General features: G+C 41.3%; 11 protein-coding genes, 3 long non-coding RNA genes and 1 pseudogene across 19 annotated transcripts in view; 9 read left to right on the top strand and 6 right to left on the bottom strand.

Moving 5' to 3' along the window:
* Positions 1 to 13877, top strand: part of LOC116932167 (paired box protein Pax-6) — a 14897-nt gene extending 1020 nt beyond the window's left edge. Inside the window, exons 2-10 of one of the 3 annotated variants that reach the window (XM_032939950.2) lie at positions 1047 to 1108; positions 4336 to 4501; positions 5056 to 5236; positions 8544 to 8790; positions 10546 to 10695; positions 10824 to 10906; positions 11277 to 11521; positions 11861 to 12120; positions 12246 to 13877. In XM_032939950.2, coding sequence (XP_032795841.2) covers positions 1096 to 1108; positions 4336 to 4501; positions 5056 to 5236; positions 8544 to 8790; positions 10546 to 10695; positions 10824 to 10906; positions 11277 to 11521; positions 11861 to 12120; positions 12246 to 12355 — 1455 coding nt within the window. In that variant the 5' untranslated portion in view covers positions 1047 to 1095 and the 3' untranslated portion in view covers positions 12356 to 13877. Of the gene's footprint in view, positions 1 to 1046; positions 1109 to 4311; positions 4502 to 5055; positions 5237 to 8543; positions 8791 to 10545; positions 10696 to 10823; positions 10907 to 11276; positions 11522 to 11860; positions 12121 to 12245 lie in introns of all 3 variants that reach the window. The other 2 variants (XM_032939948.2, XM_032939949.2) reach the window with 2 other exon arrangements.
* Positions 13878 to 13896: 19 nt separating this feature from the next.
* Positions 13897 to 16723, bottom strand: LOC116932160 (transmembrane 7 superfamily member 3). Its single transcript, XM_032939941.2, has 8 exons — positions 16587 to 16723; positions 16147 to 16467; positions 15733 to 15998; positions 15459 to 15645; positions 15202 to 15369; positions 14889 to 15136; positions 14634 to 14796; positions 13897 to 14537 (listed from the first exon to the last, which is right to left on the bottom strand). The coding sequence occupies exons 1-8, from the start codon at positions 16684 to 16686 to the stop codon at positions 14323 to 14325; spliced, it is 1668 nt and encodes a 555-aa protein (XP_032795832.2). The 5' UTR covers positions 16687 to 16723; the 3' UTR covers positions 13897 to 14322.
* Positions 16724 to 16915: 192 nt separating this feature from the next.
* Positions 16916 to 18979, top strand: LOC123477020 (ankyrin repeat and sterile alpha motif domain-containing protein 1B-like). The gene is made up of 6 exons (XM_045180154.1): positions 16916 to 17052; positions 17166 to 17246; positions 17322 to 17478; positions 17897 to 18413; positions 18491 to 18753; positions 18837 to 18979. The coding sequence occupies exons 1-5, from the start codon at positions 16949 to 16951 to the stop codon at positions 18691 to 18693; spliced, it is 1062 nt and encodes a 353-aa protein (XP_045036089.1). The 5' UTR covers positions 16916 to 16948; the 3' UTR covers positions 18694 to 18753; positions 18837 to 18979.
* Positions 18980 to 19042: 63 nt separating this feature from the next.
* LOC116932133 (ankyrin repeat and SAM domain-containing protein 1A) lies at positions 19043 to 28005 on the top strand. Its single transcript, XM_032939875.2, has 11 exons — positions 19043 to 19179; positions 19404 to 20006; positions 20088 to 20280; positions 22414 to 22543; positions 22649 to 22842; positions 24285 to 24451; positions 24531 to 24956; positions 25016 to 25336; positions 25422 to 25586; positions 25796 to 25936; positions 26015 to 28005. Exons 1-11 carry the CDS (start codon positions 19150 to 19152, stop codon positions 26648 to 26650), a joined length of 3006 nt encoding a protein of 1001 aa, XP_032795766.2. The 5' UTR covers positions 19043 to 19149; the 3' UTR covers positions 26651 to 28005.
* Positions 28006 to 45098: 17093 nt separating this feature from the next.
* LOC116931632 lies at positions 45099 to 49203 on the top strand (annotated as a pseudogene).
* Positions 49204 to 51893: 2690 nt separating this feature from the next.
* LOC116932236 lies at positions 51894 to 52581 on the top strand. Its single transcript, XR_004399398.2, has 3 exons — positions 51894 to 52110; positions 52172 to 52242; positions 52366 to 52581. It is a non-coding gene; the product is annotated as an uncharacterized LOC116932236 (long non-coding RNA).
* A 958-nt stretch (positions 52582 to 53539) lies between these two features.
* LOC116932250 lies at positions 53540 to 54953 on the bottom strand. The gene is made up of 7 exons (XR_006652126.1): positions 54806 to 54953; positions 54621 to 54741; positions 54224 to 54555; positions 54092 to 54163; positions 53942 to 54028; positions 53801 to 53881; positions 53540 to 53654 (listed from the first exon to the last, which is right to left on the bottom strand). It is a non-coding gene; the product is annotated as an uncharacterized LOC116932250 (long non-coding RNA).
* A 624-nt stretch (positions 54954 to 55577) lies between these two features.
* LOC116934500 (extensin-2) lies at positions 55578 to 57268 on the bottom strand. 3 transcript variants are annotated; one of them, XM_045180152.1, is made up of 3 exons: positions 57184 to 57268; positions 56808 to 57067; positions 55578 to 56765 (listed from the first exon to the last, which is right to left on the bottom strand). In XM_045180152.1, exons 1-3 carry the CDS (start codon positions 57185 to 57187, stop codon positions 55665 to 55667), a joined length of 1365 nt encoding a protein of 454 aa, XP_045036087.1. In that variant the 5' UTR covers positions 57188 to 57268; the 3' UTR covers positions 55578 to 55664. The 3 variants fall into 3 exon arrangements, with proteins under 3 accessions (XP_045036087.1, XP_045036088.1, XP_045036086.1); XM_045180153.1 differs by having other exon boundaries at positions 55578 to 56849; positions 56925 to 57067; XM_045180151.1 differs by having other exon boundaries at positions 55578 to 57067.
* A 613-nt stretch (positions 57269 to 57881) lies between these two features.
* On the top strand, positions 57882 to 59597 carry LOC123477143 (fibrous sheath CABYR-binding protein-like). Its single transcript, XM_045180567.1, has one exon. The coding sequence runs from the start codon at positions 57882 to 57884 to the stop codon at positions 59595 to 59597; it is 1716 nt and encodes a 571-aa protein (XP_045036502.1).
* A 1333-nt stretch (positions 59598 to 60930) lies between these two features.
* Positions 60931 to 86805, bottom strand: LOC116932227 (autophagy-related protein 16-1). Its single transcript, XM_032940029.2, has 13 exons — positions 86590 to 86805; positions 86353 to 86489; positions 86141 to 86280; positions 85911 to 86073; positions 85763 to 85851; positions 85564 to 85696; positions 85401 to 85506; positions 85226 to 85324; positions 85118 to 85161; positions 62879 to 62999; positions 62031 to 62292; positions 61507 to 61653; positions 60931 to 61427 (listed from the first exon to the last, which is right to left on the bottom strand). Exons 1-13 carry the CDS (start codon positions 86705 to 86707, stop codon positions 61325 to 61327), a joined length of 1662 nt encoding a protein of 553 aa, XP_032795920.2. The 5' UTR covers positions 86708 to 86805; the 3' UTR covers positions 60931 to 61324.
* LOC116932142 lies at positions 79282 to 85116 on the top strand. The gene is made up of 5 exons (XM_032939908.2): positions 79282 to 79519; positions 80590 to 81136; positions 81219 to 81558; positions 82954 to 83290; positions 83355 to 85116. The coding sequence occupies exons 2-5, from the start codon at positions 80668 to 80670 to the stop codon at positions 84606 to 84608; spliced, it is 2400 nt and encodes a 799-aa protein (XP_032795799.2). The 5' UTR covers positions 79282 to 79519; positions 80590 to 80667; the 3' UTR covers positions 84609 to 85116.
* Positions 86806 to 87427: 622 nt separating the features above from the next.
* On the top strand, positions 87428 to 88725 carry LOC116932208 (membrane-associated progesterone receptor component 1). Its single transcript, XM_032940010.2, has 4 exons — positions 87428 to 87685; positions 87756 to 87864; positions 88080 to 88247; positions 88309 to 88725. The coding sequence occupies exons 1-4, from the start codon at positions 87512 to 87514 to the stop codon at positions 88428 to 88430; spliced, it is 573 nt and encodes a 190-aa protein (XP_032795901.1). The 5' UTR covers positions 87428 to 87511; the 3' UTR covers positions 88431 to 88725.
* On the bottom strand, positions 88625 to 91146 carry LOC116932156 (acidic repeat-containing protein). Its single transcript, XM_032939935.2, has 7 exons — positions 91005 to 91146; positions 90836 to 90944; positions 90284 to 90772; positions 89392 to 90174; positions 89280 to 89309; positions 88996 to 89208; positions 88625 to 88928 (listed from the first exon to the last, which is right to left on the bottom strand). Exons 2-7 carry the CDS (start codon positions 90936 to 90938, stop codon positions 88732 to 88734), a joined length of 1815 nt encoding a protein of 604 aa, XP_032795826.2. The 5' UTR covers positions 90939 to 90944; positions 91005 to 91146; the 3' UTR covers positions 88625 to 88731.
* LOC123477019 lies at positions 90063 to 91931 on the top strand. The gene is made up of 3 exons (XR_006652125.1): positions 90063 to 90186; positions 90257 to 91450; positions 91723 to 91931. It is a non-coding gene; the product is annotated as an uncharacterized LOC123477019 (long non-coding RNA).
* A 3605-nt stretch (positions 91932 to 95536) lies between these two features.
* LOC116932144 (transcription factor Sox-5) lies at positions 95537 to 121651 on the bottom strand. 2 transcript variants are annotated; one of them, XM_045180149.1, is made up of 10 exons: positions 120999 to 121651; positions 112344 to 112650; positions 111624 to 111864; positions 99083 to 99289; positions 98667 to 98966; positions 98391 to 98598; positions 98137 to 98331; positions 97739 to 98014; positions 97455 to 97622; positions 95537 to 97378 (listed from the first exon to the last, which is right to left on the bottom strand). In XM_045180149.1, exons 2-10 carry the CDS (start codon positions 112619 to 112621, stop codon positions 96873 to 96875), a joined length of 2379 nt encoding a protein of 792 aa, XP_045036084.1. In that variant the 5' UTR covers positions 112622 to 112650; positions 120999 to 121651; the 3' UTR covers positions 95537 to 96872. The 2 variants fall into 2 exon arrangements, with proteins under 2 accessions (XP_045036084.1, XP_045036085.1); XM_045180150.1 differs by having other exon boundaries at positions 97739 to 97951.
* Between the last annotated feature and the right edge of the window lie 18707 nt (positions 121652 to 140358).

Below are 140358 nucleotides of genomic sequence, written 5' to 3'. Positions count from 1 at the left end.
TAGAAAATGAACGGCCTATTATATTTTAAAAAAAAAGAAAGAAAGAAAGAAAAAAGAAGGGCCTGTCTTATCTATAACTGCGATATATAGAGACGTTAAAGAAAATCTGTGCTCGCGTATATCTATATATAATCATTTTGAATGGAGTGAATAAATCCCGTGTAAATGGCGACGGTTGACGCAATTAGTCACGGCTTTTAATGGTCTTTTGTGATGTGCGTTCTATTAGGGGAAGCGGGAAGGTGGGGGGAGAGGATGAAGAATCGGCCAACTATATAAAAGTACTCCCTTCCAAAAAAAGAAGGAAATGAAGAAGGGAAACGATACGATCTGCGGCAGGCAAAAAGGGAAATAGTATAGTGAACATTTTAGTATCAATTATAGACACACAGAAAAGGAAGAGGCGAAATGTAGCGCCTACAGAGAATATATCTGTGTTTTTTTGTTTTTTTAGGGGGGAGGGGGTGTAAAAAAAATGTTAAATGTTTTTTGCGCTGTTTATTGATTAAGATTTTCGGGAAGCAAACACATTAATTGTAGAAAGGTGGAAGGGAATATTCAATTGGATTTGAAATGTCCCGCCGCAAAAGGAGGACACGTGGCTTGTCGAATATGAGTTCAAGTATACCTTTGATGATGCAGCCACAGAGACGTCGTGCACGTCGTCAGATTCATAACTCGTTTGTATTTTGGATGGGGGACTCGATCAAAATAATTCATGTTAGCCTCGCTCGGCAATTACGTTGACAAATCACTCGTTAAATGGCCGATTGTCGGCACAAAATCTTCGCTTTTAAAGTCGACAATCAATTAGAAGCCTATAACTGATTGCATAAGAGTTTATTCAAATTTGATGTAGAATTGTGTTCATCATTCATTGGCGATAGGCCTGTACCGTAGTGTTTAATATAGAAGGCCTGATGCAGGTTATTAAGTTGCTGATTCTTCGTGATTTGATATACCTTGCCCTGCGGGCTATTTGTTAATAATCCATTAGATTGGAGATTGAATAGCGTCTAATGTCAAGATTTTTCTTCTCATTACAGGTCGTACCCCCCCAAAGCCTCCAAAATTCAAGCCTTCAGCGAAGCCAGCATGCCGCACAAAGGTAATTTTCCCGTTCTAACTATCCCGATTTGGTCGACTTTGTCTCATTTCCAAGTCACGACATCCATCGGCGAATTTGAGAAAGAAAAAAGCCTAGATTTATTAATTATTATAGACCTACTATATTCATTTAGACTATACTAGTTTCTTAATCAACTATTTCCAAAAAAGGAATTTAAACCACCGCAATCAAATTCCAAACAAAAGCGATGAGGGAATAAAACAACCACCCCCCCACTCTAAAAATAAAATTTCAGCCACACACACACATAAAGAGTTTATAAACAAAAGCAGTTTAATATATAGTTATAGAAGCACGACGAACACACAACATCTAAAGCAATCGGCGACTTAGAGCTGCTGTGGGAATTTCGGAAGGATTTCGTATCGAGCGCCGGGGCGCGCGGGACATTAGTTTCCATAGTAACGGCGACTTATCCACTCAAGACCTGTCAAACTGCTCCGAAACTAGTGCGGAAGAGGAGAAAGGGGAAACAAAACAAAACAAAACAAAAAATGCTTCTCCCTACGTACACAGATATATACCAAAATACAGATCAAAATAGAAAGAGAGGCAAAGCTTTTTATATAGTGAACTATTTATATCCCAACGAATTTCCTCTTCTTTCGTTTGATTTTTTTTTGTTGTATGTGCTGCTTATTTCTGATTATTCCCGTTCATTTTTTTTCTCTTTTGGTTATAAGTCAGTCAAAATGCGCAGAGGGAGGCAAAGGATTAAAAGAGCCGGGCCGAAACGAATCGAAACGCTTTTCGTTTGTCTTCTCCCCTCTCTCTCTCGCTCTTGTGTAACTATTATACATAACTCTCTCTCTCAATGATGCAGTGTAAAATCAACTAACCCGTCATCCACTGTGGCATTAGTCTATCGTTTATTTTACGTATTCATGCACGTAGACGGTTTGCTCCGTTTTTTTGTTCTGGTTGTGTATTGGCCGTTCTAAATTATTCACAGGTAATTAAGCGACAGCGGGGATGGCGGGTTGTTGCGTGGGAGGCAAAGGGCGATTCTAAAGATGCTCAGATGAAATATTGATGTGGACAAGTCTGAGCTCGACGAACTTCCGGGTACGTGAAATTTGCATGACGGTTGGACGCAGGATGTTGCGGGGGAGGGCGAAGGATCAAACATTTCATTTTTCAGCAAAGTGCATAGTTCAGACATTCAATGTAAAATTAAATTTGCACGACGGGCTAAGCCGAGTCTTCCGTCACATGCTGCCGACCGTGTAATCAAAGAGGACACGTTTAAAACCAACGGCCGCAACACGAGGCCGAATATTATTGTTTAACTGGTTCAACTTGATTTAACATGTAATAATATGTAGGCCTCGCATAACACCCGACGTTTATGTGTATCCTATTCTCCTTTACTTCCACCATCGAAATAGCCGATTAACGCACATCAATCGAGCAAAATGAGGGGCGTAACGCGTCCGACAATAGAACTGGCGAGTGGACGCAAGTGGAGACACAAGAGCCATCTAATCAAGTCCGGGAAGAAGAAAGAAAAGCGTATAAAAAAACACCGAGGCACGTGATATTGATGGGGCCGATATTAAAGCGTCTAGATACGGCAAAGGATCAAAAAAGCGACGGATGAAAGAGATGATTGTGTGGTATCCAACGAGAGTACACACACACACACAAAATAAGCGACGCCTGAGCATCCGCATCGCAACCGCTGCTAAAAAACATGTATCGTTTGCAAGTGGCTTGTCGAATTGATGCGTGTTTCCAAGCAAAGGCCAGGAGAGCGTCGGTTCAATAACAATTGAAAGGCAGCCTGTCGTATAGCAACCGTCATCATCGTATAGATAGATGGGAATAATAATAATAAAAAAATGGAGGGAAAAAAAAATGAACTAAAGAAATAGAAGAGCAGACTGTACATCTTGTACGGTGTGTATGTGTATATATATATACGTTTATATCGAACGTGATGGATCAACCGCAAATGGTGGACTCGGTTCGAGTCGTTTCATTGGGCACCTCCGCGCAACCGGCGATGACCACCGAAGATGACAAGCAAAAAGCCAGACATTGAGTGGTTACGTTAGACGTAATGGTCCCCCTTTTATTGGATGTGCGATTCGTATTCGTAATTTAATGTTAAAAAAAAAAATTAACTTTTGACTGTCATGGCTGGTTGCGTTTTTAGATTCTATCGATTTTTCCTAATTGATTTTGGTATTGAATAATCGGGAAATATAAGATGTGGTTTACCATCTTGGGAATGTCTTGCCTTCATGGACACACTTGTGATGTTATTAGAAAGGCGTTGAAACGCAGGCCTATAAAACAGTGACGTCATTAGAGAAGATGTTGATATTCCGTCGGTGATTTTCAATATCAATCATTGCAAAATAACATTGTTTTGCCGTCGTTAGTTACCTAAAAATGTGCTGAATCATCACCGTCATCCGCTTAAGTCGATTCGAAAATGTCCTTGTTGCTTTTGCATCAGTTTTCGGTGATTTGCATAAGTGTTCTCATTTTTCAGTTTTTGCTTACCCCCCCCTCCTTGAAAATCGCTGTCCTTGAACATGTTTTTCGCACATTGACTTAATTTCAAACTGATTCCTCGAGAAATATGCACACGTTTTCGTTTGCCCTTCCTCCACGTATTCCCCCAAGATGTGGGCGTTTTATTTTGTTTCTTACCCTGCCTCTTTGCCAACTATGACTCACCTGAGAGCCATGCTTGATGAAGTTGGTTGGTTTTTCGAAAACGAGTCAGTATGGTAATTGAAATTGTGGGGGTATGCAGCTGTTCTAAATTTGGTCCAAGCCTACACACAAGTTGGGTACTATTTAACGTAGTGATCTTTAAGTGAGTAACTAGTTTTAGCTGCGTAATATTTAAAATATTAGATATAGCCAAATAGATTTAACACGTTCTTGAAAGATTCGAGTCGAAATGACGTAAGCTGATTAGTATGCAAATTAAAGTTTGTTCTTTTTTGAAATTGATTTGGCACGTAAAGAAAACGGTAATCAATGGTGTGAAAGCCAATTTTTAATTTATTCACTTTCAACTGGACGTTTAGTGCTATGTTGTAACGCGATATGTCGTGGCTCTTGTGAAATGATTGGTTGATTGGATACGCGCTCATGCGTGCTGTGTTTGCTAATGTTTCAACGCAAAAATGATGCCCAGTGTAATGATGTGTGCTCGGCGCTAGCTGATTTTTGTTTCCACCATTCAGGGCATAGCGGCGTCAATCAGCTGGGTGGAGTTTACGTCAACGGCCGACCGCTGCCGGACTCGACCCGACAGAAGATCGTCGAGCTGGCCCACTCTGGTGCCCGGCCGTGCGACATCTCGCGCATCCTCCAGGTCTCCAATGGATGCGTCTCTAAAATACTCGGAAGGTAAATATCCGGAAGAAATTGTTTTATCATGCAAAAGATGCATGTTTAAATAGCCGATAAACAATCCGTTTACACCTACGGAGGGGGGATATTGTTAAGTCTATTTGAAGGTTTTAATTCGTAACATCAACGCCATAGGCCTAATGAGTTCTTGGAAAGTTTACCAAAGTTGGAGGTGTGTAGAATAGCCTTTGAAAGCTAATGATGATAAATAGGCCTTTGTACTTTGAATGTTGGTGAGTTTCATCAGAGTAATTGGTGTTAGGCTTTTGATTGAAATTTGTCAACCACGTTTCTTGCCTTAAAACTGTTTGATCCCTGCATCTTTTGAAGATGATTTCACCTTTGATATGGCGTGCAGGTCTTCACTTCTAAATTTGCTTTCCCTAATAGGCCTATGTAGAGCTAGGTGATTCAATGCAGGGTCTTAATGTTCAAACTTGAACTTTACATGTTATAAACGTTTCAATTTTATCTAGAAATTCACTGTATCGTTGCTCTAATTGCCATCATTTCAGATGTCTAACATTTTTAAAAATTTTCAATTGACGCAGGTATTACGAGACGGGGTCGATAAAACCACGTGCCATCGGTGGCTCGAAACCTCGAGTGGCTACATCTTGCGTGGTCACTAAAATCGCCGATTACAAGCGAGAATGTCCATCCATCTTCGCCTGGGAGATTCGCGATCGTCTGCTATCCGAAGGCGTTTGTAACAACGACACCATTCCTAGCGTAAGTCCGTTCACACTTTTCGTTTGTGAGGTTAATTTTTACACCGCAATCATACTTAAAAAAAACCACACGGTTTTCTGAAAGATATGCCTCGTATTAGAACAAGTTTTCAGCAGCTATCGATGAGTGGATGGATGTAGGACAGCAGGCGCGGTACGAGGATGATTTCATTACCCATTACACGGGTTGTGATTGTGACTGCTGTAATGAGTCTGCTAGAACTCGATGACCGTAGCCAAAGAGAAAACACAACGGGGATGCTTTTAGATTGGGTTTGATTCAATTGCGCTAATCTGATAGCCTCTCAGCTGTGCTGGGGAGGTTACACGTAAGGACTGATGTGAGTATTATGTTTTAGTTCAAAAGGATTCATTTTTTTTATCCCCTTTGTTGGAGAGGAAAGTGAGTGTGGTGGTGCATTTCCCTCTTCATGATGAAACTGGAGGATAATGCAATGCGTAAAGGTGGTGTTTTATCGAGGCTGGTGAATTTTACACAAGAGTCGGTGTAGTATAGTGTCGGAAAGGGATGTGGGGAGGAGGAGGTCGAGAGATATTCGTTTGGAAAGAGGGGGATTTTGAGGGTCGAGTGATGAGGATGGGCGCCAGCTGCGGCACCGCAACCTGTCCGCCTTCATTAACTGCGGACCACTGCGCACACGCTGCCCATTGCAGCGGGCACGCACACACAGTTCACTCGATCCATTCTCTCAGCACCATATTTCTTTTTCCATTTTGCCCATGTGTTTTTATTTAATAAAGAATTGCACAATCTGTATGATATAGAGTGGAAGCTCGCACTCTTTTTTTTTTTTTCAACATCTTTTGTGGCCGTGTACTTTCATTTTTCGCCATTGAGTAACAACAGCAGGCTCTTTTTTTTTCGGGCCCGGTGTTTGTTGTGGTGGGTTTCATCCAACACTCCTCCTCCTCCATTATTTAGATTATAGGACTGTCCTATTATGTTGTACAGAGCTCTATAGCTTCTCCATCCGCGCTATTCTATTCGGCATTATTATTTTTTTCGAGTGTAGGCTGTTGTGTTGAGCGTATCTTGTATGTTAGTAAGGCCTTTTTCATTTCGTAAGCCGTGATAGAATTTGGATTTTATTGGTGATTTCTAAGCTGGCTTTGAAAAAAAAAATTCGTTTTCTCTATGTTGACTTGCGGCAAAGAGTAACAGGGGAAACAACAGTTGCCAATTCGTAGGGTAAATTGCAAAAAAAAAAATTTTCAAAGCTTTCCTATTGAAAATATGGTTGGCTTTTTATTTTGGATTAAATAATGTAGCCACAAAAGAGAGGATCAAACTGAGTATTAGTTGTAGGCCTGTACAGTCACTCATTTTTCACTTACGTAGGCCTTGAGGAGCAAAAGAAAACGTAATTATTCCATTTCTATTAACTTCACCGTCGGTTAGAATTAATATTTTTTTTTAATTTTCCTTATAGGGTTATGAAAGGACTAAATTTGCATTACAGCTACTGCATGGCATGAGATTGTTGTACCAAAACAATCGGCTTTAAACGAGCAACAGTTTCGTGTATTTTCTTGGTAGGCAAGCGACTAGAGGAAGAGTAGATGACGTGCTGATTTGCATAGAAAAAGAAAATGGCTAGCTTCTTGTTTGATGAAATGATTGGCACCTGAACAGGCAAAAGCAGCAGCCATTGCTTAGGGCAAGTCAACTCCTTTAAAAGGCAATCGTTGGACAGTCTAAACAAAAATTCACTCTGCTCCCGAACTGTCAGTTAAAGTGTCTAGCGTGAGGCGCGAAATAAAAGCTATTGTTTGTCTCTGCTATAGAAATGAAACAAATTTCACAACTGGAATTGGAAAAAAACAGTCTGCTGCAATAACGAGACGGCAATTTTGAATGCTTCGTCTTTATCCATTCAAAATGTTTTTTAACTCTTTAGAATTGAACAGACCACATTCAAACGTGATTGAACTCATTTTTATTGCCCCGACTATTGTTACATCTCTCCCCCAACCAATTAGGGATTACAAATGTGCACATAACACGGGGAAGGGGTGTTGAGCACGTGTTTGCATTCCCACCGCATCGATGATCAACACCCTCTCAAAAGAAAAGATGGACAAAAAAAAGAAGCAAAAGAGAAGCTTTTCTTTCTTAGTGTAACGCAATCACAACTTCCCAAGTGTGCCGTGTCAGGAATTAGAAAGAGAATCGCCGCCACCACCACCTCCTAATTAAAATAACGAATAGGCACACAGGTAGAAAACTCAAAGGTTGCATCTAACGTGTACACTAGCCATTTTGTATCTTGATTTCGAACGAAACTCCACGTTAACGAGCACGGCTCGCGACATTGGAAAGATCTTGAAGACAACAAACGTGCGGGGCTTCACACAGTCGGCGTTTGTGCAAGGAACAACTCACAAAGCTTCACTCTTGTGATGCCCGACTTGGGTAGTTTGTCCCCACCCCCTCGCTTTTTTTTTTTTGGGAAATAAAAATGCATGATGGAAGAGGCGATCCAACAAAACAGCCACGATTTGGAAACGAGAGTGGGGGGAAGACGAGGATTAGACATCTCATGCATGGCTGACTGTGGACAATCAGCATTGATGACGTGTCTCACCGCTTTTTTTTTTTCTATATTTTATTTTATTTCTATCGGAGAGATTTTGTTCATAGACAGTCACATACACACACGCAGAACATACCAACAAATCTAACATGTATACACATACAGGGATGGCCTTCTCGAATACGCAATTTTTGGATGTTGGCTGCCAATTGTGTGTGGCCGGACTGGCAGCTCTTGCCCTTGCGTAAAGTTCTTTTGGTCACAGACTAGGATTTTCAAATATCGTTTGATAAAAGAGACTCCCGACTGCTAGTTACGTCTTCGTGTCGTCTTTCGTTCAAAAAGTTTGCTGCCGTTGTCCCGCTCTTGAGCTTCGATAGTTGAAGGGGGGGGGGGGCATTGTTGAATATTCGCCCGTTGGCACGCGGTGGTGACAAGTAATCCTGCTTCTCTTATTTGTAGAGAAAGGCGGAGAATGTCGTTGGCGAACGAGTTTGACGGGTATATCGGTGTATCACATTGAAAGGAAGACGCCTATGGCGATACAAGTTTGAAATGGACAACATTTTCGTGAAAAACGAAATGATTTCGTTTTGCGTTTATTGCGTTGGCAAGTTGGACTCGCGAGATGTTGATTGATTGTTTTCTACGGTGTGTCGTGACGTAGGCCTTTTTTTTCCCTTGTTTTAATTGCAGTTGCATTGGGTTGGTATTCGTGATCTAATCTCTGACTTTTTGACGATTGCCAATCAGGTTTCTTCGATCAATCGGGTGCTAAGGAATTTGGCGGCGCAGAAGGAGCAGCAATCGGCTGCGGCGGCCAGCGAGTCGGTTTACGATAAATTGCGCATGTTCAACGGGCAGGCTGGCGGATGGGCGTGGTATCCAGGTGCTCCGCCTCCAACCCACCCGGCTCTAACTCTGCCTCACGGTCACGTTCCGACTACACCGATACCGAGCGGCGGGCATCACCTGATTCGCGATGATCCGCACAAAAGAGGTCAGTTTATTTTTATTTATTCTTCTTCTATTACGAAATTGTTTTTTTTTTTGAGAAATTCCCAGCTACCGACTTGCTTGCGGACTGTCTCTCTATCTCCATATTTACTGCTGTTTGTTAATTATGCAAAAAGGGTCAAAACTAGCGCGTCAGTCAACCGCGACAATGACTGACAGATTGGTCTTCTCTTGTATGTTCAGCAACGGGGGCCAGTCAGTCTACTCTTTTTTTTGTGTGTGTGTTCTTCTTCTGTTTGTGTGTGTGCGCGGTTGCGTGTGTGCGTGAGGTCGTATTCGTTTGTCTTCTTCCAACGGAGTGGGCATCTAAAGCCGGTTCTCCTCTCTATGACGTCGCTCGATATAACCGATTCACTGAGGCATACAACCCTCCCTGACAGGGAAAAAAAAAAAAAAACATTGCACCACCCATTCTTTAAAAAAATGGACGCATATAGGTAGGGTTAGATGGTAAACATTGGTCGCGACTTGTGCCCGCCACAACGTCGATATACGTAATGTAGTACGGAATAAATCATAGCAATCCTTTCTTCTATGTTTTTTGTGTGTGATCATTTCATGTAGCCTTGTGATTTGCATCGAGCGTGGATAATTCTTGTATAATGTCGAAAAGCATAATCTATAGGGACTGTAAGCTGAAAGAAGAAATGTACGTGCGTAGACTAGGGGTCGTCTTTCAAGTAGATTTGTTATTTATACGATTGGATCGGGAGAGAGGGGGTAAAAAAAGATCATTAATCAATTTTTCATTTGTCATTGCATGAAATTTGAATGTACGCGGGTGTTTTTGTTTTACCTGTACACGAGAACGTTTGTGTCAGTTTTCGTTAGAACTGATATGACTGCAATTGCGGAAAGAGGTGCAAACTGGGGTTTATCCACAATGAATGAGGTCGTGATTGAATTTGAGTTAATTTTTTTTTTTTTTAAATCTTTCTATCCCCAATTTTTTTTTTCTATTTAACTTATTTCCCCCTTCGTTTTTATTGTTGCTGCTGCTGCTTGTCTTTTCCGAGTATTGTGAACTTCGTTAGCGTTACGGAGCTAACGACTGATGTGGAAAATCTTGTTAGTTGATAAGAGATCTGTTGTACTGGGTACTGTGGGGTTGGCGGACGGACCTATCAAAATGATAAAAGCGATAAAAAGGGGATACTATATATATACAGAGACGTGGACTTGTCTTTTATTGATACATGGTACGTATATCGAACCCGAGAGCAAACAATATCACCCCTCATCAAGCCCGGCTCACGTTAGCATATAACAACACAAGCAGCACAAACACGCAGCCAACACACACATAGAGGGCAGAAAGAAAAAATAAAAGAAAGACTTCATGGACAAATAGAGATACAAAAGAAGAAAAAAAGGAAATACAAATAAAATCAAGTCGTAGTCTTGTTTTCCCCCGTCTTCCATCCCCGCGATACTCTTACGTTATTTGATTGATGATTGCCATCGGTCTTGATTGAATTGCCATTCAGTCCGATATGCGTCTCTCCATCTCCTCATGCGATGCAAATAGTCGAAAGGCAATGAGCAGTAAATATATCGATAGTGATTCGTCAATCTTTTTTTCCTTTTTTGTTTTATTCCTCCATCATTTTCGTGATTGAGTTAGCGATAGACTCCCGATTGAATTGGACAGCACATGAAGGCGATCGATCTAGAAAAAAACCCCCAAAATTGAATTTCTATTTTATTTATTTATTTTCGTTCGTTCGTGATTTTGTAGACTGCAACGATGGCAACATCTCCGACGGCAATTCTGACTTGCACAACTCATCGGGCGATGAAGATCCTCAGATGCGGCTGCGACTCAAGAGGAAGTTGCAGCGCAATCGCACTTCGTTCACCAACGAACAAATTGAAAGCCTCGAAAAAGGTTAGCCATTCTCTTCTTCTACGGCCATCAAAGACGAGCCCAATTTGCATATCGATAGTTCTAATAATCTCTTTATTAAACGCCATATTTTATTCATCATTTTTTCTTCTGATTTACGTTGAATTCAGAATTTGAACGGACTCACTATCCAGATGTTTTCGCCCGTGAACGACTCGCTGAAAAAATTGGTCTACCTGAGGCTCGTATTCAGGTGAGACAGACTCTTCCCCTAAATAAGTGGCTGTTGTGGCAATGTGGTCCGATGCGTATCACTATCGTACAGTCGAATGGGGGGAGCCATTTGTGGCAAATGGTGGCACGCTCACCTTTATTAGTCGTTTACCAGTTGTCGCATTGTCGGCAACAGTATCGCTCCCTATTCATCCATTTGGCTCCGCCGGCCGATGATATCGATCTCAGCAGACCATTTCCGCTGAAACAGATGCGTTAGCCAACTCCCCTCTATTTTTTTTTTATTTATTCCCAATTCAAAATCCAACTTTGTCTCTTCAAACGGATGAATTAGAATTGTGTGTTCAGTGTCCTTGTCAATGCGATGCTAACGTGTGCTTGCCACGTAGGTATGGTTTAGCAATCGACGGGCCAAGTGGCGGCGGGAAGAAAAATTGCGCAACCAGCGCCGTGGACCCGAATCGACGAGTGGCAGTGGCAGTAGCGTAGGCGGCGTTGGCTCGTCTTCGTCGGCGGCGGCTGCAGCCGCAGCTGCCGCCGCGGCCACGGGCCGTCTCAACAGCATCAATTCGGGCCTCAACAGCATGTACCCGAGCTTGAGTCAACCTCTTGCATCCATGGCGGAACCTTACAGGTAAAAACAAAAAACAAAATGGCCGCATACCTTATAATTACCTAGGATAGTTGCACATAAGCTGCTAAGTTAAAGATTTTTTTAAAAAAGATTTTGAACGTGTCGTCGAAGAGAAATGAGGACAATACCAAGGGTAGATTGGGTAGAAAGGAAAAACAACTTTTGGAACGACTGGATGTATCGAATTACTTTGGAGTCTACAGATTACTTGGGCTTGGCATTCCGTTGACAATAAAAGATTGTAATCTTTTGATTGCGCTAGACTGTCTATTGAAATTGTTAGAAGAACAAACGAAAGCCAAGCAAAGTAAAAACAAGTTTTTGTTTTAATTCCAACAGTTCAATGGCGACATCGCTAAGCACGATGGGCGGAATGGGAGGTAGTTGCGGTCTTCAACAGCGTGATCCAGCCACGGCGGCCGCCTATCCGTCTTACATGTTTGCCCATCACGGTGGCGATCCGCTCAGCTCGTTGCAGTCGTCGTACAATCAACATCAACGTGCGGCAGCCGCGGCCGCCGCTTGCAGCGCTGCCCAGGCCTCGTCGGCCGCTTCGGCTCACAGTTACGCTGCCGCCAGCAGCGCTCACGCTCAAACAGGTTAGAATTGATGGTGATTTTTTTTCTATTTTATTCGGCCAGCACATTTGGCATTTTGCGGGTCGATCGGTGAATCACCGAATACTTAACGAAATAAAAGACGTAACGCGTTCATCTCACGTCAGATGCTGTATATCGTTTAGGTGTCATTTCGGCTGGCGTCTCGGTGCCCTTGCAGATACCCAGCCATCAGGGATCCGACATTGCGGCTAACTATTGGCATCGTCTCCAGTAATCTTGGCTGGAGGACATCATCGCACCGACTGTCTGACGATTCCAAATTCTGAGCGAAAATAGTTGTGGATTGCAGAGTAGGCAAGAATAACTAGACACCCATTTCATTCTTTGTTATGTTTTCTTGGAACAGTTTGCGCGCGTTTTTATTTTTCATTTTCTACTCGTTTCGTTCGCACCCAATTTCTTCTATTATTATTATTTATGCGTTGGCAATTTGCGAGCTATACTTGGCTCGTTCGACGTGTTTTCAAAAACTCTAGTGTTCGATTTTGTCAGCGTTTCTGATACACGCCCCGAGCTCTACGCGTATTTAGATTCTTTAAGTAAACGATATTATTGGTGAATGAAAAATAACCCAAAACTTTGCAAAACATTTTTTTTGCTTACTGCCATTATTATTATTTTTTTTTTCATCGTTTCGTTGTTATTCCCCTCCGCTGGTCACGCCCTCGTTACACACTATACAAGGTGTTGTATCAGGCATTTGTGACAGCGAGATAGACTTTCCTCCAGTGGTTGTGTCCAGGATGAATTTTCATTACTATGTTCGTGCGGATCCTTTTTTTTTTTTTTCTTTCATAAGAATAGATCTAATATACATATTATACAGTACATAACCTATACATCCCATAAGGCTACCATTCATATTGATACATATAGGTGGCAAGTGGGCAGCATTTCTCCGTTTGCCGTGCGTTTTTTTGGAACTCTTTTTTTGTTTTTTTGGCATTCTATTATTCTATTACTATCGATGATCTATTGAATAATGAGTTGATTTTCTTTATTTGGATGTCCATCGATCATTGGATTGATCACTCTGATTGTCTATTCAATATTTCATTTCTATCATCTCATCGACCCAAATCCGCGTGATTTCGTTTCTCTGTTTTTCTTCGCCTGTGTGTCTGTGTACATTTGGTCGACTGCCAACATGTATTTATATGGTCGTATATTTAGTTCCCTTTTTAATCTTTGGGACACAGCGTTGTAAACTACCCAATTATCATGCTGGCTATCGAATGAATAGCGTGTCAGGTATGACACATCGAATACGTTTCTTCCACGAGCTCTCACCTCCCTTTCATACGATACGTTTCTCGAGAAAAACAAATTTAAAAAACAAAACAAAACAAACTATAAAACGTAGGTAGTGAAATCGACAAAATAAAGTCGGTTGTTTATTTTACTGCGTCGAATCAAATGCTTTCGCCTGATGTTCATCCGATTTAATCGAAATTCTTTGGTTTCCCAGCTAGCCCCGTGGACTATTTGTTTTTTTTACCGTCTACAGTTTTCTTTCAAAATGCCATTTTATGTTCATTTGCATTTGTTTCGTTTGTTCCTTTTTTTTATCCTCACTGCCCCCCCAGAACCCGGCTCGTTGTGTTTACAAGTTGCTCTTCAACATTTCCTATTCCGACACTATTTCGTATACATCACTTTCTTCATTCTCTGTCCCATTCCATCTTTCGTCTTTGTTGTCTCTCGGTGTGTCAATACAATTTATATGGCTTGAAAAAGATTGATGTTTTCAAACTATTCATTCAACAGCTGTATTATAATACAAAGGATATGCGCGAAATGTACAGTACGTCTTCCGTCAATCGAATTTGTTCAGTTACAGGCACAGGACCACCATTCAAATCTACGAAAACTATAACGCACCACGAAAAAGAAAAACTAGGACTCGGAATTATAAGGTAGAGGATGGGGCCAATAAAAAAAGCCCAACTTTTGCGTCGAAGCGTTTTACAAGGCGAAACGATTTCCCACAATCGGGGGGAGGAATAGAGAAATATGTAGACGAACTGTGGCACATTTGACGAGTGAATGACTTTCAACTGGGGGGAAGGAGAAACGACTTACGAGGTAGGTGGATGAGTGCCGGGCAACGTTATAAAGGGCAACGTGGTACTAGCCACAAAGACGCGGGGGAAATGAAAATGTTTAAGGAGAGACACGAGACTATGCAGTGCCGTAATGAGGGCTGGGGTCGTCAGCGGAATTCATAACCAGCGGAGTGTGCTCTGATCTTGTGGACGTTCCTCCTAGTCGGGTCCATCTTAATGGACGCCAAATGTCGGCAGGCGGTGAAAACGGTGGCCGTCTACGTTCACGTAGGTACTGGAAAGTGGCGCCACTGATAGTCAAACCGATCCATGCCAGGGTCAAGATCATATCTGTGGCAAAAGGCAATTCAGCAATACAAGAACAGAACTATTGATGTGTCGATGACACACGAGATATCGATCGATACAAAAGAGGCTGTGCCATACCATTATCCTGATAGGGCGGATCGAGAACGGCGCGTCCGAATCCTTTCACCGTGGCGCGTCGAACAACGTTGATCACAATGTACTTCAAACTGCTACCGATGTAGTGATCGATCGGCACTATCACAGCATAGCTGCCTATCACAGCGCAGCTCACGATATTACCCTATTTTCAATTGAACAGTTTGTTATTACCCAAGTCAAGTTGCCATGGCACATTCCGTGATTCCGTGAGAAATGGTAGAGCGGGAGCCTTACCAGTCGTGTGAACGTTACGAAAACGACGGGCAATACAAGCCAACAACAACAAAAGGCCGACCAAAAATTGAAGTCGTTTGTGAGGAACTCGAAGCTGATGGGCAGATAGAAGAGAACTGACGACATTAAGAATCCCAGTATGAACACAACAGGTAGGACGGACAGCGCTGGAATGCCCCAGAACCACCAAACGAACCACCACAGCAGGCCACCGAGAAGACCCATCACTGACGTCCCAGCAGCCAAACCTGAACATCCAAACATTCGCAGTGTCAATGCGATACATTTTTTTAAAGAAAAATCACGTCCGTACCTGTGACATCTGGATCAAAATGATTAATCAACAGAATGTAGGAAACGGACGAAAAGGCTAGGAATCCAGCCAGAATCATTTCTAATTGAAAGTAGCGATGGCCAGCAAATGCGATTAGCAAGCCAATAAAGATGCTCAGGGCGCACAGTACCTTGGCGTACGTTGAATCTGAACAACAAGGCAGAGAAAACCTTAGTTTTTATATCAACCAAAAGGGAAACACAGAAAAACTAAAAACAAGAAAACGTTCGGCATACTCAATGTTTGACAATCGCCCTCTACACTCAGATCGCATCCGTACGTAAAGGACGGAATATAGGCAGCTGTTGGGGCGAAACGACTAGCATCCCCCGTGTATGTCACAGTGACGACAAAGACTTGGCCCACGCCTGGGTACAAACTGAACGGTGAACGGGTTGTTGGCGTAAAACCAAAGGAACGAATCTGGGAGACGTGAAAGCGAACCGAAACAAAACAAAAATAATTTGGAAAACTATAGGAAACGAAACTGTGAAATGCATGCAGACTAACCTCCCTTCCGTATTCATGGGCACCGTTGACTGTTCTTAATAGACGTATGGCATCGAAAAAAGAATCTTCGGTAAAATCACGTTGGCTGAGGTAGTAATGAAAGACTTCGTAATGCAAAGACTCTGATTCGCACGGCAAGACTCCCTGGTTGGACGGCAATGCAGCCAGTTCGTGATCAACATTCACCATGCTATGGTTGTATGACACCCTTAGCCATGGCGACACTGGCATCTCAAACTCAAGATTACATCCACCAGGAATTGGGGCTGAAATCCAAGGAAAACGAAACAACATATTGGCTCAATGGTCTTTATCATCAACACATTCATGCTGTGTGATAACTCAAGAGACTCAGTCACCAGTAACAACGTACAACCATCATGCTGAATAATAAAGAAGTGTGGAACTACTCACCCCTGCGGTCATAGTAGATGATGAATGTCAAAACAGTGATATTTACAGGCAGCGTGTTGATAAGGTATGCCGTAACACCAGAGTTACTTGTAGTTGTTTCAACCAAGATACCAATAGATGAGCCATTGACATGATTTCCAATTTCAAACTTTCTTGATTGGGACATGGAGATCCTGTGGACCTGAGAGTGGGCTTGGATCACAGCAAAAGCCACAGTTTTTGGGACATTGGTCGACCGGATTCTAACGGTAGAATTCGCTTCTAGATTAATGATCCTTTCGTCCACAGAATCGTTGGATCGAAACTGAAGCACAATGTCATCTAGCAAAAATAAATCGGGGGGCGTAAGACTTAATAGTAGGCCAGTTGCGACAGAATCTTCAAATCACATTCTTTCTCAATCAATACGTTAGTAAAAATAAAAAATTTAAGTCTCATACTTGGTTGAAGAAATGGATCCTGATTTGAGATGTCATTTTCGATGGCTGAAGAAAAAGAAAAAGAGAAGGAGAGAAAGAGAAACAGATGTAAATTAGACATCTCGTTCACTTCCTCTGGCTCTCTTCTATTTCGTAGTCGTCTACTACTCGTCTTCGCCGCACAAGACTGTCAACACACACCCATAGTCCGGAGGGGAAACAACAAACAAGTGAGTCACGTATTGCGCCACCTATGGCGGTGGATGAAGGGTGACGTTTTCTCAATCAAGAATTGTTTGTGATGTTTCCGTTTCCTTTTAGTGATATACTCAGTGTTTGGTGCTTTTACCGGTAATCTGTCGCTGGTTTTCAGCGCGGGGGCGATGGGTAAGGACCAGGAATTTCTTGAGGCCGCACGAAACGGAAATGTTGTCGCAGTTGAAAAGCTATTGAATTCCAAAGCTAAAAGGGGCGGGCCCCTTGCAAGGTAAACACAAGTAGATAACCTCCAAGCACATCGAAACTACCATAATTCTACTGGATAAATTCAGTTGCATATCACTATTTACATAATCTTATTTATGTTTCTGTGCTTGCTAGTTTAAGAAGAGGCCCTGGATCCAATGTCCAAGATTCATCGGGATACTCAGCACTCCATCATGCCTCACTCAATGGTCATCGGTAAGCTATTTCTCTAACAAAAAGCTATGCATTGTAAAAACTAAATATATTTCCCGAAATTTTCCCATGATGTAGGGAGATTGTTGTGTTGCTTTTGGAGCATGAAGCCTCACCCAACATCGTGGACAGCAAGGGATCATCGCCCCTTCATCTAGCTGCTTGGGCTGGCCATGCTGATATTGTTCGACTCCTGCTGACAAGTGGTGTCCGTGTTACCCAGATCAACCTAAAGGTCAGCCCATTTCTGATTATCTTTTCATCGTATATCTTGGTGTGCATCTCGAGCCAGGTTGTAGCCCAAGGCAACATAGCTATTTGCTTAATCATCAGTAGATATGACTATATTTTAATCTTTATTAAGAGTAGGGCTTAGACTGCTCAATATGATAAAACCCTCCTTTAAAATGTAGCTCAAATGATATGTAAGAGGATGGCTGCATTTGTCTAGGCTAATGGGATGATCTTGACGTGCTGTAAGAGCAAAGAGCTTTTGGTAAAATATCGATCGTTAGGCACCAGAGCGAGCGCACGCTCATTGATTCTATCGATCGGCCAGTCGCTGTTTAGCCTCAGTTGCTACACTAGCAAAGGGATGCTCTTACTTAGGACTTTATTTTATTCATGTCTCGGATTTCCAATCTGGCATGTAGAACAAGGACAATGAAACAGCTCTACACTGCGCCGCCCACTACGGCCATACGGGCGTCGTGAGCCTCCTGCTCAAGTACGGAGCTGATCCGAGCTATCGGAATGTCCGCGATGAAACGGCCCTCGATCTAGCGGCCCAGTACGGCCGGCTGGAGACGGTCGAGCTCTTACTGCAAACACATCCGGAATTGATTGAAATGTATAAAAACAAATCAAGACTGGAAGAAGCTGGAACGATGTCCGTTAAGCCCAAGACATCGCCTCTCCATGCGGCCAGCCGCAACGGTCATCGGGCCGTGGTGGACGCTCTTCTAGCCGCCGGATTCCCCGTCTCGTTGTTGACCCAGACTGGGACGGCCTTGCATGAAGCGGCTTTATGCGGCAAGGTTGACGTGGTTCGACGGTTGCTGGACGCTGGTATCGACGTTTCACTTAAGGATTCAAAAGGTTTTAGTGCTCTTCGTATTGTCCAGGACCTACCAACGTTAGTTGTCCAAGAAATCACGAATCTTATACAAAGTAAGTTGCCTCTTTCGTCCGATAGTCTGCGTCGAATATTTTTCTTTTTTTCTAACTGCTTATACGATGTGGTGCAGATGGTGCCCTGTCATCCGAACTAAGTGATGGCGACTTAGTCAGCTGTTCCCCAGGCAACGGCATGCCGTTTCGATTCCCAACATCATCGTTTTCGCCAGGATCGCCCTACGAGAACGTGTCCCGTATCTTCATCCGGTCGAGGGGACAATTACGAGCGGGAGTCACGAATTTCAGCCTCATCTTGCGCCTCAACAGGAGCTGATTCCTTCATCACGCTACCTCGCCGACGTCATAAGATATCTTCATCATCTTTCCATTCTCAGTAAATAGTCCCTTCTTTATCTCCCCTGTTTAAATTTTGCCCTTGCCCAATCCACCCACTGACACATCTTTCGTCTCTAACAGGAAATCTGAGGGTTGCAATAGCGTTTATGAAATTCCGCCTCCGCCGCGCTCCTTACCTTGGCTCCAGCAGCAAGGCAACAGTCACGACATCGATGGCGCTAGAGAAAAGCGGAGTTCGTCACAGTCGGACCTACTCGATGACGACTCGGCTTTCATTGCTAACGACGACAGTTTATCGCGTTCGTACGACGAACGATCGCTTGACTTTCTCTCCCTCTCCGATAACCAATCGACGGCGCCAGATGACGCCATCGATCGCAGCACTTTCAAACGATCTAGCCACGCGCGCCACAGCGCTGACCAATACTTAACGATGACCGCACAGCCGACCACCAAGGTTTCCGTAAGTTTTTTTTTGTTTGTTTTATTGGTCGCGTTACGTTACATTTTTACCGAATGGAAAACATTCTGACGGTCGTGGTTGAAAGGGCTGAAATGTCACGTGGGTTATGAAAAAGAAATTTGCGATTTTTTTCGATTGATAAAATCGTCAACCGCTTGCCGGATGAGAAACTTGATGGCTGATTGGTGAATTTCCTTTGTTGATTTTTACTACGATAATTGCAGCCGAACCCACCGCAAAAGCCACCGAGGAAACTGCAGGGCATGTCGGCTCACTACGAGTCGTTACCGCGTTCCGCCGCCCGTCAGAAACAGTGCCAGACGTCGTATTATAACGTTGATACGAAGAATCCGAGTTCAGTGTTTGCCCACGTGCAAACCAAAAGAAATCCGACTGTTGCCTCCACGTCCGGCTACGAATTGGTGTATTTGGCGCGTACGGGGTCGCGTGCCGATGCTTCTGACGCCGTTCCAGGGCCACGATTTCGAGTGGAGAGTACAAGCACCTACGTAGAAATGGCCGGAAGGGAGCCTTCCACTTATGAGAACGTTGTACTACATCATTCGGGCGTCAGCGTGGACGATGATTCGATTTACGACATCCCTCGCGAGCTGGGCGGCTCGAAAGCTTATGAGAACGTCAGCTTTAATCTCGCAGATCAAACTACTACGTCACTGCCGGCCGTGTCTGGTTCATCTTCGCCGAATTCGACCACTCCCGAAAGCCCGTCCCGATTGCCCAACATGCCACCAACGCCCGATCATCCGCCTCCGCCGGCCCACTTGGCAGAGCAGAGCATTCATCTAAGGATAAGGCCACTCAGTGAAGTAAGTGTCTCGTTAAGTTTTCGAGAGGGGCGCAATCTGACCGTTCTTATTTGCCCGTTTTTTGTTGTTGTTTTGTTGAAGGAATTCAAACGTAAATCTCGGGATATGGAGACGGAAACGGAAGAAGAAATGTTTTTGACTTTCTCGAACGAATGCGACGCGGCGGGCAGTAGCAGCAATGGAGGCTCCGTGTCCGTCTCGCTCTCCTTGTCGGAAAAAAGCCTGTCAGCCGACAATATGGAGGAGGTAGTCACTAGTGATCAGCCATACGAAGGTAGGCTTAATGTCGATATAGCCCTTAATTAGAGCAACGATAAAAATCAAAAAAAAAAAAAAGAGACACGAAAACAAAAACAGAATTTAAAAAAACAAAACAACAAAAAAAAAACATGGGAAAATCAACCATCACCACTCCTCGATTCACCTTTGCCTTATCATTTGATGCTGTTGTTTTTTTGAAACGGGAATTTCATTTTGTTTGTTCTTTTATATTTTTATTAACCGTGCTTGAAAGTCGAAATTTCAAAAAAATCTAAATGTAACTACTCGTTGTCTTGTTGAATGTTTTAAGTTGATTGCTTCATATTTTCCAATCAGATATTTTTTTAGAATTAATTTTTATTTTTATCCCCTTTAATATTCTGCTTTGTGCGTTATTTTCGTGTAATATCCCCCCCCCCCCTTTTTTTTTTTTTTTTGGTTTATAATAAAACTCCAACCCTTCAAACATATTAATGAATCTCGCTTGGAGCTGGACAATTGGCGTGCCTTTCATTAGGTTTGCTAGTTTACCCTTCATTCTGATTGATTGATTTATTCTCCCCCTGCAATGTCTATTTTGATTTGTTTGGTTTGATTATTGCTGGCTTCCTCTCATTATGGACTGACGATTGACAATCATTTGCATGGCTACGCCCCTTCCACTATCCCGCTCTATTTATCCGTTGTCGTTTTTACGGTTTCCCTCTTAAAATTCCTCACGGTGGTTGGTATTATGTCGTGTTCGTCTGTTTTTGTTTTAGCGTGACGTCATCAGGTCGGTTTTCTCCGTGTTACAAACAATCGAGTCCTGAAAGACAACAGAGTCAAAGAGATAAGAATCTAAAGTGAACGAGGCTATTCCACCACATTTTCCTTGAAGAATGTGAAAATGAGGACACGATCAGTGGTGCATTATGCTTTACATTTTTTGTTTTTTCTATTCTCCCGCTTGGATACGGGCCAATAGAAAAAGAAGGAAAGTGTAATCATTTACGTGAAAAAGAAAGAAACAAAAAAGAAAAAGGAAAACCAGCATTCAGCTAACGTCACAACGCAATTACTAATATTCGTTGGCATCGTGACCCGAATTTGTATTAACAGAAATATGGACTTTAGCCGACTCTCAGTTGCATGATCTTGGCATCGAGCCGGGTGCAGTTGCACGGGGGCCCCCGATATCTGATTTCCATAACGTACCGAAAGGTGACCGGAGAGACGTGTGCCGTGACGAAATCCCGACCGAATTACCAGTCGTAAGAAAAAAGAAAAAAAAAAGAGGGAAGGAGCGAATGAAAAGGAAGTGGTGTAGAATCCAAGAATGGCTGCAATCAGCTGCTGTACAAGGCAGCCATGTCTCCTGACTGACTCACGGCCAAGGCATTCTACGCACTGCGTGATTCTTTTCTCTCACGTCAGTTCTGCTCGATTTGTTTCCTCACGCGGGTCTCGTAGCCCTAACCTCAACGTTATCGTGGGAAACTGACTTCTTGTTGATTTTTGTGATTTGTTTACCGTCATTTCCAGCCCCCGTTTGCGAGTTCCAACATTTTCCGTGTTTTTCTCGCGCCTCATTTCAATTCGCGGCCCACGTTTCCACCCACCGATCACGCTCTGATGGTTTTACAACAGTGATTCCTAAGTTTTGCCGTCGTGTATATTCTATTCATCAGTTTCCCTTTTCTTGTTACATTTTTCATCAACGGTCAGGGATTATAACCTTATCGTTTTTCCTAAGACCGCCAGGTGCGCAAAGACCTTTACTCCCGCCACTGACGAGCTAGAGAAGATAAAATAGTAGAGTATCGGACAAACCAAAAATGAGATCCAGTATGATTTAAGACACTCTCGTGTGAAATACGGGATTAACGCAATTTGAAACCGTTAAAGTACGTATCTTATCTCGGTCTACCCCGTACGAAAGCCTTCGTATGCGTGAGCATGGCTGAACGTTAGTGCGTGTGCTCGACTTGTATTTCAAGAAAGATTAGTCCTAAAAATTCCATGTTTGTCAAACGAAACGCAGTGCGAATTTCAGTGTAATCTCACCACGGGGAATTATCAGTTTTTTTGGCGTTGTTTGTTGGCCGTGAATGTTTTTATTCAAAACAAAAGTGAAAGAGACAAACATCCACCATCAAAAATACAGGACTGTTGCGAGGATCAGTACCCGCCATCAAATCTTACATGGATCGACCCACTTCTTTGGCAACTCATGGCCCTGCTTCTACGTCGTCAGTTGATCGCAGTAGCGATGCGACATCCGTCATCAGCGAAGGGTGAGTTATTTTTATTCTGCTACATATTTTTGCAGGAAACATTTTTGGCACTGACGACTTCACTGCGAGCAATCAAATAAGTCTTGTTGTGTTGGATGTTTACAGAGCGAGCAGTGGGAACCGACAGAACCGAACCAGCTTGTCGGTTTTGAGTCCGTTCAACGAGGAAGAAGAATGGACGAAGATCGTCGAGATGCTCAACTCTTGCAACAGCGGCTTGCAGTCCGTCAGCGATGGGTCGGGCGGTGATGACTCACATCTGCTCGGCGCCGTGCAGCGCGAATTTCAAAATATACTCGGTGAGTTTCGGCTCTATTTCTAGTTGAATCGTTATAGCAATAGATCGCACTTTTGAGTCGAACTGCTATCGCTGTTCGTTACGCCTTTTTCCCCCCCGAACGATAGACTTAATGGCTTTTATATGTACGTATATCATCCAATTAAAGATGGAAACACAGTGGATGCATGAGGAAACATAGATACGAAAGTTTCTAAGGACTGTAAAAAAACTAACTGTAAAATCCCTTCTTTCTAAACGCGATAGCCGCTGCTGATAACTTCTTCTTAATTCGATTAGAAGGAAAAAAGTGAGAACAATTTTCACAGACTCGCTCCAGTCGTTTCGTGCCGTACTTTTAGAGGAAGTGAAAGCCGACTCGTTGTTGTCATTGTTTCCTAAACATTTTTCCTATTTAAAAATAGAACGCGAATTTCAAAAAGAGGAAAGCATGCAGTAGACAATCATAATTGACTAAGGAAACAACGCAAATCGATTTTCTATTTGTTTGGTTTCTTTTTTTTTGGGGGGGGGGCGAAGATATCGAGACCTTTCAAGCACGGCGCATTGAATTTTGACGTCACAAGTCACCTATACATTACATTGTTGTATACATGTAAAGCTGTGATGAGGATTATCAATCCGTCTCTTGTAAACCGGGAAAAATGCCAGTCGGCCAGATCGTATTTTGCTGTTTGGTCGTCAGTGTTGCCTTTTTTTTTAAATTTCCTTTCCCGCGAATGCGGAGTGGAAGCAGCTGGTAATTTCCTGCGTGTGTGTGTGTGTGTGCGAGCCAACGTCTAAATGGCGTGACGGACATTAAACCAGTATTGGATCTGTACGTTAGATATGAAGGCAAGAATGGATAATAGACCGCAACTCACGCTCCGCTGCCGCACAAGCAGCGCCATTCTTGCTGGCTAGTCCTTTCATATTTCTTATTTTTTTTCCCTTCAGTGTTAAACTATTTGTCTCTTAATACGCTACTGGGCACAGCATATCTTTCTTGGTAAACGGGACAAAGGATAGCCAATTTCTTTCTCTTTACTGGGCTGGTTGTCATCCCGGCTAAACGTAAGAGAAAACGCGTCGCAAACGAGAAATCACCGCAAACCGAAAGTTGTTCGTTACTTTGTAAAAGGAGAGGCATCGCGTGCCGCTTTCACGGTGACTGGACGTTGCCTCTCTCTCTCTCCAAGTTGTGTAGTTAGCAAGTGGAAAGGGGTGGCCAATGCAAGAAATTCTGGCATACGATTGTTCACCAAAGAGGCGTCTAACACCTCGGTGCAAGTGCTCCCGTCCAACTACATCGCTCAGTTTCGGTTAGAGTTTTTAAAAAAATCCATCTGTTTTGGTTTTGGTTTCTAAATTTTTTTACCAACTTATCCGTTTGGTTCAATCTGTGATTTTGTTTGGCTTTCGTACCTTGCGTGTTGTGTTATAATTTGGTTCGTTGTGTGTCAGACGCCATGGGCGGGGCGCCGGGTGAAGTCAAGAACGAGGACGTGATCGAAGTGCCACCGATCGGTAATCACGGCCACGATAACGTAGCAGACTGGCTCCTGTCGCTCGGATTTCAACATTATCTCGGCCTGTTCATTGCCAATGGATTTGACGACATCGACTTCCTGGTCCGAATATTTTCCCTCTTTTTCATATTGCAAAATGTCAATTAAAACTTACGCTGGGACTTTACTGAAACGAAAACAGGGCGATGGCATCGCTGATGATTCCAGCTTGTTGGAGATTGGCGTGCTGGATTCAGAACACCGCAGGCTGTTGGTGAAGGCGTCCATGTTGTTGAAAACTCCGTTGCACAAGATGAATTCGGCCGGCCGGCCGGAGACGGTCGACGACTGGCTGCATCTGCTTCGCTTGGACCACTACAGCGAACAATTCCACAAGAACCGCTACGACGACATGGAGCGTGTTGGCCGCATCTGGGAGGTCGAGCTGACGACCGTCGTCGAGATCAGGTTGGTCGGCCACCTTCGACGCATCCTCGTCTCCCTGGGCAACGGGGTGCAACCGCATCCGGCCAAACTGTCCAACGGGTCCGTTGCTGTTCCCCCTAATAGTAAACCACTTGAAAGTCAAGATGATTTAACAGCTTTGTCTTCCGATCTTAAACTCATCGTAAGTTGATTGCTAGTTTTCTGCGTTAGTAAAGTAACCGTCCAACGGGGACGTTTTAGTCGACTAGTCTTGCCCGGCTGGAGGATGAAATCAGTCAGAAGATGATCGAAACAATGGGCAATTCGCTAGCGCCATCCGGTGTTAACGAAGTCAGCAACAAGAACACCAACAACACCCTGGGCAGACGGAAATCGCGGCCGGCTCCACAACCTCCGCAGTTGGATGTTAAACATGTTCGCCAACCGGTGGAACGTTTACTAGCTGAATTAGCCATCCGTAACCCCACAGAGCTGGTCATCGGTATCGCCAAGACGGTGGCCACCCAGTGGCGACACAAACCTCAAAATCTCTTGCGACCGGGTGTCTGCTACGAAGCCCAGGTGAGTGCGCCACACTCATTAATTAGTTTTCAATTAGAGAGATGTCACTGGGATGGTTTAACGAGGTTTAATCTTTTGTGACCAGTATTTGGGCTCGACGTTGGTAAGGCACGTCCGCGGAACCGAATCGACCAAACGATCCATCCAGAAACTGAAGAAGAAGAAAGCGGAAGAAGGTGGCAGACGGACAACCAGTATTGTTTTGGCCATCTCCATCAGCGGCGTCCAGTTTCTCGACCCGCATAATCAGGTATTGGATATGCATCGACCAATCGCTATGATATGTGTACTACGTAAATAGAGTGTGTGGCCTCGGACCGATGCCCGTTTTCCCACGACCACACGCATCGATGGTCGATGCCACGCGCGCCATTGCATTTGAAACACCACGATTGTTTTTTTTTTTGTTTTTTTCGTTCCGCCGATTTGAATTTCACGCCTATCGTTTCCGCCCGATAGGAGACCATCTGCAAGCACGAAATCCGCAATATCAACTGGGCCTGTCAGGATGCTGACGATCTCACTCACTTTGCCTACATTACCAAGGATCATGAATCGACGCAGGACCATTTCTGTCACGTCTTCCAGGTCAATTCCATGGTGAGTGCCTTTTTTTTTTGTTGGATTTGGATTCCCAGCTAGCCACGTATTTGACCTTGTTTTCGTTAACCGTTGAAGGATTTGGCGACTGAAGTCATCCTAACGTTAGGCCAAGCGTTCGAAGTGGCCTATCAACTCGTCCTCCGCCAGGAAGTCTACAGTCCTTGCAAGGAAGATTCTAGTCAACCAACTGTTCCAGCGCTGTTGAATCCTCCAGTTCAACGTTCTCCCTCTCCGTTAGCCATACCAGTATTATCGAATTCGAGCGCCACGGTGACGATACCCCCAGCCATTGAAGTGACAACGGCGGTAGCACAGCCTGCAGCAGTTGCTCCGATTGTGACATCCATTGCAGCTACCAATAATAAACCGGCGGGAGTGGGGCGGTATGTTGTAGATCCGAATCGAAAAATCGGGCCAAAACCGACTGTTTTGCCACCGAAACCCAAACTGGGAACGGCGTTGCTTCATCAACGACCTGGCGGTCAGGGTATCAGTCACGCACGATCCCATTCGAGCGTTGACGGTATGCCCGTAGCGTCTGGTGCCGCCAGCGCCATGATCGAAACTCGCCTGCACTCTGAATCCAACCTGGCCAGCCTTCAGACCAGCAATAGGCCGACGAATGCCACGATGATCTCGCATCCTTCGTCAACTTCGGTGTCATCAATCGGATCGGGACGAGCCCCTCTGGCCGCCAAAGATGAGCTTTAAATTAAAAAAAAAAAAAAAGCAAAACAAGCAGAAGGATAACATGAGATTGCTTCCTATACTCTTTGAATATGAGCCCCTCAAGCTTTTTTTTACATCTTGATTTGCCCTGTAATTGTTTCTTCTTTTTTCTTCGCTACTAGGTCAGCTACCACGTTCTTCCTTATTCATTCGAGTCACGGGCTTGATCTTGTTGTCGGGTTCATTCGACCCGCTTTGGTCTCGCTCCCCCGTTTATTTCTGATACGCGTCTAATGTGAAAGTCATGATCGGATAGGATGTAAGGATATTCCGCAGCAGAAGCCTATAGTATTAGATTGTGCCTGACTGGGTTTCTGTAAGGGGCCCTAGAAGACAAAAGGCCGTGGCGATGGAACTGTTCATGCAGCAGCTTCTATTTTTTTGTTTTTGTTTTTTTTGCGCATCCACATTTCAAATTGCAAAGGGGCTCTTTCGAGTGTTTGCTGAACTTGAAATTGTGTGCTAGATAAATCGTTACTTAAACAGCCCTCGTTTATTGGCCAAAATGTTTTCAACACGAACGAACAGCTTATCGATACATTGACAGATGTTTGTGTTTAAACCAAATGTACTACGTGCGCATTACATCCACGATATAACCGTCTACAAAATATTTAGAGATCTCTTTTCCCTTTTTATACTGGAACGCCCTCGCCACCTGTTTGAATGTGAACGGATTCTATTCAAATTAAGGATTGAGAACGACGTCGATTACTTGTCTGATTTGCTTCATTTTAAGTTTTTCGTATACGAAATTGCTCTGCTGTTTGCTGAGGGTGGCGATAGTTCAAGTCACGGGAACAATTTGAAACGCCTGCGTTGCTGTTGGCTCTCGGTCAAAATCATTTCAACTAACAATAAAAAAGATGACGCGTTGCTGTGACACTTCCATTTGTGTCTCTTGTACAGTTTTTAGGCTCTAATTTTTGTACATGGCTGTGCGATGTGTGTTTTGCTATGCGCCAATGGCTCGAAAAAAAAAATTAAACGGAGTTTGCGGATGCCGTTGCGGCTGCGCATCCTCAATTGTCCGACTGCAATTTCCTTATGCGATGTAGACCCTTGAATTCCTGCGTGCTCCTCAACGATTATTTATATCCTTTTGCAGTATTCCCCTCTCTGGTCACGTGTTACATGTACTGACCATGATATTTACCACCTTGGCTAATGACTTTGTAACGGATCGTTTTTAAGGCCCTCCCTCTCGTGCTGCTGTTTTTGTTTTCTCTCTCTTCCTTCCGCTCTTTTATTTGATGGAACCAGTGTATTACAAACTAATTGTGCAATCGGAGAAATCAAGCCTCCACGTCATCGATCATTACACCCTTTAAAACGAATGACCTCTTTTGTTCAATCGATGAATTAAATTTTAAAGAAAAGGAATTGGAAATTAGAATAAGAAAATGGCCATTTTCCAACACTTTCTTTTCGGGCGTTCGGTGCCAAATGGGAAGCATCCATCAGCCTTCATTTACACTCGACGAGTCGGCTCATCTGCATATAGATCAAATTAGATTTCAGTGAGATGCGTAGTGAAAAAAAGGGTGGAGTGTTGGGAACACTTTTCCATTTGGGAACGACTGTGAGTACAAAAGAAGAGAGCCAAAAAAAAAAAAAGAAATCAAATCAATCAAAGAGGAACGACTAGCAGAGTCTTTCGTCGTCCTATATAGTTGGTATACAACTGTGTTGTTGACTGTTTGAACGAAAAAGCTTGTATATATACACACACGCACGCAGATACTCTAAACGCGTCTCCCTCTCTTTTATTTTTATTTTATCTATCGACGTAGAAGGCAGTCAAGTGCGCTCATCCGGAAGTCACAGTCGCTGAGTATGAGATGTGGAGGGACTGTATGCCCTCATGTTCCAGTGCTTGCTCAACGACGCCCTCCACAATCCCCCCCTATTCTCTCTCATGGCTCCCTCACATTGAGCTCTTTATTCTCTGGCTCTTAGTTAGCCAAATTCTGCGTCACCCCAAAAATGTCCAAAAGTTTGCTCTCATCTAACAATAACACGCTATTGTTTGCCAATTAACTAAACGCATCATGTACAGTAGGTACATGCAAAAAATGATAAATTGCAAGGCGACATGTTGCAATCTGTGACACATTCACTGCGTTCCTTCAAGAAATGTCCTTCCTATACGACGTTGTGCCAATCGATCGTCATGTTTAACTGTGTGATCAAATGTTAATTTCTGATCATGGCGCGTGTCACACAGAGGGTACGTCACAAGCTGTTGCAGCAATTAACTCGCGTGTATAGGAAAATAAAGGAAGTAAAGTTCATCTGAGTGAAAGAGCTTTTCGATTAGAATGATTGCATAATGCATGATGTGGACACGAAACGCTGAAGAGACGGCATCAGTTCGTTCGACTCAAACACGTGGCTAGGAGGTAACCAGAAGGTACAATATCCCTATCAAGTTATCAATGATTCTCCATAATACACAGACGTCTTCTTGTATATGATATGTGTTCCCCCTAATGCCTAACCTACTCTTCGATCGGGAGCTTCTTCACAGTGCATGGCGGCGATGGAACTCTCTGCAGGATGAACAGACATACCCAAAAAAATAGGTAGAAATAAATAAAATAATAAAAAGCGGTCGGAGGGGGGGTTTATGAGGTACGCACACGAGCACGCAACCGACGCAATCTGCACAGCATTGAGAAAGACAAGTGCCGTGTGTGTGCGCGCACCCCTCCATCTCCTAACGAGTCTCTCTTCAAATATTTGAGGTTTTCTCTCGACGGGGCCATCTCTCTTTCTCATCTCTTTACATGTTTATAGAGACCAGCTATTCGTCTATTTGCTCTTCTTCTTTCTTGTCTAACGATTCGAGGGCGAAATAAATCCGACGGACGGAACAGAGAGAAACGAGAAGATTGTCATTCTCCTTTCTCTGTTTATGTGTATAGAGTATACAGTATACATGGAAACACAAATGTATAAGAATAAGATGTCACGATCCCGGAGGGGGCGTCAAAGAACATGGAGAAAATAGAAAGCACAAAAGACGTGGGGCCACCCGCAGCGGTTTGGCAACCATAAATGGAAGACTGTACGCCGAGTATCAAAAGACGGATTGACAGGATAGAAAAAGGAAAAAAAAGGGAAGCAAACGAAAAAAACAAAAAACAAACGAATAACGTTCTTTTGAAATAGAAATAAAAAAAGGGAGGAAAGAAAGATGGGAGCCGGATAAGTTTGTAGGAATACAAACAAAATTCCACATCGAAGCAGTGGGCATTGCCTGTCATCTAAAAAAAAACTGTGATGACGTGCGGTTAGTTCGTTCGTCCGGAATATTATTTTTTTTTTGGGGGGTGGGGGTCTGATCTTGGGCTTTTTTTATATTTTGATGGGGTTATCTCTGTCATATATTTGGCGGCTGTGCGTTGAGCAAACGGCCTGTTTCTTATGGTTAACCGTAGGCTACTACGGTTGACCGAGCCGCCACGCAGACCAAACGATCTTAACACTGTCTGACCGAAAAGATGCTCTGTAGGCTATACATCGGTGACTTGCAGGGTGAATGACATGGCGACAGAAAAGACGAGAGCCTTGTTTCCTTAAGTGCATATAATGTAGTTTTCTATTTCCCAGAAAAAAAAAATGCGCGTGCAGAGGCTAAGAAAATGAAATTGAAATAAATTAAATGGAGATGGTTGCCACATCGAGACGTGCACGCTCTGTCAGCGTTTTGGTAGGTCGTGACGGTTAAAAATTCGAATTAATGAATTCATAAGAAATAATAAAAATAGTAAAACTGGTGTATTTATATGCCATGGTCTCGTCTGAAATTGAATAAGAACAATACATACCTAAAAGATGGGCTATGTTTTCTGTTGTTAGTAGTTTTGGGACCACAGTTAGTCGATTCAGGAAAACCTTAATGGCGTTAACTATATGTGCTCGAAAGTTAGGAATGTACAGTTTTCCATCTAGGTTAGGAACATTAACCCAGCGTGAACGGTGCCTATACCGTATTGCTTACACCGTGAAAGTCCATCCAAGTTGACGGGTGTCAGTTCAATTACGATTCTGGCTAATTGGCGTTTCACTCTCTAAATCTTATTCTGCAGACAAGCGTAATCGAGAAAAGACGTTGGCTGTGCAAGGGGAAATCAAAAGCTGGACCACCCGGCACCACACCTATTCCTGGTACTAGATATATCATTCACTTTGATCTGGCTGTTTCTCGGGTTACCTTTTCGATGCCAATGCAGATAAACGCACCACCGAAAAGCCGAAGAATTTCATTAATAAGTTATTTAAAAAAATAGTATTGAAAATGAATCAGATTTGCCCTGGTTATACAGTCATAATTATCATGAAATATACGATAGAACGTTGAAAGTGCTGCTAGTGGATTGTTAGACAGATGACATGGCTGAAGAGGCTTCTGTCCACTCGTAGATCCAGCCGAGCAGACAGGTGCAAATCATCTAATTGGCTCATATAGAATTGGTTAGGCCCTCCACGATTTGCACGAGTCGGGCCTGAAGGAGCGCCGTCGATATCAACCGAAGAGAGACAATGAGGGGGGGGGGGACGTAACTTTCTGCTAGCCCGAGCAGATACTCTATATACTCAGTTTTCATCCGGAGGGAAACATAGTGGAAGAAGAGCGTGCACAACCTAGAGAAAGAGAGAGAGTGTGTAAGTGTGTATATGTGTGTTTCATCACGGATCACGGCTGGAAGCTTGCTCACCACTACGTGTAATTTTGCATTTAGCCGCAACGCCGATTCTCTATTCATCCGATCCATCCGTCGGGACCTGTCGTTCAGATTCCCGCAAAAGCGTGGTAATAGAACCCCCCCCCGTCCACCTCTTCACTCCCGCCCTTTATAGATTCCACCCACCACAGCCGTTCGATACGATATACATGGAAACTGCTGGTGTTCTATATATCCTCCTATTGCTGCGATATAGAGGTGGGCTGACTGACTCCTGCCTGGAAACTGATTGCCAGTCAGCTGAACTCAGCCAGAATGCGGCGCGGTATAAAGGAAAGGGGAAGGCCATGCCAATATGCCAGTTCTCGCTTTTTGTCAGACACCTTTCACTCGGGGCAAATTATTTTTTACTCTTTTACGGTCGAAATTGTTCCAGCAATTTCATGTTCTCCAGACGGATGTTAGTATCCAAGTAGTGCGATTAAACGCTAGGTGTCCAAACTCGTCGTTAGATGCGGATCGCGTTAGTCTTTCGTGTCCTTATTCTATTTTAGATCGCAGACAGAGTTAGGGAATGTTAAGTTAATGTTAGTTATTCCATAAGGGTTTTGTGCTATATTTTGTGCTGTCAAATGGAAAGGAAGATGCCTGCTGGAAGTGGAAGTACGAGAGAGTAAGAAAAGGAAGAAGAAAAAGCGGATGGAGTTCAGACTCCGCCCTGAAGGGTTTCTTTCCATGACTGAAAAAAAAAAAGAACCAATATACTAGCGAGGATCCTCCTCCACCATTCTCTTCACTCTCCTCCCTAGTTATCCAGTTTCGATTGCATCCCGCCTTCGGGCCGCCACCCCCTTATCATCCGAGCTCCACCTCTGCCATTTCCTTCTTTCCCGATGATTCCGGGGATTCTTTTTTTATTTATTTTTCCTTCTAGAAACCAAGAAAAAACATGGAGTTTCAATTATACAGGATGTTGGATCCAAAATAAAAAGCAGAAAGAGTTGGCTGCCTTCCACTTGACGCGTATTTCTTGTTACCACGGTAGAGAGGATAATTTCAGTATCGATTATGAACTCGACAATCACATCCAACAGCCATTAAGGCATATCCATCACACGTCTAGTTCCCATTGTTTCGTTTAGTTTTCACGATCGTCAGACGCGTTTTGGGGTTAAAGAGAGTGGAAGCTTGATTTTCTTCGCATCTGCAAAATGCCATTAAATGGAAGAATAGACAATCTCCATAGGTGGTGGCCCTGCTTTATGAGCCGTGAACAAATGCTACAAAAATAACTGTTTTGGCCTTTGCCCACTCGTCCTGACAAAATGGAGGGTCCGTATTATTTGTGGGGTACCACAGTAACCCGTTGCGTAATACGGCACTGACCACCCTAACCCACACTGAGCTCACCCCCATGCCCTTTTCTTTATGATGCATATAGTGACCCTTGTAAAAAAAAAAAAGGGGAAAAGATACTGTATCTAGAGCAAAAAGCTGATACATATAAGAGCTACGCAAGGAGCGGGAGGGGGGGAGTGATTCGGAGATTTAGTGAGAGAAGAGAAAGATTCCGGGACTTGGGTCAACCGAGCGTGAAAACGAGACCGGCGTCCTCATCAGAAGCAGGAAAGGCTTTTATTATAGCATCGCGATTAGTTGAGATTATATTCCTCTGTTTTCCTATAGCCTAACACTTTGAAGACTAGAGTTCCGTTGTGTCCACGACAGCATTGAAACTATATCTTCTTTTTATACTTGAACACGCTAAACAATTATAGAAATACACGACATCCATCAAGGTGAATTCAATTTAGAACGCAGTAGATACTTGAAATGCGTGGCATTTCGTGTGTATACGAGCAACCGAATGTACGCAAATGAATAGAGCCAGCATATACGTATCAATTTGTCGATATACTAATACTGCAATGACGATGCACGAATGACGATCAAGACGTCGGTCCATTTTTTGATGCCGAGTTCTTGCAGACAAAGTGAAACGACGTCACCGGATGGCTCCCTCAACAAAAAAAAAAGGGACTATTGCATCCGTCACGAAGCTTTTGCCTTCACATACAGATGTGCATGACATGCGTGGCTAATGGCTTTCGCGCTCGACTGGCCAACATCAGTGAGCGCCTTCTCAACATCGATGAACTCATCACTGTTAGAGCAGGAACAGCAGCAGCCATAGAGCACAGGATATCAAAAAGAAAATAGAGAGTGCAGCAGTGAGGGGAGAACTTTAGCAATCCCTCCTTGAATCGAGCCATTGATATGTCTAGATGTATAGATATATTGGAGAATAGGGGAGTGATGGCTGTGCAGGATTGAAAAGAAGAAATAAAAAAGGAATTGCTAACAAATCTAATCAGTAGATAAAGATTTATGTAGGGGTTGGAAAAAAAAAAGAGAGAGCGAGAGAAGCTGAAAGCCAAACATAGGAATATTAATCCTTATTTTTTGCAGAGGCCAAATCAGCGCAGGGCAGAGTGGAAATGTTGGCGTTCAGACTACGAAAGGGTAAAAGAGGATGTCATAAAAGAAAGACGTGGATCATCATTGGGCTATTTTGCTTAACGGTTGGTCGATAAAGTTTGCACACTTAATTTCCAGTGCTTTTATCGAAAAGCTTTCGCTCATATTAGCCATGACAGCTTATAACTATCTAGCAATCACATCATAAGAATGGCCAAACATTTGAGTGAGGAAACATGCGGATCAAATATTGCAAGCGAAACCGATGGTTTTCATCATCTTCTTCGTCGTTTGGCTCTACTTTTACAAATGAACGGGCAGCGAAGTTGTGGGAAAGGTAAAGGTGTCGGACAGATGGCCGACAGACCCTCCGCAGACACGGTGTAATCGCGACGGAAGAAAGAGGGTCGTAGCCTGTTGTGTGTACCACAGTGAAAGGAGGCAAAAGGGAGCGAGTATATCTATCTAGTGTATTTATAAATACATCTATACATGTTACGAGAGAAAGGAGGTTTTGATTTTTGTGCTGTTCTCCTTGTTGTTGTTTTGATTCCTGCAAATCGCACCCCATAAAGAAACGAATATAACACCACCCCTATTCATGCAGCTCGGCACACCCTATTCAATCATCAATGCCGAGAGATTATGACAGCTGATAGGCAAAGTTGGCCCTTTCTGAATGTTGCCCGATAAAGTGCGTCGTTGCTATATAACCTAACCACCGAATGTGTTCATCTACAGATTTCTTTTCTAAATATATTTTTTATTTTAGAACCCAACGTGATTGCGTACCGTAGGAACAAAAGTTTTTGTCCACCCTCTGCGATCAAGTACACATGGCCGGCTGATTTTGCAAAACTATACACACGCATCTAGTTAGCGCTAGAGGAGGTTGAGCGTTGGCATTCATCGCGGGCGGGACGCGAGTTGGCACAATTTTAAACGCTCAAAAAGTTAACTTGATGGTACCCAGCAGCTTCGTCTTTCGCTTTCTATGTGTATACAAGCTTGGTGAACCATGTCCGTTCTCTTTACTTCCTTAACAATCAACTTTTCCCCTTTGCTTTCTGTCAAACGGTCAAAAGTCAACGCGATTTTCAGCGGGCACTTGCGTGCGAATTTTCACTTGTTCTCAAACAAATCCAACCAACTCGTCTGACGATGGTTCGCCATTTTTGAAATCTGAATCAAACTTTACCTCGGTGAAAGTTGGGAATCCTCTGGCGAAGAGGAATAGATTTAACTGGATTATAGAGACGTATGCGCGTACGCGGTAGAGGTACGTCGTAGATCATGTCATGTAAATATGTCTTCCTATTTTTCATATTGTAATGATGCAATCAAAATCGAGAAGCGGACAAGAATGATGGCCAAAAATTGTCATGCAGATGGAGCAGGAGCGTAGAACATGAAATGACTTGGCACGGCACAAAAGAGAGGCAAGCCAGAAACAGATTTTGAATTCGGAGTAACCAACCCCTCCGGTCGCTGTGCGGAATACATATAGAAAAGAGAAATGTAAAATATCAAATAGATTTGTATGAATAGGAAGATTCTTCGGAGGAGAAAAATAATAAAAGGGAAGAATACGTTTTGAAAGAAGAAAAGAAAGAACGAGATAATACAAAAAAGAAGAAATAGCTTTACATGTAAAAAGAAGAAAAGAGAAAATAAGAAGAAGAAGAAGAAAAAAGAAAACAATTTTGCATCGAGCCGCAAGGCCTTATATATGTACACGCAGCATAGAGAGCACCCCAGCTGATCCTCTAAAGTCTATAGCATTCCGCCTGGTTGACCGGAATGCGATTTCTGCCGCATAGGCGGAGCTCGCAGAGCTCGGCCAGCGCGGCACCAACACAAACTCCGTTCCCTCTACAGTCCCGCTTTTCTCTTCTTTTTTGTTTTTTTTTTTATTCTTTCTTATGTATCTACGTCGAAGAGAGAAAGGGAGAGCGCACAGTGTTGGGGGAGGGGTAGGTGGAAGGCGCATCTATACAGAGCACAGACTGACGCCGTTACTTCCCGTCTGTTGAACACCCAAGCCCTGTAAATGTAGAACTCACTTCCATTGCGTCTTATACTACATCCATTTAATATAAAAACAGGCTTTTATTTTGTATTTTCTAAATATCTTTATTTGGATGTCTGTTTCTCAGTTAGAGATCAAAAGAAAGGCCGTTCATTCTGTTGCGATCACAAGAATAATAATGAGGCCTTCATCTAGTGAGCTTGTACCATCCATACCTTTTTTTTTTAAAGGCTCCAAATGAAAGACAAGATCTATACCGAGAAGAAAAGTCAATATTGTACAAGTTCCAGCCATCCTGTCATAAATCGAATGGTTACTACATGAACCCTAACTGCACAGCTATAAAACATTGGAACAGTAGGCGCCAGTCAAGTATCAAGTTAATTGCGTTTCAAGTATACTGAATCAACTATCGTTAGCTTTTATCGTTTGACGAGTGGAATCAAAATTCCAGTTAAAAAAACAAAAAAAACAACAACAGCTGGGACAGTCGCCCCCGGGATTCCGTCCATGGCCAATATGTGAATGCAATTGGGCTATAACTACATCAAGGCTCACTCGAGATGGGAAAAGGCAAGTTGTGATGATTTGAGTTTTCATTTTATTTTTTGATGGCCGCAGTGTTACGTCAGAAACTTCAATCGATGCCACAAAAGGCTGCTAGATATTTGGTTTTTTTCTTTTTTCCTCTTCGAGTGTCGCATAGGGAGCGTGGGATGATGATGAGCACACAATTTCCACTTTTTTTTTTTGGCTCTCCCCTACGCAGTGTCTTCTTTTACCATGCTGATGCTGCTGCTGACTTGAGAGTTCAAAGAAACCACGTGACCAATTGATTCCGAATCGCTGGATCCGCTCTCTGTAACTCCCTTTGGCCGTCTTGCTATACCCGCTTCGCCCCCCCTCCTAATGACTTTACCACGCAATCATCAGCGTCGGCCATGCATTCGGTGAGTTAAGTTTATTTTTTTTTCCTCCCTTCGATTCCCTTCTTCTCGATTCTTGAACGACATTTTTCGACAATTTCATTTGTCCCCCCTTTTTTTTTTAAACATTACGAAATTTTAAAACTAGCGCGTGCCTGACGTGGACGTGCAATCAGCAATTCGTTATGACCGCATAAGCAATTTTCCGTGTCCAGTAAAAATATAGTTGACTATTGCACTATATTCTTTAAAGACGATAGGAAAAGAAAAAAGCTTTTCGAATGTGGTCGATTGAAATGAACAGAGGCGTGAAACGCGATGGGCGCGTTCATTTGAATCACGAATGTCGTTGACTTTTGAAGGAGAGGGGAACATGTCTTCCACTTCATATGATCGTCAGTTTGATTTTCCTGTTTGTTTTTTTTCTTTCGACAGAAGCACAAAGAAAATACGTGTTACGTAGTTATCGACCCTCTTGCGCTTGAGATTTGCTATATAGTGAGCGGACCTTATCGGGTGCTGAATTTCTTTTAACTTCCGAGTATTATAGCAAGAGGAAGCGCGTGTCCGTCGTGTTCGATATGACGCCATACGACCTCTGTAATATAGATATTTATATATATATGTATATATACCGGAGGGTTAGAAAAGAAAGGAAGAGTTGGAGGTCTGAAGGGGGTCGAGGTTGCAAGTGTTGCAGCACGCGTCGGGTCGCGTGGCCGAGCGCCCCTCCAGTCAAACTGTGTGTATCCATTTGTGACATTAAGAGGAGAGTATAACAACAGAAGCAATACAAACAAAAAATCTCGTTGTTCTGTGTCTAGTGATATGAAAGTCTCACGCAGTTCTATCACATTTTCTGTCACCCTCCGCCGGATAAAAGTAAAAAGGGGTCGTCCCATATTCGTTTCTTCTTTTTTTTAAATCATTGATGTTCAACGAGTCGAATCTTTTTTTTTTTTTAAACAAACAACTGAAAGATATTGCAATGATAGCGATTGGAAGATTTGAAATCCCCACGTTTTTTTTTTTTATCTCTTTGAAATCCATCCGGATCGATTCACTTTGAGTGACAACGGGCTGACCCATCAAGTCAACTGACCCGGCGGAAGAAACTATGCTGGGGCGTTCTGGCTCGTTGGCTAACTAAATGATTGGGCCATTTTTCGGAGGAGGAAGTTAGGGAAAGATTGAGGGGTTCGGTCGATTTCTGCGGTACGATAGCGGTTGACCTGTTAATGGCAGATCGTCTTCCGGTGTCCGTTTTCTCTCCCTCGCCGATCGGAAACAGGGCGGCAGACCAGGGGGCTCACTATTGTTGATCGGCGGTTAAAAATGCCGCCTTTCGGGCGGAATGGAAAGAGAGTTGCAGATATCAATAACAGTACAATATACTTATAGACTTTTCTATACTGTACACAAAGATATTTTATCTTATCGTTTCTGAAAAAGATGAAAAAGCCCGGTTGCAACAACACACGTTGAATGAGAGGGAGACTGGAGATAAATAAAAACTGTGCTATGTATAGAGATATTGAAGAGATAAAAGAAACGAACGCAGTTCAATATGATATTGTGTCATGGAGTCAATACGTGACGGGGTTTCGAGGAATCGCCATGGGCTTATTCGACATCCGCATAAAGCGAACGAACTCAAAATACAAGGAAGAACGTTCGATCAGTGCCGCTTTTGAGTCACGTGACTGATGCACAGCTTATAGCCTCCCGCCCTTCCGGCGGAGTTCCTTTCCCTTATTTTTTTTTCTTGTTTGTTTTGCTCTCTATTTTTTTTTTTTTGTCGATGTTCTTTACTTTTACTGTTTTTATTCTTTCCCAGCACATCATCGCTGGCGAGCAATGAGCCGTACGTATATACTGTACGTCGAAAGAGATGTTCTTCGGTCCACTATGTATAGCTTATGGCCGCCACGTCCGGAAACCAATGTAATACTTCACGGCTAGGCAGTGACTGAATAAACAGACAAATGCTCCACACTCCTTTCTTTTTAGCTCTTTCCTTTGTACATTTTGGTTGTGTTTTGTTTCGTCAAATTCGCATAGGAATGAATTTAGTTCTGGTGCGCATCCAATGGGATCGGAGATGCAAGAGCTGATTTCTCTAAATAGCTGAAGTTGTGTCACTTCCATTAAGTAAATGACTTCAAAAGTAGGTAAACATATGTATGATCTATAGTGTTCACTTAGTTAAATCATTCATTTGTTTTGATAACAAAACCAATTAGTTTAGTGGTGGTTTAAGACAACAACTATAGTAGCTATACCCACAAGAATTTCCAAATGCTCTATAGTCCCATAATTTTAAACGTATGCTAACCTGCTGTCCGCACATACTGTAAGCTTCATTTTACTTCACAATAAGAAACTACGATACTAAATTTTGGAAATAGAACCAACAGGCAGACAAAGAGACTTATGCCGATTATAAATAAAATGCATGGCTGATCAGTGATAAACCAAATGAGCTATCAAGGGTCTACCAGCAATCTGAATATAGTCTCAATAGCAGTAAGCCTTGGGAGCAGAAAAAAAGGCTTTCGATTGATGAGAAGGGTCAGGAACTATGCGTCGAGAGGCGGATCATTTGGTGACAGCAGTTAGAGTGACATGACATGAGGGACATATTGTGCATATATTGTTGTCCCTAATGTGCGTATAGGCCAATAATATTTGGAAGCACCATATACTTATAATTCCATGTACTCTATATAGCATTTGTTATGTATTGTGCCATGTCTAGACTGCCGGGTAACAGATAAGGCCAATCCTTTTTTCCCACTTGGATTAGAAATCTCGATGCGCGTGTCTCTCCCTAATGGAAACGTCACCAAGTTGAACGTCGGTGACGGCTTTGACGACTGTGTGACCCGAGAGACTTGCTTTATATCGGCAACGGGACACGCTCCTTGCACTCTTTTGTGATTTCCAAATAAAAACGACGTCTAATTGGAAAAGGGGTTTATACATGCTCATCTGCTAAGAATCATCGCCACGCTTTCACGTTCTAAATCTTTTCATTGTTGTTAGTCATCTATTCATTGCTATCGAGGAAAGCGGCTGAATAAAAAATAGGACACATCGAAAGGGTCATGTGTAACACGACATCTCAGTTTGTCTAGACGTCTATATCAGTGGCAAACTATATAACAATGCAAATTCATTCTTTTTCTTTCTTAAATCTGACATTTTCTGGAATTGAAAATGAAAGCGTAGGAACACTCAGAAGTTGGCAGCTGCTAAGCGCGACAAATTGGCGAGGAGAAAGTTTAAAAAAAAAAACTGCTGCAGAATACAAAGTTTGTTTCGTGTGCGTCCTTATTCATTAAGCCTTTCGTTCTACCTCCAGTGTGTACCCACACTCGAGTTCCGTTGCCTCTGTTTCTATATACGAGAACGAGGGATTTTACTTCTCGGGTGATATTTAGAATCCACCGTGTGAAAATGCGAAGAAAAAAAAGTTGGAGACGAGCTGCTGGCGCTCGAGAATCATGAGACGGAAGGCGTTGGAGTGTTGGGCTACACTCGGGGAACTTTCTTGCTCTTATTTTCTTATATTCTTCTCTTGCCGTTTTGGCCTTTTGTTCCCAGTATGTGCGACGATGGCAGCAGGCCGGAGAAGGCGGCGATGCATACGGAAACGTGTTATAGTTTGATTTGCGCTCGGCTGCTCTGTCGCCGCTGCTGACGCAGAGCATGTCTTTGCCGTTCGCCTAACGTATAAAAGAAAAGAAAAATCTTTTTCCCCCTTTACGGCGCTGCTATGGTGTTGCGACGCTGTTGGAATTTCTCATTTCCTATTCACTGTAAAAGACATGCACACGTACGTGTATATCAAATTGTGTCTCTGTTTCGACGCATATATGCGCAGATCGCTCGCTATTTATTTCCATCGCAGTCATAACACATCAGAGACTATAAGCGAGGCACAATTATTGCCACCAACGACGCATCAACACTCGGTGTCACGCTTTCGTTCACTTTCTCTTGATCTTTTTTTTCGTGAGCGAGCGGAACGCGTTTCGCTCGGATGGCGCTGTCAGGCGTTCCCGTGTCGATGTAAGCATTCAAACACGGTCGCTAGAAATGGAGCTCTTTTCTTGGTGATAATGTTGGAAGATTACATTTTCCGCTGATGCGAGTTCTCTGATTGTCTCTTCTCTTTGATGCATCCATGTCGATCATTTCTTCCTCATTTCACCTCGTTCCAATTCAACGTTTGCCACCTTTTCATTTTAGATCGCGTATAATATAGTATTTAAATATAGCATGCATAGTGTACAGCCCTTTCTCCTGATTCTTCACGCCCCGCCTGCTGTTTTTGACTATTCATAAAAACAAAATACTATTTAGATGGCGTTACTTTTGAGTTAGTTTTTTTATCGTTACAGCTGGTGGCATTTGTTTACAAATACAAAGTACGTAGCTATAACGTCATGTGACGCCAGGGAATTTCTTCTGCGGCCTTTTTTTTAAGTTAGATAAATCAATATCGAGGTTCAAAATGTCGAAAGGTGAACATACACATATTAGTGTCCAAAGAGAATTCTTCTATCAAAATTGCAAGCACGTATAGTGCGTAATGTGTACAGTATATGTAATACGTAGTGTATCTATACGTATCTCAAGAGAAGAACTGAGAATGATACACAGTCTTACGTCTGGACAACAGAATACAAAAGAAAGGGATTCCAGTTATATCCAGCTAGGAAGATACATGGAAGAAGGAAGATAGAGCAAGGGGGAGGATTGATCTACTGCGGATGCATCGTGGCGTGTGATGCAACTCCTCCACATTAGCGCAGTGGCGTTCCGTTTTCTTTTCTCCATCTTCGTATTCGCTTTTTTTTTGCTCGGCTACGTACGTTTAAGAAAGAGACGGAGAAGAGACTAAAAGAGAGACTGAATGTCAGAGAAATATAAAAGTGAAGAAAAGGACGGTTCCGTTCGTGCATGGTCGCTTTTCAATGATTTGTGCGATAGATCCGCCCCCATACCGCCATCTCGCCCCTGTGTTGTTGAGATCCACCTTCATTCGTTATCAAAAATGCTGCGTAAGCTATTCGGATGTAACTAGACCTAATATAGTCTAAAGAAGATTTTACCGGAGAGTAGGCTATCGTGTTGAAAACATCAGGTATAAATGGATGTAATTTACATTCTACTTATACTTATTTCTCATATTATCGCTTTGAGAATTCGATATGTAATATTTACCATTTTCTTTGCATATAATCGTTCAAAGTAACTTGGCCTTGAGGTACAGAAAAGAGGCCAAGATAACAATCAAATTAAAAGTCTGTTTGGTGCAAGGTCTTATGCTTACTTTCGAAAAATTTTTTAATTTCCCGATAGGGATTTTGTCTTGCTGACTGATAACATATATAAGTATACACCTTCGACCCCATTTTTTACGATATTTATCTCGCCAGATGGTGTTAGCGGTAACTAGTGGCAAAAAGTCGGGCTTTCTTTGTCGAAATGAATAATTTTTAGATTTAGTAGAAATACATGATTTCGATTCGTAATTAAACAAAAATCACGATACACAAGCTATTTTTAACGTGAGGCGTATAGTTTTTGATATAAACGTAGAAAACAGAGTTGCAGTGCTGGCGCGCCAACCGTATATGCTCTGATTACACTCAACGGCTCCCGCTGTTCGCGAAGTTTTCGATAGCGTTGGAGAAAAAAAGATCATACAGTATAATCAAAACTGACCGTTAATTTCGATTAAGTAAATGGTTTCCTCGTTAAATTAGCCGATTTTAAAATAAACGAAAATAAAGTATGGTTACCACCCCAACTAAATATTTTATTGTTTACGTTAAGTTTAAAGAAACTATAAGGCCAATTGAAAAATAAACTTGATTTCCGTGATTAGCATTCAATTCTGAATTGAAATCATGTATTTTAAGCGAAAGTTGAAATTTGGCCAAAAATGAAAAAGTGGGAAGGGTATAGCCTTCCCACTTTTGTCAAAATCTGCAAAAAACGACATCTTATGAAATTCGACAAAAATCACACGGTATAAACCAAATTGAACGTTGATTTCAACAAAATTGTTGGTTTCCTCGTTAAACCACCTATTTAAAAAAAAAACGAAAAACAAGTGCTGCGCTTTTTAAAACTTTGTTTTTTGGGGTTTTTCTGATTCCAAGTGTTTGCGACTCTGATTCCATTTTATCCAAAAATTGATTAATTAAGTGGGAAAATAAGATTTTATAATGAATATTCTTTTAATTTTGGTTGTCATAGATGAGTTTTATTGAATTCTTAGTCAAAATTATAAGCCGATTTTTTGTACAAAAAGTCGGGCTTAAAATGCCGGGCTTAATTAATCAAGTAAATCTAAATATCTTATCAATAGATGGCTACACTGTTTAGTCGATCGTCTGCAGTAGAAATTCATCGGATGTAGCCTATCTGTTAGAAATTCGAGACGTGTTTAACGGGTAGCTAATAAATGTTCAGTGCGTTCCGTTTTAAATTTTGGCCCCTTAAAACAAAAAAATTTTTTTTTACAAAAAGGGGTTATTTTTATTAATTTTTATTATTTTTTTTATTTGCTGTCAGACAATGTTTTTATATATATTAAGGTGCAGTTCTTATCCGTAGCCCTGCAGTGTGCAAAAAAAGGCTTTGGAAAAATCTGCTCATGCTGCTGATCTGCACAATGGCAGCTTCATGTAAACAATCTTAAAATGACCTATCAACAGTAAATTTGGTTTGTATTTGACTTTCACATGCAAGTCTATGACAATATATACGTATATATTAACTAAATTATTATTGAACATAGGACTACACAGTATTAAAAGACTCTTCCCCTATGGGCATTGGGAGCTGTAGACTGTCTTTAGATGACTCTTGTATCGTAAATATTTTCTTGTTTCTCGGAACAAGAAATATAGGATGTCTTGATGCGAACCAAATGTCATTGGAACGATTGTAAAAAGATGTTAAGGTATTTTACAAATCTGTAATCATGTTAATAAGTTGACTTTTTTGGTATTCTCAAAATAGCAGGAGAAACCTAAAGTTGGAGGACAAATAATACATTTGTTTCCTGTTACTAGTTTAGTAAAACAAATGGTAAATTGGTAAAATGAAACAACATTTTACCTATTACTTTAAATAAATTGTTTTCAAAAGTGGAGATTGATTCCAAATCTTCAGCTTCCCAGGCAGACACCCATGCACAGAGCCCTGGGTGATAGATGATATTTCCAGTGGGCATGACTGTGTTGTAAATTGGTATCACTTTTACAAAGTCAAACAGCTATAACAAATGGCATTTAAAAATTTTTTATATAGTATTATGTGGCTTCTTTGCTTCATTGGACAGCAGATTTAGATCACGTGTCTAATGTGAAAGAGATCATGTGTCTGTCAACGAAAATGGCTTTCTCCGTTTGTGACATCAGACCTCCCCAGTGTGTCATTCTGATGCAGAACTTTTGAAATCAACTTGCACGTTTTGAACCATCTCAGGACAAAACTGAAGTTCTAGGTCTGTCGGTTTTTTCTGCTTGTAAACCCATGATTAAAACTAATTGAGGTGCAATTTATTGTCTTGTTTGCAGAGGTGCAAAGATTAGAAAAGTGGTCGCTTTTTGGTTAGAGTTTCTTCGCCGTCCGATGCATCAGTTGGAATGATGTTCACTTCTTCGACATCATTTCTCACGTAATTTAATAACTTTGTACTTCGAAAAAAGTTGTACTAATCTTCAATTTTTAAAAGATTAATTATTCTGATCTCGAGGTTATATAGACATTCAAAGGGAAATCGGAAGAGGGTGTTCTTTTCCTTGACGTAAAGAACGGAAATTTAAACATTAGCAAGTCATCCGCATCCAAACAGATCTAACGCACGAGGTATTCCGCCTCGTCCGGCAACTTACCATCCAGCAACGCATCCATCAAAAGAATGTATTAAAGAGGAAAATAATTGACCAAGTGCCGACTCGACGATTTCCATGCAAGATGAATGTTATAAATCCAAGGAGATCTGGTGAGCAGGACACAACGGACTATGTCATGTCAGACCATTAGCTGAATACAATTAATACCATCAGTTCCCCAGAACGAGAGGTAATACTATTTAATACTCTATTAAATACAAATTGATAGAAAAACGTTTATATATTGATCCATATTTCTTTTCCTTTACATAGGTTAATAATCATACTGAATCAAAAGAGCAATCAAGTTAAACGAGATTTTAAAATGATAACTAGAACCAAGTAGAAACGGAGTGTCCATTGTTTAGAGGCTTAGAGACCCGGCAAATGGTATTACTGACCCATGGTGACAGCGTAGACAAGGTTGCAGAAGAGTTGCGTTGCGTCGCAAAATGTTCGCGTCATATTATTTCCGCTATTGCTGATACTGAACGCCGTCTTTATGGAGTCTAGTTCCATGATTTGATTGAAAACGGTATGTTGGTTTACTTTCCATTGAATGGGAAACAATAATCTTAATGGTTGGTGTAAAATTACAGGACGAAAAATTGTGCATAACTTCTTGTTCTAAATCTGTGGATTGCAAGGAGGTCTCACATTGAAGAAACGCGAGCAGCAGTGTATCAACTACATCCGGCGTACGATAGGACGTGATAAGATCGTGCTCATGTTAGTAAGTGGCGGAGTTAATTCCGCCGTTTGTGCTGCCCTTCTTCATCAAGCACTTCTACAGGGTGACGACTCGTCCGGAGTGCAGGACATCCATATCGATAATGGTTTTCTGCGTAAAGACGAATCTGAGTTGGTCGTCACTAGTTTACAGCAACTCGGGCTCAATCTTCGGGTGATTAGAGACACTTTTCTGGACCGTTCAGAATCTTATAATTGGCCAAAATTCGATACGAGATTAATTGATACGTCGTCCTGTCACATCTCAAATTCTACGGTTTACAATACTTGTTCTATGACCGAGTTCCTTTAGGGACAGTGGCTTCTCATTTCTTCTTCATACCAGCGATCAGATTTGATGTTTCGAATCGTTTTGGGTTGTCAAATGAAGTTTGACTTTCTACGATGCTTCCACCAACGACGCCAAACTTTGTCGTAATGTCGGACTGTTAATCCCGAAGAAAAACGTCGAATTGTTGGCGATACGTTTGTCAAAGTGGCAGATGGAACTGCTAACGATTTAAATCTCACTTGGGATAATCTACTTCTCGGACAAGGTATCAACCATATATTTTTTTTGTATATATTTAATATTACATAATATTCAATGTCATCATATATGAAAATATTACAGGTACTTTGATGCCGGATTTAATTGAGTCCGCTTCGCATACGGCTTCTTCGCTATCTGATGCCATAAAGACAAATCATAATGATTCCGAAATGGTTCGTCAGTTGCGCCTTCACGGTCGTGTTGTAGAACCTATTAAAGGTAATTACATTAAGGTGTTTCCTGCGTTATGGCATTCCAACAATCACATCTACCTACTTAACCAGTAATATTTTGGCGACTTTAAGTAAAGCTGATTATTTGGCAAATAAAATGTTGCTGAATTCGGGTTGCTAGAATCTAGCCCAAATGCCCATCATCTTGATCCCTCTCACTTTGATCGCGATTCGAGTCAACGCATTCCATCATGCCAGCGATCAGTCGTTTTTCGACCATTTTTTTTTTCACAGGATTTTATGATTTCCTGCAATTTCTGAAAAGTGGTACATTTTTAAAACTGATCTTACTGTAAACATCCATACTGCTAATTAGGTTGTAGATAAGATGGTTGAAATTGACATTCAGAAAATGTTGTATATGTTCGCAATTTGTTAAGATCTATTCTGAGTGGTACCATAAAGTATGACTGTAGGAAAGGGTACGTAGGCTTATGAAGTGAAGAACAGCTCGGACGTGTTTGGTAAGAGGAGAAGGTACTGCAAAGAGAAGCGTCACATGACGGTTTTAAGAATGGACTCTTTCGTTTGCTTTGCGCGATGAATCTGTGCATGGAACTGGCAGGGTTGTTTTGCAGTGGTACCCAATCTTTATTCTTAAAACCCAGAGCTGTTCTTCCCTTTTCACGGTGATCGATTGATGATACTTGTTGGTTAAACCATGAAGAATATCAATAGATGGATAAGTGGAGGGTTATAAAAGTATGAAACTAATTCCCTATGGAATTTTCATTCACGCTTTTTCGACAGTTCGGGAGCAGACGAACCATGGAAAGAGCCTTGCGCAGTCTAGCTGCATCCAGCCAGATACTAGTAGAACCGGAAACATTGTTTTGACAAGTATTGTCATATTTAGGTTACATGTTTCCATTAAATACCAAATAAGTAAGGGGTTTAATCGTGTTAAATGTATGATTTTTCGATTCAAGTCTATTTAGGTGTCATAGCTGAAATTGTACTTCTAGAACTTTTGAAACACCACATAGCTTTTATTAAAAATAGTTTACTTTTACAGCTATCAAAACTTTGTTAACCAATTAAAAGAGAACAAAGCTCATTTTTTAGATTTCCAAAATTTTACTTTCCGGTTTTACTTCCGGTTATGAAAAACCAAATAACTCTTTACTTATTGGTCTGTCAGAAAAAATATTGACATTTTCGTGATCCTTGTCAAATTTAAGGTCGACCCCATGTATCAGCTCAAAATACCCCAAAATCGTAAAAAATCGCAAATTTTCCTGACTCATGAAAAATCGCGATTTTGGTCAAATCCGACTTTTGGCTAAAAACACATCATTCCAATTCCAAATTTGATAAGGATCACGAAAATCCTACTCGTTTTGTTGTGGGATCACTATTTCCGGAGATATGGGCTACTTCTGGTTACTTCCGCAAAATTTTTTATGACAATTTGCCAAAAGTAAAAAATGAGCTGTATTATGGTAACGATTTCAAATATTTTTCTTGCATGCGTTAGGGTGGTGCAGCTATTATTCTGTGCTTTTTTCGCTATCAACAATACAGGCTGACCCTACGAGCAACGACAGTTTGAGCTACAAATGTTTTAGCACCTCGTCTTGAATCTAATAGTTGATATTCTCGGTTTTTATGTTTTAAATTGAAATTCAACTATTTGAGATCAGTAAAGTTCAAGCACATAAAAGCAAGAATTTGTACTGATTTCAAAGTAACGTCTATTTTCTTTTGGTTTCAGGAGGAAAAACTAGATGACGTTGATGTGCGTCTATGATAAATATTACGAGTGACAAGTTAAATTGGTGTTTGTTACGTTTCTACCCTGTTCAGTGTTTCAAAGAATTTTTCATCAAATAATAACGGTATGATATAATCTGTTCAGTATTCCTATCGCTGTGTATGTATTGAAAAGGAAATCCTTAAAATAGATTGGTTTTGTATGTGGTAGGCGTTTCGCGTTAGCGTTTCGCATTGTCAGCTGCTGCTTCCCTACATTCCTCCTTCATGCGAAGCTGGGGGTGACGGCCCCTAAAGCTAAGTCGGGTAAAACAAAAAAGTAAAGTAAGTGAAAGATTACTAATAAATAGGATTGCATTTTGTAACTATGCCAAGGTAACAAGCCATCTTCTGGTAGAAATTCTTAGACCTTACGCCTTAGTTGTTACTGGTTGTCTGCTGAATGTAGATTGTGTTCTATATTAAACATTCTCTTGATTACAACACTAAAATTTGCCACTTTTTAGTGCCAACATGAGAGACACTTCTTTTCACGATTATTTGCATGATACACTTGATTGTTGTTTGAAGGTGGATTGTCACCAGACATCCTTTGAATGGTATAATATGTTTGCATGTTTATATTTCTTTCAGTTCAATTTTCTGTCACACAATGTTTTCATTCTCCAGGTACGCCCTCGTCAGCAGCCTTACAATGTGCTTCATAAATACATCAACCCCTGAGATCGTTGGAAATTGTGTTTTTGTTCTCCACCTTTATTATCCACATGCAATTTTCACACTACTTCATTACATTCATGGTAATTCATGGTATGTCAGTTTTTTAAGTTTGGTAAGAATAATTTTTTAGGAAATTTTTACCTACTTTAGAAAAACCAGGTGTGATATTTTATCATCCTGGAAAAAGGATTCTGGAAATTGATGATTTCTAATATACAGCTGATTTTCAGGTTTATTTTTATATGTACAAAATAGATCTGAATTAATGTTGTTTTGCTTTCATACAAGCAGATAATGAGTTTAATATATTTACATTTCAGAATGAGCTTCCAATTTGAGTTGTGAGTGATTTATCGGATTATGGATTCCTACTTTGAAAACCAAATTATTTCCTTCTACAAATGGATTTTGAAGTATCATATATGTGGTATTATGTACTCAATGATGTATGTACCATTGTGTGCTGCATTATGTTATTACTTTATGGAATCAGCTCATTCAATTGTAACCTATTTTTGTATTCAAAATATAGATCTTCGCGAAGCCTTTAATGCTTAATTTACGTTATACTAAAAAATTCCCATGGAAGGTATTTTTTACAGACAGTTATTCAGAATTTTTAGCTGAAAAATTTTTTTTTTAACCTTCAGGAAGTTCTTTCAGGATCTGTTATCGACCGTCTATGTTATGCAGTAATAATTGGATCTGCAGTTAAGTTAGAAACTTTAACTTAGAAATGTGCTCAGCATAGATTTTATGTAAGACAAGTTTCTTACTTTGCTTCAAGGAATGTTTTACATTGATATGTGTTTGTTTGTTTTGTTTTGTTTTTGTTTCAACCTAGATGAAAAATGATATTTGATTGGAAAAAGTTCCTGGTTGAGACAAGAGATCAAAAAAATGATACTGTTTAGAAGGACGACCGGCAATTTCAAGATTCATTTATTTCCTTCCACATTATAGTATTTATATATATTTTTAAAATTGAATTGCATATCTGGGCTCCCTTCTTTTCTGTGGCCCCGTTTCCCCTTGACTTGTGATAAGCCCGTAGGGGGTCATGCCCCTACTGTGATCAGCAGCAAAGGTTGTGAGTGCGCTGTCCGGAAAGGGGACGTGGGGGTCCTCAAGTTCTGTGATATCATTGGAGGGCGAAGAGGCTACCCACAAATCCGAATTAACGGTTAATCGCTCACGTAAAAACTTGTCCGAAACCTTCCATCCTTTTCCGGCTTCTCTTAGCCACTCCCCGGGTAATCTCCCCGGGGGTTCGGTTCAATTAAGGCAGGGTTTACCCCAACCTTGGTTTATCTTAAGGGTTATATATCAATACAAAATGCTGAAAACCAATTATTCAAAAATGTTTTTTCTTCTTTCTGATATTTTGATAAGTATTTCGTATTTTGGTTAGTACTTTTACCTTTTTCAAAGAACTTGTCTTCCCATTATTTATCCGGACTGTATTCCTAGTTTTACTGAAATTCCGTTCAAGTGCGTAGTTTCTCAAATTTATCCTTCACAGACAAATTCAAATGGGATTTACTTTCATTTTAATCTCCGCTTGCTGTTGACTAGTATTATTCATATGAACACTGTTTGAAAGCACTGTATTGACGTGCGATTATTATCTGAATAAATTATGTATTGTTTCAACTAGACTCTGTAAGGAATCGAACCTTTACTACACAGCATGCCTTGCCGATGCTCAACCACAGAGCCGTGAGTCACATTAATAATCTCACTGTTTCGCTTAGTCATTTGAGGTATGTGTACATTTAGGTGTAAATATACATAGGCTGTATACACTTAGAATTATATTATTAAATCGAAACTTCCAAGGTAACTGGATGACATATTGTTCCCTTTGCACACTGTTTGAGTGGCATGTGAAGAGCTGCCATTTACTTAACTTAACTACACATGAAAATGGTATATGTCAACCAAAAGCAAGAACAAATGGTGGAATCAAATTTATCAACTGCAACTCAACTACTAATCTAACTATATTCAATTAATCACCCCTAATCTTAAATTCAAGGATACACAGGTTTTCAATTTGTTGTTTCATAATGCTTGTATTAAATTTCTTTTCACAGACTACAAATACAACTAGATGCTGTCAAACATGGCATGGCCGCCATTGGTAGCCCCAAGACAACTATGATATAACTACAAGAGCCTAATGAAGAGTTTTTGCAAGGAAAGGTTCGGAAAATTTTACAAGTGCAATCTCTTTCATGCAGATTACATTTGGGAAACGGAAATAAGATTTTAAAAAAAACTTAAATCAATCACATAAGAACTTCATGTGTTGAGAAGTTTCTTTCCATTTGAGAAAAGGATCTTGGTTTCTCATAAAGCCACAACAAAGTGGCTTCAGGAGGTCAGAATAGTATAACATTTGAATTGTACCTTGACATATCGGTAGCAGAAACATTTATTTTGCTTTCTTACTGCAATTTAAATTATAAAAACCAATTTCCTTTTAATAATTCTCACTTACGTGCTTACGTCAGCGCGCGCGAACTATTTCTCTCTTCTCAAGCAGACGAACTGTTTGTCTGTTTTGTTCACTGTCACTGTCATCTAGCGGAAATTCTGTTAGGAAAAAAGCCTGACTTAAACTTTATTTTTCCAATTATCAATTATGTGTATATTTCTATAAAATTAAATGATTTGTATTCAAAATTCAACGAAAATATCGAAAATTTAGTTCAATTCGACTTAAAAGAAACAGTATGAGTTATTTTTAAAAAAAGAAAGTTGGGTTTTACTTCGCTTATGGAAAAGTGGGAGGGTTTCAAGTTTGGTTTCATATGTCGATTTCGGATGGCTGCACTCGGGGGGGGAGCCCGGCCAACCCCCCCGGGGGGGGGGGGGGGGAGGGGGAAACCACCCCCCCCGCTGGGAAAAAAAAAAAAAAAAAAAAAAACCCAAACCTTTTTTTCTTTTTTAAAAAAGAGGAAAAAAAAAAAAAAAAAAAAAAAAAAAAAAAAAAAAAAAAAAAAACAAAAAAAAAAAAAATAAAAAAAAAAAACCCCCCCCCCTTAAAAAAAAAAAAAAAAAAAAAAAAAAAAAAAAGTTTGGGGGGGGGGGGGGGGGGGGCGAGAGAAAAAAAAAAAAAAAAAAAAAAAAAAAAAAAAAAAAAAAAAAAAAAAAAAAAAAAAAAAAAAAAATTTAAAAAATAAAAAAAAAAAAAAAAAAAAAAAAAAAAAAATAGTGGGTGGCGCCTTGAGCACTGCTCTATATTTTCAAGACATCTAGGGGATAAATAACTAACTCCGTAAAATTTGTATGGGTATGTCAGCTGTCCCATCAGCTGTTTTATTTCGCGTGGCTTCGGATTGAGGATGGATGCTTAAACGAACGTATCTGTTCTTGAAATTTAACCACCGATTCCTTGTGTTTTGAGCTGCGCCTTGTGAATTTGATCAATGCAGAGTTGTTCAAGGTATTATAGCAAACATTCAAGTAAAAAAAAAACGTGCCACTCATATTTTAAATTTTTTAAGGAGGAGCATGATTTGGCTTTCTAGCACGTTTTTCATCTCAGTTAGTCTAATACACCCATTTTGAACCAAAGGTGATACGTAAGAAAAGAGTTCTTTATATTCTATTTTTCTATCTAAATCTCTTCGATTCTTGGTAATCAAGTGATGTTAGAATATATTGTTAATAGTTTAAGTTTTTGTATTTGTGCTTTCAGGTCTTCGGGATGTACCTGATGTACTCTGGTGGCCAAAGAATCATTCAGTGACTTGGTCCAATCCAGGACTTGGTTTTTTCAAAAGTGATTTACATTTTTAATTTGCAGAGAACCTCAAGGTACCTGATGTGTTGGATTGGTGTTGGAGTAACTTGGTGACAGAATGGAATGCGACCAATGTTATGTTGTCAGTGTAAATAAACATATCCAGTATCATTCTTGTGTTTGTTGAACAATTACCTCATTTAATGGAAACAGAGGAGTTAAAGAAAGTAATGGTTAAATCCTTTTGTGATGCCACCATGTGAAGTTGTATTGTGTAAGTTATTTTTTCCTTTTCTTTTTTTTTGCCAAGTGATTGCATTTGACAGTCATATGGAACAAAGAAAAAAATGTATTCACTGGTGTTCACCAACTGAAATCTATTGAAATAAGTATTCTTGAGATGGCTGTACTTAAATTAAAATAGGTTGGGTAAAAAATTAGTCTAAGTTTATCTTTGATATAGATAAAGTGGACTAAGGTGAAATGAAATAAACAGAAAAAATAGATAAAAATTGAAATTCTTTTTATTGTCCCACCTCCTCCCAACAATTCCACCACTATTTTACATAACAGCACAAATATAGTTACAAATATATACACAAACATACATAAACTTAACTAAATTAACCCGTTGGCTGCCAGGCCACGCAACCCGTAGGTTGCTTAAACTACAGTTACTACGCATCGCGTCATAAGGATCGCGAACAAGGTGGGACTTGTCCGAAGACAAGTCCGGGCTGACATGGTGACGGAATCCGTTACAGGGAATGCACACCCTCAGGAATCCGCCACCGCATCGACAAAGAGAAGTCCCTACTGGTGCATTGCCTAAGGCGCCTTGCGGCGAAGGCCATTGCGGCCGGTCCCTACAAGCTACAACAAAAATGGGACGCAAACGGGGTGGCAGCCAACGGGTTAACTTAAACATAACAATGCAAAATAAAACAATACCAGAGCGACGACCCACGGTGAATTCCCTACATGAAGGGCGAAGAAGAAGCCGGCGACGAGGTAATGGCGTAGACAAAGACGGCGAAGACGACGAGACGGAGATGAAGGGGAAGAGAGAGAGGAGAGAAGGGAAAGGAAGACGACGAGACGGAGATGAAGGCGAAGACGACGAGCGGGATGAAGGCGAAGACGACCAAGACGATGAGACGGAGATAAAGGCGAAGATGTCAACGAAGACAGCGATGAGGTGAAGTCGTAGACAACAACGACAGGAAGACGAAGAAAATGTAGTTCTAAATAATATATAATAATAATATAATAATATAATATATAATATAATATTTTTTTTTTTTAATCATGAGGCAAAAAAAGAAGTAAGTGATTTTGAGCGGAAAATGGCATTTGTCTGATAAAACGATGAAAAAGACAAAGAACTTACGCGTGTGGTCAACTGGGAGCGAAACTACCGAAATTGTCAAAACGGCAGTGTTGTACCGAAGGAAAATGAATATTTGAAGTCCTATAACAGAAGTTTTTCTTACAACACAACAATGCTCCATAACGTAGAAACTTAAAATACCAAAAAATGGAGATGTTGTTAAAGCCTATCCATGTGAGATGGCTAAGTAACGGTGAGAAGAACAGCAGGATTAATAATGAAAATTTTCTGTTTATACAACAAAGATTTATTTAAAATGAGAAATCCAGATAATCCACCAAATTAAAATACCATGGAAAGGCAATGATGATGAACATTATTCAATGTTGGCATTCAGCAGACTAAGATAAGAGGAAGAGAAGCCTGTGTAGAGAAAATTGTTACAGATGTTTGTAGTGGAAGATAAGTAATGTTTTGAAATACCACAATGAAGAGCTGAAGGGTATGGATGATGGTTGGCTAATCAGAGAAACTTGGAAATCTGGATACCTGGGATGCTGAGGGCTGATGGTTAGCAACACAAAGTAGATGAAGACTCTGTCGTTGATTGATGAGAGAACACATCACTAAGCTTAAACGAAAGGCTTGAGGTCCATTAATAGTGCTTGAACTGGATGGTGATCTTCATGTAAGCAATAGTTGCCTTCTTAAAGTGTCAGGATCTTTTGTGGTACATTGATAGCAGGAATGCAGGTTACTGGTTCAGCAGCTGGCGTAGCTGACAAGGCGCAACACCACCACATACAAAAAGCAATCTATTTCAAAAGTTTCCTTTTCAATACATACCCAACGTAGCAATACTGAATAGATAACAACATACCGTAAATTTTTGACGAAAAATCCTTTGAAACACATAATAGGGTAACGTAACAAACACCCATTTAACTTGTCACTCAAAATCTTCATCATAGACGCACATCAACGCCATCTACAGTTTCCGTCTAGAACCCAAAATTAGATTTTACTTTGAATGTTGAAATAAGTACAATACTTGCTTTTAAGTACTTGAATGTTGCTAATCTCTGATAGCTGAATTCCAATTTTAGGCATAACATCCTAGAATATCAACTACTAATTGCAGCACGAAACGCTAAATATTTGTAGGTATAACTGTCGTAGCTCGTAGGATCAGCCAAAAGTCGGATTTGACCAAAATCCCGATTTTTCATGAACGTGAAAGTTGAACATGAAAGTTCAGGAAAATTTGCGATTTTTGACTATTTTCGGTATTTTGAGTTGATACATGTAGTCGACCCCAAATTTAACGAGGATCCCGAAAATTTGAATGTTTTTTCTGAGACAAACAAATAAGGAGTTATTTTGCATTTTAAACCAGAAGTAAAACCGGAAATCTAAACAATGAACTTTGTTCTCCTTTAAATGGTTAACAAGATTTTGATATTTGTAAAAGTAAACTATTGTTAATAAAAGCTATGCGAGGTTTTAAAAATTCTTAAATTACAATTTCAGTTCTGACACCTAAATAGACTTGAATCGCGAAATCATACATTTAACACGATTAAACCACTTAACTACTTGATATTTAGTGAAATCCTGCAACCGAAATATGACAGTACTTGTCAAGACAAAGTTTAAGGTTCTACTAGTATATGGCTGGATGCAGCTAGACTGCGCAAGGCCCTTTCAATGGTTCGTTTGCTCACGAACTGCTGCGTATGCGTGAATGAAAACGCCACAAGGAATTACAGTTTTACACTTTTATTGCCCTCTACTTATCCATGTATTGGTATTCTTCTTGAATTAATCAACAAGTATCATCAAACAATCCCTTTATTTCATTGCCCAAAACGATTTGATGGAATAAACGACTGATAAATTAACGACTCTTTAAAAAAATTAACATTTAATAAACAGGAGCAGAATATTTAGGAGCCTCGGTGTAGTACTCAGGTTTCTTGGACGTGTAGTATTCGGTAGCCTTGGTGGTGTAATACTTCGGAGCCTCGGTGTAGTAACTAGCAGCTGCCTCAGCTGTGTAATATTCGGCCTTCTTGGTGGTGTAGTATTCAGGAGCCTTGGTGGTGTAGTATGAAGCTGTGGTGTAGTATTCAGGATCCTTGGTGGTGTAGTATGAAGCTGTAGTGTAGTATTCAGGAGCCTTGGTGGTGTAGTAGGAAGCTGTGGTGTAATATTCAGGAGCCTTGGTGGCGTAGTATTTCGGAGCTCCAGTGTAATAGCTAGGAGCTGCATAGGTTGTGGTGTAGTACTCAGCCTTCTTGGTAGTATAGTACTCAGGTGCCTTGGTGGTGTAGTACTTCGGGGCTTCGCTGTAATAAGACGGAGGAGAGTAGTATTTCTGAGCTTCGGTGTAGTACTCTGGAGCAGCGTAGTATCGAGGAGCCTCAGTGTAGTAAGTCGGCTCTGCATAGTAGGAAGGAGCAGCCTGTGAGTAGTAAGTCTGGGCTACGTAATACTTGGCAGCTTCAGTAGTGTAGTAAGAGGCAGCTGTTGTGGTGTAGCTTGGAGCAGCATAATACTTGGGCGCTTCGGTGTAGTATTCGGATTCCTTTGTGTAGTAGGCAGGAGCCTCAGTCTCGTAGTAGCTGGGAGCGCTGTAGTACCTCGGGGCTTCGGTGTAGTAGACAGGTTCGTAGTACGAAGGGGGAGCTGTGGTATAATAACTCGGGCCAGAATAATACTTTGGTGCTTCGGTGTAGTAGACAGGCGCCACGGTTTCGTAATAGCTTGGAGCAGCGTAATATTGCGGAGCTTCGGTGTAGTAAGTCGGCTCTGAGTAATAAGACGGTGCAGCCTGGCTGTAGTAAGTTGGGGCAACGTAATACTTGGCAGCCTCAGTGGTGTAGTAGGCAGCTGTGGTTGTGTAGCTTGGAGCTGAATAGTATTTCGGGGCTTCAGTGTAGTATTCAGCAGCCTTCGTGGTGTAGTACTTGGGTGCCTCTGTATAATAAGGAGCTGCGTACGTTGTGGTGTAGTACTCGGGGGCCTTGGTTGTGTAGTACGAAGCCGTGGTGTAGTACTCGGGGGCCTTGGTTGTGTAGTACGAAGCCGTGGTGTAGTACTCTGGAGCCTTTGTCGTGTAAGATGGGGCTGCATACGTTGTCGTATAATACTCAGCCTTCTTAGTGGTGTAGTATTCGGCCGCCTTGGTTGTGTAGTACTCCTTAGTGGTAGTCGTAGGAGCCGAGTACGAACCGTAACCACCAATTGACGAACCCATCGGCACAGAATGCCCCGGAACAGCCATCATCGCGGCCACAGCCACCAGTAACACGAAACTGCATCGAACTATGAAAGAACACAACCATGAAGCCAAAATCAAACATCCAACATAAAAACATCAACGTAAGAACTTAAGTTTAAATGGCATTTCTTACACCAAACAAAAGGCGGAAATAACTTACCCATAATTCAGGCTTGAATGAACTTGGCACACAGCAGACTTGAGATGGCTAGTTGCTGTACTGTGGAGGTGAAGCAGAACTAGACAAGACTGAATTAGAATGAAACGTACGCTTCATTATATACCTGTCAGGTGCAGCTTAAGGCTAAAATTATTGCTTCGATGGAATGGCGCGCTCTTTCCCCTACCCACCTCAGGTGGGCCAATTTGTGCTTTCGATATGTCCGTGGCAGGTTGCGTAACATCATGCGCAACATTGCACGACCTTGCTTCAAGGTCACGACGCAATAGCTGTGGCCCCAGCAACGGTGAATGTTCCGCGTAATCGCTAATTTGAACACGACACGCGACGACATAGCTCTGATTGGCACGTACATTTGACGATGAAATTACACGTTTTCTCAATTAAGACGACTTTAAAAATGATTGAACATCATTTTTCAATGCAATTGAAACCCGATTTTGCCTTTCAATGGCCGTGTTCGCATTCAAATGCAAATAGAAAACGCGAAAGTAAGCGAGGATGGCGGTTTGGTGTGGGTTCGTAACATGGCCCATTCGGGTATATGGATTCCTTCCGCTCCAATAATGTATCGCATTTTTCGAGTTTAAATAGCTCTTTCTGTGAAAACTCTATACTCTGCCAATCTACAAGTTTACTACTCCATCAGCCGAGCACGTTTAGCGAAGAACCCGAAAATGAATTCTCCGATTCGTAAACTTCCCGGTGCGAAGAAGCAGTTTGCGCACGTCCAATCCAAAGTTGACTGCAAGAGGCCAGCAATTCCATCGGCTGAGGCCGCCAAACCGGTCCGGGAGAGTCCCAAATTGAAGACGAAATCGCCCGTTGTCACCGGTGCATCGTCGTTCAAATCACCTCCAGTTCAGGAATTGGCTAAACCCTTTCGCGCCAAACCTGTTCCACCTAGCCAATACGGCCAGCCCTTTCGACCTGTGCTGAGACGAAAGAGCCCTCTGCCCAACAACGAGGCTCCGAAAGTAATGGAAGTTCCTACTGCAAAGGCTGTTGAAGCCGCTACATCACAAGACGCAGTTGAGGAAGTTCCAGAGGTCGACGTAGCTGTTAAAGTTCCTTTTGAAGTTCCTGTTGAAGCTGCTGAAAACGCAGCTGATGTCGTTGCAGACCAAGTTGAGGAAGTTCTGGCTGTCGATGAAGTTGTTGAAGTCGCTCCGGCCGCAGAAGCAGAGGCCGTTGAGGAAGATGCTGCTCATGTCATTGAAGAACTTCCTGTTGCTGAAGAGGCTGTTGAAGCCGCCGATGAGGATGAAGCTGCGCCTCCCGTTGTAGCATTGGCTGCTGAGGCCCTTCTTCCTTCTGAAGTTGTTTCTGGACCTGAGAAGAAGAAGACTTCTTCTGCTCCGGGTGTTCCATCTGGCCCAGAGGCTTCACCTGTTCAAGTTGAACCACACGTGGTCGATGAAGCTTGCTTCGCCCAACTGACCAGGAAGCAGAAACGTAACATTGCTACCAAACAAAGACGTTCGGCTTCTCGGCGAGCTAAGCGCGAGGCCTTGCGTCCCGATGCTCACATTTACATACCGCCACGCCTTCTTGAAGCCCCTGAAGTCGACGTAGCTGTTCAAGTTCCTGTTGAAGCTGATGTCGTTGCAGACCAAGTTGAGGAAGTTCCGGCTGTCGATGAAGTTGTTGAAGTCGCTCCGGCCGCAGAAGCAGAGGCCGTTGAGGAAGATGCTGCTCAGGTCATTGAAGAACTTCCTGTTGCTGCAGAGGCTGTTGAAGCTGCCGATGAGGATGAAGCTGCGCCTCCCGTTGTAGCATTGGCTGCTGAGGCCCTTCTTCCTTCTGAAGTTGTTTCTGGACCTGAGAAGAAGAAGACTTCTTCTGCTCCGGGTGTTCCATCTGCCCCAGAGGCTTCACCTCTTCAAGTTGAACCACACGTGGTCGATGAAGCTTGCTTCGCCCAACTGACCAGGAAGCAGAAACGTAACATTGCTACCAAACAAAGACGTTCGGCTTCTCGGCGAGCTAAGCGCGAGGCCTTGCGTCCCGATGCTCCCATTTACATACCGCCGCGCCTTCTTGGAGCCCCTGAAGTTCCAGCCGACTACGCCCCTGCCGTCGAAGCTCATTACATGGACGCTGGGTACGATGCGGGAACAGCCTACTACCCCTACACCGACCCGACGGAGTACTACGCTGCGGCTGCTGGCACTGAACACTATGCCCAGGACTCTGGCTACTACACCGAAAGCGCTCCAGTCTACGACGGCCAGCAGCAGTATGTTGCTGGAAGCTATGTCTACGTCACGGACGTCCCTGTCTATAGCAACGAGTACGCGACGGCCGTTCCTGTCAATTACTACGCCAACTTGGCAGCAGGAACAGCCACGTTCAGTCCGTTCAGTGCGGCTAACGTTCAGTACGTTGCTTAAACGATGTGTGCGTCGTCTAGCTCTATTGGTGATATCTGTTTTCGAGAAACCATTTCTTTCGCTGTTAAAGCATCCCTGCAGCACATGCTTAAACACCGATGCAATTTGCCATGTTTGTTTTTTTCGATCCAGACTCTACAGATGTCTGCCAACATCCTGAACTGATCCTACTCATCAGCATATTCGAGACTTTGTGTGCTAATAGCTCTGCTTTTCATTCATTTTGTTTTTGGTGGCTGATTGGACGCATGTAAAGAGACGGTATCGATACAGCACTTTTCTCCGATAAAAGTGCTTATTATCTGTAACCGACTCTACGTGCCGACAATCGCCCTAAAGCTATGGTGATTGCAGAGCTCACAACTTCTCGCTACACACTGAATCTATCACGACCAGTTCTCGTTTGCAACATCACGCAGATGCATCTGTATTAAATTATCATTTTTTTTTCCTTTATATTTTTCAATCGGCCAACTATATTTAACTGTTCTGTCAGTTTAAATTACACAAAATTTTTTATGATTTAATCTAGTAGTTGTCTCATTTTATTTCTTGCAGTTTGTCAGCCAAAATCAACTCTGTCGTAACGCACACACACAGTTTTACGGCCACCAGATTACACGAAACGATACGCGGTTCACTCGAAAGATAAATGCTTACTTTTTTGGGTTCTACTAGTATCTGGCAGCGAAATTACTCATATACACGGCCTTTCATATGAAGTCTGTTGCTGGGCGACGCAGGAAGCCCGGCCTTCAAAAGTAAGTTCGCGGCCTGATTTTGCCTTGTCTTCGTGATTTTTCGTCTAAACGCCATCTATCGTAAAAAAAAAACAGCTCGGGTCGGTCGTCTAAATTGCTCGGCAATCTCTCACCGTTCAGCCTAAAATTACGGGGTACTAGACGTTAACTCCAGCGTTATCTGCTCTACAAGGTGATACCAATGTCCGCGTTCTCGCTTGGAAGGTAAGAAGATTAATGGAGGACCCCAATTACACCACAAGTTTTTGAGGTACCCAAAATTGGCAGCACTAAAAATTTTTGTCATTTACTTTCTACGATGGTTTTTCTCCAATACATTTTGTCACTGCTTTCAACTTCGGTCCTTGAATGCTCGAAAAGGTGAAATCTTTGGATTAATAAAATCAAAGCAATGAAAAATTAGAGTTTTTCTGTTTCCACCGTAATAGTTTCCTTCAAAGCATCGAATCGCCCGTTGCTTAAATCACTAAATGATATAAAGAATTTTATGGTACATCTTTTTTTAGGAAACTCGATTTACACAATCAAAGGGAACGCCAATAAAAAAAACAAAACAAAAACAGGCCCAAATATCAATATCGTCAACATTTCTCTATTTCTGTTTATACCTCAAGATTCATTTAATATGGTCATGAGGTGAGCTTCAAATCCACTCCAATTGGAGGGTTTAAAAAATTCATCTTCATTAAACATCATCTATGGTAAACATTGGCATCTTGGCCGAGCAGGAAATCGAGGCTACGCACCACAGTCTGAAATAATGGAGCGTACAAAAATTACCGGTGCTCGATGAGACATATTGAGTGCGAGAAAAGATAACTGTGTGTAATATAACTATGGTTTTTGAGTTGCCTAATTATAAGGAAGCTTTTACATTCCGAAAATAACGATGCGGGCAACGACGGAATCCAGTTTAAAATCCAAAAGAACTGCACAGACGGAAGCTGGTGCAGTTCGCGATTTGTTTTAATTGTAGCCACCGTCTGTCCAAATAACCACTCGTTTGGTTTTATCACAGCTAGCTAAAGCAAAGTCGCTCGGATGCCAGGCTACAGCTATCACGGCAGAGCTAAAACAAAAACAAGAAAAAAAAAAGTGTACGTTATACACGTCAGCCTAAAGCTTTGATTAAGCATTTAGAATATTACCTGTGCTCTTTAAGTCTCTGTTCGACAACGGTTGTAGAAGTATTGAAAATGAAGACGGTCCCATCAGTCGATCCAACCGAAATATATTCGCCGCTGCTGCTGAATGCAGCTCGGTTCCAATCGCATGCCACGTGGAATTCGTCATCACTGCGTTGAGTCGCAAACAAAACGTCGAAGAAGTAAAAGTGTTATTGCTTTTTTTAAAATGTGAATTAGCCACACTCAGAAGGGAGAGCATGCAACGCAAATGACTAGTTTGGAGAACCAAATACCGTTCGAGGAGATTGGATTGCTACAGTGACCAGAACAAAAAAGGAAAAGCACAAGGCACGCGGCAATACTAGCCGCTAGAACCGTTAGCAGCAGCCAATAAATTAAACTTGGTACTGTTGAATGTGGCCACATCAGCGCATTCTACTGGACGTTGAACCGGCGGGCACTCAAGAGTCGCTCAAGCGCACTGAATTACGTTCTCCAATTCAGTTAGTTTGAAGCGGTTTGAAGAGAGAAGCGATTATACTCACGTAAAAGAATTGCAAATCTTCTGGTTCATCCGTAAATCGATGGTGACGAGACTGTCGTCACGGACGCAGGCCAGCAAGTAATTGCGATCGCGGGACAGGTCCAGCGAGGTGACTTTACCCTGAAGGAGGATCTCGTTGTGACTGGTTTCTGAACGCTGATCCCAGAAACGGATTTTCTTGTCGAAATGACCAGATAGAATTTGAACACCGTCGATTGTCACCAGGTCGTTACAGCTGGAACCAGCAAACTTTGTCGCAATGCCTGTTGTGGTTACGACAAACGTAAAATATGACGTACAAAACATTAAAACTTTGCGCCGTCGGAGATATCCGAATCAATAAGACAGAAGAGTTGTAGAAATAATGCAAGTTTCATCGCGTGAACGCCCTTGATTTTTCGTCGAAGGGCGAAGTCAATGGCCAAGAGAAACAATAACTTTCAATCGTCAACAGTGTCAACATTTCTACGACCCCTATCATTTGAAATCGGATTGTGGTGGAAAGAAAAGGTAACGTTTCGTTAAACCAAATCGAGGTACATAATGAACCGGCTACCACCTAGGGCCGGCCACAGTGACCACATCCTGCTGAACTCTTATTGACCAGCAACTTGTGTCGCTGTTCAGAGTGTCTGTACTGTTACCGACAAGGATGAAATACAGTATGGCGTGCGTTTCAAATTATATCCAAAGTGTAGCATCTATCTATTTTTGTAAAAAGCCGTACGCCACCAGCTAGGAAACTATCGAAAACAGTGTCCCAAAATTGGATCCACTTCAATTAATTGATTGGAAGTTTCTTGGTCGAATGCACGTCCAACGAAACCTGAAAATGTACGATCAACTTACACGCTCTAGACCGCAGGTCCCAAATCTTCAGAGTACGATCGTGACTCCCCGTGACGACCATCGACGTGTCGCCCATGAATCGAGCCGCCAAAACCTTGCCGCTGTGCCCTGTCAACGTGTGCTGTTACAAACACAAGAAAAACGAACATAAATATTTAGAAAATATACACACACAAAAAGTGTTGTAGTACACGACGAAAACAACGACATGACAATTCAACAACCCAAAATTGTTAAGAAATGACACTTGCACAACACTTATTACGTTCATGATAACTATCCCATGAAAGGGTCAATTGTCTCTCCGACACAACAGGGAGGATGTAAGAATATACACAAGTTCAACAGTCCTTTATTTAGAATGTCGTGAACTGCGTGGCTGTTTGGGTATACAAGTATGTCTTGAGCATCTAATAACCCCCTCTTTTTCTTTAGCTTTTCCCACGACAAACAAGAAAAAAAGAAGAAGGCGGTCATATGTCCGCCCTAACTGAAAACGGATAGCGAAAAAAGCCCTTGTGAAATTTATGAATAACGACGTCGAAAATCATAGAAGCCTCAACTTACAGTTTGATGTGAATCTAACAGACGCAATCTATTGTCTTTGCGGTGTCTGCGATCCGTTCGTTTTCACCTAATCTCGAAAATGTATTGGTCGTTTGCAGTTTGATCCAACGTCAAGCGTAAACCAAAGAAGAAACCGCTCGAAACTCCTTCACCCGCACTAGCATTTCCTGGAACGAGTCTTCGGTACGCAACATCGAATCCCGTGGAAGACATGTTGCAAGATCTACGTCTGCAGCAGTAGCTCAACTAATTATCAGCTCAATATGGATGACTAGAAGAGTACAGGAAAACACCGCTAACATGACGGCATATCAAACAAATAAGGAAAGAAAAAGAACAGCTGATGGGAGTGTCCTTTAATCATCTACGACGAACAGACGGCAAATAAAAAAGGGTTGGATTTGTTTGCTAGATTAAGCAAAACATTTATTAGATGAGATGATTATTTTAAAAGGACCGTCTTTGTCAATTGAAACCAGAAGGGAACTCCTGTAAAAATAAAATAATGGAGATCGATGCAATGGCAAGGAAAATCCCATGAGTTAGGCAAATGAATGGACATCACAATACTCGGTCTGTTTCCTGGAACATTAGCAACATTCGCGGAAGCGAAGTTGGGAAGCGAAATTTGCCACGCTAAAGAATTGCTTTGCTATTTCAGTGAACGACACTTATCCCGTTTTAAAGGGAAACATGAGAACGAATTTATTTGATTTTTTTTAAAATATCTACTTGCCGAATATTTAAACGCCCGAAGGTGACGTGAACAATTCTTTGTAAGGTTCAAGCCCTATGTTATCATTCTTCACGTTTTTCAGCTTTTCCCTGTGCATTGACCGGCCTTCATGATCCAATCTGCTAAATAGAAACTTTAATTGCCGTTACATAAAAAGAAATGTTGACGAGAATCGCTGACGTCAAAATTGCAACTGCTTTTCGTCCTCGTTAGATGAGTCAATTGTATACGCATCCTAGGTCTTTTTGTTGCCTGTAATATTCTTTGGCTTTTCTTCTACCTTTTCCCATTTTTTATTGTTCTGCTACGGACAAGAAATGCAGCCAAAAGAACAGCTAGTCACATCAAATAAAGGCTAGCTTCAACAACAACAACAACAACAACAAAAAAATAATAATAATAATATTTAGGCCATTCTTACACGGCCTGCCTGTCTCTGCAGACTGACGGATCTTTTGTGTTGACAGAGCGGTTTAACCTCGTCAAGCGAAATGATCAACGTGAAAAGAGAGGAAACAACAACAATAACTGGGCCAGTAAGTGCAAGCAGCGGAATATCTATGACCACAGAGTTAACCTGACCGTGCGAGAGGCACGCAACAAATAGTGGAGCGTTTTCAATTCGCTGACGTAACTGTTTGATGGAAACCAAGCCAATTCGATACTATCAATGTCGCGTTTTCTCACGTCTGGTCATGCGAAACCCTGTTAGTCGGTGACAGAATTCATACGCTGTGCTGCGGACCTGTTGCGCCATTCACAATCGTTCCGTCAACCGTTTACACGGTGTCTCATCCCACGATTGACATTGATTATTATAAGCAAAACTAGGCATGAAGTTAAACAGTTACGCGGGGGAGACTGAACTATTCGTGGCATTGTCACTGATTGGCAACGCCCTGTTGAACGCAGTGGCTTAAACGTTAGCGAAATGTATACGACAGCGTTTCTGCCAATCCGTTCCACCCTGAATTTGACGATCATCCATCGACTTCCGTTCATTCAAGTCCGAGAAATGAAATGACCGAAAGAAGATGACAATAAAACAAAAAACAAAAATTCGGTTGGCGCGCACTTCACGCCAAATCACGTACACGCATATTCTGGTTAAAAATTTCGTTTTTGCCTGGGATTTTTCTTTTTTCAGGTTCTTCAAACGGACAGTTAGGTACACCGAAATCGCCGTCACGCCATTTAAGAGGGCATCAACCAAATGAAACAAATTGGACTACCGACAGTTGACTGGCCGAACTTTTATCGGACATTCCAAGTGAAACGATTCAAACTAAGCAGGAGGAAAAATGTGAACTCAATTGGGGAAAACAAATTGATGGTAAAAGGATGCGTATTTCCGTCCGTCGCGTGAAAATGCAATAAGATTGGAAACCATTACGGTTTTGGCTATTTCGTTACTGGAAGTCAAAGGGAATGACCTTGTGAACACGTTTTTCTCAAGAAGAGAGCTAATATTAACCGTTACAGTCCTTTGCTGAGTCATTCGAGCTAAACAAACTCATCATCACCAAGTACATTCACCTAAGAGTGCGCCATTTTCGTTTTGCTTGTTTTGTTTTTTTTTCCTTCTCTTTCGATATGTCAATGAAGCGTTGGGCATTTCCGCTCCGTACTGGCACGGAACTGTGCACTTCCTATCGGTCTGCATGTGTGTGAATGAAACAGTCATAACGATAATGTCGGCGAAGATAAACGATGCAACACATCTCTTGACGTTCTCACCGTGACGATGGGTTTTCACCAACAACACAAAATTAAGGACTAGCAAGGATTTCATTCACTTTCATTTGCTGGGCAGCGATTCAAAGGAAATAAAAGCCCCCCACCTTCTTCTACTGGACGGAATCATTCCGGATTTTTAAATAGGCGATTCGACTAACAAAAAAAAAAAAAAAACGCAATTTTGTGCGGCTCATTGGCGGCTTTAACTAAGAAACCGAAAAAAAAAATCCAAGTTCTTTTTTTTTTTATCATTCCATTGTCGCTGCGGTTTTTTTTCATGTCCCCCTGCCGTGCACGTAGACACGACGAGTCACACGCATCTATCTTGTCCACCAATCTTAGAAAAACAGTTGAATGCGAAAGAAGGTATTCAAAATAGTGAAGAAGATCGTGCAGATTGAAGCGGGTATACTAAGAAGAGTATCCATCTTTCGTGAGACAGTTTTTTTTTAAGCCGGAACGTCTAAAACTATCTATTTCACGTGTTTAGATCGGCACGTCGTAGACGTTAAAAACGAAAAGAGCCTTTCAGGACAGGACTATTGAAAGGTTTTGTTGTTTTTTTTTTTTTTCCCCACAGATTTCTATGGTTTTCAAGAGTAAAATGAAAGGCATTTGAGTGATCTCAAAGTAAATCAATTAAAGAAAATAGCGCGCTATTGTCCCCTGTGGAAGTGAATGAACAAGTTTCCATGACAAACAATTACATTAAGCGATAGACATGTGAAATTAGATGCAGATTAGCATCTAATAGAGAGAAAATGACGCACCACAATGGCATTGAGAAATGTAAAAATAAAAAAAAAAAAATGCAGATTGCGGCATCCGTAAAAGACCAAAGGCGTCGGCAACAACACCTGCCGAGTTCCACGCATTCGAACACAGGCGACGGCGTACTCAAAAGGACAATCCATTCAAATAGTTATAATTATAATACGCACAGGAACTGACTGGAATGTCCATAGAGTGCTACTGGTCGAGTGGACACGACACCGGAAATTGACTGGAACCAAATGGGATTTGGCCAGTGTTTTATTTTTTAATTTTATTTTTTTCAAAAATCTCAACTTAAACTTGATTTGCCATTTTTTTTTTTTTGCTTTTATCTCTCTTCTACCATTTTATAAAATAGCATAACACGGTCGTAAAGCGTTCCAGAAGGTGGATAGAAATGTAATGAAATTTCCCTTTTCTTTTCTCGAGGAATAGTATAGCTTCGGCCGACAATAGCTCATTTTCATCGAGTTCGTATTTCTTTATAGCCCTTACGTTCTCCCTCCACTTTAACGAGCAAAGCTGTTAAATGACGAAGGGCTACTTTTGTTGTACGCAGCCTCGCTGGCGCCAATGATTTTGCCTATTTTTTATTTACTTTTTTCGCAGATAATTCAGTTGTTCTTTAATATAACTAATGGAGTTTTTAGTCAAGGAAGGGTGTCGACCCAGACAGCTTTAAACTATATTACAGTACGGACCCATTTCCCCGAAAAATTCAACTCAATTGGAATCAACCGACAGCAATCATCTTCAGTATTTTCGGACGTGATCAAAAACCACAGAGGACGGAATGGAATAAACGCAGACGTCCTTCAAACGGCCAGAAAAGAATAAATGTAATTATCCAAAATGATAAAAAAAAAAACGTATGTAGGCTATATAATGAAAAGTTAGCTAGAGGGCAGGAGTGTCATCAAATTACATTGCTATCCCATGGACAGCTCCGCACTTGCTCTCTTTATCGAATCGATTCAAAACGCGGAATTTTTTAAAAATAAAAAGGTACAAATGAAGTGTCCCATAACGAGGGCATTTCACTCTTTGCCCTAAAATCGCAGGCACAACCAAATAATCCAATAATGGACGTAACGGCGTGTAGAACTAGAGATAAACATGAAAAAATCACATTCAAATGAAAGCGAATTTGAACGCATCGTCCAAACTGGCGGTCACGGATGGCCTCGAGCCAAGGATGTGTTTTTCCACGGCGATTCAAGCCTTCACGTAACGCTCTCACTTTTTGTAAGCAAACACCCTCAGGTCTATTTAGCGATGGATAAAAATGACCGCAACTTCCGCGCTTACCGAACGTCAGAATTTCAACCGAAAACTGATTTCATTTTTATTTCAAAACTCATTGCTACTATTTTTTTTTTCGTGTTCTCTCATTTCGTGTAACCTCCTACCAACCCCTCATTTTATTTTTTTAACGACGCATCTATTTAATGCTAAGCAAATCAACCGAATAGAGTCCTCCACCACCTGGGCTTTCTATCCCTATCCTATATTGACTTAGGAATAGCTTTTGAATGCTGTTGGTGGCGAAGGAAATGACTAAGACTAACCTTAAAATTCTTTGGTCGCAAACCTATTCGATCGATTCTATTCCAATCGGGGGGTATGTCGTGCCTCAACGATTGTGTTTTTTTTCACTGTCTTTTTTTTTGAGCTTCGAAATGTCCTTCACCTTTTATCCGCAAACACACAAACACACACACAAAAGACAATTCAAGCGAATAAAGAAAAGAAATGAAAAAAAAATAAGATGGGATTTCCACCATGCGCGTGACGATAAACAAACGCGTTAGAGCAAAAGTTCGTTAGACTCTTAAAAAAAAATAATTTGTGAAATAGAAAACCTTTTCAATCAGAGCACTACTTTTCCAAGATGGCTATGAACGGGGGGAAAAAAAAACACTTTTCAAACGGCGTGGCTTGTACGAGACGCATAAGTGGCCACAATCGTTTCAGCAAAATGGTTTTAACTCGACTAATCGCGCTTGCTTTAACGACCGATAATGGAACATGGACCAATAGAACGAGGTGACGATAACAAAAGAAAAAAGGGTTGCGTTTGCCACCCATCGCGAATTAACGGATCGCTTTTGTTCTTTATACTACGAAAGTGAAATGAAACAAGACGGCCATAACGGAAGATGGCAATCATACGGAACGTAACTAACAAGAAGATGAAAAGGATAAAGAGAAAAAATAAAAATAAAAACGAATTCCGTTCTTGTGATCGCGAGCTTGAGACGCGTGCTATGTTAGCTAAATAAAAGGACCCGATCCGCTATGTCCAGTTGTCGTCTTGTTTTGTTTGGTAAAGGAAACAAACAACGACAAATAAACAAGCCAAAAAAAATCAAATAAAATAAAAAATCTGACGCTTGAGAAATTTCCCGATGAGCTTCTTTCGTCACATACGTAGGCTACTATACGCTCGCAATCGTAAGTCTTGTTCCCGCGTGCATTTGCCGTCCATCCCTGTGACCGTTCTCACACACACCTCTCGTCACGAATGCGCACAACCTCTGCTCACGCTGCCAATTCTTTTCCAAGTAAACAAACGAATCAAAACAAAAATGTTCTCGTTATAATCTAAGAACATTATACTATTCGAAAAATTTGCCGCGAGTTCTTTTCTTATTCGAATGTCCAACCGCCAGGCAAAAGTTCGTTGCCTGGGATTCGCTAATCGACAAGTTGTACAAATAAAACAACGACGACCCCCTGTGACGTGCATCCTGACGTAAATCAGCCAATGGTACCAAAAAAAAAAAAAAAATGAGAATAAAAAGAAAAAGGAGAAAAAAAAAAAAACGGTCCATTTTTCTTCCATTGATTTCACACCGTCCGCGTAACGGCACCAGCGTTGATAAACGACCTGTTGTTAAATCGATGCTATCAATATCGATCACTACCGCGTAGCAATAAACCTTTTCCACATGACAGACCAAGTCATTAACTTTGAATAATAAAATTAAAAAAAAAAAAAAACAAAAACGAATAGTGCCATAGAAATCGGCAGGGGTGAAATCGGATTACTTTTGAATAGCTTCCATAAAGGTAAGAATCGCGCAAAACTGCTGTTTCAAGTTGGTCGGAAGGTCAGCGTGACGGAGCCCTGGCAGAGTCATAACAAGAGATGCAAAGGCAAGAAACTTCCAACTCACGGTGAGAGAAAACAAATAAAAAGGAAGAATAGCTTATGAAAAATAAGAAATAAAAATATAACAATAATAATAATATAAAAAAAGAAGAAGACATTGAGCGAGCACAGGGCGCTCCCCCTGACCGCTTGGTTGATTTCGGAAGGTCGGGCAAATGCGGTCTGATGGTGGGCCGTTGGTTGAATGCGTCACCGGCCGGAACAAGTATATACAACACAATAGGTTAGATGACCGGAATACGACCCGTTATGCCATGTATACACACACACACACACACACACCAGTGTGCAAACAATTCGACACCGAGAGACTGTTTACCTTATAGATGCACAATTCTTAAGTTGAGTCCATTATTCGAAGAACAAATGAATATAGAAGAAATAGAGCGGGGTGGGCGTCCTTTTAACTCGAAAGAGATTTGGACAAAGCGACAATTGGAGAAAAGATTTAACAAATCCTTCCCCCCCCCCCCCCTTAAAAAAAAAAAAAAATTAGATTTATTTTTCCCGCGTGAGTCTCTTCTTCCGGCTAAAAATTGGGCGGCGCAGGCCGGTTGGTAAAAGGAATGTAAATAAATAAAATTGGTGGGCACTTCCGCGTGAATCTTTTTCCTCGTTTCTCACGGTCTCCAAACCATACAACGCGAGTGACTAGCCTCTCAAAAGAAGGATTCAAAAACAAGAAAAAAGACGATTCTTCTTTCTTGTATCACACACTCTGCGCATTAACTCGTCACAGGCAAACAAGAGAGACGCACACTTGTGGTCTACGATCAACGAGGAGACAGACAAAGAGACGAATGGGCGAGAAACGAAAGGAAACAAGGTTCACAAATGCTGTCAAGACCGGCACAACTAAGGGACGGTAAAGTTACCTAGTTATCTACACATCCAATTAAAAGGGCGTGTCAACGCCATCCGTCACTACTGCTGGCCACGTAAAGCAGACAAATAAATGCAATTGCGTGCCATTCTTCGCTCAATCATTTACGAAAGATAATTTACGTATCAAACAGCAAAAAAATTCTTCCGGGCGCTCGGTGGCTTATTTTGTGTGTGTGAGAGCGATAAGGACACATTCTGACAAAGTAACATCATGTTCCTTCTCTCCTTTAACATCAAATGTTGCTCGGGTTAATAGTGTGAGAAAATGATTGCCAAAAAGTAAACACAATTTGCCTAATCTTCTCTACAACATGAAAAAAGGGATTTTTTTAAAATGATTTCGAAACCCTTTTTTTGCAATTTAATAATTTCTTCGTGTTATCCACGTCTCTCGTCATGGGGGAATGGTGGAGTGGAGAACAATAACAGCTCCCGCAGGTGTTTCGTCTTTACAATAGTTTTTGCTACCACACTTAAAAGCGAGCGTAATGAAGAAGGCCAATTAAAAAATCGATTCTCGGAATTGGCTTGTTCTTCATTTAAACGTCGTCAGCGCCAACAAGGAGAAAGAACGCGAAGAAGCGGATGCCTTTGCTCTATAACAAGATCGAACTTTCTCAGAAAATTTTGGAAAAGCAAAAAAACACAAACTGATGGCTCCAAACACATCGTCCTGTTTGACACGTCCCAGCAAATTCAATTTTCTCTTATGATCGAGGATGGATCAAAACGGATCTCTTGTAAAAGAAAAATAATAATAAGAAAACAACAAGCGAAGAGTAAAACAATACAAACAAAAAACAAAAACAAAAAACAAACTGTAAACGGGTTCTCTAACCTTCCGTCATCTATTGTCAGCACATCTTTAACGCTATAAGACAACAACAAAACACGGACGAGGAAGACGAGGCGAATCATTTACTTCTGCGACGACACGCTAAAATATTCATCAGATGGTTAGCGTCCGCCTTCGCAATTTTGATATACTAATCATGTCGCTATTGAGGTGCCTTTCGGGCACGCGTAATCGCCGACCGTGTCGAGCGCGTCGTCATCACACGGTCGTTTGAAACACTCCCATATAGGAACGACGACAGAGATCTGTTTCCAACGAACATGGTAGTAATAAAAAAGTAAAAAAAAAAGGTAAACACATCATCCGAGGAATAATTCGAGTGTACAATGTCGGCTTTGCTGCATCATCGCCAAGCGGAGAGAGACGGTAGCATTTCACGAACGTCGGCGGTTATTCACCTCGTTACGACTTTTCTTAAGCCTTAACAACACAGAAAATCGAGGAGCTCTATCATCGTATTTTCCCGACGCTCTTTATCAAGATCGCAAACACGTCGGCTGTTGATACACACAGGTGTGTATCAATGGGCTACTAGAAATATATTAGAAGAAGAAGAAAAAAAAGGGAAAACAGGTACAGGCCCATGTTTCATCGCCCTTTTTTTGGCCACATCATGCTGTTTGGTTGAATTCAATTAACGGAATGACGCTCTTGATTTTTTGTTTGACAAGGGCAATGTAAAAATTCTTTTTTTTTAAAGACAGGTTTTCCAACAAATAGTGCGAGGTTTTCTTATTTGTGGCATTCTTTGGCAAATTGCTATGCTGAAATGAAATGTTCAGGGGAATTAAAGGGGAGGCCCTTGAAATAACCTCTAGCTGATGCGTGATCGGGAAAGAAGAGCCGGCCAACAGGTTTTCGAAAAATTTACCGAATAGCACCGCGCCAATGATCAAGACTGGTGCAAGTACATAAAACATGTCGGATTTAACAAAAATAAAAACCGCACAAAGCTAACAGAGCCAGCTATTTATGGTCATTCAACCAGTAGGTTTATCGACTTGGACCAACTATTGCTGCTAAATCTGCTAGCGCTAAATTCTCTCTGCGCAATTGAACAAACACACACATATAGTCAAACACTTTGGAAGTCCGTCACGCAAAACGAAGTGTTTTGTTGACAACATTCACGACAAGTTTTTTTTTTGTGTGTGTGTCTGTTCAACTATTCCCTACAACGCGTTTTACAAATCGATATGAATGGAAAAAAAAAAAAAATGTTTTTCCGGTTAACTGGTTGCTTGATCCGCTATCGTGAGAAGCCGATTGGACGGGTATATACGAATGTCGGGCAAGTTACACAAACCGGAACCGAATGAATCTAAAGAATCATCGAACTGATCCGCTCTGCCATGTAATAAACATGCATGTGTCCTGTATGTTTCTCATATGCGGTCGTGACTCGTGGAGTTCACCCTGGCCATTCTAACTGTACAATTTAATCAACGCTTCTAACATTACTGTGTACCTGTCCTACTGGATTTTCTTCCTTTCTTTCTATTTCGTTCGGTATTTATTGTTTTCCATGGCACAAACTATAGGAAACAAATGCCGATGATGATGACATTACGAACCGCATAACAACCTTCGTTGGGTATTGACCAGCGGGGAATGTCAACCACCTTCAGGTGGGAATAGATTCCTCTCTTCCCCCCCCCCATATTCTGATGGACTGCCAGAAAAGACAAGACATAAAAAGCCAACAAGATTCTTCTTTCGTTTATCATCATGACTTCTTTTTTTTCTTCTACCGTCTTCCCCCCTCTTTCCCTCGTCTACAATATTTTATTTAAGGACCACCGCAAGTTTCCCGAGCTGTGCGTGAGAAAAACGTGGTCACCCCCTCTGTGTCTCTCGCAGTCCATCCGCAGCCGAATTCATTTCTTTACAGAGGGACATCACGAGGTTGTTCGAACGTGATATAGCACCCACCAACAAAAACAACTTGGCCGATTATTGAACAATACGTTAAAGAAAATGCGCCATCATCAGAGTACAATTGAAAGACGGAACGTCCAGCACAACGGCATCTTTCAACTCAGATTATTTGGCACTTAATATAAGGAACAGCTTTTGATTCTTATTCGTACACACAAAAAAAAAATAAAAATCTTGATTTCTTTGGTGCGAATGACACGCAGCAGTTTCAAATGATGATCACATCAAAATACGGGACATAAATGTATATATCTACTGGAGATGTGTAATATACTTTGTCGACGGATACCGGATGCGTAGCGGGCGCGGTGTTTATTGAAGCCAACGATTATCTCGCTGACATTATACAACAAAGAGTGTCAATAATAAAAAAAAAATAGATTCAACGCCTCTGCTGTAAAAGAAAAAATGCAGCCCTATATATATGTAGCTTCGGTCACTTTAGGGCATTGACGTAAAAAAGAAAAATTGACCGGTAAAAAAAAAAAAAGGCGTTACGCAATGGCAAGGTCTAGGTACTCTTCTTTGCCCAACTTCAATCACCTATCTAATAGTTTCAAGGTAAGAAAAGAAAAAAAAGAGCAACATGTTAAGACTAAACAAAATGCAACGTCATCGTCGACGCAGTTGGGGGTACCCAAAAGAAGAATGGACACGGCTGTTTTATTGATTTAAGATATTGTCATTCTTTTTCTTCTAATGTTTAAATAACAACGTCGTCCGTTCGATAATATTGACATTCGAATGTATATGCAGACATCGAGTTGTTGTCCGGTTATCGTGACCGGTTGAACAAGAGCTTTCACCAGGCTCACGAAGACACACGCAAACAAACCAAACATTTAATACCTGACAAAAAAACTTGTGCCAAAACAACAACCTCGAGACCCGCTATTTATTCTTCTATTCATCAGAGTCCATCGGCATCACTTTCTTCGTCCCCTTAATGACATTCAAAACATGTGGAAGAGGCCATTTCATTTAGGACTTGGAAGTTGTTTAACTTGTTTTAAAAACACATTTGCTAACCCTTTCACTAACTCTTAACTCTCGTTCTCAAAAAGATAAAAAAAGAAAAAGAAAGAACAGTTAGGCGATAAATTTTGAGAACCTCAACGAGTAAGTGTTGCAATAAAAGCTCGAGGGGAAGGTAAGAAAGAAAAAGTTAAAGAAAATATATTTTTTCAAGAAGGAGCGAATGCGATGGCCAATGCCTCACATCCGGTAACTTTGCTCTGTAATCATCAGCAAATATAAAAATTTGAAAATGCAAATGAGGAGGTTTCAAAAAATGGTGGATCGAAGGAAGCGCATTGGTGAAATGTTTGATGATATTTTTCCCTGATGAAGTAGTAAATCAAATAAGGATCATTAATCGCGACAAGAGCACACGACAGATGGACAGCCGGACAAATCCAATCAAGGAAATCTAGGGGTCATTATCACGAGCATTCGCGCTGAAACGAAAGAAGTCTAGACCAAGAATTAAAAAGGATACACACACAAAAAAGACGGAGAATGTTGCGACAACAAGAGACAAAAAAAAAAGGCGTCACACCAAAATAAAATGTTTTGCTTGAACGGTAGCGACAGAGAGTCTTAACAGCCATCTTTTTTTAAAACATTCATTTGTCTAACTAAATCAAGAGTCATCGGCCGCAATGAAATGGTACAAGAAAAGACCAACGCGTCATCTGAAGAAAAAAAAGAGAGACACGTAATGAATGGATGTCAACCATTTCGGGTTTTTATTAATTCTTTGATAATTCAAAAATTTTGACATTTTTGCCCTCTTTTTTTTAAAATTTTTTTTGTAGTATAGGCAGATTTGTTTCGACTGCAAGGACCGACGTCGAACGCTCTATAACGAATGGGCTACGCGCCGCAACTGAAAGATAAATCGGCCAAGCGCAAATAAAGAAGAATGCATTTGTTGACGATAAGAACAAGTCTAAAAGTAAAAACAGGCACAATCAAAACAAGCACAATCAATGATTTGTGTGAGTAGCGGTGATAGACATAGAGGCCGGACATCGCTCCCTCCTGTTCATCCCCTGTCTTTCCCTTTTCTTTTGCTAGTCCTCCGTCAACTTTCCCTTTGACACTCAACCTCTTCAATGAGAGTTTCTCCTATTCTAGTTGATTGAAAGATCGACAATTTGACATTTATAGAGTACGAATACAAAACCGCAAGTTGAAAAAAAAAAAAAATATGAAGACTTCAATAAATAAAAAAAGAATGGCTGTCGTAAGAAATCGATAAGAGACAATTCAGGGACAGTTACGAACCACAGACAAATAAATTCCACAGTCAATCGATGTGCCCATGACAATATAAATGCCCGCCAGTTGATACACCACAACAACTTGATTTTCTGTCGAGTTCCACCCCAATGTTCAACCATGTTCTCATTATTAAGGCCAAGATCAGAGACAGACAAGGCTCCCAGACAACAACAACAACAAAAATAGAAAAATCCCACCCGAAAGCGCGTGAACAAGCGAACCAGAAAAAAAGAAAAAAAAAATGGAAATAACATTTTTCTGATTTAATGTGGATGCGATTTGGACAGCTTTAAGAATTGGATGAGGGACGCAAGTTAGCCCGCCGGTCCTTCATTTTTTGTAAAATTCTCACGCAGGTGTTACCACAGAAAACACTGCCAGAATATTTCTGTGTCTCACATTGACTTGGGTTTCATTTTGCTTTTGGTTTCCTTCCTAACAAAAATTGGAATGTCGAGAACAAGGAGAAGGAGTTCGGTTGAATTACGATTGTGTTCGTTCATTTCTGCCTCAATTATTCAACGGTATAAAAAGAACTATTTCGGGTGTTTAGCAATCGTGAAAACTGGGCCCTCTGCAAAGACAAAGTCTAGAAAATCTACAAACAAAACGGCAACAACAGACTCCTTCCCGAACCCACAACAAAAAAATAAAGGAAGGCAACGTGCAGTTGGTGCGCGGTCATCTTCACGATCTTCTTCTTTTCGGCCATGATTTCTCGGGGTGAAAGACATGGGTGTTAAGTATTATTACAGACAGCAAACAAGCTTTAGGAAACAGCTGGCAGCATTTTGCTATCTGTGCCATCTATTATAGCCCTCCCATTCCATCACGGCACCGAAATGCACGAATCATCTTTTTTTTAACTCGATTCAATTCTAGAACTAAAAAGAATTGTCGACATCATTTCGGACGGTCGGTAGTTATCCTTCATTTTTAAGAAACTTGAAACAAACTTTCGTTTTCTTTTCAAAACAAAATGTTTAAAGTTTTCCTTCGGCTAGAATTTCGTTCCTCGTCATTGTATAATTGCGCGGGCATCCGTCACCCAAGGCTAAGGTGGCTCCAGAGAACGACGCCAGTTGGTGTTTGTTCCTGAATTCGCCGTGTGTGTTGGGAATCATTAATCACCAGCACGCCAACGGGTTGCTGTTGCAAAGGAGCACTATTGTTATTTCCCCTCCGCATTTCGATAAAGAATTGTAGTCTCAGAATCCAATGAAAAACGCGAACAGCCGAAATCCTTTTAATTGTTACCGCGGCAAGTTCAAGGTGAACAAATAAATCAATAAATCGACAAATTATCACTAGCCTTTTTATTTTTCCAATGACACCAATCAAAAAGCAAAAAGAACCGTAATTTTTGTTGTTGTTTTTTTTTAAACTATTTCGCGAGAGAAACGGAACGCGCCGAGTAAATGCCGATTCAGCCGACTGTAAATAACTCGCGTTACTCTAAAAAAGGCTAACAAAAATAAACCGTCCAGCGCGCTGCGATGATTTCCAGTCATTCAATGCGTCGTCAAGTTTAAGAGAGAGACAGAGACTGACCAGCGGTTTATCATCCGTAACGTATCCTCTATATGCTCATATACATACAGTAAGAGGATTACAAGAAATATACCCAATGACCGTTACATTGATTGACCCTTTCGGAACGATGGCGGTTATTTCATCAGGTATTTCTTGAAACCTTGTAAAATAAAAAAAAGGGGAAGGAATTTTTCTTTTCCTTTTACACCCGTCGAAAAATGGGTAACCGGCCGCGACCGTCTCTTATTCGATACCAAAAGACTTGGACTTTATTTCTCAACCACAGGCATGGGAATAGAAGGTGCGCGCGCGCGGGCAAGAAGGACGGAAAGTTTGTTTTTTTTTTCGTCTTGTTCTGGTGGAGTCGGCGAGAAGGTATTCTATCAACCGCACCAAAATGCCACACCATGTACCACCACCAGTTGAGGCAACAGCCTTGTCTCCTTCCGTTCCAACCCACCTGTCCAGCAGGTTATTGGCACTGGCCAGGCTTTTTTTTCTTTTTTAAACTGCCCATTTCATTTTTCTTTTTTCCCTTCATTTTTATTATGTAACGATACAGTGTCGAGTGATGGACAAAATGTACAGCAGGCAAGAAAACAATATCAAAGAATTGTCCATCCGTACTCGATTCGCCAAATATGATTGAAATCATTTCGTTCCAGCGTAGTGAGTAATCAGTGGAACCGGCCGAACAATAAGAAGAAAATTGATACCGCAACCGATAATAAGAGAAGACGGCGACTTGATCTGACAGTCACCGTTATCCTCGCTCTATTGTTTTAAACGTTTTCCAACATGTTGTTGGCTTTAATCTCAATTACGTTAAGTCATTTTGTATGGCTCGGCTGCTGAAACGCAATTTGAATTTAAACAGAGAAAAGGCGCGCATCCTCTTTCAATTCAAATGAGCGGAGACAATGTAACACACACACACACACACAAAAGTGACAAGTTCCAACACTATATGGAACAAGGATGCAAATGAACTGAAAGTTCCAGTACGCCAACAGATGCGCGACGAACTAGCCACTTTTTTTAAAAAGACTATTTCATTTAAACGTCGTTTAATGGGTCGTACGAGAATAGGACGAAGGAAAGGGAATACCGACAAACATGTGTTGGATTACTCGTTTTTTTGGGGGACAAAACAAAAGAGAGTGAGGTATGGCCAGATGTCAGGAGGGACAAGTTGACTGTGTCATTTCCAAGACTCCGTAGAAAGAAGAATCGTAACAATCAAAAGATTACGGTAGCTTAGCGACAACACGCACGCTGACGGCCTCGTACTCTTCGTAAGGTGGAGGGGTAGTTGGCCTAAACGCTCGAGCAGGTAACTGACCTCCCCGGGATTTTGTTGACGCACGGTCAACTTAAAAAAAAAAAAAAAAACGACGCCAATGCTCCTTAAATTAAGGCATGCAGTGTAAGCAAACAACACGTCGAATTAAACGAAAACACTTTGGACGACGGTGGGATTGTTTCGTCAACCCGAAATAAATGGAATGGGAAAAAAAACAAGGCATTCGAAAAGATTTAAAAAAAAAATAAAATAAAATACAGAATTATCAAATATGACGGTCGAATACACCGTCGACAAGGGATAAGGATAGTTGTCGTAGCGACTAGAACAACAACGCGGGGGAGGGCTGGAACGGACGGCCGAAACATTGCTGGTTGGCTGTTTGGAGACGGGCGAACGAATGAAGGAAGAAAGAAAAGCCCCCAGGTTGGGAGGTATTCTGACGTCAAGAACCTTGACCATGAAAAAAAAAGAAAAGAAAGAAAAAAGACGGCAAAAGAGGAGGAACATCCTCGTGCCGTAATTCCGGAAGAGGGCATTCCGCCGCAGTGATACTTCCTCCAATGCGCCCGCGGTACCACTCGGCTCACGATATAAAAAGAACCGGTATCGAAGGAGTTTTCATCATTCCAACAACATCTTTCGAACAGTCCTCTCTTCAAGAGGTGCTCTCTCTTATTCAATCATCTAGGGTACAAGACAACAAGTTTTGATCCTTTTATTTATTTGGGCCATCGAGGTGAACATTTCGATTGGATTCCCTAAAGTTTTTGCGACTTCAGTTTGACATCGAATTCAAATTGCGACCAAAAGCAGCCGAGGAACACTTTCTGCCACTACGACCTTGCAAGGTAAGCTGAATTCACAACAATCCCTGTTAACACGCAATCCCATTTTTCTTCTCCCAAAAGTAGTAGAGTAAAAATTCATTTCTAACTGGCTGCGTCGAGCCTAGATCTACTTTCAAAATTTGCGTACCAAACACAAGTACCTAGAAAAAAACAAGGGGCTCTTTTTCTTCCTTTAAAGATCAAGTAACCAGTTCAATTGAATCAGCGAATTCAGATGAGCTAAAAAGAGGTTTACATTTCTAGTTCAAAAGAAAGGGCAAAAACATGTTACGGATACTTTCTTGATTAATACTTGGAAATCGTTCTCTGAAATTTTAAAAAATTGGACATCACTCTTAATTTACAGCTAGACCAGGGAACGTTGGACAAAAAAAAAAATTCAACTACGTCAATAGACTGATCGGTCAATCACCTCTGAGCGCAAGTTTTTTATCGTTAAGTAAACACAGGTGCATTAGACTTTCAAACGATCCGTCATGCAAGAAATAAAAGCACTGCGATTACTAATCACTACGTTCCTTGTCCTCTTCTGGACTAAAAAAAAAAAAAACTTTGTTTTTAAGGCATCTAAGTGTCTTGTTAACAGTTGTTGGCCAAAAAAAAAATAGAAAAGTAATAGAGAAGAACTATTGCAAACCACCTCGGGGTTTTCTTCTTCACTTGATGTGACACTGAAAGACAAACTTCACCCGTCACGGGCGACTTGCGCGGGAGGCGGGCAAGAGGAATAGCTCAAATTGTAGATAGAAAAAGAAACAAAAGACAAAAGCAAAAGAAACGCTTGACTGAGTCGAAGCTATAGCTGCGGGATTTGAACCCGATAGAGCAAGGACACTTGAAACGGTCAGTCCTTAACCAACAACAAGAAAGGGAAAGGACTCTATAACGAAGGAGTATATACCCTACATCTAGGGCTCTCTTTAGGTTTTTCTTTCAGTCCGATGACACTGCGATTGCTCAAGTTCAGTATAACGGTTACGCGTGCTGAATGCTAAAACAGACATTGCATAAAAACGATTTTTCTTTGTGAGTTAATTCAAAATGTGATTTGCCTTCCAAACAAAAATTAGGCAGAAATAGCAGAGAGATTCAAGAAATCGAGAGTTGCGAGCCTATTTGAAAACAGCGATTCCCATACGAAGCGACAGATGGCTAAACAAAGACGTCAGCCGGCATCGCACCTGGTGTGGTCGGCTACCTACATCCTTGTAATCATGATCGCCGGGATGATCGGTCTAGCCGAGGGCCAATTCACCGACACCGAAGAAACGAGCGGAGTCCCAACCACGCCCGCCAATTTGAGTTCATCTACTAGCATCGCTACGACTTCGGCCACACCACAACAGCAGCCGGAATCCCAGCCGCAAACGTCGGGACCTTCGTTTTCGTCCACTTCGCCCGCTACGGCCGGTTTAAATTGTCCGGAGGACAGCGTGACTTTCGAGCTCATTACTGGCTACGTCTATTCAGCACCTGCGGACATGCTCGATTCGCAACCGGGCACGCTCATGCTAACAGACTGTATTCAGACATGTAGGCAAAACGCTAGCTGTCAGTCCATCAATTACGAAACTGGACTCTGCGTCCTCTTCAGCTCCAACGCCGATTCCATGCCAGGTAGCAATTCATTTGCCACTTTCTTCTTTCTGAATTTTACCGATGGCAAACTCAAATGCCATTACTTTTTGTTCGTCCCCAGGTGCTTTGACAACTTCGCAATTCCCCGTCTTCACTTTGTACGTTCAAAAGAATTGCCTTCGCATTACGGTCGGCCCTACTGAACCCGTCGAGTCCATTACTGACGGCCGTGGAGCTCTCCGCATTAGCCCACCGAGCCAGCGCAACTCCCCGCTGAGGCCGCAACGTCTGCCGACCAGCCGAGCCGAGCCAGTCGGTGCCAACACCGTTTGTAATCGAGCTTGGAGTTTCGAACGCGTCCAAGGCTACGAATTAGAAGCCCTAGCTAAACGCCGTCGTCGCGTTGCCAACCGCCAGGCCTGCGAAGAACTCTGTCTCGGAGAACGTGAATTTACATGCAGGTCAGTTTGACTCTTTTATCTTTTCAATGATCCCGAAATCGATCAAGCGATGAACAAGGATAGAAAAAAAAAAGCAACAAACAAGAAGGAGGAAAAATGACTATTTTCAAGAACAAGAAAAAAAAAAAAGAGGCTTAATTGCATATAAACTAGCGAGAAACCGGTGTTTCCCACACACGGCAATTCCATTTTTGTCTTCGCCAAGGCAAAATGTTTCACAGGCGGTGATGCGTAACTGACCATCAGGCCTGTAACAAAAACCGACAATTTTCTCACAGACTCCAGTCGTTATTTCAATCGAGATGGCATTGCAAAATAGATATACCCACACCCAAAGAAAAAAGAATATTCTGAGGAAGAAAAGAAAAAAAAAAAAAAAGAGGATCACATTTTCAAAGAATAGAGATAGCTTTGATCAATTTTGTTGCTACAAGACGTTAAAACACGCCGACCACATGTCTAAATCCCGATTAGTACACTTGCCTTCTACTAGCAATCACGCAATTACCAGTTTCTAGCACTAATTGCTCCCTTGAAACATTTTGTTCGCAGGAATTCGGTTCCAAATTTGATATTCAAAGGGTCTCGGTTGTTGTTTCCCCGAAAAGATTAACAGTTTCAATCATAGACGCTCTGAATTGCAAACAAGGAAAGAATTCCTAATTGAGCTTCGAATTATTCCGCGAAATTGGATGACTCCATTTTGTCTCGAGTCTTTATGGCGATGCGCTTTAAAGACGCGCGTACTGGATGGCGGGGCCATCTGCAACAGGTTGCACTTTGCAGACCACCGCCGTATCTAACTCTATTCAATGACAGGTGCTTCAAAAAAAGAATTCAATAGACGTTGAAAGCTTTAACGACGTAACTGTTACCACACCCAAACAATCTAAAATAGTAGAAGAGCGAATAAAACCAACAACGGGAAGTTTATTTCTCATCTTCCTCGTCGTTGATTTTTCGTCTTTGGGATCAAAAAACAAAATTATCGGCCCGAAATGAACGTTAAAAAAAAAAACAACAACAACACAACAGCCAAAAAAAAAGAAGAGAGGAAAACAAAAGATTCGATATTGACGACAAGTGGCGAGAATTTAAAGTGCAGCGAACTTGAAAAGACCTTGTTGGCGGTTGTTCACTCGACCAAGACATCGTTTAGTTCTATTCTGAAATGACATAGCCAGCAACGATGAGACTTTAGAAAAAAGAAGAGGGAAGGTACCATCTGGTGCGATTTCTCACCAAACGAAAGTGTTATAGCCAGCAAACAGGTTTTCCCCGCTTATCCCGTTGAAGGGGGAAAATTGTGGAAACGCTCCGTAGATTTCCTACGCCATACGGAAAACAAGGAGCGCAATTTTCAACATTTCTCGTTTTCGATTTCAATTCTAAAAGATCGGTGAATTTCAACAACGTCACTGGCGATTGCCGACTATCCGACATGGACCGTCACACCATGGCTGGAACAGGAGCCTTCAAACCATCGAGCAGCTCTGATTACATGGAGAACAACTGCGTCGATGATCCCGTCAAGCTTTGCGAGTTCCAGAAATTGGAAGGCCGCATCCTCAAGACCGTCGACTCTGTTTTCCAAGACGTTAGCACCATCGATGATTGCCGCCAGCTCTGCCTCACCGCACCCTACCGTTGCCACTCTTTCGATTACGCTGACACTGGCGAGAACGTGTGCCGTCTTAGCCATCACGCTTTGGCCACTCTGACCAACATTCAGGTATTCAATTTCTTTACCTTTGCCCAATCGTCGACACAAAAATTAAAATGACGAACGCTTTTAGGAACCTTATTTGGAGATTGCCGGAGCAGCCACTTACGAATTGAGCTCATGCTACAACGTTACGATCGATTGCCGATCGGGAGACATGGTGGCTAAAATCCGAACCAGCAAAATCTTTAACGGCAAAATCTACGCTAAAGGCAGCCCCAATTCTTGCGTCAACGACGTCACAGCAAGCCTTGATTTCGAACTCCGCATGGCCTACAACGACATCGAATGCAACGTTCGCAAAGACGGACAAGGCCGATACTCCAACGACATCATTCTCCAACACCACGATCGCATCATTACTAGCGCTGATTTGGGTCTCTCCGTTCACTGCCAATACGATTTGGGAAATAAGAGCGTCTCTAACCAAGTCGACCTGGAGATCACCGGCGATATTATTCCAGTTCTCAGCGAAGAGGCCGTCGTCGAAGGTCCCAATGTCGTCATGCGTGTTACCTCCAAAGATGGCGTCGATGTGCCTTCCGCTCAAGTTGGTGATGCCCTCGACCTCCGCTTCGAGATCGTCGACAAAAACAGCCCGTACGAGATCTTCGTTCGCGACCTCGTCGCCTTGGATGGTGTCGACAGCAACGAAATTTTGCTGATCGATGACCGCGGTTGCCCCACCGATCCAAGCATCATGGGCGTCATTGACAAATCCGTTGAATCTAGCAAGATTCTTCTGAGCGCATTCGACGCTTTCAAATTCCCATCGTCAGACAAGGTTCAATTCCGCGCTCTTGTCTCACCCTGCCTACCTTCCTGCGAACCGGTCAAATGCGACGTTGCGGACTACACTGGTGACGTTCGTCTTCTCGATTCTTACGGTCGCAAGAGAAGAGCTCTGGCACGTCAAAGACGCGACGCTAGCAACGAAGAGGTCCTCGTTGTTCAAACGATCGAAATTGTCGACAGATTCAACCCACCACCAGCAGCCGATTTGTCCGACCGCGTGATGGAATTGGAAAAAGAGAGAAACCACTACTCGTTCATTAACGATTTGAAGCACGGCGGCAATACTTCGTTGACAGAAGTTTTTATCAAAGAGAAATTGTCGGGAAGCAGCTGTATCAACACGCTGGGCCTTATCATTGCTGGAGCTCTGTTCTTGGCCGCCCAATTGGTCATCATTGTAGCCTGGACTTACATCTGGCAAAGAAAGAGGCGTGCCAAGCAACAAGATAATATGACAATGGTGGACGTAGCCGTCAACAACCTCCACCAGCTCTACAACCCGAGCAATGCCGGTTACTCACGAAGACTCTAAAGCGTTCCAGACACCAGATTCTCTGTTGTTCTTTTTTAATCTCCTCGGTTGGTATTTTTTTGTCTAAAAAATGTTTCCCTCCCCGACAATGTGACTCACCAGGGAGACGCAAGGGGTTCAAGAAAACGCCTTCCCTCTTCCCGAAGAGTCATTAAGTCACAGACGTGGTTTCTCTTGATTTGGGGTTTTGAAAAGCGAGGTGATGGGGTATTCTATCGATTCTGAATGAGGCGTTTCTATCCTACTGATATATTCCACTCAATCTGTTCCAGTTATTCCTAGGCTTAAGAATTCCTTAGTAAACTTATGATATGAAATGCTTTCCCCTTCTGTCCCCCTGTCTCTCCGGTTTTTTTTTTCGTGCAATCAAACTACCTAGTGTTTGCAAACGGTCTTTTTCCTTATTTAAAAGTTAGGAACCTTAAAATTGTTCTCCTTTGTGTACATAGTATCGGTATCTTTTTTTCCAAAACCCAGAAATACAATGATCTTTGATTTGTCAAACTTACCCTGAGTCTTTGATCCTCCACTGTCCAGACACGGGTAGCAAAATCTATCGTTTAAGAAAATATTATTATCATATGTATACATATAACAACTAAACCACGCGTTTTTACCATTGGACGCGGCTAAGATTAAAGAACCATTCGCGTCAAATTCAACGGAAGTGATGCCAGCGTTGCTCCCTGTTAGGGATCCACGAAGAGAACAGGTATCTAAAATTCAAACAAACAACAAACAAGATAATTCATCTATTTCTCTATACTGATTACAGGATTTCTGATGTATTACTTTGGCCGATATCCCACAACTTAATTTTTCTGTCACCTCCACCAGATGCCAACATTCGACCAGCAGCGTTGAATTGGAGAGCATTGACTTCACCTTCATGAGCATCCTGTATAGGTATATAAGTATTACTGATGCATTTAATACTTTTATAAGCATAACTTACGAATTTCGAATGGACTTTGGTGGGAATTGATGATGAAAGGAGAGGTGTTTCAAAAAGAAGTCGGTCTGCAGTAACCACTTTTACTTCGCTCGCTGCTTCTTCGAGCTCTTTTTGCATTTGAGCTTGTTTAATTCTGTGAAGCAACCATAATACTTTCAGATATTATTTAATCAATCTGTGGGAAAAGCCAATAACTTACTTTACGAAATGTTCATTTTCTTTATTTAAAATTTCAGCATCATGAGCTTTATAAGCCATCAACCTCTCCACCAAAGCAATGTTTTCGTACTGCAAAAATTAGATTGGCTAGATTTCAAAACGTCGGAAAATTTGATGTATGAACTCACGTGAAGGATTTTCAATTTTTCTTCAATGGAAGCATATGCAATTTGGAGTGCTTGATGTTCATCTCTAAGAACCTGATTACCCCCTTCAGTCTCAGAAAGACTAATCTCCAGCTGTTTTTTTTCATCCTTCAAGGCAATAATTTTTGTTTCTGCTTCCGACAGTCTGTAATTACAAGAACATAATGCAATCAGTCCTCTTCCCATTTTCAGGCTAAAACATTTTGACTCACAAAGTTTCTTTCAAGTTGAGATTTTTTTCAGTTTCTTGTAATTTGCTGGTAAGGTCAACTATTTGCTGAGCATGCTCTCCTTTACGTCGGTGAAGATTTGTAAGTTCCTCTTGCAGGGAATATATCTTTTGCTCTAGGACCTAATTGATTAGCACAGTACCAATCTTTTTATCACTTGAGCTTCTACATGGTAAAAAATGAAATTCACTAACTGAAGATTTTTCTGTGACTTTTCCCTCCAATGTCCCTTGTCCATTCTGTAGATTTTCTTGCCTAAGTTTTTCATTCTGGATTGTAAGGAGTAGAATCTCATGCCTCAGTTCTGACACGGCATCAAACAACTTGTTGTCTAGCAAATTAAATGTGTATGGTTAAACCTCATATAATATTTATTGCTATTTGAAGAAGGGTAAATGTATTAGGGAATGTAGGTAAACAACTAGACGTACATGTGGATATGAGGATTTCGAAGGGTTCCTTTTCCCGATAATTTCTTTTTTCAATTTCTTTAAATATGACTCGTCTTATTGAAAGCTCGATATTTGAATAAGCTAAACCACCAGCCATGTTTACAATTTAACAAACGAAACATCAAAACAAGGCTTTCTACCCGCTGTTCTCCATAGAATACCCCTATAATAACTTCAAAGGCCGGAGAAACCACCAGGTGAAGAAGCAGAATCGACGACAGTGACCACCTCCCCGTGACAGAATTTTGTACTAGGCAAAATAGAAGAATCTATTTTACCTTTGCGATGCCTTTGCTGAAGAGATTTTCCATCCAAAGAAAGTACATCATAAATATATGAATCTTCATTCCAATCAAGAACAACACTGAAGTTGTTCTTCAATGTTGGAATGTGCGAATATCATAAAACCAGTCTTTCGAGACCTTCATGAAATTAAGTGAAATGGAACTCGATAAAAAGAATGTTAGTCGGCTTCGTCGCACATAATATGTGGTATAGAGTACATCAATAAAGTAAACATAAAACAGTTCGTGAGCCAAATAAACATATCAACAGCATGTTGAGCTGCGAATCATTTCTCAAATAACATCCCAGGCGATTTTTTCAAAATATAACTTAGGCTAACGGGCTCCTAGATTTGCAAGCATATCTGTTTTATCTTCTACTTTTGATTTCTTTTTATTTTCTATGGATTTTTATCTCCAGTAATCAAACAAAGTTTTTGTGTGTTTTTCTAAAGAAGTGTTAGAGGCCGCAGATGCGCATCATTGGGTCAATCAGTTTCTCGTCGGCGGCAGACAGATGGCAGTGAAAGCAGACGAAGACGTGACATTTGAGAATCTCAAAGAAGAAAAACAAGAGCGCAGACCAAATATCTTTCTCTTATCATTTACGACGCATCATGGAAACGAAAGACGAAGAAGTTGCAGCGTTCATTTCTAGAATATTTAACGAAATTGTCAGCAGCCCGCTCAATTTGGCTCTTTTGGGCGCCATCGGATATGTTGCTTACAAAATTATCGCTACCCAAATGGAAGAGAGAAAAGTTAAACCGGAAGAACCTCCTTTACCAAAGGTGCCTCTAGAGTGTCATAGATTTTCACGGTAAACATCTGTTATTGTTTGTTTAATCAACATGTTTCTAGCTTAGAAAACAAGATATGACAATGGAGCAACTGAAGCAGTACAACGGAACTGGACCTGAAGGACGAGTTTTGGTAGCAGTCAATGGAAAAGTTTTTGATGTCACCAAAGGTATGATAACTGGTATAAGCTACTGCTATTACAGTAGGATAAAGATTAACATGAATATTTTAAAAAGATCAAAAATAGTTCAAGTTATCCACATACAATTTTCTGTATTAATAGAACCCTATTGGTTCTGGTGTGATGATGTTCATTCTATCCTCAAATTATTTAGTTGTGTGTACTCTGAATACAAAACACTCTGATATTGAAAATTATTTCAGGTAAACGCTTCTATGGGCCTGGAGGACCTTACGCGGCGTTTGCCGGACGTGACGCTTCTCGTGGTCTTGCTACCTTCTCGGTTGCTGCCTCTGAAGAGTTTGATGACCTTTCGGACCTCACTCCTGTTCAGAAAGAATCAGTGAAAGAATGGGAAACACAGTTTACTGGTTAGTGACTTTTTTCCGTCGTTATTATGCATTCTTCCGTAAAACGTTGTCCCCACTTTAGAGAAATACGAGTACATCGGTCGACTCTTGAGACCAGGAGAATTATCACGAAACTACTCAGATGGGGAGACAGAAGGAGAAAGCAGCGAGGAAGAGGATGTGACTCGGCCGAAAGCCGAGTAGTCTTGTCACCTATTTTTCTCACCGATGTGTATAGCTGGTGTATTTTGTTCCCTTGAAGAGATGGAAAATTGTCTCTCGATTTTCCAAGTCTAAAATTCTTGTTTCAAAAAAGATTCAGATTAAAATTTGGCAATTATCTAGCTTGTTTACACACTGCAAACTTATTTTTTCTTATCTTTATAGTTAAAAAATTATATTGTTCAATTGTGTACTAGGTCCATAATAAAAGGTGCCATCTCTGGATGCACACTCTACATCTGGGATAAAAGCTCAATATAAAATATCATTAAATGAACAAGTCTTAAATTAATTTTAGTTTGCTCTCTGCAAATTTTGCACTTAGTAGCTTCATAACTGCTGCATGAGGAAGGTCAGCTCTAGATGATTTTATGACTCCATAGTTCTCTTTAACGAATAAAGCGAAAGCATTGGGTGTTCGTGGAGTCTTAGGTTTTGCCATGGCTCCTTCTTCCTTTGCCGCTTCACTACTTGAAGGCTCTAGAAGGAGAAAATAAAATTGTGGTAATTTAGGCCCTGCCTGTTTATCGCATTTATCCCTTCCAACCTTGACTGAGCTGCAGTTGTCCTCTGCACATTGGGCAGACATGTGTCGTAGTATCGATGGATTTAGAATGCCTTCCAACTGAATATTTACAGCGGACACAGTTATAATAAAATTTGAAGGATATTTCATAGTTGTGACAACGAGTTATCGGTGGCAGTTCGGGAAATATTTTTAATGCTCGGTTCGCCCATTTTCGCCAAACCGGGCCATGTCCTGCAAAAGAGAACCCAAAGTATAAGGTGCAACCTATGATAATGCCAAACTTAAACTCTATTTCCGGGTACCTCCTCTGCAATTGTCGATCATCCAAGTGGCTGCAATAAATACATCATGGTAAATTAATTAATTTAGAAAGTAAGTGAATTTATAAAACGATTCTACAAATTGATCCTCTACCTGCATGGCAGAGCTCATGAACCAGGGTGTCCCTAAGCCGGCAAGGCGTATCTACAACTTTAACAGATAGCTCAATACGTGACTCGAAGCTTGTGGCAGCGGATCCGTTTTCCCGCTTGGTGAAATGGCGACAGTAACCAGCGGTCCGAGTAAGACGAGAGTTCCACGTTATTGAAAATTCAGTTTGAAAATGGCTGTGAAATATTCCTTCATTAAACATTTTGAAAAGTCGGTTGGTCAATTCGTCACGATTCTTGCGAAAATTCTTTATATAAGGAATTGCATCTGCATGTCGACAGTCTTGAGGAACTTCAGGCGAAAGAGAAGCGAGGAAACTTCGCTGGGATTCGCATGGGGGCTGTTTAAAAATGGTGGGGCATTTGGCATTTTTCTTTTGTCTTGGTTTGATCACTTTCTTCAATTTTATTGTCGGTGCTGGCGATTCATTAATCGTCAGGCTAGCAAATACATCTTCTAATTCAGATTCAGACTCTGGTATAGTAATTGGTGCTGGTGAATGGTTTCTTGTTGGGAAAATCTCTGGCATTGCTTGATGACGTTTAACTTCTGGTGATGACGGGATCTCTTCATCAGAAGAAATGTGCAGTGTAACCAAAGGTTTCTTGTAAGATCTTGAAATCGTTAAAGAATCTTCAGACTCTATTTCTTCTTCTTCAGAAGTGCTTTCTGCTACATGGCGTGAAGGCCGTTCTGGAATTGCCAACCTTTCCTGTAGTGAAGTGGTGACACACTGTGAATCAAAGCTGTCGTCAATCGTTGATCCTGAAAATTTTAGTATTGATTATTATTCTACTATGTTGTTTTTTCTATATTAGAAATAATACTGAATGTATGATTTTTCTAGAAAGTAAAACTGTTCCGGCAATCTTACCTAATCCAACGCAAATTTCGTCATCAGAACTTAAAACAACCGTGTTATCTCCAGGGTTTCTTAAAGCTGTCTGACGGTTCAGCTTACAAACTCGATCATAGATTTGGTAATTTTTTCTAGAATTCTCTTCAAAACTATTAGATTTCACATCACTATCTTCAGTTGGAGTAGATGATTCCTCTGCATTTTGAAGCCACTTACGAATCAAAGAATACTCAATCAGAGATTCATCGACAGTGTCAGCATTTTGATTAGCGTTAGCTACATCTTTTGAAGAGTCACACCGAATGAGCTCTTCATCAGAACTGTCATCAACCAAAATTGTATGACCAGGAAGGCAATTGCTTGTTGTCAATGGTTTCTTTTTACAGGAACTAAAAATGAAAGATGCAGAGATTTTTTGTTTTGAAGTTGTATCTGGAGTCATGAATGGATCTTTATTTTCTATTGCTTTTTTATGCCTAGTCAATGACAGCTTGCAGGCATGGTCTGTGAAATAAAGAAATTTTTAACCAAGGGAAACACTGGCTTTAGAAATAAACTTTTACTAACCTCTTGTAGGTTGCACAGGCGTTGTGTTTGAAGCAGTAGAAGAAACCTTCTTCTTACGCCTCATCGTCATTAAAGGAGACAGGCTGTCGTCATCAGATGACATTACTTGCTGAAATAAAACAAGATCTCCTTTGAAAAGACTGATACAACAGAAAGATTTTTCGCTCACCGTGTGGGAGCAGGAAATTAAAATGTCCTCGTTTGAAGAAGAGGAGGTACTTTTTTACTGCACTAGGTTGGCACGCTAATCTTTCGATTGTCTTCGTTGCATGCACATATATAGCTTGGAAAATGTCTTTTGTATATCGCAGAAACCAGTGAAAATTGCTGTCGGTTGAACTCCGGCAGGTATTACAAACAGGAAAGAACGATACGATTTAGCGATTCATAATTTGATTTCTGCATTGCTGCAACGGATTCATGACGAGGTTGCTGAAATGACCGCCAGATGGACGACAGCTATAGCTAGCAGCCTTAATAGCAACTCACAAGCATACTTCGTAGTTCAGACTTCAATACTTCAATATATTTATACTTCAAAATACTTAAATAATACTTGGTGTCGCAAGAAACAAACGAAAACCAGCGTCGTGAGTCCGGGCTGTCTACACGTAGGTATTAATATGAAGATTTCTGTCTTTCGTTGCATTGCCGGCGCATCCGGCGATCGAATGGATCTTCGTCATCTCAATGATGAAGAAGAACGACGGGATTTGTAACCATAACAGACAATTTGATGGTCGACAAGTCCATGGGATCGTGTCACAAAGTTTGAATGTGGAACCGGCAACTGACAGTCGATCCGTCGGTCCCTTCCGTCACCGCAGTTCACTTTAGTTCAGCAGATAATCCATGGCTTTCTTTCTTTCTTTCCTATATTTCTATAGTTAGTGGTTCCTCATTCGGACATCTCGGATTTCATCAGCCCCCTCTCGTTTTGCATAGGATTTTCTCAACAATGAACCCCGCCATTTGTTTACAACAACCGACAGCAGTTTTCTTTCGTTTTTCTTTTATTTTGTCATTGAATTTTCTGTACCATTTCTGGTCGCCATTATTTGTGCATATGTTCATTGTCCATCTTTTTCCGCTTAGAAACGAAACAAATAAACTCGCAAAAGCTGCCCCTTTTTTTATTTTTACAAATATATAGCATAGATGATGAACGGATGAACGATTCGGAGTTGGAGTTATTTGACTTATACATCGATGTATTAAGTTGCTGCTACGTACGACCCCTCGGATGCGACCATCTTTTGATCCAGACGAACGGAAAGAACAAGAATGAACGTACTTTAGCTCCATTAAGACAATTACAAATGTAATATCCGCACGGAAAACTGTTGCAGGCCTTTTGTCCGCCATCCAGCATGATCGAGTGGGCTGTAAGTGAGTAGCATATCATCCTGTCCAGTTTCTCCCCCTCCCCCCTTTGACATCCAAACGCTTAAAAATCGCCCACGTTATTGCAATTGAACAGCGATAACGTAACGGGATGACGTGATATCTTGCTCGTACTCGGTGGATGTCTTAATACCGTCACGTAGGTTGATTTTGATTTAAACGCCTTACGTGTGTAAAGCAGTCGTTCTAGATAAAGCTAAGCTGAAGAAAGCCGTCTGTCATAAGTCAATCCTGAGAAGTATCTGGATACAGAGGGGAAACCAACAAGGACTATGCTACTCGAATGCGTATTTCGCTTCGATCCAATTCCATTTGTCAAACGTTGCTGGTCAAAAGGAGGAAAAGACTAAGTGCAGACAAAGACGAACTGTGGGAGAGTTGAAGGGGGAAAAAAAGATTTCCTGGGTTACCCCTCGTCCAAGAAGATCACGGAAAGAAGAGCTTTCCTTGAGGTAAGACGATCGGAATCGGGTTATTATTTAAAGGGCTCTATTTGTAAAGTGTGTGGTAAGCTGTAAGATACAGCCATAGCAAAAGCTTTTGTGTAAAGCTCAAGGCGAAAGGTTAAAATTTCATAACAAAGATGTACATAGTGGGATTGCAAAGCAAGTCAAAAGTTAGTCGAGTTTTAATTTGGTCAATCAGAAAGCCGAGTGCCATTTACATCCAACACGGATACGTTCCAGAGGGGCAGCGTACAAGTAAAGAAGGAATACAATCCTCTCATTCCTCCGACGTCTCTGTCATCTCTTGTGATGCTGGTCGACTTTTTTTTTTTACTCCACAACCCCTTCTGCTTGTTCTTGTTTCCCTTTCACTTTGCTTCCTGTCCAATGGGTCGTCAACAGAATGAAATTCCGCTACTTTGTGTGTGTAGTACAGCGCTGATTCGAAACACATGTGTTATATCAGTCCCCAGTCGTGGGAAAGCCACCCCCGCTTCTGTTTTGTTTTGTGTGTTTTTTTATTTTTTGTTCTTCTCCCCTTTTAGTTAGAACTAAAGGGGAATGTGAAGAGCCTATAAGTTCTTATAGTTCTTTGTTTTTTTTCTTTCCTCGGCCGCTGACAGTTGAACACTGATTAATAGATAACGTCAAGAGGGGCCTCCCCATGCGCACATGAACAACGTAAATGCTTTAACAAGTCCTGATGGCATTATAATTCCAGTGTTTTTGGTTGCTGAATTTTTTTAGTAAAACCGCACAATTCTTGAAATTGAAACAAAACAAAACAATGATGCGTCACGTATCGTGAAGAGTGGGCGTAACAGTTAATGTTGTTTATTTTGAAAAGATATTTACGAGGGTCGGTGAGGGTAGTGGATGTTGTGCGTTGAGCTCCGCTAATGACGTTATACGTCGCCAGCCGCAGAGTAACGAAAGACGAAACAAACGAACATCAACGCCAAGTAGAAAACACGGTTAACTAGCACGATGCTGTTATTCTTCAATCACACAACGCCGTTTGAATTTTCTTTTTCTCCGCTTTCCATTTCATTTATCTTCTTCGGGTTCCCTCTTTTATTTTATTTTTTTGGGGGGTTTTAAAGAAAGGAAAGAGCAGAATCGGATGGATGTTAGACGATAGCGAGAGACAAAGTCATTGTGTGTTGAAACTGAGAAGACAAAAGCTCGCCGTCGAGTAAACAAACAGCCGATTGAAAAGGGCTAAAAGTCACCGACAAACAAAGAGCTGCGGAAGGATCAATGGCACTACTGCAATTTTTTGTCTCTCAAAGGAACGGGAAACGTAGATGAAAACAAACGCCGCCCTGCTGAAATGTTTGAATTGAACCAATGTTTATGAGACAAGTTCAAGCGCGGTTTTCCCGTCATTATAAAGCATTTCAAGATGTAAAAAGAAAGCAACAACAAAAAACAAAAAAAAAGGAGCAAGAAGAAAGGCACCAATCAGCGTGGAATAGACAACAATAGCCGACATGTAACATAAACAGCAGTTCCACGAGTCAAATATAAAATGCTTAGTCCGTGTAAACAGAAATGAAAGGAAGCGGCGCCACTCTGTTTATCAACTGGTTTTATTTGTGAATCGCGCAAAAAGCAACAGAAAATGAAAAATGATGTCAATTTCTAAATGTGTACCGTCTACGATTGCTTATACTCCAATTAGAATGCTGTGTGAAACAATGGTTCGTTTATTGTCGACCGTTTGTCGGTTCATTTTGAAAATCCTTTCACTACGCCGTTTCTACCACAGATGCGTCTTTAAACAATCACGCACAATACATGTGACCACACCCAATAATTTATTTTTAGAATCCATTTTAACCTATAAAATCGCCTGACTTCTTTATCATTTTCTACCTTATTTCGGGAGCGCTTGGGCTGACGGCTTCTTTTTGTAGTCGGCCTAATTTATTGATTGAAATCATCCCGCCTGCCTACATTTCGTTGTTCAAAGACCATTGGTTCAGCATAAGGAGAACAGAAAGGCGTGCGTGGAACGCGCTCACGTCGCCCCATGTCTTATGGACGTAGAGCAATCGTTCGGTACCGAATCCTTCGTATACGCCACATAGATATACAACGCCCTATTGTCAACGTCAATTTCGAGTTCTTCTCATCAAACGGTTATCCAACACTGTTGTATGCGCCAGCGTCATCCTTGTCGTGCCGTCTCCGAGTTTTCGGGACAGTCAGACGCTTTGAGTTCGAGGAGCGAACTTGGATCGACGAGAAAGAAACAAATGCTAACGACTCTGTGTGCTACTTTAGCAATCGAGTTGTGGACATCTTGTTCATAAAATGCCTTTCAACAATGAGAAATTATGGCAAACATCAAGACATTTCGAAATTACATTCTTCATTCTCCCCTTTTTGTTTTTCTTGCTCCCTTTCTCCGAGTATCTCCGTTTGCAGTGAGCTGTTCTTTACGAGCCTTGTAGACACAAAAAAGAAAACATTGACAAATGTTGAAGCAGTGAAAACGCCTTGTGTTACGATTTGGTTAAAGACCTTGTCTACTCCCCTCCCCATCGTTAACAACGTACTTGGGAGTTGCTTGTCTTTTTCCGATCCATCGTCTCATCCCATGTGTCCTTTCTTCCGCTTCTCTTTCAATTTATGGCAAGCCAAACTCACGGGCAGAAATACTTGATGATCATCGTCTTCCTGATCTGTGTCGACGAAAAGGGCATTGGCGTGCATCTATACTGAAAGTAAAATCTGTTAGTCCTACTCCAAGAAATCCGCAGTTAGACCCATCATCGTTGCCTAACGATGACGGACCATTCTGACGTGCGTGTCCAGCTCAAAGATGAACTGAAAATCAGAGAGATAGGGTGCAAAGTGTATTTCCAGTCAACACAAATCTAAGCTACCAAGAAAATTTGCCGTAAAATGCGTATACACATACAATAAAACCCTTGACAATAACAAGGAAAAAGGATAAATTCGTGAAATTGTATATGGGCCACTTAAATGAAAACATTAAAAAAGAGATAAATGGGTTTGGCTTTTTTTTTTTCCTTTTTCTTTCTTTGCTTTTCACTGAGAATTTGTTGAAGTGTACTGTTCAAAATGGGAAACGACAAATCATTCAAAATATTAACAATGAAATGGACAGGATGGGGAGAAGAAATTTAACGAACTATATTAATAATAAATCAATTAGGAGGAAACTCATCAAATCTAGGACTTTTATGCTAAACGAGTAAACAGTGAAACTGCCTTGTCTTTTTCTCCGTTGAGTTGCAAGTATTTGATGTCAACTATCACGCCGTTCTACTTCATGTCTGGTTTTTGGGTTAATGTTACAACAATGCAGTTATTGAGCGCCATTTTTACATTCTATTTTAGCCAAACGAAGGTAGTATAATTATGTATAGGTATTATAGCACCAGAGACATCTTTGCTAAGCTCCTTTTTCTCTCTCAGTTCCACTGAAGACTAAACAACCATCGTTGGAAATTCAAATTAGAAAAGATAATCTTACGGTACAACCATATAACAACAGTCACACACAATTAGAATCATTTGGACCAAAGATATAATTCGTTTTTTTTTTTTTTGTTTTTTTTAGTCTTTTTTTCCGATATTTTTTAACAATCCACAAACAATACGAGAGAGCACCGACATAACTTTTGTTTACAAATAAACTAATGTTATTATGGGATTTTTCTTGATTTACGAAACGCGCATTAAAGCAATTCATGGCCGTTTGGTGGATAACAGGGGGCTTTGCTTTATCTTTAAAGTACGACCAAAAGAGGTGGGAGCTTATGGACAGACTGTCTAATTTCAACCGGCCAACATTTTTGCAATCATTTCAGATGTCATACCATCCGATTAACGAGCTATTATTTTAAGATTCGAATTTCCCCGCCATCGCAGTAGGGACCTGTTGCACATCCATTCCGGGATCTCTGCTAAACGTACACATAACCTACTGTCCATCGCCATTGTTTTGTTTGTCCCCAAAAACAATGCCTTCCATTAATTTGGAGCATCCGTCTAAATAAAACGCCGTAAACGCACCGCACGACAACCGCAATGGAGCAACCGCATTTCGAATAACCAAATCACCTGCAAGTTGGTGACGTCACGAAATTATCTTTTGGGATGCTATTTCTTTGACAGAGAAAAGTGAAAACACTTTAACACGAAAGAGTTGTTTAACTATTAAATGATATCCTCTCACTGCCCAGAGCAGACGAACCGGTCGGATTGAAAAGAGATGCAGCATGATAGCTGATGTAATCGCCATGATGACCCGTTTCATCGTGTTCTCCTCCAGAGAAGTTCATATCTAAACTGTCATCAGCAGCGTCTAGTTCATCGTCAGAATCAGAGATGGACGAGTTGGTTGTATTTTTATCGTCGTCTTCTCCATTTTTAGACGAGCGATCTTTAGACGAAGGGCCAGCACCATTTCCCAATCCCATGGCGGAGGGATTGACACCGTCGCGACACCACATTTGACGCATGTCTTGACGACGCTGTTTCATCAACGTCTTGTACTCGGAGATCCTCAGCTTCTTACCGTCCACGATGCACGTGCGTTTCGGTCGTGGACGGTAACGATAATCGGGATGTTTCTCCATGTGCACCTTGGACAAACGCGATTGTTCTTCGTAGAACGGCTGTTTGTCGGCGTTGGTCATAGCTTTCCAACGGGCACCTGTAATTCCATTTTTGAAGGTTAGTTTTAGTTTTAAGAGTCTGGAACAAACATGTTTTTTGTTTTGTTTTTTTACCGAGTATTTTGGAAATGTTGGAATTGTGCATATCCGGACAGGCTTTCAAAATTTTCCGCCTTTCGTCTTTGGCCCATACCATGAAGGCGTTCATCGGCCGCTTAATGTGTGGCTTTCCTTCCGGATCGCGACGACTCTGACGGATTATTTTGGCTCCATACATTTTTGCTGCTCAAATATTAAAAGCAATTTTTAGTTGAATGTTTCTCTATTTAAGTGCCATAACAACATTGCGAGTTGGGTTCGTTTGTGGGTTCATATTATGGTCTAAAATGCGAACTTACTGTTGCGATTGGACGAACTTCCATCGCGCTGTTGTTTTCCCGTAGTTTCTGAAGATTGCGATCCTTCGCCGGAGGACGCCATAGCTCCCGCGTTGGCCATGTTGGGTAGGGCGGCACCATTCAGGGTAGGTAAAAAGAACGGCATTGTCGGAAACGGACCATTTAACTCCGCGCCGTTGCTGCAGTTCATGGCTCCAGGATGTTTGTCTGATCCTAGGATACGATCGTTAGTTCCCATACCTCCAACTGTTGGCGCATTGAATCCCATTTTACTACCTAAAAAGGCAAATTTTAATGTATTAGACTGACAAGTTGAATATCCTACGTTAATAAATATTTAATTAAAAATGAGGTAGAAGGTAAACAAAAGAAAAATTTTTGCATTAGCAATCCTTTACCTGTGAAATTCATGGCACTTAAGTGAGGTGGCATCGATGGGTAAGGGAGAAAATGGCTAGGAAAGAGTAGTCCCGATCCGTGCATCATGTGATTCTGTCCTGGGAAAGGGCGTGACGATGTCAATGAAACTGTAGAGGTCAATGGCGTAGGGGTCGAAGACGGGGTACTAGGTGGAGTAGGACTGCCTCCTTGTCCTATAGGAAAGATGACTCATGTTTAAATGAATATCAAATAACTGCGTTTAACTACACACCTTTTGTCTTGCTCAGATTAAGAGGTCCATCACCTTCTCGATTTGCACGTTGTTTTTTTGTGGCTGACGGAATATTTGAGGATGACAGAGCAGGTCCTTCGTGATGTCCGGTTCCTGTTTTGCTAATCGGCTGCTCAGGTGTTGCGCTCCGTCTTACTGGTGACGGCAAAAACTTTTGTGCCATTGGAGACAATCCCCAACTTGAAGCCTGAAATTTTCCAAAATCAATCGTCAGAAACAAACTGTGCGCATTGCAAAAATTGTTTAAATATTCACCATGGACGTGACGGGAGCTGACGGAGAGCCTTTGGAGGTAACGGTGGATGAACAGGGTAAACCAGAGGGCGAACCGAGAAAATTCTGCGTTAATGGAGACATTGCCGAATGCATCCCGGTGAACGAATGGCCAGAGCCAGATTGTGAATTTCCCATTGAATTTGATTGAAATCCCTGCATGCCAGCATGATGTCCTTGTAGACTACGCAGAGATTCCAAGTAGGGGAGTAGCATCAGAGGAGGCACTCCAGCAGCTGCAAGGCTCAGGGCTTTATTGCCATACTGCGAAAGTACCTGGGCCTTGAATGAATTAAATGTTTCATTATTTGTTCACTAAATGTGTCTTCAAACAAGTTCGACATTCAAAAACTTGTTCAACAATAAGTTTGAGGATTTGCTACGAAAGTTATGTTTACCTGGATTTCTTGGAGCCGTTGCTGTTGTAGAAACATTTGCTGACTTTGCTGTAAGCGTTGCAGTTCAATGTGTTGTTGGAGCTCTTGAAACTGTTGCATTTCGGCATTGTTCTTCGATGCGGCCGCTTCTGCAATTTCAATGGCAGTTGGCCCGTTATTGTGGTGTGACGATTGCTGCTGTTGCTGCTGTTGGTTATTATGGCCAGCCTATCGTAACAAAAAGAATGATGAAATCAAGTCAGATGAACAATTGGCACGTAAAACTAAATACATTTCGTCAAAACAGCCGCAAAGGCGTAAAATCTATAGCGAAGAACGAAACGAGAGAGAACTAAAATTAGGGGACGAGCGATAAAATGAGACGTCATCTCACATGACAGGTTAAAGAATAAATGAGGGAAAGTGGTCCCCCCCCCCCTTTTATTCATGAGCCAGATAGATGCATTGGTTTTTCTCAGTCAATGCTTACCCTATCCCCCGATATTTAAATTTCATTTTGCAAACCCTTCCCCTAGTTTTAGAAACCGAAGGTCTAGCACATGTTTAAACAATTCGCCTAAGGATAGGGAAAAAAAAAAAACCCAAGGCCACTGATTTGCATAAAATGGTAGGTCACCGATCGTTGTTGACAATAGGATCTCTGCTGTTTTGTCAAAGACTTCGTGCACGTTCAACGTAACTAATTGTAAACGCACTGCCCTTCCCCCGCTCCTCCCGATGCTCTTAACTCTTTCCCCCTTCTCGAAGCTAATGACCTATGAACAACAACGAAATTGGGAAGAGAAGGTATAATTTGAACGAAGACAGACAGCAACGGGGCAAAAAAAAAAGAGCAACAACAGGGGGGCTGTCAGAGAACGCACGCCCAAATAAAAGACCAAAATAGGATGCACAAACAAAATTAAGATACAAGTGGATTCTATTAATAAAGATTCTTAGCGCGCACGTTGCTGCACGCGCATTTATGAAAACGCCAGCGAATCAAACTGCAGCCGATTCTTTTTCTGTTTCCTTTTTTCTTTTGCCATTTTTAAAGATTGTCTTTTTCAAATGAATGTTTTTGGTTAAAACGCTTCGATGGCGTTGAACTTTGAAAACTTTGACTTAAAGCAACACGTTTAAACAATACCCATGGCGATGAATCAAAATGTTCGACCATCAGTCGACATGGAAAAAAGGACAAAACAACGAAGAATACGAGGCACTTGATGTCCCCTCCGGAACACAAGAGGGTGAAAAGAAAACCCCCACCAAAGCAAACAGAAGCGGGGGTGGCTTTTCCCACGACTTTAGGAACTGATATAACACATGTGTTTCGAATCATCAGCCCAATGCACAAACTAGCCAAGTCCATTCTTTTGTCGAGAGCCATCGACTCGGAAAGCGATGCAAAGGAAAGGGGAAGATCTCACACAAGTCAAGAGATGTTCGGAAAACAAAAGCTATTTCAAATGTTATGGTTAAGAACAATCGTACAGCAAAAAAGGCTGCCCTTCAGAGAGGCGGGAGATTTGAATATTTTTAAATGTAGGATACGAAACAGAACCACTGCCAAGAGGTGAATTGCAAAGAAAAGAAAAGAAAACTGGACAGGCCTGACCGGAATGTGTAGTCACATCTTTTGTTCGATACGATGATCGATTAGAGCATTTCAGAATAAGGCAGGAGTGGGGGGGACAACATGAGCCACACGCAGTGCACTTCAATTATAGAGGTCACTCGATCATGATGACATGCCGTAGCGTTAACGGACGATCGAAAGTGCGCAACAGTTTTCGTATTCTTTCGACGTTCTTCTCGTCTTAATGGAACTTAAGTGCCTCGGTCAAGGAAGAGATCGTTACGTACATCAGCGTGAGTGTGTGTGTGTGTCTAAAGGGCTGGCGATAACAACCACGACGGATGGCAGACTGTGGAAGATGGAATAGTTTACATCCGCATATTGATCAAGAATCTTTAGTTCTTGTGTCTAACGTTTGTTTCCTATTTATTCGATGTGTTATAGAACTTAGAAGTTTGAGCCATAAAAATTCATACTTTTCCTCTGTCAAGTGCAACTCCCGGAATAATTGCAGCACAAGGAATTGAACTAAGAAAAACAAAACACGTTTTGCTTAGTCTACTGATTTTAGTGTTCTCGGAATTGTTTGTCGTCAAAGAACAAGTCTGTGCGTGGCAGTTTTCGACGACAAGTTTGGCAATGAAAAATATCAAACCCGACTCTGCATCTTTGACGTGTTTTGTCTGATGAACATATAAAGCGGCATTTGTTGAAACACTCGTATAGGTCACAACAAGTTGATGAGCGGATAAAGTTTTATGATGGCTAGTGGACAGAGGTCTTCTTTTGTTTCCCATTTTGTGTGCGTGTTTGTTTGGACTAGTGGGAAACGCATCTCGCTATCTTGTTTGTTGTGCCTTTACAGACACACACATTTTATAACGACGGCCTCGCGAGAAAAGAAACTTTACGCTGGTCAGAAAGAAAACAAAACAAAATCCCAGAGAGATGAGAATTAAAAACGAAAAGAATGAGATTATCGGATCGTGTAAACGAACCGCGACCGAGACTTGGAAAGCGCAAACAGAATGACGTTGGAACTGGGGAGGGAAAAATAAAATAAAAAAAAAAACTGAAATCCGAGATGGTTGGACACAGCCAGACATGACGATATCGAAAACAGGGGGGAAAAAGATTTGAAAAGAAAGAAAAGAACGAGAGATTATCTGTTGAACTGCGCTGAACTGCGGTGGCCGGACCCGAACAGATCAGCTGACAGTGGGTTTCATCATTTCCATTCTGGTGGCCTTTTTGTAACCCCTGGCTTCTCGTGCCTTCCGATTTTTCTGTTGTAGTTAGTGTGTGGCAAACTCGCACCAATTTGTTTACACTATGCAGTCGTTGGAGCGAAAAGAGAAAAAAAGAAACAAGGAGCCGGGCCGAAGAGGAGATACAACCAAACATCTAAACACAGGATGAAAGACTCATGGCCTTGTCAAGTTATGCATATTCAAAGTTATACCCAAAGGCAACACAATCACGCCAGCATTACTGCCTCGGATTTGTGCATCTTCTACGACCCTGTTTGAGGCGTGGTCAATGGACGGCTACGCATTTGTGGGAGGTCATAATAGTTGAAACGTTCAATGGCTTCCAAAATTTCCAGATGATATCGCATCATTGTTTTGTGAACTCTTTCTGTTTGCTTGTTTTCTACGTCTTCGATCGCATGCTCGTTCATTTTGATAACGAACCATAGCGTTGCGATTCACTTTGACTCGTCGTGAAACATCATAAACACTGACGTGTTATTGCTCTCCATTCATAGTCTCCTTTCGCAAATTCCCATTCGACCATTGCTCCCGAACTGTCCGCAATTTTTCGAGTTCACTTTGCTGATTACTCAAAGTTAATCTAGATCCATTCGACAACATAGACTATATAGTGCATCATTCACATGAATATGCATCGAAATGTTTCTTCGATAATTCCACAGTGACACATTTGGAAAATAAACAAAAACAAAGCGGCAGTCATTCATGTGCATTGGCAAGCCGTGACGAATGAACATATACATTCTGTGTTTATATATACTGATACAACTTTGGCAGCAATAAACGATCCTTCATCAGCATTTTTCCTTCAATAGCCCACTGTCTAAATATAGAATCTCGCTATGTCGTATACGATAACCCCCCTATTTTTTTTTTTTTTGAACCAGAATAACTGCATTTTTTTCCTTTTCCTTCTGCCCATATGCATTATAAATAGACACATCAGCATTTGCGAAGCGCGTTGAATCTCTTTTCCTATTCACGCCAACGTTTTCATCAGTAAGCTGTCGTTCGGTCTCTGTCCGTAATTATTAACATTATTTCGAGAAAAAAAAATCCGGCGTGTTTTTCTATATCATTGGCGTCCAGCATTTTGAAAGTCGCCATTAGGAGATCGCGTATCAAATGGGCGCGTCTTTTAAATGGAATATGGGCTACTAATAATGATTTATTTTTAGCCATTTTTGCCGGCCAATGAGCGGATGTTGTTCTTAAAAAGAAACGAAAGGCTATGGAGATGATCGTTGTCTCATAGCAGAGAGAACAGCTGAGAAGTAGCGATGACAGAGTTTATATTTGTTAAAAAAACGGCGTGTGTATAGAATGGGGCGGCCACCTTAGGATAAAAAAGCCAGTGATATTCAAAGTATATAGCGCCAGCGTGATGACGGATAGGTTTCGCATCGTTTGGTGCTGAGCAAGAGAGGCAATTATATGCGCAGACGCCACACTCGGTATGTTTACCGTAAACATAAAAGGAGAAATCATAAAAAGGGAGACAGGCATAGAGCCGACAGTGCAGATGAGACCCATGCAAAACAATCATAAACCTAAATCATCAAAATAACAGAAAAAGAGAGAGACGGAGCAAAAAGAAATTTGATGCTTTTTGTTTTGCTTTTTTTTTTTCAAAACGTTTTTTCTTTATTTAAACGTCTACCAGGTCGTTGGAGACACACGAAGTGGAAACAAAAGCCGAACTTCGTATATGTGCTGCCGTTCTCTATATTGGATGTGTTCTGAATGTATACTGCGTCGAGGACACACACACACACACAAAAATAAAATGTCCGTTTCCGGTGTTAAGTGTCCCTGTGCGGTTGGTGACGGATGCTATGAGGAATATGTGTGGTATTATATACTGTGAGACATGAGAGCGCCGTCACTCAACGAGAAATAACAAGGCAATTTGACAAGAGAAGATACAACAAATGCGCCGTTGAAAATCAAGAGAATGTCCTTCCCTTCGCCCCTTTTTTCCCCCCTTTTTAATTGGATGAATCGTATGAAATTTATTAGAAATGAACGCCCCCCCCCCACCGGAGTAAATATCAAGAGCTGAATTGATCGACGCCCAGCACTGGAAAAATGCAGCAGACGGCCTAATTCGAACTATATACGCTATTGTGATGCGCATCCGTTTTCTTCGTATGGACTTATAATTTTTGTTCAGGCATCAGAAAACAAAAGGCCGTTCTGTTTTCCATCTGGACATTGGACAGCACAAAGACGTGGCTTTCAAAGTCAACGAGTTACAAAATTTTTTCTTTTAGGGGGTGGGGGGGAGAGAGGGTTCGTGTCTGTGTATATAAGTTGTACAGTGTTGAAAGAAATATGGCCAGGTTATTAGGGAATTTGTTAGCGCCGCAAGTTTTCGGCAACTGGGAACCAATGGGGTTTGAATCGTCGGGAAAAACGGGCTGTCGGAGATAGAGGGAGAACAATTCGAACAACTTCCGGTCGCGTCTGTTCTTCGCATGTACTGGAACCGTTGGCAGTCGTCAAACTTCCCGTCGAGGAAAATCATTATGGCGAAAGGGGGAAACGATCGATCGGCGCTATCCGATGAACGACGAACGTTGAAAACAAATGGCAAAGGCGTATAGGCAAACTTTGGACCCAAGATGATGTCCATCTTTTGTTCATAGAATAACAAAACCCGATATACTTTTCGGCTGAATCAATTTTAATGAACCGGTTTGATAACACTCTCTTTTCCGAGAACTGATGATTGCAAAAGCAGATTTCAATCTCCTACGCACGATCGTGTGTGTAGGTCTAAGTGACAAGAGTATACGACTGCACTATATGACATGATATGTCTGGGAAAATTCACCCCGTTATTTTGTTTTTGTCTTTCTTTTTAAAAATTTTTTCCCAGAACTCGACCGAGAGCAATCAGCAGTTGGTGGGGTATCGTGTTACCTCACTATGCTGTTTGCCTGTAAGCCGCATGAAGAACTGTTGCTGGAAATGAGAGTATATAGAAACAACGAGCATGAAGCAATGATCTTTCATCGACAGAGAAACAAGAAGAAAAGGCAAGACAAATGTGCGAACAAAAACAGTCCCTAACAGGAGGGAAATGAATCGATGCAAATACATAAAACGGATGCGTTGGATTAACTTCCAGCTTTCGATGAAATCGCTGGATTCGAATGAATGTATACAGCATTGGCTAGCACGCGCAAGTTTCTTTGTTTCTTTTTTTTTGTTTTGTTTCAAATTCGTTATCAATTTGGCGTGTGTTTCGTGTCACTCCAGCCGGCCGTCTATTCCCTTTTTTTTATGTCCCAGATTTCAAATTTCACGGAACGTGTCGTATACGTTGGGTCGCCTTGGCTGCAAGCCTGTCTTTTCTTCTTCTTTGACATGGCGCTGTCACGCGCACACGCGATTCACGCTTAGATTTGAAAAGAAAATCTTTTGTTTGCCATCAGCATCGTTCAACCGTTGCACGTACTTCTACCGTGAAAAGTCAAACTGAAAAATCTGCTGGCCCAACAATTGTTTTGGCTCCGAATTGTGCCCTGAAACAGTACAGACTATATCTGTTTCTTGAACAGAAACGAGAGAAAAGATGTCACATGGCTTGTCATCCGAGCTCCGTTGTCCGGAACAAGGGACCCACTCATACAGAAATGGCAACACAAGAGGAGGGCAACCCGAAAAAAGAAAAGAGTGTGACGAAAAAATATGGAGATTTCATTTTATTTTTTTTTTTATTTTTAGCTGACGTGCGCACAACCTCCCACAGCACAACATTTTCCATATTCCTTAGCGATAAAGAAACGAAGAAGATGCCCTCGTGTGACTAGTGGGCGACTTGTAGGGCGATGTATAGGTCCTGACGCACGAAATGTTGTCCTTTTTTAGCGCAATTTTTACCAGCCAACGACCCGTCTTCCGTGCAATTTGAAATAACCTATTGTTTTTTACTTTATTTCGAAATTTCAAGCTTGGCTTGAAGACCCCAAGTCAAGCCGATAGAGCGCGTAATTTGCGGTGAAGTATATAGAGATCGACCTTACGGCCGTACGTATTTGTTTTAGACATTGTGACGTGATTGGAAGCAACGAGTCGAATAGATATAGACGCGCATATCAACTGGAAACGTTATGTATATTTAGAAGGGGCTGATGTCCCATCGGGAGTATTTGTTTGATGACACAAACCTCTGTTATATAATAGCTGTATCTATAATGCTATACAACTGTACTGTACGTCTGGATGTACGCCGAAGAGGGAGACGTAACGAATGAACGTCAAAGGACGTTTCACACACAAAGGCAACGCAAGTGTGTACATGGCAATGCGCATGTAAACAAGAGAAAATATATGGACCGGACAAGGTTCTTAGATGTTTTTGTTTTGTTTTTTTTTCTACGACAAATGTATATACATGGTTAGAAACACACACTCTCCCTTGTTTTGTCTTGTGGGGAATACGATGGTGCTGGGGTTGATTGGGAATTGTAAAAAAGAAGAAAAAAAAAGGCTGACTGAGAAAGTGGGAATTTGTTGAGGTTCAGTGGTGAGCTGCAATGATGACGTCCGACACATTATTTGTGCCACATGGCTGGACAGGACAGAGCCAGTGCAAAAGGCCAGACAGCCAACAAATATAGTTTTTCGAAAGTCTGTAAAAACTATAGCTCCCCTCTCTCTTATTTTCTTTTTTCTTTCTCTGCGACTGACGTAGCCGAAAAACTTTACAGAACAAACAAGTCGACCACAAAAGCCCGAACAGCCGTTGCCGAGTTTTTCGAGACATTTTTAACACTCTCCTTTCTGTTTCTGATGTTGTTTCATTTGCTTTCCGATGACCATCGACTGGCCTGCTGCTGTGTCTTCTGTTTCTGTTGCGCTTTCTTTGCTTCGTGTCTAACCTTTTTTTTTTAAGACACAGCAGCCAAAACCTTAACTGACTGTGCCAGTCTAAACTTGTGTAAACAATTTCATTCCGGGGCTATTTATCGACGCCAATAAACACGTTCTCATAGCCAAACTGTGCGGCGTTGGCCAATTAGGAATGAAGTCGGCACTTTTGCCCCCCCTTCCCCAAAAAAAAAATGATCAAAGAAAATAATGGCAACACCCACGAATGTCATCTACTAGACGATATAGAATCACTATATGACGTTTGTTGATGGGAAGCGGGGGGAGAGAGAACGCACTTGCAAATGGATACACAAGTGATGCATTTTGAGGGAAATAACGAGTTGAAGGCAACTAGACCGGAAACTATAGACATTTTTCTTCGGGTCAAAGATCACGCAAGATTTTTTTTTGTTTACCCCTTTCCGTTCCATCATTTGACGCTTCTCCTTTTGGGACTAGACACCGTCTCCTGTTGGCTTGTTGTTCTCTTTATAGAAAATATTCATCAGACGGTGAGCATCTGTGTGTGTAACAGCGGCGAAATGAGCCACCAAAAGGAATAGCTTCATTTTTCTTTAGCTGTAATGAAAGAGCTAATCGAATGCTTCGATGTTTGGGCTTCGATTTAAACTATACGATTGTTTCAATGAACTCTTCTCTATAAACATTTGCGGTTGATATATATATAGAGGAGAAGAAGGCAAACAAATCTGGCTATTAGCAGACATTATACCTGCTCGAGTTCTAATTGTTTGTCAGTTATGTATCAACAGCTTGTTGGTGCAGCATTTTGAAATGAAACAGGAGCGCAATGCCATCGTATTGCTTTCGGTCTTATCGTTTCTCACTCAAAACCTCAGCGTTTGCTTCACAAGCTTCGGTTGGACAAGACATCACGTTACACGCTTGTTATGTTCCTTTGTATCTTTGCTATTTTGAGACTGCGAAAAAGACATTAGCCTCGTTGTGCTTTCTATTTAACAATGAAGGATTTCAGTTATAGTATAGAAGCTTCACTTGTTAGACGTCCAAGATATTTTTGGTGCCATTTCTTTTGCCGTGTCGCGAGAACGAAGAAAAGGATCATCATCATCACACACACACACAAAAAAGATCGAGTTCATAGTATCCATATTTTTGGTTGTGTTTATATATATCTACACACACACACACACATAAGCAGGTTTTTGTGTCTAGTCGAGAGAAAGTCGGGACAGAAAAGAGGGTCATAACGAGCGGCTCGAGTATAAGGGCCCGCTCATATCGTTGTCTTTTTTTTTTTCCTCCCTTTTTTGTTTTGAAATATGAATTGTGACAGACAACAGGATGTGCAGCAGCTCTGCGGAGGGTGGACCCGGAGGAAGAATGCTTTAATGAACAGCTTGGGCGGGTGTCACGGGCCAGATCCCGTTGTTGTTTTGCCTTGTTGTGTGATGCGAGAAGAGTCACGTCAGTAAATATGAGGCGACTCCATATCTTTCTCTGTCTACCTCTTTCCGATGATGGCAAACATACCCGACACACAGCAAACAGCCAGCCCATCAGTCATAAGTTCGCGCCTCTGAGCCCAGCAGCACGTGTAATATGTGCCACACGGATGAAATGCTGTGCGCGCAACTCCAATATCAACTGTTGCATTTTATTTAATTTTTTTAAAATCATTTTCTGGAAATATTCTTTACAAAAGGTTCTTTGCTGTTGATTCAGTTTAATGGCCTTACAGTTATCGACAGGGACGTGTGTTTCGTTGTTTTCTCCTTCGTTATTTCCAGATCATTTTTCACTGGCTTTAAAGGGGTTTACGGTTTTGACACTCTATGTCATCCCCCCTCCTTTTTTTAAACCAGGGTGCACAGCCATTTAGATCTAAAGTCAATAGACCCCTCGTTAAACTATTGACTGTTTCTTCCTCTCGCACCGTCTTTCCTTTGGAAGACGCTGTATGGATGACTTCCGTTCCTACACCCACACAGTTTATCTAATACGGGATGTATATATACAAAGAGTGCACGGTGTAGGACGAGCGTTGTATACCGCAACGTGAATAGAGAAGCGAAAAATGTAAGAGGCATAGGATATCTCTGCTCTTTTTTCTTATTTTTTATGGTAATGAATTGTTGGTGTCTAATGTGGCGAGAGCTTCTGGTGGTGGTGGCTTTGCCATATGCGGTGGTGTTCAATCAATTGGACGGGCACGACAGTTTTTTTTTTTTTAAACCGGCTGTTGTTGTACGGCCAGGATATAAAGTGGCTATATGAGGAAGGAAAACTAGAGAGACAAGGAAGAGGGGAAAAACGATGCCGAAAAAAAAAATTAAAAAAAAGTTGGAAACCGGAACCGAAGGATTGAAAAGGCTGTCAAAAACGATTTGTGGAGGCCAAACGTTTGTTAAGAGACATTTTTGTTTCCACCCCAACTGATTTTTATTTGAGAAGGCTATATACCAAAAGAGCTTGCCTTGCGCTTCTCGTACAGTCAATTGCGCAAAAGCTTAAAGGAAATGGAAACGTTCGCCAGTTCCAAACTTCCGTCGATATCTCCGTTCCGCCCTTCGTTTGTTCAATATGATTCTCATGGGCTCATATATATATAAGAACTCTCTACTGTTCTATCAATGTTTCCACATGTCGAACGCTTCGTTTTGTTCGATGCATTTTTCGATTGCTTGTCCTCTTTGTCAAACAAACGAAAAGCAGAACAAAAACGAACTTTGGGGCGACCACCACAGCGACCCCAATGATGGCCAACAGTGGTAGAATGCCAGCTGTTATGTGACGTAAATACACAAGAAAAACGAGTTCTGTTCGCCCTGTCATGTTTTCCCTTTTCTCGCTGTGCTCTTCTGTTCTCGAAAAAAATATCGCATAAACAAAACGCATAGCATGTGGCAAAAGTTCGGATTCTGTTTTGGCCTATACGATTTGTCTGACGAGGCTGTGGGACTATCGTCGTGTATCAATTGGAAATGTTTTATATTTATTCAAGTTAGAATGTCTTTACTTTGGATCGAAGTTTCATTCTTTCGAATGAAAGCTTGAATACTCGCAAGTGGGACATTGCCAATTGGCTCTGAATATTTCGAAATGGGATACTGTACACTCGAGGACTTTGTGAAGAAGACGCTGTGTATATTCCAACACCTCAAGGGCATCAATTAGTTCATTAGCTTAATGACAGTGTATCGTTAGATGTTAATGTTCACCACGGCGAGAAACGCGATGTACGAGTGTAAAAAAAAAAAGGAAGAAATCCAACTGTAAAGTTTGTCGAAGTTCAAGTTTTTCCTCTATTAATGGCCACCCCCGTTTCTAGGATCAAACCAACTTTCGATTGCGGTTTGTGTGCGTTACTAAATGGCTCGTCTGCGTCTACGAAAAAGAAGTGAAACGCGTACGATCTCAATAGGTAAAAGTTTGCACAATTAAGAAGAAGAGAAGAAAAACAACAAAAAACAGGGGATCTTTCTGTGTAATGGCCAACGAGGCGGATGTGTGTCCTTTATTGCATCGAACTTTGGTGGCTGTTTGAAACAAGAGAGGACTAGAAACACGTCAGAATGATGCACCACTAGAAGTCGAGATGTCTTGTGTAAACCAATGTATAAGTAGCTTGTATATGTAGAGTTAATAAGAGGGTTGTGTTCACAGACGCAAAGCGAGGGGGAGGGATGAAGTGAATTGAGCGTGTAGAATCGGTTGGAGCTAATTACATCGACCGCTTTGAACTAATTAGGTGCAGACCGCATGTATAGAGCAAAACTTCCACTACGTTGGAGAACCAAGTGCCAATTTCTATTCGTCTTTCTTTTGATTTTTTTCTATGCAAATGCAGAGACGCCGTTGGCTGGCAATACATACGAGAGGGGAGAGTTTAAAAATAATTATGATTAAAAAAACAAAAACAGGGTAGAAGTTCAAATAGGGAAATCAAACGTAATTTACACTATGGATGTTTATCCATTCAATCAATATTGTTTACTTTATACTGTAAATAGTCTTAATTTCATTTAATTTTCTTGTTATTTCTCTCACTTCATTCGAATATAGGAATTGGGTTCATTCGCATCATATTCTACGCGTAGCTCATCGGCTTTTTTTTAAAAGAAAATGCAGTGAGATAACTGCAAACCAACGAAAGGCCATTGTTAAGTGCGGGAAGATGAGAGAACAAACCGAAATAATCGGATAATCAGTAACAAAAGAAAAATAGCCGACATAGAAATAGAACAGCCGTTTTGCACACGACAATTGAAAGCCAAATAACGGAAGGGGGTCCCGCGCAAAAAATAAAAGAGTTTTGTGGTTTACCGTGCATGTATACGTATATACAATAGATTCTATATATTCATCTATACATCCCTATAGAATATCAACTATATATAGACACAGCTCATTAGACTAGCGGCGAAGTCATCCTCTCGAAAAGGACAAAAGCCTCGGCCGTGTGTTCATCATCATCAAATGCCATGGCCGCTTGCACAGTATAGCCGCCTCTTCATCTTTGTCTCCTTATTTCGTGTATTGTTTCATTCGTCGACTTTGATATATTCTATTTGGCCTTCAAAGGGACCATTCTTGTTTTGTTTGTTTTTTAAATACGAGTTTTAACTCTGCTTTATCTACATCTTGTGCTGTTGCCAAATGGGTTTGTTTCACATCCGACAAAGAGCCGTAAAAAAAACAGTATATGCATCATACGTTTCGCTTGATGTACGAATCAATTGAAATTCGTGTGTTGGTGGGCAATTTTTTGGTTTGTTTCATTGATTAATCGCTGTAATCAAAGCTTAAATATTGTGCGTATATGAAATTTTGATTGACGTACTTTGTCGGTGTAATCGCTGCTGCTGCTTCCGCTGCGTTGGGCGATCATCTGTTCGCGTAATTTCTGCAATTCAGCAATCGTTTCAGACAGGCGACGTTCCTTTTCGGTCAAAGATTCGCCGGCTAAAGCGTCCAATAGCGAGCCGGAATCTTGCGCATGACTACCAGCTCCACTACTGCTGCCGCTCTCGGTAGACGAGCGATTCATTCCGCCTGATCCGGATTGATTCGAATGCCCTGACCTAGAAAAATAAAATGATGTAACAAGATAGAAATCAGACCCCATTGAATGTGAGTCTACCTAACTCGCATCTATTATCCTTTTATACATCGCAATTATGAATATGCGAACGCATCGTTTCGTATGAGCGTTTAAGCTCACAAGTTGTCATTGAAAACCACGTATATGCTAATCATCGATGCCTTTACAACTATACAGGGCACTGCTTACCCAGTTTATGGCCTGCTGGATTTCGTATACATCCTATAGTTCTATAAAGTTCATAGCCAATGGCCATGACGTTCAAGTACAGTGTGCGAATGGTTCTGAGGCGCTTTCGTTCGGGCCAAAATGCCTGCGCACTACATTCAACCGCTCTGTTTTAATCTATGCAGTAATAATAGACGAAGGGGAGGGAAATGGAATTCTCGAATTGCAACGGATTGGGCAACAAGCACATCCATTTGCGAGGGCATTTGAAAGATGGGACGTATACAGTACCTGTCTTTATTGAAAGGGTCCATTTCATCGACCGGCGAATGGCTAATGTGCATCTTGGAAGAGAGTTTCTTCAGAACGTCGTCCATCGATCGTTTCCCAGGTTGTTGTTGATGATTTTGTTGCGAACGCTGTTGCTGGCCGTTGCCGGAGGATCGTTCGCCGAAGAAGAAATTCAGTTCTCCTAGTGGATTCATTTTCTCCAGCTCCAGGCTGTCGTAACTGCTGCCGTTGTGACTGGAAGTATCGGACAGTTGGCTGTGATGCAGATTGTCGTTCATCTTGGCGATCGAACCTAATTGAAATCAACCTGCGATGCGGATAAACAAATACATAAACGGTTCAATTTGACAGCACAAAAAATGCAATTGCACCTTCCATTTTGAAGATGGAAACGGTATAAGAGCAACAGAGAGGCTGCGTGTTCCAAACGGGTTTCATGTACTCGTGGTTTAGTAAACCGATGGTTAGAAGGCAAACAAACGTCGTGCGAATTGCGGAGACACGCTTGCCAAAACAACAGCTGAACCTATCAAAGCTTTTCGTAGACTACCCCCGCAGCCAATAAAAAGAGATGGCCGCCACTTTGGACGCGTATATACCGATATAGAGACGCACGAAATAACATTGGCGAGAGAGAGAGTCGGGGGGGCAAGTCGAATTGTATATACACACAGCGCAGTACAGCGATAACAAGCAAACAATCGTGTCATTGGGTACACACGTTCCACAGGACGAGACTCTTCTCCCCGGGCCCAATTGTCTACAATCATATCTTTGGACTCGGAAGTTGACGCCACAAACAATCGCGGCTTGAAAAACAGCGTCTAAGCAAAGCCAGGGGATGCGTATAAGATACTTCAAAAAAACGGAGGGCGGCAGTCATAAGAAATTGGTCTTCAGAGAGAAATCAGCTGTCTCGAACGCCATGTGCCTTGTGCGAAAGAATAAATGATCTTTTCGGGTCTTCTTCGTCAGGTTTTTTACTTCTTCTTCTTCTGGCAAAGCAGCTTTTTTCTTTTGGAAAGCAAGCGACTGCTGATGGAACTATGCCTATTTGTCATGCGGCCGCACGTTAGCAGTATACACACAACAGCTGGTATAATGCTAGCGCTCAATTAATCAAGACAGCCTTTTTCTTCTGAGATGTAGTTTCACATCTTTCTTCTTTCGTGTATACCCATTCTTTGTGTATAGCACCAATGTCTTGTAGACCTACCGTTTTCCAGTAAGTCAAAGCAAATGAACAGAACATTTCAGGACACGTTTGCAAGTGGACAGAGTTTGAATCGAAATATCCTGTTTCTGAATATGTTGAATTCGATTGGCTGTTGTCTTGTGAAGGAAAGAGAGAAAAATATGACGACAAAAGTGTATACTGTATATACGAAGTACGAAGGGAAATAATAGGGGGATCTTTTGCTGGGATGTTGGTGCTGCGCGTGACAGAGGGCATTTCTGTTTTTGGCGTCTTTGTGTTTTTCTTTCCTGACTTGTCTAATATTTCTCCTCTTGTTATTTGCCTTGTCTCTCCTCTTCCTTCCTCAACTGCCGCGTTTTCCCTTCAAAAATAACGAGCCTAACTGACAAATACTCTTTGCTTTCGGGGAGCGTGTGTGTTGTCTAGCGAGTCAATCAGTCATTCAATCTATTTTTAGCTTGCCCTTTTTAAATTATTATATTGCTTATTGCTCCGGTGCATGTTTGCGCCATATCTGCTGATGAACTTGGAACAAGACAAAAACAAATTTTCAAAACCGACTGGTCCTCTTCACCATTAGAATTGTATAGTTTGAATCGGTTGGCAGAGTTCATCTTACATATCTAAGTGTAATACACACTTTGTGTTTAAAGTTTACAACGAAAGTTGTCTGTATATATGCGCATAAAGTTTGATCAGAGGACGAAAAAGGCATCATTTAAACTCGGCTATACCATGAAAGACACTTTTGCAAATTTGAATAGAATGTATATAGGCAAGAACAAGCAAGTTTGTGAGACGTTCCGCGGACGAAGGCAACAAAATAAAACGGGTAGCTCCATCTACTTTTATCCTATTCAATTGGGTAAATGTGCGAGTCTTTTCACTCCCACTTGTTAAAACGTCTCTTTGGATTCCATATGCCTCAATTCGTTGATGCTTTTCAACGGACATTAAAGAAGAAACGTTCAGCCAAAGAAAGTAAATACTTAAGGCCGGGCTTTGCAAGTTAGATTGTGAACGTCGTATATAGATAGAGGACGGACATTTCATGAGGGATGTTGTCTCCCTTCCCCTCCTCCTTTTTTTGTTGTAATGTTTCTACCTCTTTTTTCTTATAGACATCAGCCACTGCTTCTTTATTATGTGCCTCTCTCCCCGCGGGATTCCGTTGATTACTACATGCGGCTGGTGGCGAACGAAGTTGATGAAGAAGCGAGAAAGAATCGAGTAATAGCAAAACGTACGTAGCAAATCGCAGTAGAAAGAGAAGAAGGGGCATAGGATTTATATAAGACGTAGCAAAACAAAAGCCATCAAAATAAAAAAAAAAAAAGAAAAAAAGAAAATGGCGTTGGCCCTTTTCATCGAGTGACGGCAAACTCGTTAGCTGCTTGTCAAGCCGCAGCGCCAAGAGAAAAGAGAGAAGCTGAGACTTGTTTTCTGAGGATGACGTGAACAAGACCGCATCTCGAGAGCTTTAGACCGGGCTACGCAGTAAATAGACGTCGACTCTTTTCAAGAAAAGAGGCTGCAGTCAGCACACACAGCACAGCCTCGCCCTAACCCTAAAGAAAAGACTATACGTGGTGTTTGCTTCCTCACCACAGCCGGAATTCTCTTCCCGTTGCTCAGCGGGGCTTCCGTTGCGGCTGCAAACAGGAAAGGAAAGAAGAAGAAGAAGACAAAAAAAAAATGGGTTCTATCGTTCCGTATATGTGCTGGGACTATATACATCAGCAGCCACAGTTGCCTTTCTTCATGGTCATCATCATCAATGGTTCTATCCTTGTTCGTACATCGGGTGGTGCGTGCTGGCTTTTCGCTTTTCATTAGCGATAGACTGGAATGAACTATCAGTGCATAGCCGATTTTGATATATACACGTGCGAAAACAAATATTTCAAAAGACAAACAAACTGACGATAGGTCTACATAATGTATATGTAGGCGCTGTAACCGGAAGAAGGCTGTATATTCATCCGACGATGAGAGGGCGTTTTCAACGGGTTCTGTTAATCGAAATGCGTATCACATAATGCGTAATTGAGCCTTTGTTTGAAGACGATGGTGGGTGGAAGATTAAGCTGAAGATGTATACGATTTAAAGTAAGTGCGTGTGTTTATACTGTTTGGGGTGTACTGTTCTATAGTCGTTGGCCTATATTTACAGTGACACACTGTGTAGACGCGGCCAAACGTTTTGGGGGAAAAGAACGCCGAACAAACAAAAGTATATATGCGAGACAGTTAGAGACGAGTCTGCACTTGTCATTAAAACCGCAGAATGACAGTTGCAGCCAATTCAAGGCGAATGGTCGCTATTGTGCCAATTGCTTGTCCTATACCATTTCATGTTGAACTGTATAGAAGAAGAAAAAAAAACCCAAACAAAATAACAGATCCACAAGAGAAAAGAAAAACAGAACTGAGAAACAAAAATTTTGGGGATCGTCAGAATAAAACTAAAAAAAAAAGACTTTCAAATCCTCAGTTTAAAAAGATAAAGAAAGACTATCAATGAATAAAGAAAAAGAAACATTGGGTTGATGGCGTGATGCTCTCGTCCAGTGGCACGCCCGATTGGCCGATTATGTAATACTGACCGCTGCCCGTCTAATAGTTGCAGTGGCCGCAGAAGCGAGAAGTCCAAAGCCGAAAACAATAAATTTAAACCAACCCTCTTTATACTCTTATCTTTCCTTTTTTTCCCCACCCTATATATAAGACGATGTGAACGATGCAGTCTATATCCTTCACACGCATGAATTCTTTTCCTCTCCTTTCGACGTATTTTCATTAATCGCAGCCAACGTTCGGCCTTTTTTTTTTATTCATTATTGGCTCTGCTTCCTGTTTGATTTCATACAAGTAAAACCTACTCGTGCGCATAGAGCCACAATATGAGTTATATAAGCTAGGCGTTTATTCCCTCAGAAAAAAATAAAAAGCGGCAATGAAGAGAAATAAAAACATTCCGCTTTATCGGACGTGTCATTGTCTGACTCAGCAAGCGCCACATTGCTGCAATTGCCAATATTTTGTGTGTGTACAGCCCAAAATCCAGCTATGATATATTAGCGAAGGATGTGCTGCTGCTGTGCTTGGGTGTTGGATTTCATTTCTGCTTGCATCTCTTGTTTGCTTGTTGTCCTGTGTTGTCAGTCTTTGCACATCAATAGACAGAAGAAAACGAGACGCCTTATCTTCTGGAATAAACTGAAGAAATAATAATAATAAAAAAAAAAGGGAGATGCATCGCACCAAAGCCGATTTATTGAACGAGAAAGAATGTTATCAGCAATCTGCTGGTTTCGATAAAATTTCTTTTCTTTCTATATACGCCGTCTATATACTATATATACTGGGACACTTAATATAGACCAATTGCAAGCGAAGCGGTTAGCGAATTTGTAAAGAAAAAATACATTTTTTTTTGTTTTGTTTTCAATAGAATTATTGGTTAATCCAGAAAACTTCTTCTGACCGCCGCTGATAGGACAAAAAAAAAAAAGATAAACCGATTTGAACATAGAACGTCCAGCTGCTCTATTTTACTGGACGTTTCGTATTATATAGCGATGTTATATTGCTATTATTTGTAATTTACGTTGATGCGCACCTGTGTTGTTTTCAGTGCAATGCAAAAGTTTCCTACTTTTGATGGCATTGTGTTATTTCTACCCTGATCTGTATCGAATACTGGACAATTGCCTTGGCCATCAGATCAGTTCCCAGGGCGAAGGGGACAACGTCTAGGACCCGAAAACAAAGAGAAAAACGAACAAGAAAACTTCAAATCCATCGTATATACATACAAAACAAACAAAAGCAAAACCAGGAAAGCTATTCCTATCTATACACCGGGTCGAGTCGTCTATAGACGTTCCCCGTGTGTACGCCATTGAAATATGACGCCAACTTTCTTTTGACGTCGCTGAGATCCAAACAGCCGACGCCCACCCTTATGTACCAATCATCTTGTTCTTTACTGATTTCAATTTGATTTTTTTTTTCAGACCAGTCTAGACGCGGTTTTATATTTTCTCCTGATCACGTGACATTGTCTTCTTTTAGAAGAGGCTCTATCAATGAGGCAGATGCAAATTAAAGAATAGGCGGAAAAGGAAAACCAAAAATTTGCTGTGATGGAAATGAAACAAGCGAATGATCGTTGTTGGAATTTTGAAACGGTTGCATACACACACACAAAATAACGCCAGCCCTTTTATGATTACGTCTTTAACTATGGGTTTTCAGGGACGCATTTTATTTATTTTATTTCGCCTGCCTTGTATAAGATAGATAAGCGCCGCTGTGATGATTTTCAGAAATTCTATTGGTGGGGACGAAAGAGAATGGCCAACCCATCCGAAGAAAAGAAATAAAAAGACTTATCTTCTTTCTTTTGATTCTTGGAAAGGACGCAAAAGCAACAAACAAAATAGAAATAAAAAATTTGAAAATCGTTGTGAAATGTTAGACACACACACGAAATAAGCCCGGGGAATTGAGCGGAGCAGTCAAACAAGCACTCGAAATCCTGGCCAGTGATGAAAGCCATGGCTATTTGTTCGTTCCTTCTTCTTTTTTCCCCGTTTCTTTCTCTTCGTCTTTATTACACGCGCTCCTCAATTCGTATAGAATACAAGGATATGTGTGGTGCAGCCGGGGCCAAAGAAGAAGGGCATGCGCTGCCAACAAATCAAGACCGACAAGGTCTTGACCTATGGCTCTTTTGGTTTCATCCACAAACTACACACACACACACAATCGTGCCCCATCTCCATAGTCGTTGCTTACCAAGTTTTCCAACCCTCTTTTTTCTTTCTGTTTCTATCGAAATGTTTTTTTTTTTATTTATACCGCCTGTCCTTTTATATACGAAACTCGCACATTATTCCAGTGCCATGTATATATTCGTTCTATTCGCTATATATCAAATAAAGATCGAATGGGTTGACTGCCGCTCGCATTATCATGTGGATTTTCTGTTTAGATATATACGAAGAGATCCGTAACGAAATTAGAAATTGATTAGCGCAGGGTTAAAATTAAAAAAATAAATAAATAAAGAATGATTCAATTCAAGGGTTGAAGGTGTCGGCTGGCACGAACGTGTTCAGTATCACGTTGACGGCTTCACCCCCCGCCCCCCTCCAATAATTGATTGTTCTCGCATTTGGAAATGAAAACTACGAAGATAGAAGACGAAATGCTTTGTCGTATAAAATAGTGGGAGAAAAACAAGAGATATGATAGATTTTAAAATATTTCAAGAATCACGCGTGACTATAGATTTCAGTTGGCCTTTAAACATTTGTAACGATCAACCAAGAGCGGTCAGCGACGACTCAAACTCCCCTTTTTTTATGTCACTGACAGCCACTTCTATTCCACACTCTCGGGGGGTGGGGGGAGCAAAAAGAAAGAAAGGAACTCCGACATAATAAAGTGATACAAACCGAACGCGGACTATATATCCGAACCTTTTATTTCTTTTCTATGTGTGCGTGTGTGTTTTTGGCTTTGACTTGGTGCAGCTTTTGTGTAGACTGGACGTTTATATTGGAGCTGTCATCAGCAAGTAGCTTGTTCTCTTTCTCTCGTTCTCTGTTTATCCTTTCTCGCCAACGTCACGACTCCTAGTTCTATAGTTATACTATAGTGTTTTCTATTTTTTTTTTTTCTTTCCCGGAGCGAAGGGCCTAATGATGGCCTCTGCTAGAGTCCGTCCAGCAAGTCATCGCAAATGCCAATTTTCTTTTCAAGTGTCTCAAATGGTTTGCCACAATATTGTTTCCGATGACAGAACCAACGACTCCCCCCTCTCATTTTCTTGTCACTTGCACGGGACACAATGATGTCCCAGTTGGTCGAAGGTAAATGGCCTATATTTTAGAGAGACCCTCCCTCAAAATAGCCAAACTTTTTACGCTTTGTCTTTTTTTAATTTTGGATGTGGAAATGTGAAGATCAATACCAACTCACATACATTTGCACATCGGCGTCAGTCTATAGCTGTCACCATGCAAAAATCAAAGGGAAATTATTCAAAACGTGCGGTATAAACGAAGCCTTTCATCGCAGCAAGCCGTTACTAATCTACAATCTACGCCAGTCCAAAAAATCAACAATGGAGATTAAAAAATTCAGAAATTATATGTATATGACTTTATAGATATTAGAAGGTGGTTCAAATATCGACATGGGAAATATTTAGCTATAGCGTCAGTTTGTATAATATCGCACACACAAGTCACAAGTGAAAAAAAAATATATAAAATGAAAACCCCCTTTAAAAAATAGGGCTATTGTGGCTTTCTTTAGATACGGTGCCGGAGTTAGACACAAAGTAACACGGAGAGGGGTTAGAATTATTATTTCTTTTTTTTTTTCGAAAAGAAGTGCTGCGCGTCGTCATCGGTGGGCTGCACAGTACACAATAGTCCGTGTTAAATCTCTGATATTATAGAGAAGGGTATTGTAACTCAAAAAAAAAAAGAAGAAGAGGTTTCAAGCTTCTTCGGTTTAACGGATGCTTTTTTTATTATATGTGTGTGTGTGCTATACCCCTCCACTTCTGGCATATACTGTTGGGCGTCATAAATGTCAACGTGTTCGTGACTCTTCAATGATTGATCCATTATTAGGTTGCAAGAGGGTGATGTCGGGGGGGAATTGAAAATTGGGGGGTCCGATTATGTTCGCTTCTTGGATATTACAATAGTGTGTGTATGTTTTTTTCCCCCTTCTTTTTTTTATAATATTTTAAAAATTCAGGTTACCAGAGAGGAGCGCTGTTTAATTTCAGTTTGAAATGTCAAACCAAATTGCAGAAGAATCTATTTTTTAAAAAAAGAAACGAGGATAAAATACCCTTTTTTGCTTGATTCCTTTTCATCGCAATGCAATTCGAATGGCTTTTGATTCAAATATTATAGTTGATGTATTCTTCGTTTGAGGGGGTCTCGATTGTTAACTGTTTCCTATTTATTTTCCTGGTTGTATAGTTCTCGACTTTTTAACGTTTTCTCGATTATCGATGGCAACAAGAAAAGATAAAGAGAGGGTTGACGTTGTACTCGAGTTTCCAGCAGAAATCATTGCAACCCCGCAAGAAGTCTACCCCCTTTTCGTAGAAAAAAAAAAGGGGGGAAAGAAAGAAAGACAAATAAAAGTCTCGAATGTCAACTGAAATATTAAGGCGGTTTCAGTGGCTAGGCCAATAACAGCCACACAAATGTATGGGCCCTCGCATTCGAAAATAACGTGATACGTTCGCTCTTTTTTGAAAAAAGAAAAGCGTGAGAACAAAGTCTGACAAGAAACTTGTCAACGCACTCGGATTCCTATAAGTCTTGAACAGTTACACACACACAGGGTGTGTAATACAGTATCGTTTTCGCTCTGTCGATGTGTCCATGCAAAATAAAACAGGGAAGTAAATCACTTACGCAGGTTAAGTTGGCCGGATTCACCTCAGACGGATGTCACTGGCTTTGGAAAAAAACAAAACAAACAAAATTCTTCTGGTTTTTTTTTTTAAATTGTCACCGACGCAGTTTCAAAGAACCCACCGAATCTGCACCGGATATTGAAAAAAACACGCACAGCACACAGTCGGTCGTGTATTGTTTATCTTTCCAACGGCTGTGCGTGCTGTGTATTGTTTTGGCAACAGGTGCAACTGCTATAGAGATATTTGTTTTTGAAATGGAGGTGTTGCCATATCAGTTGACACTATATGGAAGTCCAGGCAAAGTGTTCACGACAATTTCTGGCGAGGCTTTACAGTTCACTGAAAACACAGCCGCTTCACAAGTCCCGCGTTTCGTGTGGGAAGCTCAGAAACAAACGAATAAAAGAAGAAGAGGCGATGCCGCGAAACAACTGGTCCCTCTATACACTCACGACGTTCAATTCACACATACGACTGCGTGTATAAGAAATGAAACTATGCAACGGGACTTTGAATAACCGGTTGATAAAAGCAGATAGAAGAAAACGATAGAAAAAGAATCAAAAACAAAAAACAAAAAAAAAGGTGTGAGAGTCAAATCAAAAGAGAAATGGCCGTAGAACCGACCTGCACAGTCGGAGGGCTGGATCCCAACTGAAATGCAGATCCGGGCGGGACAACGAAAACCCAACGCAGACCCACCTCCCCTTCCTCCTTACTTCTCCCGAGACGGGGAGGGAGGGGGGAAACAAGTCTTCTATTAAGCTCCTCCTCTTTCTTCTCTCTGTTTTCTTATTTCTTTTCCCCTTCCTCCAGTTGGGTGTAGTGACGTCTGCAGTGGATGGTATTGTATCGACTCTGTATATTTCTTAGAACACGTATATAAGGCTGGAAAATTAGTGATTGGATGTTATATGTTATCGTGATGGACGATTGTGTCGGGGACATTTTTAAAATATTTTTTTAAAATTAAGGTTCTTATATACAATAGGTAGGATTCTGCATATCTTCGGTAATTGAGCGGAAGATGATTGTGGAGAGAAATATCAGGAGAACGATAGGAACACAGGGATTTGAATATTTCAAAAATAAAAATGGCTGAAAGATGATGCAGTTGAAATGGGATTTTTCTTGGTAACGGGATGAATAATGTACAGTCGGCTTGTTTATATATAAAAAAAAGAATAACACACATGCCACCGAAAGTTAAGACTTTCCAACTTGAAAATTACGGTCAACATCTGTCGGATGTTTCTCTACTCCTTTTGTTCTTTGCTATAGAGCCTATTGTCAACGTATTTTTTCAATCCTTCCTTTTTATACGTGTTTTAAAAAAAGGGGGGGAAGAAAGGAAAGTTCGTCAAGAACGAAAAATGTTTGTGTTTTCTTATTAGATTTTATTGATTGTGCGTCACACGAACGCCAAGTCACGATGGCATTCCCACTTTAGAGCGCGCAGTTGGGCAGGTGTTGCGCGCCATCTCGCCAGACATTTCCGTTTCTTTTTTTCTAATACACGGTCGCCAACCTTAATCTGCTCTGCTTATTACAGACACAAAAACGGCTTTGAAAATGCAACGTTAATCCCCAAAAAGTCAGTCGGTCGGTTTGATATAGCAAAAGCGGAGGAGGCCGCGCGCATCGCCTCTCTTCGCGTCTCTTGGTCTATTCTTATCTTTCTATTTGCTATGTGCGAGGCGGCCGCCGTGGCTTTTGAAGCAGCGTGAGTGGATGGCCTGTCTGTCAAGGCGCGGCACAACAATGCATCGACCAAAGAATGGGCAGGACGAAAATGAACCTATTGTTGTGCGCAGCCAAGCGACTTCTTGGCTGAGGGCCATTGTTAATACCCCATCGTCCAATCGTGTGAGTTCGCTCTCGCCGCGCATGCTCCTCCTCCTCCTTCTATACACCTTGTGTCTATATATTCATTCCTCCGCCTCTTCTTTCCACCCGCCATCTAATCTGCGCTCTTTGAGAAAGAAAAAGAAACTTGATTTCGTCTGCAACGTGTTTAAGGAAGGAGAGTTTTGAATAAAAACAAAAGCAAAAAGAAAAAAACTCACATGATGAAACCAATTATTTCAAAAGATGACTTTGATCGAGTGTGTGGCTGCAGTCCATTCCTTTGATACTTTATATAAAGTCGTGGAAAAAAACAAACAAGAGGGTAATGCTTGGCTGTGTTTGTTCGACAAAAGTCACTCACCTAGGCTACCAGCCGACAGCGCATGTTGTGATGCAGACGTATATATAGGAAAAGAGATTTGTAATAATGAGGTGTAATCGATTGAATGTGGAGGAAAGAATCGAATATCCATTTTATAATGGAGATTTTAAAAAGATCAAGGTGCCCTTAATCGTATATATAATTTGCTGACACAAACATATCTTTCCATCATAACCAAGTCATCTAGAAAATGCGCTTTCTTTGAAATGAATTTTTTCGTTTATTTCTATATAGATGTTACAACCTGATGCTTTAAAGACGTTTTCTCCGAAAATTAAAAGCCTGTAAATCGATTGCGCAATCGAACGTATCTATAGAAAAAGAGGCATTCAAAATTCGATTCTCCGAATCAAAGACAAGTGAAGCAATTCAAATGAAAATCCATCAGTTGTTTTGTTTCATGCAAATGTATTATAATTTATATTAAGGTCAGCATTCAATGTTTAGGTTGTCTTGTTGTTTGCGTCACATCTGCGGGGCGAAGACAGACCGCGTTGAATAGGATCCGTGTCAGTTGGGCGTCGCTGGGAATTTAAAACCTTTGTCAATGGATATAGCGATGGCTCTCGTGAAACGACAATCATCGACAAGAAAGAACGTTGATGTTTTCTCTATGGTTGTTTGCCTGGTCCAGTAGATTATTCCTGGAAAAGCCTCTAACGAGGCCAGTAATGAGCGCGTAACGACGACGAGGGAAGTCGATTTCTTCTTTTTTCTAAAAGACAAAAACAAATAAACAAATATAAGAAAGAAAACATATCAAGATTTTGTTCGGTTGGAGAAATCTAGGCAAAAGACGTCAGCAACGAAATCAAGAATTGAATAAAGACATTTCAAAGGACAATCATTTTGGCAGGCAATAAAAGTTATATTGCTGCTCTTTTCTGTACATACACGTTTGTTTCGTCTCGAATTATATATAACGTCTTACATTTAGACTGAATGTAGTTCTCCTGTGGCTTTGTCTGATGTTTCTTCACTATATTTTATTTATTTATCATTTTCCCTGTTTCCCTCTGTGTGTGTGCCCACAAGGCCTCTCCCATTCAATCTTACTGAGTCGGTTTCACTGTGTGATGTCAATGGTCGCTAATGCTCGTAGTCGTTAATCACTGCGCTCTCCTATTTTTTTTTCTCTGTGCATGTTAACGTGATGCAGAGGGTTGTACCGAAAATGTCTCAAATCTCTTTCCATTCTACGCCTGGGTTACCTCTCTCCCCTTTTCTTTTAACTATATATACAGCAAGTCACGCCGTCACGAGAAAAGCCTTGCCGTTCGTGTATAGCAAAGAAATACTATCGACGTTATACACAGCAAACATCCGGAACTCATAAAAATGGAAAGCAAATATAACAGTTCAAACAGACAACAAGACGTTTAAACAATTGTCCGTGATCAAGTGTACTACTAGTTACATAATATAAACAGCGTTCGTTTTTTTTAATAGAAATTGGCTACAAAATTCTATGCGATTATGGAAGTTGTTCAAATCTGATAAACGTGAGTAGGTATTATATAGACCAAAGAGAAGAAATCCTTTTTATTTTTTTTCGTTCCGTTTGTCCGGATCTAATTGGAAAGTCGTGTCGGTTACGGGAGCCCGAGAACGGGGAGGAGAAGAAAGGCCGCCCAGTTGGAAAGCCAAAGAAAAAGAAGGAAAATTTTGAGTGGGTGGACGGGACAATCTGAAGACGTCAGTCAGCATCAAAGAACATCTGCGTTATATATTGGTGATGATGTACGCTATATATGCTGCGGTTCTATATATTCTACATCTTTCGTTCTTTCTCGTTCTCTTTCCCAACATTTTCTTTTTTGTCTTTGACTCCTAATCTTTCCCCTCTTGTTTCGTTCATCATCGTATCGTTCTCTCTTTCTTCATTTTTTCCCCTCCCTTCTCTTGTCACATTTCGTTTGCCGACCAAAAAGCAACGCCCAGGCTTCTACTCCAATCAGAGCCTTGCACGAAACCCTCCCTTAAAAAAGAATAAGAAATAATAAAAAATAAAAAATATAATATATAGACTTTTCTACGCTGTGTACTATAGTATATATAGGATTGCTAATCACGTGCGTTACTCATCAGACCTCCTCTGTCTACTAAAGGCCGGCCCAATTCGAAAGTCTGTGCGGACGCTTGTGTTGTCAGACACAGCAGCCCGTTCTTTTTCGACGTTGGTAAAGCAAACGGAGTCGAATAAATGGAAGAAGAAACTCGTGAGAGAAGGCAGCAGAAGATGCTGCATAAGAACCAGAAGTAAAAAAAAAAATGGAGTCGGACGAAGAAAGAAGTCAATATAACGTGAACATCCATCATCGTGAGCCGTACAAATAAACGAGTCTGTTCGCCGTGTGGCCATCGTTTTCTGTTTGTTTCCTTTTGTTTTTTTATCGCAATGAATGCATTAAACTTTTGACGAATGCATAGCAGCAGCCCAGACGTCCAAGAATGAGGCCGTTGGAAAACTATGATGGATTATATTATTAGATTGGGAACTCCGGGGAGGGGGAACTCTGACATAAGGAAATAATTAACTGATTGGTTCGTGTTTTGATTCAATTTGTTTTGTTTTTTTTTTAAACAAAAGAGACCTGCTTTCGATTCACAAAGAATCCCGCAAGCGTTTTCTGAATATGTTCAGCATTAAAATGCGATAATTGGAATATGTTCGCAAATCAATCGATTCGGATTCATTCAACTTTTGAGGAACTTTTATATATTCACATCTGAAAACATCTATGGTATATTACCTTAAGCGCTGTAATAAATAAATAACAAAGCAAGAAGTAAAGAAAGAAGAGGGGGGACAGAGTGGGCGTAACCAAGAAAAATAGTCAAACGCTCGGTTTTCAAGTAGAAAACAAAAAAAAAAAAAAACGATATAAGAAAATGCGCATCCATATATAAATTCCGGAGGCAAATGGTAAATGATGGCAGACTGCGGAAAAGTGGGAAGAAGCCTTGGCCAAAGATACGAGCAGCAGCACGTCGTGCCATTATTCGTTTCATTTCTCTCGTCGGCAACGAAAGGCGGTTGTGTCATGTCCGCCCAGCGATATTGGAGTCATGCTTCTTCGTTTTCTCCTCCACCGCTGTGTTGTCATATCTCTTTTTCTTTTTAAGGGGGGGTTTCTTCTTCTAACCCCCCCTCAGAAAAAAATCGTTCCTTTATTTTTTGTTTTCTCGTGTCTTGGCTATATAGAGAAATAGCTCGATACTATACACAAGAACGGAAAGGAACAAAGTCTGAAAGCTAGAAAAAAAACAAAAACAAATAAAAGAAAGAAATTCAAACGCGACAGATGCGTGTGAGGCTGTGCTTCTTGGTCTTTCCATTTTTCGCTCCCCCCCCCCAACGGCTGTATATACGCTGTGAACGCAGTGCATAGTTATATCGGCCTCCACTCTGTTCTCTTTGGCCATTAAAAAGAGATAGGACGCAAAAGGCAGCCACTATAACCGCACACACAACGACCTCCCATTCCAAAGTCTCTTCGTCTAGTTCGTCTCATATAGTGGCTCAACCTTCATTAACCTCACTGTCTTGCGTGTAGTTTTTCTCATCCATTGGCTTGTCGTCAGCCTTCTGCTCGGCCCTATACGGGGGCTAATACGTGTGGCACGAGCCCTTGTGGGCTTCTTAGGGTTTCTTGTTGCTTATAGACATACCATCAAGTGCGAAAGCTACTTATGTACGCCTCTCTGCTTTTATCCTAGACAGACGTATGTTATACAGTTTGTTGGACGTTGCACGTTCTGAATTGTTCAAGTATAAGCCACAACTGAACAATCCATGTATACTGTCCGATGTCGTATAGCAATAGATACCACAGCAGGCAAATCAAGGGCATTAAACATGTGGGCACATGTTTGAACGGCTATAGAAGTCATTGGCACATTTCGAACTGGGACGTGTATACGTAGATATAACAAGAAGTGACACGTGATGAGCCATGAATCGTTTGTAGCCTTGATCTGTTTCTTGTACATGTACAGTATACAACAGGTATATAGACTAACTCACAAACAGTTTTCATTGTATATACCTTAGAACTGAATCAATGTGAGCCCAAGTCGCTGTTTGAAATCTGTCACTTGATGTGTATACGTATATTATATGTGTCCCTCGTTGTTTAGCGGCTAAAGTTTCCCCTTAGCACACGGTCGCGGCACTTTGACGTGTTGAATTTTGCCCCCTGAAATGCGGCCGGAACAAAACAGCACCCCGATCCATCATTTAAAAAAATCAATAATAGGGCATTGTCAAGCAGTGACGTGGATTGGATATTGGCAAACTGTCATCCAATCGCTTCAAATGTGGGTATTCATTAAAGATGATCAGTCGGCATGGATCTACCCGGAAGTTGTCGTTTTGTTCGTCTATAATAGCCAGAATTTAATGGAATTTCGAAACTTCCGTGCAATATAGAAAATTAGAATTTTTAACCCTGCGCATATTCAAAATGACGATTTTCCCCATTTTGAAGATGGCGTCGCTGTGTCGCGCTATGCAACATCAAATGATCTTCTATTTGATATTATTTTCTTCTTTCTTATATAGTGATACACAGTGCTGAACGTATTCAATATATGCGAGCGGCAGGCGCTCATCCATATCTCAGTCGGTTGTCTGATGGTGTGGGATAGACTATGTTGGGCCCACCTCCCATACATATATACTTCGATATGCCGACTGTGTACACGTTAACAGCGCGTCGGGCTATCGGTACGACGTAATAGATTGGCCATCCATCAGTCGGCTGCCAAGCTGACTGCTGTCCCGATCACTCTCCTCACACATTCATCGGATCTCTCTCCCCTCTCTCTCTCTCACTTCCCTCCTTTTTTCTTCTTCTTCTTCTCCAACCTTTACTGCCGTTTGCCACTTCTGTTCACTCCTCGCAATGTCCATTATGCACCGAAAGGATCCCATTCTCATGTGCTTTCTTTTTGGCCTACAGCTCTCAGTGCGTTCGTTTTCAGCGTAGGCGGGAAGACGGACAATAATTGCTTCTTGCTGTACAATTCAACACATCGCTCTTTTCCTGCGAGACGAACGATCACGAACGTGACAAACGCTAGACTCCTATGTGTATATACACACGCGCAGGGCTGAGAAATAAAAGTATAGAGCGATATATAGACTGAGGATTCGTTACGCTATACGCTTCACATCACGAACGAGTGGTTTGGGAACTGGTTGACGTCTATATCTATATACTCTGATCTTATTGCTGGGACGATATTGCGAAATATATTTGAAAAAGAAAAAAAAAAACTCTGCAGTGAAAGAAGGTGATGGCCGACGTAATTACCAGCTGCTGCCATCATCAGTTTCTAATCTTTAATACAAACTCATTTGCATATATAGGACAGAACAAAGAAAATGAAAGCTATTTTTTTATTTTCCGAATTCTATTTGCATTTTTCTTTGCGACATGTGCTGAAGTAGATGCTGTTTTTGTTCCATGCGTATATGCGAGGCAAAGGTCTGTTTGCCGATATGTCATTACTCTTTCTTAAATCGTATTCAGCTTTGCTGCCCTATACCATCGTCATCAAGAGAGTTGCACTATACGTGTTGTTCAGCATCCTGTCCTCATTTCAACTGGCTTTCGCATTATATAAACACGACATTAACATTGATATATAAGCCGGCCATGGCCGGAACACAAGTCCATAATAAACCAATCTGCCCTCTTGCTATTTATAAATAGAATGCAACATCCATCTTATTGATTATCTTATTTTATTGGTTGTGTGCTGACCTCGATTGGATCTTGCAAGTTCCACAAACGGCCATACAGCAATAACACGCCCGGTCTAAATCTTTGCTGACGAAGAACGTGAATTCAATTACTTTCATAATAAACGCGCATTATACGGTGTGTATTGCTCTCTATACGTTACCTGAAATAGATCCATTTTTTTTTAGTGTCTATACCATGATTGAAATGATAATTGGATAATGCAGTTGCAAAGGAAAAATGGACGAATTCCGAAACGGAATGCAAATGTTGGGAGGAACGATATGGAACGCGCGGGACCGGAAGCGTAAAGGATTTGCGGCACGCATTTGTTTTGAAAATGACGGCGCACGGAGAAAGAAGATCTTAGTTCTATTTTCAGCTTGTCGGATGTGAGAGGTCAATGTCGGCGACAGTCCGTTATCAAAGTGGCAATGATTAATGGCTAAAAATGGCAGCAAAAAAATCAAAGGAAGAGGATGATGTTGGCAATTCAGCAGCATTATACGGCATGGTGATGGAAATAACTATCGTCCAGCTTTCGCCCAAGGGCTTTATACAAAAGACTTTGCTTGCCATCGATGTCCTCTATTTTATTTTTTTTTTTTATGTCTCCTCATCATTTTTTTTTGGGGGGGGGGGGGAGGGGATGTAACCAACAGCCGATTAAGCCAGTCCAGTTGCGTTGCTGTAACCAGGAATAACGTTCGATTATGTTTTTTCGTATGAGCCGTTGTTGGACTGGCCGTTATTTTTTTTTTAAATATAATAATTAACTTAAAGAATTTTTTTTAAATTCACGAATTTAACCATGGCAAGTGCTGCCCCCATCTGAAACTTCACGCAAACCACACAACAAAAAAATGGCTTCCATTGCGAGAGCAGCGCACAATAAATTTCACTCCATCATGTCGTGAGTTGCAGCGGATGGCGTAAAAGAAAGAGCTCAAGGGCACCAAGAAACGGATTGTCCACAACTTCATGGCGCTATCCAAAAATACAGCAAAACTTTATCTTTCTGTGTCCGCGTCCGAAAATGTTACACGATCGGCACGAAGGACAGAGAGAGATGAAAGAAAGAAAAAAAAAAAGACATTATTTTCAAACTTATCTACTACGAAATATTATAGAGATCCAGGGGAGAACGTCGCCCCTTGCAAACAGCAACAAAAAACTCGGCATGATCGACTCTCTTTCTTTTTTTATGCGGGCGACTGTGTCACCGATCAGATTCATCGAATCGGGAAAAGAATAAGGGGACACACACGCGGACACACACACACACAAAAAAAAAGAGAGAAAATTCTGTACTATGGCATCAATGAAACACAATCCATCACTAATCGCCTCGCGCTTGTCATCACTGTGGTGTGCGGCTTGAATATAAAAGCCTTTGGCGCTATATAACTCCGTTTCCCCCCGATACAACTAATGCTTTTCATGACTATTGTGCTGTATCTATTTTTTATTTTTTTCATAAATATATTATTATTATTATTATTATTTCCACAGCCGTGATCAGCATTCTCTAATAACAAAGTCTCGAACAAAAGCTCTGATTCCCTTTGTGTCTGCGATGCATTTTTTTGTTTGCCCCTCATCTCCCACGCGCAACATAATCATCGCGTAAAGAGAGAGAGAGTGGATATTAACAAGAGCCAAAGAGTCTTATTTGAACATTGGTTTTAAACGTTGGTATATCAATCAAACAGGAAGTTTTCATATCGCCGCCGATAATCCAGCCGAGCAATATGAAAGGCTGGCGCAAACACCCAACACGTCCGCACGCACACTCTAGCCGATGAGAATAATATAAGAAAGCTTATATATGTACTCGATTGAACCTTGACTATAGCAGCGACAGCAGTGTCACGCCATTTTAAAAAAAAGTCGAGTGTTTTATATGTTTCAAGGCGCATATAAGCTCTTACACCTCTAAACTCTGCTCCCCTTTTTTCTTTCTGTTTTCCTTTTTGAATAGCACAAAAACATCCGAAGTGCGTTACATTTCCGGGGCTTTTGGACCCGTGCGGTTTGTCTCTAACACAAGGCTGAGAGATTACATTTCTTAACTGATGCTGCAATCTTTTGATCTATATATATTCTCTTCAAAGAGTCTTATAAACACCTATATATCATTTGTATTGCACTTACGTAACTACCTGATTCTATAGCTTCAGCATCAGCACGTATTAACTTCTTGTGCAAAGCTGTCAATCCAGTCGGATTTATAGAATTGTCCTTATGGTGAACGATGTGAAAATGAAAGATCCGTGTACCATCAGTGACCCCACTTGCTTCTTATAGATATAAATACCTTATTATTATTATCTATTTTTTGGGGGTGGGGGGCACTTAATCTGATTTGAGTGTTTAATGTGATCACTATATATATGTATATATACTATAAAGAGAAATTAAAAAAAAAAAGGGTTCGTTCTTTTAGGGAAGACTATAGGGATGCAAAGACCCCCGATGTTTGGATATCCGTTTGGTGCCCCGACGACAGATTGAAAGGGTCCGATGGTTAAAGACGACGGCCACAATAGCGACGCCGAGCGCAATATATGGTTCGGGAATATAATCATCTCGAGGGAAATCAACCGCAATTGTGTGTGTGTGTGTAGCTATATACCATCGCATACATCTGCGTGTGTCGCCCCACTTTCTTCTTTTCTCAATCATCGGTAGGAGAAAGAAAAAGAAAAGGGAAAGTGGAAGGAAATGAACGTTGGAACAAGAACGCCAAAGATGTTGGTCGAACAAAAGGCGGAACTGAATATAGAAGTTCTTGGGCTTCTTTCGTTGGTGACAAAAAGCTAAGGACTTTCATTATTTTGGCAAGAGAATAATTATTTTCCTCTTAGAAACGGATTATTGTCGACAAAGTCTTCAAATATACGAACGCCGAGGATTACGTTCGAATTCATTCTTTGTGTTTGTTCGACGCTCGCAGCTTATCCCGCTCTGCCTACAGTATATTGTACACATATATATACGATTGCGTATACGTATATATCCACAGTATAGATATATATGTATAAGCCTTTATGTCTATATATACATTCGGGGGTGTCCAAAGCAGACACCCTCCGTGTTTCCGCCCATCTTTCCCCCCTTTCTTTTTAGAGTTGCTTTTGACCCTGCTGATGCCTAGTTGTGTGTAACTACCACTTGTCGCAGCCGGAAAAAAACATAACAAATGTGTTGATGGCGTTTTAAGCTCGTCGCAGGTGATGGCGACAACATGCAATTACGTGGGGAAAAAAACAAGGCCAGTCCTCTTTTCTAAACACACCCTTATACATTTCTATGGTATACGTATTATATAAATGATTATTTATTTATTAAACATTTTAAGGGTTCGATTAAAAGAAAGTATTCAGTTTAAATGTTCGTTTGAAAAAGATGGGATCTGCAAAGTATATGGCACAGGTGCTCGTGTAAAACACACGTCGAGGGTGTCTATTGTTAAAAAGAAGTTTTCAATCTCTTTTCAGTATACGTCCGAATGAGGGCAACGAGACTCTGCTGGCTGTCCCAGACTATAAATAATATTCATTTTTTTTGTGTGTTAATATTTCGTCTGACAAGGTTTTTATTTGCATCGTTCTTCTTTTATCATTCTTTCAGAGAAAGAATAAAAGATATCCTTAAAGCAAAGGGGATTGGTTGCATCGGTAGAGACCAACAAACCGCGGCCTGATGGCGTCGAGGAATGCGCCGCCGCCGCTCTCTCTTGGCTTTGCTTGTCTTTTGTTATTGTCACCTTCACGGAACGTATATATATATATACCTGTAATAAAGAAAAGGGCTGTGTGTGTGCTGCGTTCTGCTGATGCCTTTTCGTAATCAGCAGCGCCAGTTCGTCGTCCTTCCACACACTTTTTCTTTTCTTCTTCTTCTCCTTTTTTTTTACGATCCTAAAGTTTGTTTGTTGTAGCCGCTGCTGCTGTTAGTGCAGCACATGTGACAGAGAAAAAGAAGAAAGAATCAAGAAAAATAAAAAAAAATAAAGTCAGAAGCGGAATAAATATAATCGCCATGAAAAGACGATACGAGGAAAGGCAGTGGCTCGTAAACAGTCTCGAGAGAGAGCCCGCCTTTCCCTTGGCCTTTTCACTTCTTCATTGCATCATCACGACCGAGCTATTCCGTAGGATTGTATTTGACTATAATGTCTAAGGTGCCAACGGTTGTGTAGACCTTCGTCTGTCAACCGGTGGGGAAGAGGTATAAGCCAGGCGACCGAATGCTAACTTACACAATAATGTCCAGTCGAATCGTTTATTTCCCTTCTTTTTTTCCCTTCTTTTGTATAATACACCACCACGCAAGCAGCTATATACATTTATTTCATTTTTTTTAAAATCTTGGCCACATTTTGTTTATGAGAAAGTGCCATAGGAGAAGGGGGGGAGAAATAAATTTGATGTATAGAGCTGGTCGTGTACATTTCTCTTGTTGTCAACTCGCTCTTTCACGTAGATATTGTATGGTTTTCTTTTTTTTAGGGGGAGGGATAGTTCCATGTCTAATCCACGGGAAATATCGGACAATAAAAAAAAAAGCTTCCCCCTTTTTTCTTTTCTTCCTTCTTTTCTTTCTTTGATTGTTGTTGTTGTTGTGTGGAAATGCGGCAGACGAAGTAAAAGAGAATCGTCCATTGCATCTTTGGGGTCCAGGCCTTTATAAGGTCGACACATGAGAGAGCTCAGTGCGCTTGTCCCAATGATTTGGGACAAGCAGCCATGATCTTCTTGGCCAGGTGGACCTCCCAAACGTGAGAGCCGAGAAGACATTGGTGAGGGACAACGTTGTATCAATAGGAATTAACACACAAGGAATTAAAGGGATAAACGAGAGGAAGTGCCTAAGGCTAACTTCCCATTAACTCCTTGTCTAATATATGCAGTATAGATTTTATAGTAAATTCTTATAGGTCAGCGGCAATAATATGGTGACGGTATACACTGAGAGTTTATCTTACGTCATATCTACGCTCCAATCTGCGGGACTACGTCTTTCGGCGGTGCGTGGCATCTCTATATACTGTAGATTCTCTTTTTATCCACCGATTATTGATGGGATTTGATGTACGATGGAATGTTTTCTTTTTCCTCTTGAATCGAATTCGATTAAAGCGTCGATATCCCGCATTCGATTCGTGCGAATTGGGAACCAACGAAAACTGCGAGACAAGAGGCGATTGCCATCCGTAAAGGCATAATTTAACATTCTAATGTTATACGCACGGTATATATCAGTGTGAAGCATCTGGAGGTGGAATAACAACAGCGGTAGCATAACACTATATACATCTGTTTATAAGGAGGACACACACAAAAAAAGCAAAAGGCAAGCAAGCAAAGAAGAGAAAACGATTACGTGAGTCTGGCCGAAGGACAACTAAGAGTCTCGATTGTGAAAATGCTCCAGGAATAAAAAAAGAAAGACATTTGAAAAAGAAAATGGTGACAAAAAAAAAAAATTATGGCGTCGCTTAACAAAAGTACACGGAGGCTCATTATGCCCGTATACAAACCGCAGACTGCTTTATTGGTCTCGTATAAACCATCCGCATCAGCATGTAGTTGTGGCTGCGCTTCCAGGCAACCCTGGACAGTCTACAATACCCACACACACAAAAAAGCCCGAATTGTGCATAGGTCCACCTGTCTGAGCACCGAGGAATGTATTACCTCGACACAAAACAAGACCGTTTCTTCTTCTTTCTAGTACAGAAGAACATCCTTCATGTGTTCCATTCTTTCTATTTCTATATCGTTCCTGATTAAACGTACGAGCAGCCGTGTTTCATCCTATATGGCGCTCGTGTTGCGCATCAAGAATAGCTCACGAAAAAGAAGCTCTTATTTCATAAATGTGACATCATTTCCATTGGAAGACGTTCGGCAGTTCCACGGCCTATAAATTGGACGTGCGCGAGATGGTTCTCATCCCAAACACAGACCGCATGAGTGTATATAGCTATACACTAATGCTGGATGGCATTCGATTATTTGTTGTTGTTGGACGAAATTAAAAGAGAAAAGTGAGAGGAGGTCATAGGACCGACTATATATATTGCAATGCCTTTTCCTATATTCTATTTAGTGTGCGCATGAAGAAGAATGTTACCTATATAATACGAGTACAGCACACCTGTGACGAGCTATTTACGAGCAGCGGCTCACACATTCTCTCGATTATGCCGACCTTTTTTTTAAGGAACACGTGGATGAAGAGGCGTGTAAAAATGAATAAAAAAAGAATCAAATAATTGTAGAAAGACAAGTGACCTGAGTCCTATCACTTATTGCTCGATGCGACACAGAAGCATAATAAGGTTATATATACATACACACATCCCACTCTTCCCAACTCTCACTTCTTCTTGCGTTCTTACACTATGTGGTTTAACTTTATTTTTTTCTTTCTTGTCCCTTGTGTTACGTAGAAGGCATCACTTTTCTAAGAGAAAAAAAAAATGGTATAACTTGTATTAATATTCTTGGGATGGCGAAACAAGTTCGCTTGTCTGGTATAAATGGCCTGATCGTAAAAAAAAAAGCCACCCACCTCTCTCTTACACAAGTAACTTTTTGTGACCCCAGGAGATCCATTGCCGATGACGACACTACCGTGTGGTTTGTACCAACTGCACAAAAAAAAAAAATGTTTTTATAAAGAGAATGAGGACTTTGCTGCGCCAGTTTGCGTCTACCGCACACACACAAAAAATGATTGCCACAAAAAGTGAGGAGGGGGAAAACGAAAAAAAAAGAAAAATAGTAATAAAACAGGGAAGAATACGATTATATGCTGGGTTTCCATACATGCACGTAAGTGAGATAAGTTGCGATGCTATTCTCGTCAGGGAGTCGTAACTTGTAATATTGGGATCACTTTGACAGTGATGTCCTTCTGTGTGTATATAGACCGATGAAGAAGAGAGGGGGGGGACCTTGTGTCACGCCCCAAAAGGGATTATTGACTAGCGCAATCGAACTATATAAGTTGATGGGCATTTTTTTTTTTTATTTTAAGGGACAGAGTGAGAATCGATATGCTTTATATACTCATGCCGGAAGTGCATATACATACAAAGCTGAGTATATTGTACATGAATTCATTTCACGATTGTTCGGGATCTATCGGTACGCAAAATGCATCGCCTTTCCTCTGTATAAGTCAATACGACCATCGACATGTGTTCGATTCTAACGTATATATAGCCTAACCTTCGATGATCCGCTCAAGCGGATGTTTTGATGTCACATGATTTAGCGCGGGACATGTCAAACAAATGAAAACTCGATGATTTCAGCAGAACTGTTTGCATCCGTTTTTTTTTTTTCATTTCCTGCTTTTGTGCGACCACATTTCACGCATATAGAACGTTGCTGCTTTAATATTGATGTTGGCCTGCGAGCATGAAAGGCCGATGTCGGCAATTAGAGAATCTTTGTCAGTGACGCCAAAAGATGCAATGAAAGAGCTGCTAGACTTTGCTGATCTAGTTTTCGCTTTGCTAATGAAATTTTTCCGTCTACGAAATTTGTCAGGGTAAGAAAAAGAAACAGAGGCAACTAAGTCATCAGTAAAGCATAAACAGCTGGCAGCTGGTAAAGACAGACGTTTGTGACAGTTCGACTTCGTTACGGTGATTAGTCGACTGTCTGTGACGACATAAATTTGTCACTTGATTTGTCTTTTCTGCTTCGACTGCTTTTTAGGAACTCACTGAAAGATAAATTTAAAAAAAAAATCTTGAATTCGACAAATCAAAAACAGGGAAACATTTTGTTTTTTTTAATGAATTCTAAAAATGTTGTGTTACATCCACTGACTTTTTGATTCCCTCTTTTCATCAAGATGTTCGTATCATCGTCTACTTCAAGTTTCACAATCAGGCCTTTACTTCCTTTTTTTTTGTTGCCTTTTTTTTATTTTAATGGAAAACGGAAGATAGGCCGTAGGACATCACAGACGGACGGCGCCGCAACATTGCAGGAAAGAAACTTCCATTATTCAGATTCATGTAGGCGGACATGAGCTCTATCATTCAAATCCAATCACACAGCAGCCCCGGATAAAAGGGGAGCTGACAATCGGCCGCTGTGGCATCAAACACGCAGTGTGCACAACACACAGCGAATTGTAGAGACGGCCAAGTCCGTCGCAACACGCAGTATGTCCTCAATGCCTTGGGATGCAAAGGTAGCAAGTACATAATCAAAACTGGCTGAGAGGGATCCTTCCCTAAAGTCCAATGCCAACAAACGGAATTCAAAGGGCAAAAAAAGGAATAAATAAATAAAATAGAACTGAAAAAAAAAAAAAGAAAAGGTGAAATGGAACTCTTTTGTACTGGAATCCAATCTGCATAGTGAAAAGGTAGTCTGTATATACATACACCAATATAGTAGTCCTTCCCATCCCTTTTCTTCATTCTCTTCCGTTTTTACAGATTGTGTGTATCCGTATTCTCAATTTGATTTGACAGTGCGTCTCGAACCAAACAAAAACTTGCGACTACTTTGATAAAATTGCGTCGTTTTTCTTCGGTTTCTTGTATACATACGTCACATAATGGACAAGAAGAAGGAGACAAAAAATCAAAAGAACAACCAGTAAAGAGAGCCTTGCTACATTAAGCTAGTCTCGAAAAAACGACAAGAGGTGCTGACTGGATAAAAGGAGCCACGAAAATGTGAAGAGTTTCAAAGAATTTCAGCTGAAAAGACAGAAAGAAAAAGAAGAAAAAAACTCATTTCATTCTGATTCAGCGTGATGTATGGAAGAAGAAAAAAAGACATTGACTGGGAGGACTCGTCTTGCATCGTTTTAGGTCCGCACAACATCTAAACAGGAAGACGAGAAGAAAAATAAAAGGGAAAAAAATCTCGTACACTGGTTGAATGAAAAGGCAGCTTGCAAGCATTGCACCTATTTACATAAGGATGTAACAAGAGGGGCGACACAAAAGTAGCCGGTAGACGTCAAAGATGCAAAACTGGGCCTTTGAGAATGGGAAAGTAGCGTTTGTGTTATATCCTCTATAGTCTATGTCTAGTGTTTGTATTTGAACACAAGACGGGCTGGCTTTGCTGCCCGGCTGTCCTATAAAAGAAGGGCGGCGGTTCTCAAGAGACGGAGAATAATACAAGAAGCATCTACGATTCGCTTATCATATTCCATGTATAAAAATAGAAGAAACAGAGTGATGTCCCTGTGTTTGGATGCAGTTGGGACGGGTCACGCAACGCAACTCTGCATATTGGAGAAGCCTTGATATGCAAGTCGTTTTAAGTCGGCCACTTGAGTGCAGAATACATTGGACATTTGCATAGAATAAAGAGAATTTCAAACATCGGCGAAACAGAAGGAAATGAAGGAGGGCATCGAGTCCATCGAATAGTGGCAAGGGAACTTGCAGTAAACGCAAGAGCTTTGGACGCACCCACAAGATCGTTGGGTGAACAATCGAGAAAATTGGTACACAAAAATCGGAAATCGACAATCATAACGAACGTATAGAATGGATATCTAGAGCAAACTATATAACTCAGTCTATTGATAAGAGAAAAAAGAAAAAAAACATCATTCGATAGAGTATATAATCGACGTAAAAGAAACCACGACTGATGTGTGTGTTAGTTGGGGAGGCGGCAGCTAGCGCGGAGCACGTGAGATCCATATAATTTTTGTCGATGCGGTTCAAGTATAACCAAGGCCTCCCCTACGTTCGACAATGCTTGCGAATTATGACGACAATAAGGCAGTGATGATTCAAGAACCAGGGCCAGCTTTCCTCATTATTTCCCCTTTGAATGTTACATCATTTTTTTTTATTTTTGCCTTTCTTATTCTCCCCTTTCTTGTTCGTGTGTACCGCAACAGAACTGAAATCCGCGCCCCCCCACCTGGTTTTGTTCAACCTCAATTTATTATATAGCTCACATATTTCGTAATCTTTCCTCTTGTTCCCAAATACGGTTTCCTTCTTTGGCCTTTCTGTCTCCGCCGCAAGGTCCGATGCTTATACCAAAAATGAGATAATAAATAGAATAATAGCACGGAGCTATTCGATGTATGCACGATATAGGCAAGTGAAATGTAGGGCAACAAATAAAACAGGGCAATATAATCTTCAATCTATTGCAGTCAAATTCCGTTTTCCAGCCGATGTACTTTGTTTTAAATGTTTTGCTCAACTCCTCTTTTATTGGGAAGTGGGCCGGCCAAAATTAATTCATTCTACTTCTTATCTTGAAAGCGATGCAAAAATGAGCTCATGTAGAATATAGAATAAACTATATAGCGACAAGAAGCAGAAGAACGAGAACGATGTTTTAGACAGACGGAATTTGTTATTGTCGATTGTGTTGTAGTTGCTTCTTATCGTCTGAATGAAGCCTTGTTTGGCCTAACTGTTGTGACAGTGGAACGACACAAGAGAATATACACTAATCATCTGAATAAACGAAACCCTGCCAGCCCCCGCCAGAGCGTCTATGGATACGGTTGCCAGGGCCGCCGTGCTATAAGAGGCTTACATCAATACATGTATAGTGCCCTGAATAGCGGTAGCGAAGGGCATCAGCTAGAAGGGAACACTTCTATTTGAAGGAAAAAAAAAAAAAAAAGGTATCAGAAGAGAAACAAACGACAGACGGAGTAGAGGGACATGTATACTCTAAAAGAAATGAGATAGAAATCTCAGTTCTCTTGTCCGCAATCAACAAAAACAGTTCCTCTTCTTTGCCTTTCTTATGTGCAATGCCATGTCCGTCATAGATGCAAAAACTCCCCCCCTTCTGCCCATCGTAATGATCCTTTCGTTGTTGTGTCTAGTGTGTCTTCTCTTTCCTGTGCCGATGAAAAAGCAGGTCCACTTGAGAGTGACAAAAGACTGCAGCTGTCATCAGAATTGTAGTGGCGTATAACGTGCGTTTTCTTTTCTATCTTTCCTTCCAAGTTCGAGGGCACCGAATAAGGACGAAGACCATCGGAGAACAAGTGAAACTATTCCCATGCACAGAAAACAAACGATGACAAAAGATCAAGAAGCACTCGAACAGTTAGCACAAACATTGATTTGCGCTTGCCACTTCAAGTAGATGACGTAAAACAAACAGATGAATTTTCTTTTAAAAATGTTGGGAAAGAAAAATGGTCGAATACCGGACCCGATAATTGGCTTGATTAATCCGCGAGCACAAACCTTGTTCTTAATATATACGTACTACGCACAATACGTTTTTTTTTGTGAGGCCATTGTTATCGATTTGCAGTATATAAGTTCCTGTTCCTGACAATGACAAAATATCATGTTCCTAACTATTGATCTTGTTCAGCATTAGAGCCCC

Source organism: Daphnia magna, linkage group LG10 (genome assembly GCF_020631705.1).
Source record: "Daphnia magna isolate NIES linkage group LG10, ASM2063170v1.1, whole genome shotgun sequence".
In the NCBI taxonomy this organism is placed as follows: Eukaryota; Metazoa; Arthropoda; class Branchiopoda; order Diplostraca; family Daphniidae; genus Daphnia; species Daphnia magna.
This window is presented reverse-complemented; position numbering and strand designations above follow the sequence as displayed.

What these genes read in the sequence shown, in the direction of transcription:
- LOC116932160 (XM_032939941.2), bottom strand. Translation starts at nt 16,686, where the DNA reads ATGTCTAATTTACATCTGTTTCTCTTTCTCTCCTTCTCTTTTTCTTTT. An exon ending in GGGCGATTGTCAAACATTGA is followed by an intron (nt 15,370 to 15,458) that starts GTATGCCGAACG and finishes CTTGTTGTTCAG; the next exon opens with ATTCAACGTACGCCAAGGTA. An exon ending in TCGTAACGTTCACACGACTG is followed by an intron (nt 14,797 to 14,888) that starts GTAAGGCTCCCG and finishes AATTGAAAATAG; the next exon opens with GGTAATATCGTGAGCTGCGC.
- LOC123477143 (XM_045180567.1), top strand. Translation starts at nt 57,882, where the DNA reads ATGAATTCTCCGATTCGTAAACTTCCCGGTGCGAAGAAGCAGTTTGCG.
- LOC116932133 (XM_032939875.2), top strand. Translation starts at nt 19,150, where the DNA reads ATGACCGCACAGCCGACCACCAAGGTTTCC. An exon ending in CGAATTTCAAAATATACTCG is followed by an intron (nt 22,843 to 24,284) that starts GTGAGTTTCGGC and finishes GTTGTGTGTCAG; the next exon opens with ACGCCATGGGCGGGGCGCCG. An exon ending in GTGTCTGCTACGAAGCCCAG is followed by an intron (nt 25,337 to 25,421) that starts GTGAGTGCGCCA and finishes TTTTGTGACCAG; the next exon opens with TATTTGGGCTCGACGTTGGT.
- LOC116932142 (XM_032939908.2), top strand. Translation starts at nt 80,668, where the DNA reads ATGGCTAAACAAAGACGTCAGCCGGCATCGCACCTGGTGTGGTCGGCT. An exon ending in CAACGCCGATTCCATGCCAG is followed by an intron (nt 81,137 to 81,218) that starts GTAGCAATTCAT and finishes GTTCGTCCCCAG; the next exon opens with GTGCTTTGACAACTTCGCAA. An exon ending in CCACTCTGACCAACATTCAG is followed by an intron (nt 83,291 to 83,354) that starts GTATTCAATTTC and finishes GAACGCTTTTAG; the next exon opens with GAACCTTATTTGGAGATTGC.
- LOC123477020 (XM_045180154.1), top strand. Translation starts at nt 16,949, where the DNA reads ATGGGTAAGGACCAGGAATTTCTTGAGGCCGCACGAAACGGAAATGTT. An exon ending in TTACCCAGATCAACCTAAAG is followed by an intron (nt 17,479 to 17,896) that starts GTCAGCCCATTT and finishes TCTGGCATGTAG; the next exon opens with AACAAGGACAATGAAACAGC. An exon ending in AATCACGAATCTTATACAAA is followed by an intron (nt 18,414 to 18,490) that starts GTAAGTTGCCTC and finishes GATGTGGTGCAG; the next exon opens with ATGGTGCCCTGTCATCCGAA.
- LOC116932144 (XM_045180149.1), bottom strand. Translation starts at nt 112,621, where the DNA reads ATGAACGACAATCTGCATCACAGCCAACTGTCCGATACTTCCAGTCAC. An exon ending in AACGGCTCCAAGAAATCCAG is followed by an intron (nt 98,967 to 99,082) that starts GTAAACATAACT and finishes AATTCATTCAAG; the next exon opens with GCCCAGGTACTTTCGCAGTA. An exon ending in TAATCTGAGCAAGACAAAAG is followed by an intron (nt 98,332 to 98,390) that starts GTGTGTAGTTAA and finishes TCTTTCCTATAG; the next exon opens with GACAAGGAGGCAGTCCTACT.
- LOC116932208 (XM_032940010.2), top strand. Translation starts at nt 87,512, where the DNA reads ATGGAAACGAAAGACGAAGAAGTTGCAGCGTTCATTTCTAGAATATTT. An exon ending in AAGAACCTCCTTTACCAAAG is followed by an intron (nt 87,686 to 87,755) that starts GTGCCTCTAGAG and finishes ACATGTTTCTAG; the next exon opens with CTTAGAAAACAAGATATGAC. An exon ending in ATGGGAAACACAGTTTACTG is followed by an intron (nt 88,248 to 88,308) that starts GTTAGTGACTTT and finishes TCCCCACTTTAG; the next exon opens with AGAAATACGAGTACATCGGT.
- LOC116932227 (XM_032940029.2), bottom strand. Translation starts at nt 86,707, where the DNA reads ATGGCTGGTGGTTTAGCTTATTCAAATATCGAGCTTTCAATAAGACGA. An exon ending in CTCAACTTGAAAGAAACTTT is followed by an intron (nt 86,074 to 86,140) that starts GTGAGTCAAAAT and finishes TTGTAATTACAG; the next exon opens with ACTGTCGGAAGCAGAAACAA. An exon ending in AAGATTTGCAATTCTTTTAC is followed by an intron (nt 61,654 to 62,030) that starts GTGAGTATAATC and finishes GACTCAACGCAG; the next exon opens with TGATGACGAATTCCACGTGG.
- LOC116932156 (XM_032939935.2), bottom strand. Translation starts at nt 90,938, where the DNA reads ATGTCATCTGATGACGACAGCCTGTCTCCTTTAATGACGATGAGGCGT. An exon ending in CGAAATTTGCGTTGGATTAG is followed by an intron (nt 90,175 to 90,283) that starts GTAAGATTGCCG and finishes TAAAATTTTCAG; the next exon opens with GATCAACGATTGACGACAGC. An exon ending in ACAACTGCAGCTCAGTCAAG is followed by an intron (nt 88,929 to 88,995) that starts GTTGGAAGGGAT and finishes TTCTCCTTCTAG; the next exon opens with AGCCTTCAAGTAGTGAAGCG.